The sequence below is a fragment of the Ostrinia furnacalis genome, unplaced genomic scaffold, assembly GCF_004193835.3.
Source record: "Ostrinia furnacalis isolate ACB-3 unplaced genomic scaffold, ASM419383v2 OfSCF7580, whole genome shotgun sequence".
Classification (NCBI taxonomy): Eukaryota; Metazoa; Arthropoda; class Insecta; order Lepidoptera; family Crambidae; genus Ostrinia; species Ostrinia furnacalis.
Window position 1 is genome coordinate 287,924 of NW_021137819.1, and position 144,179 is coordinate 432,102.

The 144,179-nt window shown below is 36.8% G+C and overlaps 3 protein-coding genes across 3 annotated transcripts; 2 read left to right on the forward strand and 1 right to left on the reverse strand.

The window, feature by feature from the left end:
• Positions 1–4,513: 4,513 nt before the first annotated feature.
• LOC114365274 (uncharacterized) lies at positions 4,514–6,403 on the forward strand. Its single transcript, XM_028321790.1, has 3 exons — positions 4,514–5,373; positions 5,811–5,913; positions 6,249–6,403. Exons 1-3 carry the CDS (start codon positions 4,514–4,516, stop codon positions 6,372–6,374), a joined length of 1,089 nt encoding a protein of 362 aa, XP_028177591.1. The 3' UTR covers positions 6,375–6,403.
• A 5,390-nt stretch (positions 6,404–11,793) lies between these two features.
• Positions 11,794–15,480, forward strand: LOC114365275 (uncharacterized protein K02A2.6-like). Its single transcript, XM_028321791.1, has one exon. It carries the CDS (start codon positions 11,794–11,796, stop codon positions 15,478–15,480), a length of 3,687 nt encoding a protein of 1,228 aa, XP_028177592.1.
• Positions 15,481–38,193: 22,713 nt separating this feature from the next.
• Positions 38,194–112,953, reverse strand: heca (hdc homolog, cell cycle regulator). The gene is made up of 5 exons (XM_028321809.1): positions 112,204–112,953; positions 89,967–90,063; positions 51,511–51,699; positions 47,729–47,917; positions 38,194–47,196 (listed from the first exon to the last, which is right to left on the reverse strand). Exons 1-5 carry the CDS (start codon positions 112,791–112,793, stop codon positions 47,026–47,028), a joined length of 1,236 nt encoding a protein of 411 aa, XP_028177610.1. The 5' UTR covers positions 112,794–112,953; the 3' UTR covers positions 38,194–47,025.
• Between the last annotated feature and the right edge of the window lie 31,226 nt (positions 112,954–144,179).

Genomic DNA, 144,179 nt, shown 5'->3' on the forward strand with positions numbered 1-144,179 from the left:
TTTATCAGTGTGGATCATAAAAACCTTTCAAATTGAAAATCTTTTGTATCGTGCAGTCGAGTACTAATTATGGAACACGCTCGGCCACCGCCAGAATTGAGTTTGGAGGGCAGCTCCGTCGGCCGGGCCGACGCGTGGAAACGGTGGAAGACGCAGTTTTTACTGTTTCTGAAGGCATCAGGGGTGCACAAGGAAGATGATGGGGTACAGGCGAGTTTGCTCATCAACTTGGTCGGACCAGAAGGGTTCGACGTATATGAGACTTTTACGTTTGAGAAAAATTCGGACAAGGACGACGTCGCCATCTTGATAAAAAAGTTTGATGATTATTTCGGTGTGAAGCCAAACATAACGTTATCGAGATACAATTTCTTTACAAGAAGTCAAGAAACCGGCGAGTCCATCAATCAATACGTCACTGCATTGAAGTTATTGGCAAAAACTTGTGGATTTCAATCTTTGGAAACTGAACTGATACGTGACCGTATAGTGTGTGGTATAAAAAATACGGTTGTTCGTGATCGCTTGTTGCGAACAGAGGATTTGACATTAGACAAGGCAATAAAAATATGCCAAGTCGACGAGATATCGGTGGATAGCGGCCGTTTGTTGGAGACGCAGGGCGCTGGCGCCGGGCCCTCGCGCGTGGACGCGGTGCGGGCGCGCAGCTCGGGCCGGGGGCGCGGGCGCGGCTGGCGCGGGCGCGGGCGCGGCGGCGGCGCTCCGGGCCGCCAGCTGCCGGTCGACACGGGCGCGAGTTGCCCCAGGTGTGGCGGTCAGTGCGGTGAATCGAAGCAGTGTCCAGCTATTTTTGTGCAGTGTTATGTGTGTGAAAACCATGGTCATTTTGCTAGGATGTGTAAGTTAAAGAAAAATGTGAAGAAGTTATACGACATCGGAATGAGTCAAGAGTTAGATGAAGAAAATGACTGTGAGTCGTTTTATGTATCTATGCTTTATAATGTCTCTGAGGTTAGGTCCTTGTCAGAAGACTGGTGTGAAATACTTAATTGTGACAATGGATCAGAAACATTTAAATTAGACACTGGCGCAGATATCAATGTACTGTCTTATAAACGGTTCTTACAGTTAGGTTTTAAGCCAAAAAATATTGATGTGAGTAATAATGTCAAACTTCAATCTTACAGCGGAGACACTATTCCTATAAAAGGAATTTGTCATTTAAAATGGTATTACAAGAATGTTTCTTATAATCTTAAATTTGCTATTGCTTCTATAGATTGTCAAAGTGTGCTGGGACTTAATGCTTGTACAACATTAGGACTAGTTCAGAGAATACATAATATTAATTTGGCAGAATATGATGATTTGTTTACTGGGTTAGGTTGTTTGCCCGGGGAATATCACATAGTAGTTGATAAAGAAATACCACCGGTGGTTTGTGCTCCGAGGAAAGTACCATTAGGGTTGCGTGATCAGTTACTAGAGGAGTTAAATAGAATGACACAATTAGGAGTTATAAGAAAGGTGAGTCATCCTACACCATGGGTAAATTCTCTTGTAATTGCTGCCAAGAAAAATGGTCAATTACGTTTATGTTTGGATCCGAGGCCTCTTAACATGGCAATACAGCGCGCTCATTTTCAGTTGCCAACAATAAATGAATTAGCTACTAAACTTCATGGGGCTAAATATTTTTCAGTCCTAGATGCAAATTCTGGGTTTTGGTCTGTAAAGTTAGACAGTGATAGTTCTGACTTGTGCACATTTAATACACCTTTTGGGCGTTACCAATACTTAAGATTACCGTTCGGTTTGAATTGTGCACCTGAAGTATTTCATGCAAAAGTCAAACAATTATTTGAAGGCCTGGAGGGTGTAGATTCTTTCATAGACGACCTAATTTGTTGGGGGAGTACCAAAGAGGAACATGATAAAAGATTAAAAGCATTGTTAGACAGAGCGCGGGAAATAAATTTTAAATTTAATAAAGAAAAATGTCGTATATGTGTGCAAGAGGTTACATATTTAGGCCACATCTTTAATAAGCACGGAATGAAAGTAGACCCAGAAAAGGTCAGAGCTATAAAAAATATGCCTGAACCTAATGATCGAAAGAGCTTAGAGAGATTTTTGGGGGCAGTTAATTACCTTTCTAAGTTCATACCTAATTATTCAGATCACACTTTCACGCTAACCCGGCTTTTAAAAAAAGATATTACATGGTGTTGGGAATCAGAGCATAAAAAAGCGTTTGAGAAATTGAAAGATCTTATTAGTGATGCGCCGGTGTTGGCGTTGTACGACGTCGACAGCCCTGCGCTGCTGTCGGTGGACGCCAGCGGCGTGGCGCTGGGCGCCGTGCTGCTGCAGCGCGGGCGGCCCGTGGAGTACGCGTCGCGCACGCTGACGCCCGCGCAGACACGCTACGCGCAAATCGAGAAGGAGCTGCTGGCTATTGTGTTTGCATGCGAAAAATTTCACCAGTATATTTACGGAAAAAAACAAATCATTGTGGAATCTGACCATAAACCGCTTGAGTGTATATTTAAAAAGCCTTTGGATGCAGTCCCAGCACGCTTGCAGCGTATGATGTTAAGGCGATAGGTGAGGCAAAACTGCAAAATAGACCTCTCTTTGAATCCCTACTCCTCCTAGATGGATGATCCAAACAAGAAAAAAAAATATGTGTGAGATGTATAATATCTTAAACTAAAAAATTGTTGTTCGTTTTTTTTGTTACAACTATTAGTTTTGACAGAAAAAATTCTTAACTTTCTTCTAATTTCACCAAATAAATTTCCTACTACTCCTAAACGGCTGTATATTTACGGAAAAAAACAAATCATTGTGGAATCTGACCATAAACCGCTTGAGTGTATATTTAAAAAGCCTTTGGATGCAGTCCCAGCACGCTTGCAGCGTATGATGTTAAAGCTTCAGGGCTATGATTTGAAACTTATATATAAACCAGGGAAGTTCATGTATATACCTGATACACTCTCGCGTGCGCCGTTACCAGATTTGTATGATAGTGATATTAGTATGGCCATATTAAATCACCTCAGAATGATTGTATGTAATGTGCCAATGTCTGAGAGTAAATTGTCTTTGGTAAAGCGGGAAACTTCTAAAGATAAAATGTTAAATCAGTTGCTTAGTTATATCAATGAAGGCTGGCCTAGTCATAGATATAATGTAAAAGACAATTTAAATTATTTTTGGTCAATGAGAGACGAACTGTATTGTGTTGATGGGGTTATTTTCAAAAATAAACAAGTATTGATTCCGAGTTCGTTAAGGAGTTTAATGCTGGATATTATCCATGATGGGCACTTAGGAATTGACCGCTGTAAAAGACGCGCACGCGAGGTTTTGTTTTGGCCTGGTATAGTTAAAGACATAGAAGATTATGTTAAAAGATGTAAAGACTGTCGGGAGAATTCAAACAAACCAAGTAAAGAACCAATGCTTCCTGTATCAATCCCTGCTTTGCCTTGGAATAAAATAGGCACAGATATATTTGAGTTTGGAAAGAAAAGCTATTTAATTATAGTAGACTATTTTTCTGGTTTTATTGAATTGTCAAGTATGAGAGACACTACTTCAAGTACAGTGATAAATATTTTAAAAGAAAATTTTGCTAGGTATGGGATTCCAGAAACTGTTATAAGTGATAATGGCCCTCAGTTTTCATGCTATAGTTTTAAAAGTTTTTCACTTGAGTGGGGATTTAATCACATTACTTCTTCTCCATATTACGCACAGTCCAATGGAAAAAGTGAAAGGGCTGTGCAAACCATAAAAAATATGTTAAAAAAGTCTATTGACAGTAAAACTGATTTTTATTTAAATTTGTTAAGTTATAGAAACACTCCTAGAGAAAACTTGAATTCTCCTGCACAACTAATGATGGGGCGCCGATTAAAATGTAGGCTCCCAGTACATCCAGACTTATTGAAACCGCAAACATGCGATATGGCACTACAACACAAAAACATTTTAAATAAGCAAAAACACAGTAAATTGTATTATGACAATCATAGTAAAAACATGTCAGAATTAAATGTCGGTGATGATGTAATTATGTTAGAACATAATAATGAACGAATCCACGGTAAAGTTGTTGGTAAGGCGTCAACTCCGCGTTCTTACATAATTAAAAATAAGATGGGTATTTATCGTCGCAATCGCCGACATTTGATTAAAAGTGTGCCATCATTGCCGGTGACGGTGACACATAATAACAATAAGGGGGGTGATAGGTATGGTAAGGTCATAAGCAGGCCGTATTCTCCTCCTATAACCCGCAGTAAGACTGGTAAAACTAAACCAAAAGTATGGTAAGGTCTTAAGCACCTTTTGTATTTGTAGTCATTAGTACAAACTGTTACAATTACTTTAATAGTAAAATTCTACCTGTAATAATTTAGTATTATAATAAGTTTCTTATTATTGTAAAAAGAAGGGGGGAGATGTTGTGGGTGGCAACACTGGGTTGCACATGTATCAAGCGTACCAACCGTAAAATAAACAGTTGACTACCAAACTCATGTCTTTAATTACAACAANGTGGGAGCACACAGTCACAGCAGCCACAGGAGCCGAGCACGAGCTGCTGCAGCACACGCGCCTGCTGCACCAGCACGACGCCGCGCTGGCCGCCGCGCGCGCCGAGCACAGCGACGCCAGGTGGGAGCACACAGTCACAGCAGCCACAGGAGCCGAGCACGAGCTGCTGCAGCACACGCGCCTGCTGCACCAGCACGACGCCGCGCTGGCCGCCGCGCGCGCCGAGCACAGCGACGCCAGGTGGGAGCACACAGTCACAGCAGCCACAGGAGCCGAGCACGAGCTGCTGCAGCACACGCGCCTGCTGCACCAGCACGACGCCGCGCTGGCCGCCGCGCGCGCCGAGCACAGCGACGCCAGGTGGGAGCACACAGTCACAGCAGCCACAGGAGCCGAGCACGAGCTGCTGCAGCACACGCGCCTGCTGCACCAGCACGACGCCGCGCTGGCCGCCGCGCGCGCCGAGCACAGCGACGCCAGGTGGGAGCACACAGTCACAGCAGCCACAGGAGCCGAGCACGAGCTGCTGCAGCACACGCGCCTGCTGCACCAGCACGACGCCGCGCTGGCCGCCGCGCGCGCCGAGCACAGCGACGCCAGGTGGGAGCACACAGTCACAGCAGCCACAGGAGCCGAGCACGAGCTGCTGCAGCACACGCGCCTGCTGCACCAGCACGACGCCGCGCTGGCCGCCGCGCGCGCCGAGCACAGCGACGCCAGGTGGGAGCACACAGTCACAGCAGCCACAGGAGCCGAGCACGAGCTGCTGCAGCACACGCGCCTGCTGCACCAGCACGACGCCGCGCTGGCCGCCGCGCGCGCCGAGCACAGCGACGCCAGGTCATCCGAGCCTGGCTCCCGTGGGGAGTCCGCACTCGCAGGGCGCACGCACCAAACCCGGCAGGATTCCGAGCGAATCTTGCTGTGTTTTTTGTTGTTTTCGTTCATCTACAGCAGTGGTTCCCAAACTTATTTAGTCTACTGCCCACTTTGAGAATAAATTATTTTTTAGCGCCCCCCCCATTTTTGTAGTCAAGAGTCGAGCTCAGTCGATGTCTAAGAGTCCTCCTAGTAGATGACGCCTCCCAAGCCTCTACACAATGTCCCGATTTTTTTTCTGGGTCTCTTACCGCCCCCCTTTAAGCCTGCAGCGCCCACAAGGGGGCGTTATCGCCCACTTTGGGAAAGACTGATCTACAGGTATCCCTGAAATGTGGAATGACCTTTGACGGATCACGTCTAGTGTTTTGGTTACGACGAGTTTGTGTTTTCGGCAGGAAAGAACTGGAGCAGCTGCAGACGGAGCGAGGCCAGCTGTCGGAGCTCGGGGACAAACTGCGGGCCGCCAACGACCTCACGGAACAGCTGCTCGATGACAAGGTGACTTGACCCACTTGTTACGATTCAATCTCACATTGTTTTATGATAACAGATATAGTCTGGTCAGGGAGCACGTAAAACTTTGTCCAATGACCCCAAGCTACCCATCCTTATCGCTCGCACGTAATTATGTTGCTGTCACGCACGCACACTCACTGCGGGCGCCCGTCCCATAGTTGCGACAGCAATAAAATTACGCGCGAGCGATAAGGATGGGTAGCTTGGGGTCATTGGACAAAATTCTACGTGCTCCCGGACCAGACCTTAGATCCAGCCAGTCCTGGCTAGCTGACTAGGGACATTGTGCATTTGTAAAGTCGTATTTCCTTCCACAGCGGCGGTTGGCAGCGGAGGCGGCCGAGCTTCGCGGGCGCGTGGGCGCACTGCAACAGGAGCTCGACAACAGCGAGAAGGTGCAGCAGGACTTCGTGCGCCTCTCGCAGTCGCTGCAGGTGAGCTAGCATGCTGCAGGCGAGCTAGCATGCTGCAGGCGAGCTATAAAGCTACAGATACACATGCTCGAAAGTAGCACACTACTAAGCATGCTTGACAGCATGCTAATATTGAGTATGCTATCGTACTGGGTACACATGCTAGGTATTGGCATGCTAGTTTTGAGTATGCTGTTGTATTAGCATGCTCAAAGCAAACATCCCAGTCACACTTGCTACAGAACTCTTGTTGGTAGTACAAGCGCTGCCTTGAAATGAATAATCAATTAGCTATTCGGACTGAACTCAATAAAATTGTGTTTTTGCTCGCGGTGAAATGTACTAAAAAATTGTTGCTGAAAAACACTAAAAAAACAAGAAATAGAACGATTTGGGTTCGTGATTGGATAGCAAGAAGAGCCAATCTTGGAGCGAGCACTCGTTTGTTGGCAGAAATGCGAGACGAAGATACCGAGGGCTATAAAAACCATTTACGCATGTTGCCTCATCAATTTGATACGTTACTTTCAAAAGTTGAAGCCTCTATACAAAAGCGGGACACACATCTGCGAGATGCTATTCCTGCTGGAGTTAAATTAGAAATCACTTTGAAATTTCTAGCTGTTGGAGATTCTTTGCACACATTAGAGGCATTTCACCGAGTGGCAAGATCTACTATATCTCAATTTATAAGCTACAGATACACATGCTCGAAAGTAGCACGAAAGCATGCTATTTTTGAGCAAATGCTATCAAGTAGCATGTGTGTATTGGGCCTTGCTGGAAAATAGCATGCTAGTTAGTAGTTTGCTAGTAAATCGACCAACTGTTGATTTTTGAGCACGCTACCTGAGGAGCGGGGTAGTGGGGGCTGCGTTTAAAGCATGTCTGAACGTGTTTGCTTTGTAGCATGCTTGTTAGTAGCAAGCAGCGAGTTTAGTCAGTTCAGTGTTGGTTGTGCGTAAAATGGCAACAATTTTAAGTACATTTCACCGCGAGCAAAAACACAATTTTATTGAGTTCAGTACGAATAGCTAATTGATTATTCATTTCAAGGCAGCGCTTGTACTACCAACAAGAGTTCTGTAGCAAATGTGACTGGGATGTTTGCTTTGAGCATGCTAATACAACGGCATACTCAAAACTAGCATGCCAATACCTAGCATGTGTACCCAGTACAATAGCATACTCAATATTAGCATGCTGTCAAGCATGCTTAGTAGTGTGCTACTTTCGAGCATGTGTATCTGTAGCTATACCCGAAGTTTGTGCTGCGATAAACTGACTAAACTCACTGCTTGCTACTAACAAGCATGCTACAAAGCAAACACGTTCAGACATGCTTTAAACGCAGCCCCCACTACCCCGCTCCTCAGGTAGCGTGCTCAAAAATCATCAGTTGGTCGATTTACTAGCAAACTACTAACTNAATGTCATTACCTCGTCCCCCTCAGGAAATGGCGAAATTTTTTTGTATGGAAATAAACGCGCGCTGCTACTCCTGTTATTTCTGCTCTCTGCGTCTATGTGAAGTAGCGTTACCTGCGGTAGCGTATTAAAAAGTGTCTTTCGCATTCATAGCAACTATTATAGCGTATTAAAAAGTGTCTATCACACTCATAGCGACTATGAAGGCTGTATTTACACAATGAGGGCGGACGAGCCAGCCGTGTGTGAAATAACCTGGCGAATCGTGCCCGCTAATAAACGTAAACGTATAAAACTAATGGCGACGTCACTCCGTCGTAAACCGTGTTATTAACTAAGAAGAGCCGTGGGTTCGTGTCCAGTGTTGGACACGATCCGAGAAGAGAACTTACCTTGCTTCTTGGAGAGATGTTTTAAATATTCATTGAGATATAGGTTATCAAAACAGAGATGAACTCTGCCTCGATGACACCAGGGATGAAGAGAGAGAGGTTAAGATATCCAGCCTCTTGCTATTCCAAATAGATTATAATTCAAATTCTTGAATAAGGATTTGTCTTTTTGAATTCGTATGTCAGTGGCTAGTCCACACCTCTCCACCATCTCTCTAGTACATATACCAGTAGGTACTCACTGTCTCTACAGATACACCCTGTATGATGATAGGCAACTCTTTATCTCCTCTCTTTGGTAATTGCCACGATTAGCTTTTCCTGACCAATGATCTAGACACTGCTCTACGTGTCTGATATGATGTTGTAAATTTTTATATCTACACTAGCGGCCGCCCGCGACTTCGTACGCGTGGATCCCGTTTTACCCCCTTAGGGGTGGAGTTTCGTAAAATCCTTTCTTAGCGGATGCCTACGTCATAACATCTACCTGCATGCCAAATTTCAGCCCGATCCGTCCAGTGGTTTGGGCTGTGCGTTGATAGATCACTATATGTCAGTCACCTGTGAGTTTTATGTATTTAGATTTATCGTGGTTCAATGGAACAGTTCCCCAGACGAGCACTCAGGAGAGACCGCCGATGAATCGTCAGTCTATAATGCACCGTCGCGTTTAATTTGCCGTGTTTAACTTTTGCTTTCAGCCTTATGCTTCGACTTTTATTAGCCACGCAAACAAAGTAAGATGGCTGCCGAAAACTTAATGAATGCTTTTCCTTAGCTTGTCAGGGACTGTATAGTTCTAAAAGTAGGTACAATGTTGGCAACATGGGTCAATATAGAGTTAATAGAGCTGTCTGTAACTGTTAGATGTTTATCAGAATCACAAAAATAGTTCATCGTCCATCATCATTTCCCAACCGCAGGACGTCCACTGAAGAACATAGGACTCCCCCATAGATTTCCACTTCGATCGGTTGGTATCAAACTATTATTTTAAACTTCGTTTTACTCGACATAACATAATCTAATGGTCACACCTATTGCTAACGATTATTTGTGTAAAAGTATTTCAAGCGTTTATTTTACTACATACAGTGTAATCTACTTTATGAAGCATGTGCCTGGACAATTCCAGTCGTTTTTATGTTTTATCGCATAAAAAAGCGTGATGTGGGCGATAAAATAAAAACCAATCACTCTGGAAGACGTTTCGCACTCAATTTAACTAGAGACGTGGGCAATCTATCCTCAACATAACATGAGGGCTGGCGCTGGCATCTGTCAGGGTTCCACGGATCATCCAGCGTATCAATCAGGTACCCCTTTTTTGGGGAAAATCGTGACGCTTGACGACTTGGGAGAACGACGACAGGTGGTAATGTATGTCTTATATCACCGAATGAAGAACTTATTGATTTATGGGCTGGTACTATGCAGGCACATCTGAATAGGTATTTTTTGCTAAATATCACCTATTACAATTTGCATAAGATCATAAGGTTTCCTTGTACGTAAGTACCCACTTAGGTAAGATTGAGCGAAAGAAAGTTGACACGAACTTGTGAGTTTTATTTTATGGTCTTGCTTTGTGGCGTTCTTTAAAGGGCTTATGGTGTACGTAATACGTGTGCTATAGACTAAATAATAATGATGTGTATATAAGTAAAAAAAAATCAATTCCTGTTGCTCTATATAAAAATTTTAAACTTGCATAAAAACTCAATTGTTTAGAACGAGGTTGGGGGAATTCCCGTTACTTTTAGTTACTTTTTTCAACCCTGTGAAACGGACTTTGATAGCTATATGTTGTTTTTGTCGGCCCTATGAGACACCCAATGTAATTACCATAAAACCTGATCAAGTGAGCACGAGCTGGGCGCAGCTGCTTTGCTCTTAATAACTCATTTTGTGTCGCTAAGTTTGCTCACGGTGACTGGAAAAGCGACGCAAAATCAGGCTGTGTAAGTCCCTAATGCAAAATTAGTTTACATAAGAGATGCGTTGTATGGGATGCTGTTTTGGTAAGCTGACGGCACATCAAAGTTAATGTTGTGCCATGTATAGCTTTAATAGATGCTATATCATAATGAAAATGTGTATAAGATAGCCTTATGTGTAGCTGTATTAATATCACATTAGGATTGTTACAACCACGTCATTACGATAAGATAATGGACAAACATACAATACGCGTTGAAGGTACCTAAGTGTAAATTAGTTCCATAATACTGATTTATTTTTTCCAAAGTAGCTGGGCGCTGATTGGTTAGCAATCCTGCTTACATTTTAAATCATTAAATTCTAGAAATTCAGCTCAATAACGTGACTTGTACATCAAATTACTTAAAACTTCCATCCTAAAACTGTACAGCGTCAGAGTGCTATCCTAAAATGCACTTCGCTTTTGCTCCCTCTAAACGTATTACGTGAAACGAAACAAAAACACGGCGCTGTTCCGTCGTTTTAAGTGCATTACGTGCCGGCAGATGGCGCGGCGGCGCTAATGACTGCACACTAAATTATTTTTACGAGCGTCCTACCGCAACACGCAATGTGATGTGACATACCTCTTTCAGGCCTATGCAAGCCTGGTAGTTTTGGAGCGATGACACTCCCACGGAAACAGCTGATTTGCTGATCAGTCCCTTATGTCTTCTGAAGTATACATTCCTGGTACTTTCGTAGGAGTGAAACTCCCAGAAAACTCCAGATTTTCCTGATAAAAATATTCGCTGATATTCATCATCAGCATCATCATTTCAGCCACAGGACGACCACTGCTGAACATAGGTCTCCCCCAATGACTTCCACATCGCACGGTTGGTACCGGCCTGCATCCAGCGCCTTCCTGCTACCTTTATCAGGTCGTCGGCTGATTCATTGACGTCAATGCAGAGATCTCTTCTCGAACTAACAACAACAAAAAAACACATTGTTAAGGCTGAGTTGCACCACCTAACTTTGACCGTAACTTTGACGATAACCGGTGTTTTTTGTGTGGAGTTTGACAGATTTTTGACGTTTGTCAAAGTTAAAATAAGATGGTGCAACCCAGCCTAAGAGCACAGGCTAAAATTATAGTATGACCGTGTCATGTCTGACCTTCTTTATGGTTGCTTAGCAACGCGTGTTATTCATTGTTATGACACAGTCATGTAAATAAACATTCAATATTTTATCAAGTATATTATTTTATGTAATAAATTGGCGACAGGATGCCGATTTCAAATAAAAACTACACAAGAGTGCGAGCTGCACTACGAGGAACCCTTACACGAACAGAAAATTACCTAAACTTGCATGAAAACTTATGTAACGAAGAGATTGAATCACGACTACAGTCATTGGAAAATACATTACAAAAATTTCTAGAAACACAAGAAGAAATAGAATCTCAAGTGGACGAAGAATTGTTAGAACAGGAAATTCAAATAAGGTACGAAATAGAAGAATTATGCACTACTTTAAAAACGAAACTCTTGAAATTACGTACTAACAATAGATCCACCTATGAGGAATCACAAAATACAGCTCCGATTACAAACATTGCAACTGGACATGTACCGAAATTACAATTTCAACCATTACACGAAAAAGAGTCGTTTCGAAATTTTAATAAGAGATTGATGGTATATTTTCTAATAAATAAAATCGTTGAGCCTAGAACAAAAATATACATTCTGCTATCTACATTACCACCAGAACTTCATGAGAAATTATATGATCTGTGTGCACCAGACGATCCACTACATAAAACTTATGAAGAACTTACCGCAATATTGGACGAATACATCGACCCTAAACCCAGCATTTGGGCTTTACAACATAAATTTATCTCCCGAATACAACAAGAGAATGAAACCATTGCAATGTACGCATCAGAACTTAAGAAACTTTCATCAAATTGTGAATTCAAATGCATGAATTGCAAGAAAACTACCGCAGAAAGCTTCCTATCTCTACAATTTATACGAGGACTTAAAGATGGCGAAATTCGTACGAAAATATTACAAGAACCGGACACATCTTCTTTTGCTAAATTACTACAAATAGCTTCAGCAAATGAATTGGGTAAAACAGAGAGCTTAAAAATTACATCTGATATTGAAAAACGTACTGACTGCATCAACAAAATAATCAGTTCTAATAAAAAACCAGCAATGCAGAATATGAATCGAAAATCACCGAGGTCAATTAAAGACCTATCAGGTAAATGTTTTCGCTGTGGGAAGCCTGATCATCGTGCAAATGAATGCGGAGCAATCAACTCTACATGTCGAAAATGTCAGAAAGTAGGACATCTGGCAAGAGTATGCTTGAAACGAACACAGACTAATCAGATTGATGATGGATTGAATTCTGTAAGTGATGAAAGCATAGCTGATATTAACCTCATCAAAAGTGAAGTCACAGAAAGATATATGATTACTATCACCATAGAAAATAGAACAATTAAGATGGAATTTGACACGGGTGCTTCATTGTCATCGATGTCCCTTGCTGACTACAATGCCCTGAATATCAATAAAAAGATTTTCAAAACTGATATGAAACTGAGAACTTACACCGGAGAAATAATCAAACCTTATGGAGTCGTTTACATCAAAGGAATTTACAAAAATCAAAATTTCTATGGTAAACTGTATATCATTGACAAAAATGTTGATCCAATATTTGGTAGAAGCTGGATGAAAGAACTAAACATTGAACTAGCAGATGTTCGATTAGTTGAATCAGTATCTCAAAATAATATATTAGACCAATTGTTGGAGGAATTTGCATCTTCTGTATTCCGAACTGATCTTGGTAAAATTCCCAACTACAAGGCACACCTCAATTTAAAAGAGAACACACAACCAATTTTTATAAAACCTAGAAGAATCCCTTACGCTCTTAAACCGAAAGTAGATGAAGAAATCGATCGCCTTTGCAAAATAGGCGTAATTACAAAAATAGATCATTCTGAATGGGGCACACCGATCGTTCCAATTGTAAAACCTAATGGTTCAATTCGACTTTGCGCTGACTACAAGATAACATTGAATAAAGTTATACAAGATGAAAAATATCCGATTCCAATAATTGAAGACATATTCTCGGAGATGAATGGAGGCAAAATTTTCTGTACACTTGACATTACGCAAGCATACTTAAATATGGAAATGGACGAAGAGAGCGCCTTACTACAAACCCTTAGCACACATAAAGGAACATACAAGGTTAATAGACTAATGTTTGGAGTCAAAGTAGCACCAAGTCTTTGGCAAAGATTTATGGACCAACTACTTCAAGGACTAAGAGGAGTAAAATGTTTCTTTGATGACATAATTATTCAAGGATCATCTGAAAGTCAATTATGTCAACGATTGAAAGAAGTTCTTTTAAAACTTAAGGAGAGCAATCTGCGAGTGAATAAAGAAAAATGTCACTTCTTTAAACGCAGTATTAACTACCTAGGTCACACTATTGACGAACATGGCTTACACAAAAACAAAGACAAAGTAAAAGCTATATGTCAAACGAAACCACCGAAAAACGTTAATGAATTACGTACATTCCTCGGCATGGCAAATTACTATAATAAATTTATACCAAATCTAACAGCAATTACAAACCCTCTGAATGAATTACTAAAGAAAGGAACGGAATTTATATGGAATTCGAAATGCCAGACCAGTTTTGATAATATAAAGAAAGAAATTCTCAGCGAAAGAGTATTGACATATTTTAATCCAGCCAGGCCACTTGTTCTAGCTACTGATGCGTCACCGCTCGGATTGGGAGCTGTTCTCTCTCATAGATACCCTGATGGGTCCGAACGGCCAATCGCGTTTGCGTCGAGATCTTTAACTTCAAGTGAAAAGAAGTATAGTCAAATTGACAAAGAAGCAACAGCTATACATTGGGGGTTAAAGAAATTCTTCCATTACTGTTACGGCCGAAAGTTTACACTAATTACTGATCATAAACCATTAACTTCGATTTTTCACCCGAACCAAACCTTGCCAGCCCTCAGCACCATGAGATTGTTTCATTATGCACATTTTTTATCTGGATTTGATTACAATATTGAATACCGAACTTCAAAGAATAACTCCAATGCAGATTACCTATCCAGATTTCCTGTAGAAAATGTTAAAGAAAATTCAATAGACCAGCATTGTGCGTACCAAATACAGCAAATTAACACACTGGAGATAGGGCCGCAAGTCATCGCTCGAGAAACTGCTAAAGATAATGAACTCAAGCCGATACTAGAAGCCCTGAAATCAGGACGATCTCTGAAACATTATGGGTACAAAGATAATGAACTTACTCTACAAAATGATTGCATTTTAAAAGGAAGCAGGGTATTTATTCCACAAAACTTACACATGCAGATACTAAACGAATTACATGCGGGCCATATTGGTATTCTAAAAATGAAGTTACTGGCTCGTAGTTATGTTTATTGGAAGAACATAGACAAAGATATAGAAAATAAAGTAAAATCTTGCAGAGCATGTCGTTTAGAACAGAATCAACCAACTCGAGCTCCTATTCATCACTGGGAAGAACCAAACGGTCCATGGCAAAGACTTCATATCGACTTCGCAGGTCCATCAAATGGACACTATCTTTTCATTATCGTTGACGCATTTTCAAAATGGGTTGAAATAATCCCAACAAAAACCACTACAAGTTCATGGTGCATAAAAAGATTAAAAGAATTATTTGTCACTTTCGGAATACCTCACATATTAGTTTCAGACAACGGCCGCCAATTCACATCAACAGAATTCGAAAATTTTATGACAGAATGCGGAACAACACACCGAAAAACCGCACCATACCACCCAGCGACCAACGGCCAAGCTGAAAGGTTCGTACAGACCATCAAGAGAGCACTACGTGCAATGGCGGGGGAGAGAGGTGACTTAATGGATAAACTCTTAGAGATTAAATACCGACTGAGGCGTACCCCTGGCGCTAGTGGACACTCAGCTTACGAGCTCATGTTTGGCCGAGAAGTAAGGACTAGACTTCATACTATGCTCAAAACCCCACCAGTCACTCCATCGAGAACTAGTGACACATTGGCCTTACAAACAAGACATTTTGTTTGTGGAGACAGAGTGCAGGCTAGACTATATGGAAGCTCCGCTCAGAAGTGGACATTTGCCACAGTGGTACAGCGCCTGGGCAAGCTGCACTATATCGTGCGTACGGACGGTGGTTTGACCTGGACGCGCCATCTGGACCAGCTGCTGCCGGCGCCACTGGTGCCAGCAGTGCCGCAGCCAGGAATCGCGGCGGAGGCGTGTCATGTCTGACCTTCTTTATGGTTGCTTAGCAACGCGTGTTATTCATTGTNGTCATTGCCGGACACGGTGACACATAATATATAGGTATGGTAAGGTCATAAGCAGGCCGTATTCTCCTCCTATAACCCGCAGTAAGACTGGTAAAACTAAACCAAAAGTATGGTAAGGTCTTAAGCACATTTTGTATTTGTAGTCATTAGTACAAACTGTTACAATTACTTTAATAGTAAAATTCTACCTGTAATAATTTAGTTATAATAAGTTTCTTATTATTGTAAAAAGAAGGGGGGAGATGTTGTGGGTGGCAACACTGGGTTGCACATGTATCAATCGTACCAACCGTAAAATAAACAGTTGACTACCAAACTCATGTCTTTAATTACAACATATATGTCCTCTGTGTAATGGCTTTTAATTAATTTGGATAAATCATCCTTTTTTAATTTATCATCAAAAGGCACCTCATGTCGTCGTAGCCAATCTTGCATTTCTGGCTTGGTAGAGGCCATAGTCGGCTTTTTTTCTACTCTAACCGAATGATAAGCTGCATTATCCATTACTATTACTGAATTTGGTGGAATATTAGGCATCAGCTTTTCATTTAGCCATTTACTAAAATTCACGAAATTCATTGTATCGTGATAATCACCTGTTTTACATTTGGATTTAAATATCACAAGTGCTCCATCGACAAATCCAGTGTAGCCACCACAATGTATGATGATCAAACGCTCTCCTTTACCAATATGAGACAATACTCCGTGTTCATCCTTTGATTGCCAACATTTTGAAACGTTATGAGACGCATTGACATAAGTTTCATCAAGATATAAAATATGTCTTCCTTCTCTACGATACTTTTTAATAGTATTTAGATATTTCCACCTCCACGATGTTATATTTGGCTGTTCAATAAGGAGTTTCCTTTTAGATCCGCATTTTTTAAATTTAAAACCTAGGTCATGTAATAATAATCTTAAATATTCTCTGCCGCAGTATAATACATTATCTTCTCTAAGGGTAGCGTTCAAGGATTTCAGAGTTGGTATTTTTTAAAAAATTGTGTAATACTGAGTAACTTTTCTTCTTACCACGCCTTTTTTGAAATCATCTACTTCCACCCTTTTCCTGCGGCTTTGTTTCAATTTCTTCGGTGATTTAAATTTTTCATTGTTTTTTAATAATTTTCCTTGTTGTACAATTCTAGATACAGTCTTTTCCGATAGTCCAGTAACGTTTGCTACGGTTTTGTTTAACGGTATATCTTGTTGATATTCATCAGAATTTGGATCCAGTTTTTTTTTTCTAAAATATTCATAAACGTTAAAAGCTATTTGCTTGCACTGACTGTTAATTTTATGTCCGAAAATCTTTCGACTCATCTTAAAAATGTAATCTCATGTATAGCCCTCAAAAAGCGTCCGTAACAAATAACACAAGCGTTCGCTAGCCGCATCGCCAGCGAAATGAATTTTGACAAGAATGCGCCTGCCGCCCGCACCCCGTACGATCCCCGTTTTCGTCACGCCCCTGTGACCCCGCGTTCCGCAGGCGAGGACTCATTTAACCGGCCTACCTATAAATACCAGCGTGATAAGAGTTTGTCTCACTGTGTAAGTACTTATTTCCTTGTCGCACATGAGCTACAAGGTAAATAAGGTCACCTTGAGACCGCATTCAATGACTCTACGAGCAATAACAACGAATTTATGACCCACTTTGCGTCCATGATCTACCGCAACATGCATCGCCTGCCAAGTTTTATTAAAAGACTGTATTTCCTTGTATTTTATCACCGTGGATAAGTGACGCTGAAAGCACGAGCGTAAACAAACGAAGTAAGTATTGTTTGAAATCATTGTTAGTTACATTATGGCTATAGGCTATTATGGCTATTATGGCTATATATCTTTATAGCTAAGTGTAAGTATGGTTTATTTATGACGCAAAGATATTTTTCACAATTGAAATTACTTTTAAGATCTAGAGATGAATATTTTACTATTTATCAAAAGAGATTTGTACCTACCTAATTACATGTATTGTTTCATATTTTTTACTGTAGAAATTGAATGACATTAGTACCTATACTTGTAATTTGTCTCGATTAATTTACTTGTTATTTGTACTTTTGCTAGAAAATAGCCAAGAAAAACAAAATACCTACTCAAACTAAATTTATTGTAACTAAGCAAACAATTTAGTATTTCAAATATTTGTATTTCGATACAAATTATATTTGATAATTCATGCTAATGCCATTAACAGCAGTCCTATGAATATTGTAAATAGAAATCAACACTGTATCCATTTTAGCTCTACATTTAATATTTATAACCTATTAACAGGTAAGTGAAAACGCGTTAAAACGTTTCAGCTGCAGATAATATCTCGCAAATCTTGAATTTAGCTCAAATGTGAAACATTAGCTGGGTCCCGTAAACCATCCAGTCTAGACGGCGCAGTAAACACCTAAAAGCGTCGTATGAACGTAAATCGTAAAGCGACACGATCTTACTGCTTTAACAGTTGCTACGATGTAATGTGAAAGAATTGTGCACGTAATGTTGGATTGTTTACTACGAAACAATAGCGAAGGAGATTGCCAAAAGCAATGGAAACGACAAGTGTAAACAATTGACTATGCCAAAAAATATTATGTACCGACTTTCAATATTCAAGAACCAATTTATTGTTACATACTCCAAAATTTAACGTGTACCTACTACCTTCATTTGCGGTAGAAGCTTTTAATCAGTTACATAAATCACGAATAGATAAATACAATAAGTAGTCTACGTCTTATAATAAAGAACAATGGCATAATTAGACGAGGAGTACAAAAAGCTCCGTACATGTTCGAACCAAAAGGACTCTAATCAATCCAGTTACCTAATAGAATCATATTTAATAATTCGCACTATTGAGTTGAGAATCCTACAATTTCATATTACATGTGTCCTACTCCCACCTAAATATTAAGTAAGTATTAAAATAAGCCCCCACTGCTGGACAAAGGCTTTCCCAGCTATTCAAATTAGTTTGTCAAAAAAGTCGAATACCTACTTACTTCATAGAGGTGTTGTCGTTTCTTTCACTGTCAAGCAGAGTTACCTTTAAAATAGTCCTAGCCTGTATCTAAAGGATCCCTTGGACATGGGCGTTTTTCCACTAGACACTAGACTTTAACCTCTCAAAAAACTTTCCATATTGCAGCATCGATACAAAACAGGCGGCAATCGATAACGCTTATTTACTGCGGGCAGATAATGCCGGCCCATTAAAAACCGCGGCACGTTAATTGGTTCCGACGCGTCATATTGATAATCCAATTTATTTGTGATGACAATTCCGTAGAGTAGCGTTGTTTACGCAAAGAGATTATACGGGTTTGGTTGATTCGGTATTGGAATGATTTATTCGCATTAATGTAAGCCCAAAAATTAAAAGTCAGGAATCTGCAACTGGCTAGTTGACATCACAAATCAATAATGAAAAGGCAATTAGTACTACTTATTAACCTTAAAATATGATTTTAGTAGCTTTCGAAATAAATAAATACATTAGCTCCACTAAGTTGGCCAAAAAGTAACGTCATAGCTTTTCTATCCCATACAATATCAATGGGAGAGCTGTGTATTGACAGCTGATAAAATGATTTCAATTGATTAGTGCACTACGCAACTCTAAAGATGAGACCTCTAGATTCAAAGTCAAACTCATGTGAAACTAAAAAATATAGTTCTTGCAACGCACAAAGGCAGGTGAGTTTTACTGGTGTGGGTGTGCATGTGCGTGTACGTACATAACGATAGTGTAATGACTATGAAAACTTTTGAAAAACGATCAGTGTGTTTACCATGAGTTTACGTTAGGTCTGCTCGCAAGCGACTGCGTAAAAAAATGACATATTGTGCAGCGCCCCTAGTGGCTACTTTCAAGAAATAAAATATTCATAGATTTTTTGACGTACTCGCTAGCGAGCACACCTAACGTAAACTCATGGTAAGCACACAGTAGCGGGCCACCGCACATGTAAAACTCACGCGCCTTCGTGAATTGCAACTACTATAACTGATGTAGCCTAACACTGCAATCTGAGAATCGTTTTAATAACTCGTACATTCATCGTCATAAGTTGTATCCTTGTAAGAGTGGTCGTTGATACCACGAGCCGTTATCAAGACTCACGCTGAGCCGACGATCTTCCACCGTCTAATGCGCTCCTAACGCTTTCGCTTGTCTTGAGAATAACTCGTAGGAAGAAGACATAAGCGTAATAATAATGAAAAGTTTTCTAGCTGAGCCATATCCTAAGATAATTAATCTTTATCACTATTTATTTTCCTTCTTATAGGGATTCGACGAAATGAAATGTTTTTGGACTAACTGACTGCTTAAACCTAAATCGATTTACTTTTGAGTCCAACTCTACATAATTATGTCTGATTGTAACTTACTTTACTTCTTTTCCCAACATATTTTATCCAAGATTGATAATCTAACTACTCGCAAAGTAATACAAAAGCGGTCAGTAGGTAGCAATGTATGGTTGTCTAAAAAAACCGACTGATCTTCCTGATTTACCTACCCTTTTAATCTAATTTTCTTTCGTCGGTACTTTACCATGTTTTAAGCATGTCTACGCCATACTTGAAATGGTAATAATAGGATCACGACCACTAATTACAACGTTTTAAAACCTTGTTATTTTTTTGCTTCAAAAACATCTAGTTCGGGCCACTATTTTAATTCAATTTTTTATTATAATAAACCATATTTTATGGTTATTAATGAAGGATGTTTGCGTTTGATTAATTATAGACCACCGTTTTGAAGAACAGCTCGTAGCTAAACGCTATAGAGCCTTGAGCCGTGGTTTAGTGATGTAGATAGAGAGTTTATCGATATTCGAACCATAATAAATGTTATGAATTTCTTTCGCCATAAGTACCTACGATGTTAACAGTATCTTGTTTTAATACTTTAAACTTAGGCACTCGGTAATTCAAGAAACACCGGTATTATTAACCTATAGTCGTTAGTCTGGTCCAATACTTATAGTAAAGTGTGTCAAAGTAATATACTAACTAATGCAGTGGTTATTTGCATTAACTAAGCGACATGAATATTAATAAAAATGAATTCACATGTCTTATAGTTATGACATGCTTGGATATTTTAATCGTAGTACAAATTGACGTAATTTTAAACCATATTGATGTACTTTGTTGGGAAAAAGCCAATTTAAACATTAACAAATACTCAATACTCAATACTCAAATCTTTATTGCATTTCACAGTGTACATTAGGTCTTAAATATATAATTGGATCACCATGAACCCTGTCGGGCACAACAACAATGGAGAGGAGGAATTTAAAAAATAATTATTATTATTGTATTAAACTAGATTCTTAAATATTATTAATTAGAATAAATATTAAATTATTGTATCCAGTGTATTATTATATTATAAGTTATATAATATTACTGTAATATATATTTAATTATAGGTTATGTAATTTGTTTTAATATTATATTTGTTTTAGATATTTAATTTTGTGTATTCTATTTGATATTTTTATCTTCTAAAAATTCCTTTATAGTGTAATAGCATTTTTTTATTAGTATATTTTTGAGATCGTTTTGAAAGTGTTTATTATCTTTCATATTTCTTAAGTAATCTGGCAGTTTGTTGTATATTTTAATGGACATTACTAATGGGCTAGAAGAGTGGTGTTTCATTATGGAGGCCGGTAGTGCTAATTTATTTCTATCGCGAAGTTGATATTTGTTAATGTTACCATCTCGTTTAGTATACAGATTCGGGTACTTGCGAACGAACTTGCATATCTCTAATATGAAGATACAGGGTAGTGTTAAGATTCGATGGAATTCAAAATGAGGTTTACAACTATCAGTGCTTTCTATGTTGACCAAAATTCGTATAAGTTTTTTTTGCATCGTTAGTAAACTGGGAGCTTCGGTGCTACTTCCCCATAGAATGACGCCGTAGCTGAGCCACGAGTATGCGTAGGCGTAGTAGGTAGTAATCGCAGTGGCTAAGTCAGTGGTTTTCTTTATTTCACGAAATGCGTATGTAAAGCTACTTAGTTTGCGGCGTATTTTTTCTATATGAGACTTCCAGTTTACATTGGTATCAATAATTATACCTAGCAGTGTATGTTCATTTACATTTATTAANAAAAATAGATCTTGGTCAAATAAAAGAAAGTAGGTATTTAAGTATTTATCTACACACAAGTAAATCATGGCAACATGCAAATTGAAACTGAAGTTTATACCTAGGTCCATTCATCTATGTAATAATCGCTATTTTTTTTTTTAAGATTATTAGCAATTTGTATAGCTCAAATTACTAATAGTCCCATTAGCCCCTCGTGTTAAGCCAAATAAGCTTGTGTTACGAGTGGGCTCACCACACACAATAGTCGAGCGGCGCCGTTTTGCAGCGTTGTTTATGGGTGAAAACTATCGATATCTAATCTATATTTTGCCTACAACACTCGCCTTGATCATAATCATGTATGGTAGCGCAACCTGCTATTATCTCTATTTTGTCTATGACAGTGTAATTAACACTTGTAAATTGAGTTTTAAGGGGTTCGTTATAGTAATGTATTGTACATACCATATCCTTATAGATTTATTTTCAATTAAGCCAGTAACTGAATTAATTGCTGTATTTAAGAAAAAAAGATAAGTACAGGCTCCTTGTTATTGGAGTGTTATTTATTTAAAATCAGATAAAACTCCTATATTGAAGGTAAAGTAATAAATAATTGATAATATTTTTTAGTCACAATAAAAACTAGAAAATGTTCGTACACACATTTGTGGAATCAAGATTCATTTTGGCAGAAGTTTATTTTTTTATTTGATAATTACTAGATTTCCAATCACCTTTTGTTCACGAACATATATAACAAAAAATATACACGTGTAAATATACAGTCCACTTCAAAAATTATTATGGTAATGGTATAAAAAAATATCTAGAATAGTGTACCTACCTTGGTAAGAAGTCTAGTATAGCCACAGAATAAGGTATGGCTTCATATAGCAGATATGAATATTTATTTTCATTTCTTATTTCTTAAGTAGTTAACACATCTCGATTTATAACTCCAAAAATATGGCGTCGTATATTGCCAGAAAAGTTCTACTTAGCTGGAGAATCTCCCCGATTGTAACATCAAGCGAACACAAGAAGAAGTTTAATTACTGATACAATTTATTACAGCTGACTGTACATATGTAGCTTCATAATTGGTTTAGCAAAAACGTCGGCAAGTCAAGCTACACATTGTGGCCTCTTATGTACCAAGTAATAGAGGTGATTTTGCAATAAAAATGTATAGTCTAATATGCTGTGGAGTTTACTATCACGTAAATTGTGAAGCCTGTAGATAATGAGAGCCCAAGGCATCTACGAAGTTTTTATCGCCAACATACGTGAGAATTACCGGGAATCGAACCTCGAACGTTATGATTTTAACACGTTCGAAGGAAGCGAGTTTTTGAAACTTGGAAGACTTGTTATTAATAAAGCAATTAAAGTATGGGATTTAAGCGATCACCGATTAGAGTAATTTGGGTGGAGTTGAAGAAGTCGATCGCTAATGTAGTTAGGTTCTTTTTTTTTTTTTTTAAATTTAATCTAATTTTTGTTGTAGAGAAGAGAAGCATTGGATAATAATAACAAATTAACATTTACGGAATTGTGCAACTCATGATTGATTATACCTTCGATTGTACCAGGCCGCTACCAATCGATCAACGTGGAAAGCATTAGGGGAGGCCAATGTTTAGCAGTGGACGTCCTATGGCTGAAATGAAGATGATGATGATTGTTGCTTTAAAAGTACTTGTCCTGTGATAAATGCAAGTTTCATAGGAATAAATATAGCTAAATAGGCTAAGTAAGGTCTCTTCTCCCGTATTTACTTCTATTACCGGACATAATAATGCGTAAAAACAAGATCCTCCTCTACTACTTTTGTCAATTACCTTTAGATTTTCCATCCGCCTCAATGTCTCTCCAAAAACTCTTAATTTCATCCGTAAGCAACTACTTTTCAATTTGTACCTTCGGGGCCATTCTTCGTTAATTCTAAAGATTTTTCCTAACAAAGGGTACTACTTTTTATGGGGTCTGTCAGACCCCCGCGTCGTCCAAATTAGTCCAGTCGGCCCAAATTAAAAAAGAAATCAGGCGAGAGTCAATCCGAAAAAGTTTTAATTACGTTTATTTTAGTCATTTGGCATTAATTAATTTACAAAAGGGAATAGATTTTTAAATTATTTCCTTGTGAAATGGGATTAGGGGTGATTTATTTATAAGTAGAGTGAATGTTTACTGAATAGGTACATACTAACTATAAGTAAATCATGTTTTATTTCAATTATTTATAGATTTCATGTGTAGAGGGCCTTTTGAAATCAAACTCAAATTCCAATGAATATCTAAGTAGGTATAGATAATTATTACTGGTTTGATTTTAATTTATTTAAGTAGTGATTATATTATTAAAGTATTTAATGTATTTTCTTTATTTATTTTATTTATAAGTCAATATTAAAACCAATAATGGGCAAAATGTCTAGCGTTGAGCACATATTCGAATGTGAGTCATGATGACTCATAATTTCAAGTGTCAATTTACATAAGTAGGCCTTCCCTAATTATTTTCAGATCGGCCGGTTGGCAGTTGCGAAGTGTCAACAATATTACAAACTAAAGTACAGTCAGCGTCAAATAGTTCGTGACATCCAAAGTAGCTTTGGCTACTTTGGAAGAATTTTGATTCGCAACACGTCTAGTGGTGTTGTCAACTTTTTGGTCACTTTGGATGTTACGATATATTTGACGTTGAAAGGAAGAAAGAAAGAAAAAATATTTATTTGGTACCAAAAACGTACGTTCATTTATTAAAACTCAACAATATTTGTGTTCATGATTGGTTAATATTATTCTCAATAGTTAAATCAATTACAGGCTCTTGTTTGAATCAAGTTTTGAGAACCGTTTCAGAATACGAGCATTACTTAGTATCCGAAAATCGAAAGATGTCTCAAGATAATGTGGCCATTAGAAATTGTTGAGCGCAGTCGCGGCCGCGCCCAGACGTCGTTAAAGTGATATACTATCGCCGCGCTCACTGAATCTGCAAGAATCGCTGACTGTGGAATAGAAGCCTTAAATCATGCACGAAGCTTAGACCGCTTCGACACCTGTGGCTCGGAGCTTAAAGCTTAGCGCTTTGTTTAAGTAATGTTTTGAATCATTGAGCACAGCTACTTTGGGCGGAGCCTTAATGTAGCGGCGATTTTTGCTCGGAATTATTTTTAAAATGTTAGTCCTACATTCGCGTTTAAAGAAAGGTTTGACTCTCAAGAAAAATAGAACAAAGGTAAACATTAACTATATCTCCATAACCAAATAATCAAGTTTTACAGGTTTTCAGGTCTGAAAACGTAAAAACCAAACATGCAGACAGAGTTAAATGAGCATTTAAAATATCATTTTACAGCCTGAATCCACTCATACAGCCGAATAAGAATCATAAGATTAAGTTATAAAATTCAAAAATTCTTCATTCCATTCGCAATAAGTAAGCACTTATTCTACTTTATTAAGCCGTAGCATTCGTAAATAGTAACATTCAGAGCTCGTTACATAAACTTTTTCAATTTTCACCTGCATTGAAACGGGCGTAAAGCGGGAGAGAGCTCTCAAAGTAAATATTCCGTGGGTTGACGACTCCTGGGGCGAGAATATACCGTCTTGGTAAAGGCGAGCGGTGTAAAATGCATGTAAACACCTCCTTTTGCGATGTTTACGGCACTTGGTGCTGGAAAAAATATCGATAAGTTTGTAAGGATTTATTAATTTTAACTTTGTTACATCACTATTGAAAAATCAAAACTATTATTCTCAGGACGCAGTTTTCAGCTGAAGTGGAAGTGTTCGGCTATATCTGTTGACAGGTGAAAGGTGGAGTAAACTAAATATTGGTATACTAGCGTAGGACATTATTATCTTCATGCTCGATGAACCAACAATCTCAAGATAGCTGGCAAGGGATAGATGAAAAAAGCGGGCATATTTCTTAGCTGTCCTCTCATCCAGCAATGGACTACCTTAAATAAAATAAATAAAAACATTGCAGCTATTTGAATATGATTTTCTATGTAATATATCTTTTCTAAATACCTGCAACCTTTAAATAAACTCAAAATCTCAACAACTCCTCGAACATAGCGAAGATGCGCTGCGAAAAAGCGAAGGTATGGTTAGAAGAAAATATAAGTTACCGTTTGATGTCTGGAATCTGGATGCAGAATTGCTTGTTATATTTACCAAGTCATTACCCAGGCGAAATAACGCTTGAAAGACCTTACCTAAACTACTATTTCTTATTTATTATTAAGGCTTGGTATTTCTTCTAAAGTAGGTATTTCGCGCTGTCAAAATCTGCGCGCGCAATTCTTCGCCGAAAACAGCGCGTCAAAGAGCTCCCGCCACAATTTCCAGCTACACAGTATAGAAATACGCAGTTGGTTAGGGTAGGTTGACTTCCTTCCCTTCAAGCGTCACACTCACAACACTTTCTAATAGAAATCATATCCAAGTGATACAAATTAAAACACCTTTCAGACTTTTTGGGAATATATTCTAGAATCGAATAAATATAAAATATAACTGCAGAATTAAACACTGTTCAAAGTGGCCGTGGCGTCGCCCGACCTTCTGGAAGTTCTGCGCCGGCTTAAAGAATTTCAAGATTACGTCACCCGACCTATCGGTAGGCCCTTGGGAGCTTGAGCGATTGGAATTTTTTTTTATGATAAGTTACTCTTAGTAGCGATTATTTAGAGCTTGGATAATAAATTTAATTATAGTTGTTGCAATTCACGAAGCTTTGCATGTGCCAAAAAACTGGCACGCGTCCGTCCTCCGTAAGCGCCACCGCGCGACTGATTGAGATTGTCCAAGCCGTCATGGGCGATTTTTTCCACATTTTTTAACATAGTAACTAAATAAGACGCAATATAAAAATTTCATCCGTTAAAAGCCCTCAAGTTATTTCTGAACTTTAGTTTAGTAAAAGATTCAGAATCTCAAATCGCTTATTTTAAAAATAAAACCATTATTAGAAAACGAATAGAGGTAACTTTGGGAATTTATTCTATCGAGTCAACTTCATCAAATCGTGTTTCCATCCGTTAATAGCCCTAGAAAATATCCTCAACTATGCCCAAAAAAAATCTTAGCCTTTTATTTTACTGTTTAGTACCTCAAAAATGAAAAATGAAAACCTCATTTTCGCCATTTTCTCTGTTACCCGGCCTTAATGCTTTTTTTGTTTAGGTAATAAACGAGAGAAATATTTTTCTGAATTTTATTTGAGGTCATAGAGGTTTTCTTGAATATGCGTTAAAAACAATGTTTTTACGGTGCATATTAAAATCATAATCATGATTTTACACCTTTTGCTCAGAGAAATAATATTTTAATGTAAGACTTAAATCACCATGATTTGAATCCAAGTGTTAAGTCTTCTCTTACTTCAATAAATGAGTTCAAATTAAGAAGCATAAAAAGAGGCTATGTATTTTCAGCATCGATTCTTAAACATATGTGAGTTCAGTGACAGTTACATAAAATTCCGAATCTGACTTTACACTTTCCCTCTTATTACCAAAAGTGCCAAAAGGTTAGATTCTGGTTTAAAATGTCGTTTCCATACTAAATCACAAATCACAATATTAGAGTTCAACTAGACTTAAATTTTTGTAATAAGGAGGTTTAAGTTTTTGGCATCATATTCCCTAAATCCCTACATTCCCTGCGTTGCATTGTTGGCTATTATTAACCTTACATCGGCTACTGCAAAATTCAATCCGTTAAGAGGCCGTCTGGTCCCCTTCAGCTCTGCTGCATGACGGCAATCATTCTAATGGCTCGCGTCGGACTGAATTAGTTCTTTTCAAACTCCATCACCGAATTGAAAATGTCCAGACAGACAGGCGTTTTGATATTAGATAGTGTGTCTGTGGATGCCTCGGAAAAGTTGAACGTAATGTAATGTTACATGTTAAACTTAGCTAGTAATAGTTACGATGTTTACACACTAGCCCGCGACTTCGTACGCGTGAAAATACTCGTAGTTCGATTATTTTTCCAGTTTTCGCAAGATTTTTCATTGACGCTCTGCTCTAATTGGTCGTAGCGTGATGGCAGTTGGCACGCAGCCTGTATTGTAGCCTTCCCCGATAAATGAGCTACCATAAGCTAAAATATTTTTGACCTATACTGTTCCTTAGATTAAGTCCTTCAAACAAACAGTCTTCAGCTTCATAATATTAGTATAGATGGGAGCAAGGGTTGCCGGTTCGATTCCCGCTATGGATATTTTAAGCTTTTAAAGACCCGTCACCGAAGTATGAGAACCTGCCAAACCAATAAGAATATTGTTAGTAGCAATATTTATGTATTTTGAAATTCGTTAGGATCTTTTTAAATATTTACATTTACTTTTATCAAGATGTTTTTCTGAGAATACAAAGATTTTTACGATAAATTTTTTACCACGGCTTTTCTTTTTACTGGTATGAAATCATAATAATAAAAAGAGTGGTTCTGTTTGAGCACAGCGCGAACCACCGAGTGAGACAATTTGTTTTGTTTTATGACACTTTTAGGATTCTTTTGAAATAACTCAAGTAGGTACGAGTTTAACGGTTTTCGCATACTTCTCAGTTATTTTTAGAAACCTAAAAAAAAGCACTGAGGTTTTTCATGAATTTGATATCGAAAGAATCTTGTCACGTACTTAAACCTAGACCATCCTAGACTGCATCTCACTTAACACCAGGTGCGATTGCGGTCAAATACCTGCCTTGGCTAGCATAAAAAAAAATTAAAAAAAATTGAAAAAAATAGTAGGATAAACACCTTCATTCTTGGTATCAGTGAAGACATTTTGATTTATTCTGTGATTTAGTAAGTACATGCTCGTATGTAGAACTGTCCAACAGTGAAGCATTGTAAAAATCGATCTTCTTGTCTATCAATAAATGCTATGGCAAGGCTATAATATGCGAAACTTACCTTCCGTGCTATTACTTTTTAGCCCAGTTCCTCTCGCCCAATATGTCTCGGATCACTCTTACACCTCCGTAACGGTATAGTAAAATGTAACTACAAGGGAGGGTATTTACGAGGGTCCGAGTCTGACACCGCTCAGTGGCTTTACGACTCATTACATTCGCTGAGCAAGACGTGGCGATCAGGATTGCTCATCTTGACACAGTGTATAAGGGCACCAGTAAGTTCTATCCTCAGATCATAGATGATCTGAGGAAGGGAACTGAAGTTCTACCTGTTGACATCAAAAATCAGGCAATCTATGGCCGCTGTCCAGTGTCAGGTACGAACAACAGATGATAACAACTGAAAAGATACTGCAACATAATGTAACTGTTACCTACTTATCGAAAATAGTGAATCTGATTTTAACATTAAACATTGACATTGACATTGACAGAATCACTGCTGCTGGAATAAATCCGCGGGATAGAGTCCTTTAAAAAATGTGCCATTTTGTTGGAAAAATAAATGAAAGCTACGTAACTAGTGATTTTCTATTTAAGTAATTAGATCTAACCACATTATTAATACTCGTATATTGATTCTATCGTTATCAACGATCCAAATTGAATTTAGTTTTCTTATCCTTCAGATATATTTCAGTAGAAATAACACTAATATAATTTAATCTGCCAGTTGACGAGTTTCTTCTTATTAAATCGTAAATAGAAAACAAAACTTTTGGATTAAAATTTTTTTTATGGCGTCATAATTGTGACAGTGTCCTACACAGGTGTTGCCTTGGCCTACCGTGTTTTCGCCACTATGGTCCGCCAAACGTGCGTGAGCCACATAACATTTTTTATAGACAAAAATAAAGTCTTCTGGGTTCATCAGAGGACAGTCGGTGGGTGATTCCAAAACGATGGCACCCCATTTTTATTGCTTGTTACGCGTCGTAAACACGGCCGTGCGGTTACTGATAATACTTCGAATTTATTTCTGATGCCATTGAATTATATTGCTAGAAGGAACACAACACAACTTTCAATTTGTATCTTAGATGTGTAGTAGAAGGATAGGTACTAAATATTACAGGCCAAGACAACAACAACATGGGTTTTTTTTTATGTGACAGGAGGCTAACGAGCAGACGGATCACCTGATGGTAAGTGATTACCGTCGCCCATAGACACCCGCAGACCCAGGGGCGTTACAGGTGCGTTGCCGGCCTTTAAGGTGAAGATACGCTCTCCTCTTGAAAGCTTTATTAGTTTTGCTTTTTCAACTACAGATCACTCACACAGATTTACCAGTTCTTCGTGGTTTTCTGAGTAACATTCTCACTGAGCCACTTGTTGTAATCTTAAATTCGAAAGGTATACTTGTTGCACGCAAATCCACACAAGCCTCAGAAAGAGATATTTTACTACCTATTTAATTTTATACCTCGTAGGCATATTATCTCTTATTCGTGGATAATAATTAATTCATAAAACATAAATAATATGTAGTTTTGAGTCCTGAGAATCATTACTAGGATTATAGCAAGTAATTTTGCTTCCAGTTTATTAGTTTAGTTAGAACAGGTAGGTACTTAGGTACCTGAACTAAGCTTCGCCAAACCAACGCGTGCAAATCGCGTCGGCGATGGTGACTGGTTTGACTTAAAAGGTAAAGACGCATCTAGTGATTTAACTCAAGGAACGATGCACATAAAAACTAACGAGTTAGTGTGAATATTGCATAACCGAACAGCTCTTTTCATTGTTGTGATAATGTGTTATCGTGGGTTAGCCTTCAGCAGTCTAACTATTGCTTAAAATTCTAAAATTAATGTACATTCGGTCACACATTTCATTAGACTAAACATTTTTATACGTAGCTTTTTACTTAATATAAAAGATGTTACAGCTAGATGTTTCTTTTTCAAAATGGCAACAATACGCTACAATTTTGTATTTAAGTAATAGATAAAACATCTAATTGAATTAATACAAAGTCGCGTTTCAAAATGAAGAGCAAACTTCATTAAAAAGCGTTTTCATTGACCGAGCCGGGTGGTCGATATAGAGAAACCCGTAAGACATAAATAAGCCCAGAATTAAATCTGATTGTGGGAACAGTGATAGATATATTCCAATACTAAAATTATGGTGTTGGTTTTACACAATGAAGATGGAGTAAGTAAGGCTCAATCATATTGAACTTAAAGACTCTGAAGTTCGAAGAGTATTAAAAATATCCTTAAAAGCATCGATGGCAGCTAGGTTGGGGCATTTTCAAAGGTTTGAGCCTTTACTTTTTGTTCTATTATATGAAATTAAAATCTGAGGTTCAAGTCACTAACCTACTGTAATGTCTGACTTCACGAGCCGCATTAGCATCTGATATCAGATAAGTACATATATTTCTTATTGAACAATCAAAATGATACCAATGAATACACATAGATTTGCCTAGGAATCGCACCTTCAGAACAAAAGAATCGAATCATTAGGCCACGAAAGCATTGGGTTATTCGATTGATTTTTCCCTAATACAGGGTGACTTTGCAAAAGTTGTAAAAATTTTAGGAGCGACTCATAAACAAACTTAATCGATTTTGTTTTGACGTTTGGCAACTGTTTGCAAGTTCACCCTGCTTATTGAATAAAATTAAATTATACTTGGCATAGTGGTCCTTCTGTCCCTTCCTCCATGGTATTTGTAATTGCGCCCGCATAAAATAGGTCCATAGAAAGTGTTCTGCTATGGCAACATTGGCATGCTTTCTAGGCTATAAAGTACTCAATCTCATTAGCTAAATCATTATCAGTCTAGTAATATTTAACGGCTATTTGCCTTCACTTAGCTTTTAGAGCTAGGTATAATAATTTATACCTTATAAAACTTGTACAGTCAACGCAACAGCACATTATTATGGCCATAAAATGTAAGATCTTGAAAATATTAAGTGTAAGGTTCCAGGACAATTAAAGGTTGATAGACTTGGACAACTTGACTTGCTGTTACTTACTTACATGAGTGTACTTAGTTGAGTTCAGCAGGTTTTGCAATAATATGTAGAGTTATTATACAGGGTGTATTACATGAGTTGGCGAACACTATAAAAGTGAGTGAGTAAGCGCGAGAGAAGCAAGTTCTGAACTTCTGACTTGAAAACTACATAGTAGAATAATTACTTACAGAAAAAATACGCACATTTTTTAAATTACCTACTTAATTTAATAAGGTTTACTTGCCAGGATCGCTTAGTAGACAATTAAGTTAAAAATATTTTTTATTTTTAGTTTTCATAATGAATGTTTTTGCCCAAAAAACACTTTTACCTTGAGACGGTTTTTGATCAATTTGTAAAATAGAAATCTCGTAGACTCGTATCGCCGTTTCGGAGCACATTTTTATGTGCACTCAACATCAAACTAAAACACTAGTGACCACTTACTGTCGAACGCACTAGAAACTGCAATACTTTGTGTCAATAAAAAAGGCACGAATCCAATCAAGTTAGTAAACAGGGGGCGTGGATAGTGCATAAAACTACTGAATTACGTATACCCACCGAATGGGTATGTAATAAACAGTTTTATGTTTCTGTAAGGCTAGATAAAGGGCCGAGGTGTCCCTTCACAGTTTTACGACGTCCACTTTATGATTCTCAAATTTCTATAAACTCATCTGTATTATTTATGTTACAGAACACGTTTTATGACTGCGTGACGTCACGTCACACGAAAAATATTTTCGTTTTCCAAGAAAATGTAATTGGTTGGAGGTGAAGTGGCTGATTAATATTAGAAATGTTTTAGTGGAATAGCACGTGATGTGTTAGAAAATTGATAAAATATTTCGTGTTTTGTATTTGACTCAACCTTTTGTCATAATGGAATAAAATTAGTCACTATAGTTGAATAGTAGAATTGGAGTTTCGAGTAGAGTTCGATTCCCAGTATCAATTTGTGAGATCATGATTTATTTTAACCTGATTATACGAATATAAATATGATTCTATTTTAAAGTACTTTTTATTAAACATCCAGCCCTTCTTGTCAAAGTACCTACATTTTATTTACACTGAAAAAATGATTGGTTACTGCTTACACAACAAAAGTGACCACCGCACTAAGTGTTAACTATAACCAAAGTAAGTCTAGCTCACTACAGAATTATTTGTTTAATTTACACAGCATTTTGTTCCTCTTAACCAAAGTGTTCGGTGGTCACTTTTGTTGTGTATGCAGTACAAACATTTTTTTCAGTGTATGTATTTTAATAATAAGTAAGTATTTTATAGCTGGTGGGTACGCATATATACATTGTACTGCATAATTATAGTCCCTAAATAAATACTTACTCCAATTTATTGAACCCTCCTTGTAAGGTAATGTCAAAACTTTAGCCACGGTAGCAGTTAAATGACCACTGACCATAAAGAGATTAGACAAGCGCCCATTAGTAAGTCCAGTTTGGGGTCAGCTTGATAAGGTATTAGGGAAAATTATTTAGGATAATAGCTACAAATTGCCGAGTACTCCGCGTAAGTATTAAGCTACTTAATAGGTAAGATACCATTGAGTTATGTGTTGGGTGGAGATCAGGGGTTCTCAAACTGGGGTATTTGAACCCCCAAAGGTTTGACAGTAATCGTAAAGGAATCGCGACAAGATTGACCGTATGACAGGTGACTGGCGTTACAGTGTGGCACAATATGTGACCAAAAACAAAAGCAGAACAACGCCACATTTCCTAAACGGTGAGAGCGTTTTCATTCTTTTCATTAATTTTTAAAATACTTTTTTTTAGTAATATTACTTATGTATTCTGTGATATTACCTACAAGTTTTTGTAACTTAATCGGTTTGCAGGCTTCTAGAAAATTTTACAGATTATAAGTTTGAGAAACTCAAGTGTTGATCGACGCTGGGTTGGGCCTTGTACTTACAGTTTGATTGATAGATGAATGGTAAAGCCTGTCTATGAAACGTCAACAGGTTTCTTAACAAGTACCTAAGAATAGCTTGTAAATAAATAATGTACAGTAGACGGTACATAAACCTGTCGCCAGATGACGACCTCTCCAATGGAACTTGAACTCAGTGAGTTAACATTTAAGATGAAAAATCAATTGCGGTTTGTTATTTGTCAAGGGTGATCTGCTTGATTACGACAACTAATAAGTAATGAAGTTGGTTGATACTAATTGCGAGAGCTAACCTTTATTTCAGAACTAGCGGCCGCCCGCGACTTCGTACGCGTGGATCCCGTTTTACCCCCTTCATCTATCTTACGCGGTTTAGATTTTTTCATACAAATGTTTTTTCCCGCTAACTCCCGTCCCCTTGGGAATTTTGCAATATCCTGTTCTAACTAAGCTTTAAGTTTACCAAGGTAACCTACATGCCAAATTTCAAGCGTCTAACTTAAGCGGTTTAGATTTTTCATACTAAAGGATTTTCCCGCTAATTCCTGTTCCCGTGGGAATTCCTAAGTATACTATAACCTGCCCAGGAGTATGAAGAATAATTGTACCAAGTTTCGTATATATCCGTCGAGTAGTTTTTGTTTCTATAAGGAACATACAGACGGACAGACAGACAGACAGACAGACAAAAAATTTACTGATTGCATTTTTGGCATCAGTATCGATCACTTATCACCCCCTGATAGTTATTTTGAAAATATATTTCATGTACAGAATTGACCTCTCTACAGATTTATTATAAGTATAGAAGATATTTGCTATTGTCCCAGGCACTGGTAGTAGGTATTTCTATATACAAATATACGAGTATAAGTAGGTACCTACCTACTATTTAACGTTACATAAAGGACATACCTGCAATGTCAACTTAGAACAAAAGAATAAAATAGATGGTGTGGAGGTGTCATACGAGTTCTAAATAATAGAGCGTTTATGACTTAGAAGAAGTTACTTACCAGTTCACAAAACTATGTGAATAGAAACTTTATGTGACATCCTATTGAAGAATATTCTATTTCTAATATCTAGTGCAGTATCATATTAGATATCACAAAGATCCAAACATCTACTTCTAAAATAAATTAGCAAACAAAGCCAACCTCCAAAGCTCTATATTTCCCTTGCAAGCAGCGCACAATACCGTAGTTACCCAGATTACCATTATTCGTATCGTCTGCTAATCCTTCCTGCATATTTTACGCTTAGATGAAAATTAAATACTCCTAATACTCAGCGAAAACGCATGTTCGTTCTCAAGACGCTGCTGTTATCTTTGAATTAGTTACGGATAGGATTAGCGACGAATTTGAATCGAGTTCAACAGAGCCGTAGGACAGGGAGGACGGCCAGGCAATATAGGTACTATAGGTGTACCAGAATCTCATGGCAAACAAAAATATTGGAAAAGTGTGTTTTTCATATGGCAATTGTCTATGGTTTAATTGTCACCTGTCAAAGAAAATTATGAAATCTGTCAGTCGCTGCAAAAATTTTGTAATCTCTTCTTGACTATTTGTTATTTTTGTGAAAAAGTAGAAAAAGCTCAAACAAGTCATATTGTTTTCAATGTGAATTGTAAAATAAGGCATAATTCAAAGTCAATCTTTGATTCTAAACGCGCCGACGAGTTGACAGTGAGTTGGACTGAAATGTTTGATACATTTAGCTTATTACCCAACTGCGTCAGAAGGAGGGTTATGTTTTTTATTCTTACTTAATAGCTGCTTTATCGATGTTTTCAGGTATATCTCACAAATTGGTGCAGAGGAATGGTCAAAATGTTATGACCATGTAAAGAAAATTGAAAAAGATTTCATCAAGCAAGATTGAATAATGGAGAAGTTTCCAATTTTTTTCTTTTAAATAAACTTCAAATGAATATAAGTAAAACTAATAATAATTGTGAAAGAATCATGAAAATATATTTTATATACAAATAAATAAGTTACAGGGCCCTAAAGTTGCGCATAACTATTCACGCCGTTTTGATAGGTGTATTCACGCACGACAGTCATTCGGGGTACAAACAGTAAATCACCCCTGATCCAGTGCTGTTGACAGATCCATATTTTTTAAATCTATTTCTATTTTTTTAAGTCACTCAAGATTCTTTCTTAGTAAAATTTTGTAACCTTTTTTTAAATATACCAGAGCCCCGATTACGGTAACTTTTATAACGTCTACAATCCAGACGCGTTTCTGATTCTGCGATACGATTGGTCAAAACAGCTGACGTACGCTGTTGAACGACCAATCGTATCGCAGAATCGAGAAGCGTGTCTGGATTGTTGACGTTAAAAATTACCGTAATCGGGGCTCAGACATGGCCATTTATACAAAAAGAACGGCACCGCCTGTTCCAATTCCACGCCAAAATAAGTATGTAGGTAATTTAAATAATTAATTTCCCAGACATTTCTAGATCGATTTTAAAAAAAACTTCACCGTCTTTTTGGTTTTGGTATATATTTTAATCCCATTCAGAGAAATATAGTTTTTTTTAACATCAGGAAACTTCTCCATTGAAATGTTGGAAGAACAATTTATTTACAACACATCTTTATCTTGATCATCTATTGAAGAACAAGAAATGCAAGTGGAGTTCTTAGAATCGTTTTCTAGTTCTGAATGAAGTGATAAGTTAAAAGTATGGTGCATAATAAAATTAGTTACTTTAAGTAATATACGATTTATTTATAACAACATTCTTCATACACATACCTACCTAAAATGTATATTCGAACTTCATGTTCATTAATATTAAAGTCATAAAAGTAAAAAAATAAATAGTATCAAGATCGTTTATTCCAATTTCCCCAGTATTGCTCTCAACAAAGTTTATTTTCCCTATTTGCCATGAGATTCTGGTACACCTATACCTACATTACATGTAGGTGATGTAGGTACACATTACTACACATTATAACGTTGAATGTGCATTCGTTTAGAGAAAAAAGGAACATTATAAAACGAAAAGGGCAACATACCACCTAGTGACAGGCCTGCACACACTACATACTTTTCCCTCCTGAGAACTTCTCTGCCCCAACGGCCATCAGTGTACCTACCATGAGTTTACGTTAGGTGTGCTCGCTAGCGAGTACGTCAAAAATCTCTATGAAGATTTTGTTTCTTGAAAGTAGCCACTAGGGGCGCTGCACAATATGTCATACAATTAATGTCATTTTTTTACGCAGTCGCTAGCGAGCACACCTAACGTAAACTCACAGCTCTACGAACCATATGTCCCATTGTCCCCCCACTAACATTTATTTACATAGACTGTTTTCCCTGGGCTGTGGATGGAGCCCTGTAATCCTTTGCAAGGGTGTGTGACTGTGAGATACGATCATGGAGTTTGGACCCATTATTTACTTTGGCGAAAGGTGGTATTTATGGGCTATCAGCCGGTAAGTCAGTCTGGGTTATAATGCGTACTTACACCTACTGGTTTTTACCACCTGCTTTCCTATTTTTCATAAATTAATGCTATCTAAACGTTCCTATTTATAGGGCCCATTAGAGGAAAGTGCAAACGTGTATTTGATACTAAAGAGTATCTACATAAGTACCTACTCCTTCTATAGTTTATGACAAATATTAAATAAGGATCTTTTAGAAAAAAACATAATGTAATAACTTTTATAATTGTACTTACATAACTACTTAGGCTGTTCTGTAGATAGGGCAGTAACTTGACCTATGACTTTTCTTTTCTATGTACCTATTCTTCCTTCATCACGATCAAGCACTTTTACCTACACACATAGATACACATAAAAATATTAAAAGAATAAGGAAATACGAATCTAAATTCTAGGGTTTATAATCTCTTTTTTTTATGCATAACAAGGCAGGTATTTGACCACAATCGCACATGATGTTGATGTCAATTCATTGCTACCGTATCATTGCCTAAACCAGTCTTTCCCAAAGTGGGCGATAACGCCCCCTTGTGGGCGCTGCAGGCTTAAAGAGGGGCGTTAGAGACCCAGAAAAAAAATCGGGACGTTGTGTAGAGGCTTGGGAGGCGTCATCTACTAGGAACTCTTAGACATCGACTGAGCTCGACTCTTGACTACAAAAATGGGGGGCGCTAAAAATAATTTATTCTCTAAGTGGGCAGTAGACTAAATAAGTTTGGGAACCACTGGCCTAAACCGTAGGAATCTCCAAACTGATTCAAATGGTCTTCGTAGAACTTTCGTAATTTTATTCATTCATTCTGTTAAAAAAATCTAAGATTCTGAGCTGTATCTCAGAAAACTTTATTTTCGTCCGAAGTTTTATAGTTCCTGACAATGTAAGATAAAACCTCCATCTTTTAATTTCTTTCTAACTTAAGAAAATATTCAGTCTGTAGATTTTTGATAACTAAAATCAAAGCAGTTAAATGTTTTACTGGCCATATTTTGGAAATGCCATTTTTGATCAGATTTATTGAGACAAGCCTAACGAGCGTTATTTGTTTTGTATTGCTTTTATTGTTAGTTGTTAAAGTGACTGAAATTAAGTAAACTTTACAATTCTGCATGATCATTTATTACGCGACTCAAAAAAACGCGACAAATTACGCTCGTATTCTCATGGATGGGGATGGTCATAAATAAAACAATAAGTTATTATTCATATTTTTATAAAGGTTTCATTGTATTCATCATAGGTATAGTGTCATTTGAAATATATTTGATTGCTAAATTAGTTTTGCAACTGGATAATGTGTAGTAGGCGATTACGACAACTTTATAAAGGTAAGAAAAATATTTATAAACATTTCTGAGCATGATTGTACATGTTACAAAATTAATATTCTGACAACATTTTATGAAAATTAGTAAGAAAACGGAACATAAGTATTGGGTTATTACATTGTGCATTAACTAAATAGGTAGGTAAAGTAATAAAATAAACCTAATTAAAACTTAAGTTAAAAGCTGCTAAACATAATTGTAACGCGCATATTTCGACGCAAAATAAATTGTTTAAATATGGAAAAATGGTTTTATTTCAACTATTTTTTTTTATCTCGTACGAGACGCTCGAGATACATTTAATTTAATAAAAATAGATCATTAGGTCGGCTTTGGCGAAATAACTTACGAGAATCACTTTTGTATTCCAAGATTGTTACGATTCGATCACTTTATGTTAATAAACATGTAACAGCTATTTTAAATTTTCTTGCGATGTGTGTATACCGTTTTGGTACATCTCATTAATATGAATGGTATGCAACACATCGCATAAACCAAAATAAAGGCAACAAGCGTAGAAGCGGTGATAACAAAGCCGACCCAGTTGATCTATTAAATAATTATTATGCTCTAAAATGTAAATGGTAGACATAAAGATCATACACGAGGAATCAAACATGCCTTAGGTCTGAACACGCGCCTCGTCAACCATTTCTTAGGTTCGACGAGACCGCGTGCTTGCTAAATTAATTTCCATTCAATAACAGTCAAACAAAATTGGACTAAACAACAAGGAATTTGTACTTTGGGAGATGTGATATATAGAGAATCGACTAGGTCCTCATCAAAATGAATATTAAATACTTAATAAACATTGTATTCATAATATATAATATAAGCAATATAAAACGTAACATAATCGGAAATACTAGACAATAATATAATTCTGCTAAATAACTGAAATAATTCAGGTTCATCGTCTAGTTACGTAGTGGAACAATCGATTACGAATCGATGCTTTCGACGCTGAAACCGACTGGATCGACTAGAAACGGCTCCGCTTTGCACCGGTCGCCGACGACCGTCCAGCACGTAACCGACAAGATTTATCTAACAATATTATTAATCGAATAAAAACTTCGCTAAGTTTTTGTACCGAAAAATGTATCTAGCGTCGTATTAAAATGATATGCATGCGAACAGCAACACTTTGGTTAATTAACATCACAAAACTGCACGAATGCTGCCCACGCCGTGTAACTAAAACATATAAATTATGTTCCCAACATCGAGTACCCACTACACATCCTGCTGTGGATCAGTGTTGGCCGCTTGTTCGGTTATCTGCTTTATCGATATCATATTAATAATAAATGTCACAACATCAAGCCAGTATAAAAAACACTAAGCCTACTAAAACTACTACCTGCGAACTCTTTTAAAGAGTGAACTTACAATCTAGCTTCGTAAAGTAACACAGGGCCCGCCGAGGCAGACGCAATATCATGTGATCCGTATAAAATATAACATTTTTTTTTCGCCTCCCCAGTTTTATTACAATTTTCTGAAACAACCTTATAGCTAGTCATGCTTCACCAACGTACAAAATAGACAATACAACGCTCACTATCATTACAAAATTAATAGTTTTTTAATAATCTTTAAACCGTTACAAAATGGAACTTTTCTTTTTCGTAACCACAAATATCTTACTCTTAACATTATTTGCTCCAATTCCTTATGCATCGACCGAGAATGTACAAAAATATACGTTAAAACGCATCGTAGTTTTAAAAATAATATCATTTTTTCCAATGGTATAATGTAGTTTTAATAGCAAATACTTAATTTAGAGCTTACGTTTACTTTAAGCACTTAATACTTATTTAAAAATAATTGTATTTCCCTCTGAGCTTCTCAATCTTTCTTACCTTACTTCCTTACCTTCCTAACCATCTGTATTCAGTAAATTGTAAACAAACTACAAGAGATCATCGTATAAAAAACACTTAAAAGACACGACCACACTGAATATAAGTAAACTATCATCCTGGCAGACGACCAACGCATCTGACCAAGAAAGAGGAGTAACCCAAAACATGCTATTGACTCATTCATCCGAACATACGATAGTACTTACTGACGAAAAATGCCTGTTGAGATACTTCAAAATTTAATTTTTAAAGCCGAAATTTTTAATCATCTCAAAATGGGAATAATTTAGAATTTAGATACACGGATTACTTTTAAAGCAACCGATGTCAGAGACATGATTTGGACTAGACCAATCGAAGCTTAATAAAGATGTTGTGGGCCAATTAATAGCAAAATCGAAATGCCTCAAAGCATTCAAGTAGAAAATGCATAGAAAGTTAACTTACTAGCCTAGATACACAATGACCTTAACTTTGAACGCCTAGTATCGAGGAGGGGTCTTACGATTTTTATTTTCCCAATACATCCACGACTGCTGCAGAACTATGCTTCCCAAAGACTGCTCCTCAACACTCGACAGACAAACAGTCTTACACAATATCTATTATCGCTGTGATACACGTACGAGCCCGAGACTCGGTTTCGTCTTACAAAAATACTACATCTACATTTCAGTAAAAAAACGTACATTACTTGATGTTTATCGCATAGGTACGCATTACATATTATTAATAGAAAAATGTTACCGCTAAATTACTTGTTACCGTTACGAAAGTACAAAAGTTTATGTTAATACAAATTATGACACTCATACCCTGATGCACCCCACGCGTTACGTAGTAAAAATCGTTAATCTAATTGCCACGCAATAACTTAATTATTATCTTTATCCAATTCGTAAGATTATCACCAATTTTAGTTCTTAAACTTGGCTTTTGCTGGACCGTCTTACATCGTTTCTGATCGAATGTGGCTGGGTCTCGGTGACCCGTCGCACGGTTGGTGTCAGATACACATTCCCATCGCATTTGTTAGTTCGAAAGATAGTAATATTGTTTTATTAATAAATTCAGTCTATTTAAGTGAAATGGAATATTTAGATTTATCAACAGTGCTGTAACTTGAACTGGTCCGCTGCAACTAGTAAATGCGATAGAGCGCGACGTTACTACCTACACAGTAAATACGAAAGATTAATACAAACTTACTACATTAGTGTAGAAAACATCGAGTATCAAAATATAATTAACACGTTTTGATTTGCATCTTTCACTAACCAATAACAGCCGTATACTAGAATCAGCCAACGCGTTCGGTAAATTTTGAGCGTGAATTATGGACTGGGGTACAGAATGATCAATCGTTGCCTTCATTCTTTGTAGATTTAGAGTCTATTCATAAGTTCCATTGTTGCCTGCCGCTCGACAAATGGCAGCGGAGACCTTTCTCAGGCGGCTAACTTTAATTCCAAATGCATGTAAATGTATAAATCACGCCACTTATATACATTATTATTATTACACGCTATAATGCAGCGTGTAGATTTTTTAGGAGAGCCCGCCAACTCTGGCTTTAGCCATATAGGAGCTGTATTGCTGCCAATACAGAGTTGGGATCGCGTGACATGAGTTTGATGTGAATGACATGACATTTCCAAACATTTGTTTATAAGTCCGCTACCCCGACAGTCGCAATCGACATCCTTATTTAGAACAACCAACTTGGTGATTCCTACTATAACCGACATACATGAGTAGAACTCGCAGTTCAGTTAAAAATTCAGTGAAAAGTTTCGGCGAAATTTCAAACTGTCGAATGTGGTCTGGATATATGACGTAGACTCTAGTACGGCTAAAAATTTAATATTCAAAGCCGGCAGTGGTAGTGGCGTGACATCGAGTGCGCTTAGTTACTTACGTTATCACGAGAATTTTAAATTTAAATTTTCACATACCTAACACTGGACTGCTTTCGCAGTTACTATGACCAGAAATTACACGATTACAAACAACTCGTTTGGCACTTTTTGGTTGGTTTGGTTGTTTGGAGGTGCAATAATGAAACATACTAAACTTAATGTTAATTGTGATCGCAAACACTCATCCCATTCACACATTATACTTAAAGGAAACCCTACGATCCTAAATAAGAGCTACGATGGAAAAAGAGTAGATTAACCTATTTTAAAAGCGAGACACAATACCTATAGACCAAAGAATATTATGCCGATGACGTCACTTGTATAGTGTGCTTCTAAGTATGTAACTAGGAGCTTCGATAAAATACGTAAATTAATCAAATTCAAAGAACCGATACAAGATATAGCTTTCTATAATAAGTAACAATTTCCGATACTAAATTTATAACCGAATAAAAACGAAATTTCTTTACATGTAACGGAGTTTGTGCAATGTAACGCGACTGTGATACATAGGACGTTACACCAACTATTTCGTATAGATTACCTAGATCAGTGTTACCTTTAATATGTATTTGTTTTATTTTATAAAATTTGCAAAAGTAACAAATTGTTTCTTTGTACTTTTAAGCAATTCACTAAATTACATTAAAATTCAACATTAAGAAATTCGAATGTCGGTGTCTAAATAAATTGTTATTAATTACAAAAATTTAACAAATATTTGCAAATAAACTAAGAAAGTTGGCAACGTTCGTGTAATTACATTTATTAAACTGAACAAGTAACTAAGTGAGTAAAATATGAAGAATCAAACATATTCTGATAATTATAATTATTTGTTTTTGTCAGGAAGAACCAAGACTATTGCTGAGACTCGAGTCCTCTATTAATCTATACAACCTTTCAAAGCGTTTTGATAGTATTTTTACACGTAAAATAGATAGATACTTAGTAGAAAGCCAAAAAAGTTTTGTAAGAAAAAACATTACAAAAAGATTTTTTTAAACATGTACGGTTTCTTGACATACCTGCATTATTGGAGTAAACAAACTTATAGAAATTTAGTTTTTTTGTTTTTAGTAAACAATGATATTTTTAAGTTTAATATTTTGTTTAGTCTATGAATTGTACTTTAGTCAGATAAATATTGTTCTTTATGAAAGACAACAGCGTTGTTTACGGTCTGTCAAGGAACTATACCTACCTGAATGATAACTATAATTGTAATATTTGTTATAAATTTATTTGGTTTAGTGATATATTTTTTAAATATTTTTACCGTGTAAAGTTGTACTATGCAACTTAAGGATTTATAATATTCTAATACCGGAATTTACTTTAGGAGCCACAATGATTTATTTACTATATTTTACTATCTTCTTTAATATTGAAAATTCTATAATAAATAAACATCCTTGGTGAGTCGGCGGACTGATATAGTTTCCAAAATAGTTATTATTTTCAGTTTGTACCGGATAGAGGGTTCAGACGACTCTAGCGTCATTTAAACGAGTAATATGATAAATCTAAGTAGATGGCTCTGTATTGACTATTAAACAATATGACTTTATACTTTATGTCACTATAAGGTCGGAACTCCGATGACTCTTCACTCCACATTTGTACATGTACACCATCAGATGATCTGGATTTTTTAATATTTTCCTAAATATACCAACAACAGCTCGTTAATTTTTTTTTTTTTTCAAATACTTTATAGAGTACATACATTTATTTGAATGTACTTTTTTTATTAAACATTTAAATATAATTCTATATTCGAACGAGCAAACTTCGATAAAATTAAAATTGAATAACATATGAAGGGTCATCGTGATTCCGCCGGTTTGTTAAAATAATTAGGGATTCTTTGATATTGTTGAAATTATGTACTATCGATTTTATGGCTAATCTAGAATATGCAATATATCTTTAAACATCTTTTGTAAGCATCCGTGGAGGACTAACGGCATATTTACAATACTATGACGCCACGCTATGTTAGGTAGATAATCTCGTCTTAATTTACTTTGAAGCGAAGGATACTAATATAAAATGTAAGAGGTATTACAACCACTCATGACGACTGGCAACTGTGACCCGATGATTCAAAATAGTGCATATCTAAAATTTATACAAATCTCTCTATAGTAAATAGTTTTGGGCATATACTTTCGAAATATGATTTATTTTTAATGTTAAATTGTTAAAATTACAATGATACACATCTAGTTGCTCTCTGAACTTTCACCAACTCACAAATGAACTTCAATAAATTGAACAGTAAAATAAGAAATTTACTTTATTTAAATAAATATTTTATTTGCATGTACCGAGGTACTTCTTGAAATACATTTGATGTGCGTTCTTTAAAAATCATAAAAAATATGAAAAAAAAACCGAAAACTGCATAAAATATAGTTCATTTTTGATCCATGATATTTATTTTTAAAGTGAATCAGGTTCGTGATACGGCGTGAAGTAACTATGATACGTATCAATGTCTAAGTGCATCATAACCTGGCCACAGGAGTCAGTCGCCGCCTCACACACAGTGCGATGAGGATGACGATGAGTTGCAGTGATGCGGATGATGGCGTGATGTTAGCGAGTGTTGCCAGCGCTGAAAAACTATTACCAGCCTGTTGCCCGATGAAAAAATCTTTATTGGGTCGTTACAACTCTAGGTTGCGCGGCAACTGGCTGGAAAGCATTTATTACGGTTAATAACACTAAGGCCGTGCGCTGAGTGAAAAAAAAAACACAAATACAAAGCACCGCTGCTTCTGTCAAACGGCACGCATATCGATAAAAAATGTTAGGAGCCCATCACTATAGGATCATCGGGACACTAACAGCAGCACACGGCCTAAGTCTAGTTCAAACGCCTGGCAACCCCAAAATGTAGCGATGACGATGATGTTCTACGTACTACACAACAGATCCGATATCGTACTAGCTAAAAACATGACGTATTCAGTCCGAGTGAACTGGGATTCGGTACTGGGTGTGTTTGCTGAATACTTACATCACTGGCTGCAAAAAAAAAAAACAATAATTCTTGTAAACAAAAAAGTTAAAAATAGAAACAATAAAAAACAACTGACGGTCAGAAATTTAAATTTTAAACCAACGAGCGAGGCTGTTCTTAAAAAACAAAAGAAAAACAAAGCAACAACACCGAGCACGCAAATCCCAAAATTTAGTAAAATGGCAGTACGATTAGAAGGACAATGCAAAATTTTTACCTATAAAAGTGTCAAGTCTTGATAAGAATTATTGCCTAAATAGCGAAACGTCCGCCTGTATCACGATTCGTCCTGTACGCGCCTAGCAATCCGCACCACTTTATATCACTACACACTCACTAAACTAACTTTATCACTTGTAATCACTTTGCGAGTAATAGTATCAATGTATAAAAACCTTACCTAAAATGTTAACATTAAACAGTTAAGAGTAAACGTGCACATCACTTAAACGCTCGTAAGTCAAGCGCTATCCACTTATAAATAAATAGACATCCATGATAATTATAGAAAACCCTTAAACCTAAACCTATAGAGTTAGCCAAACACTTTGAAGAATTCAACAAAAATGAAAATCCTCTTCAAACTAAAACAGAAACTCTCAATGATTAGTGGTGTTCATAAATTTTGATAATTTCCACCACAAAACAAAAACAATCATCATGTCTGATATGGCACAATTTAGAAACACTATTATAACTCGATTTCAATAAATACTCTTTTAAAAACGACCCGCTAATCACTGAGATACAAATAAATTATAGAAAGAAACAAAAAGTAACAATTTACAAGACAAACCTTACAATAACTGTAAAAGTTATATAGACAAGCTAATCATATTATTGGTGACACAGCAATGACTTACAATTAAAATCCTCTACCATTATTACTGCTGATTAAATTATAAGTAAGTTAATGAAATGATATTAGAGATAATAAACTAACATGGCTTCTTCGAGTTATACAACCAAAGTGCCATTTGGTGGGAGGAAATAAAAGTTCGCAATAAACCTACGAAAATATTGTATAACACTTAAGTTAGGTTTAAAATTTTGCTAAAATAAAACATAACTAATAAACTAAATTGAACTAAACAACACACACCCTAAACGTCCCTATCACATAGGGTCATCAGTATCACTGAATTGAAAGGTAATCAATAATTTAAAAACACGCCTTTGCAAGACCTTCAAAAGGAAAACATCCCGGGTAAGACTCGAACCGAAAAACAAAAAATGCAATCCCTGGCATCACTATATCGCTAATTTATTATTTCCGATAAAAATCAACATCTAATCAACAAAGTGCAGAATAAAATTAAAATAAAATCAATAGTACGTTCTAAACCGACACATAAAATTATTTTCAATAATACCAACTTAATTTAACAGAAATTATTACTAGTCATCGAACGCACGTAAAGTTCGAGGAGTAAAAAAGTTCGAGGGCACCAGTCACCACCGTTTACGCGATTTGGTTCAGGTAGTCCATGAAGTCGTTGGAGAAGAGCTGGAGAGAGGGTTCCTCGAGGGGGGCGCGGCGGACGGCGCCGCAGCCCAGGGGCGGCCGCTCGACCGGCTTGGGCCGAAGCGAGGCGAGGTACCGCTCGGCCAAGGACTCACCGAGACTCATCGCGAGGGTTTCGGGGCTGAGCCCGAGGAGGGAGAGCGACTCGGTGATGCTGGCGAGGGTCGGCGCGAGGTATTTGGTTGCGGGCTCTTCGGCGGCCGGCTCGGGGGCTCGGGAGGCCATGCTCGTGTTGACGACGGGACGTAGGGCGGGGGGTGAGGCGCGGCGGGGCGGGGACGGCGCCACAGTCCAGGGGTCGCTGGCAGGGGGGGTGCCGGGGGAGGTCCCCGGCACCGCCGACTGTTATGGCCACTGCTGGAAGAGCGGGAACGCCCGTTTGGTGAAGCAGTAGGTCAGCGGCTTGACGAAGTGCGTGTCGAGCACGCGGCAGTGCGGGCACGTGACCGGGTGCGAGTAGTCCGAGTAGTTGAGCCGCTGCTGCGGGTGCAGGAGGGGCTTGTAGCAGCTGTTGCACTGTAGAAAGAGAACACACGTTTAGAAAATAATGAAGTGATACACGCTAAAAGGTCTTTAACTTCATCTCGAGACATCTATGGTTTTATCGTCCAGTCATTTTTATTCCGATCGACCAGCAGATCAAGCAGATCAAGCGCCGCAAGTGGAACTGGATTGGCCACACTCTCCGAAGGGACCCCGATCACATCCCTAAGCAGGCTCTGGATTGGAATCCCCAAGGAAAACGCAAACGTGGTCGACCCAGGCAAACTTGGCGGCGCACTGTAGCGGACGAGGCGAAGAAGATCGGCAAGACCTGGATCGAGATCAAGCGAGAAGCTCAAGACCGAACGAGATGGAGGACTGTTGTGGACGCCCTCTGCCCCATCTAGGGGACCTATGTCCCCTAGATGGGGCAGAGGGCGTCCATGCAGCCGAAGTGATTGACTTATGGTCCTATGACCATAAGTCAATCACTTCGGCTGCATTCGGTCAGGAATATCTTACGTCCTACGTCTTTAGCTTAAATAAGAAGAAAAAGTATACATACCTTCAGTCGCTCCGCGCAGCAGGGCGTGGCCATAAAGATGTCATACGAGTACATGGTTCCCAGCACCAGCGACGCTCCTTCCCACTTCTGGCCGCAGAACCGGCAGCGGATCGTGCGCTCTGGGTCGCAGCGCTCCAGGCAGCCCATGCAGACGCAAGTTAGGTACTGCGTGCGACCTTCCACTTTCACCTAAAGAAAATAAGGGCTGTAGTTGTATGTACATTTGTACAAAGCACGCGACAAAGGAGAAGATTTTTTGAGAATAGTGCGCTCTGGGTCGTACTCGTAACGCTCTAGAAAGGATATGCAGACGCAGGTCAGGTACTGCGTGCGACCTTCCACTTTCACCTAAAGAAAATAGGGGCTGTAGTTGCATGTACATTTGTACAAAGCACGCGACAAAGAAGAATTTTTGAGAATAATCGCAGTTCTCCAGGGAATACTGCGTGCAACCTTCCACTTTCACCAAAAGAAAATAGGGGTTGTAGTTGCACGCAAGGTTAGTAGTTAGCACGCAAATTGGTTAAGCAAACTTTTTGTGGTTACTAGGTTGTATCGTGTATAATCGCCTGATCAGAAATTGGTAATGATTTTTGGGATTGGGATTTAACTTCAAAGCAGTAATGATCTGGTGCAGCACAATAGCTACATAAATACAACCTATCTATCATAGTCTTGGCAAAAGTTATACGTTACGCGGATAGATAAAATTTGAGGTTTATACGCTTTCTTCTAAATTGCCCTTTACTAATGATCGAAAACCTTAGTTTGAGATAATTGAGCAAACCTGTTACAATCCTAACGAACTCTGAGAAATCAGAGTAAAGTTACAGACTACACAAAAGAGCATAAACCCCAAATCCTTATAAAAGGACGAATTGTTTAACCACCCAGAGGTAATTTTGGAGGAAGTGGTGACTAAGCAAAAAATGTTCTTTCAAATTAAAAGCCACATTTCGACTCGGCTCCGCTAAAAAGGACACTTAGCGCGGACCGAGTCCTCAAAAATTAACATCATTCGAGTTAAAGCGTTGCAACGGTTGAGCTTATTTGTGATTGCTTAAAAGGATTTTCGGAAGGAAAGTTTAAAGGAAAGCGTATAAAGGAATCCCAGGAGATGCGTGGTAATTCTAACGCCAAACATTCGAATATCCAGAAAGATCCTAATTCTCTGAGCAAACATCACCGGTCGACACGTTCGATATGTTCGACTCTCTCACACGTATTGGAATGCCGGCAGAAGACAGAGAGCGACTGTTGTTGATTAGATTTAAGAATGTATGCAGAATATACCCCTTATTTTGAATATAACGGTATTCGGCAGGGCGCAATGTCTAAATTTAAGAATTTTATGACGGTGCTATATTCACAAATACTCAAGTATTATTATATAAGAACCTATTGCATGTTACATGTAACCGTGTGACGTTGTTTATTTAGAAATGTTTATTGGAAGAACGGAAGAACTTTTCAAAACAGAAGTAAAATACAAGAAGACGTATTCACCATACCAGTAATCTGATCAACACCCCAAGAACAATCGTATAAGTAGCGAGGGGACGTTACACAAACCGTACCTTATTTAAGTTTCAAAGGACTTTGCGATTCCTTCAAAATGTCAATCTCGTTCATAAATAAACCTACAGAAAATCAACATCCAATTTAACGTTCCTCCATTGTTTGTTTAAGAACATAAATTGTAATTAGACATCCGCTTCTTCCTTGTCGTACTGTAGACATTGTTAGGAGTCAATAAAGAATTGAATATAGATAACGATCTGTTTTCCAAGCAGGTTCGTAAACGCAATCAATTTAGTGTTTAATTTTGATCATCAACTGATACAGCTTTTATGATATTGATACAGAATAAATTATATTCAAGACTGGCTATAATGAATCTAAATAACGTACCCCAGATTGTAAAGGAATTTGCGAAAAGGATCATTAAAATAAAACTCCGCTCTAGTTCTCGAGTCTAAGCTAGTGGCACTTTAGTTTCAGCTGATCCTTAATAAAAACTTTTTAAATAATAACGATATAGAGTTTCTTTCTGTGTAGACAAACGTCATTTTTCATTAGACCGCAAAACAGATTTCGATTTCACTTCGCCGCAAAGTACAGTTCGCCAATTAAACAAGACAGTATGAGGTTGGTTCATCTATGTCTTCGAAGCATTCTAGTTATAGTACGTATTGTTATCGCTGTCTAAAGAAGGGATTCTGAATCTTTTCGTTTTCGGAATAGACATATTGACATCACCAATCAATTGACGTACTTTTTAAAAATGTCAAAACGAAACTCTCCCATAGATTTAGTATGGCACTATTGGCAAGTGACGTCATTATTTTGTCAACTCAATTAAACTACTTTTTTCAATTACAATGCGACCAAAAATCGTAATTTACAGGTAATTTAAAATTAATTAAGTTTTTAAGCCCAGAATGAAGTGTCTTTTTAGACTTTTCTAATTGTTTTGATTTCGAATTATTGAGGAATGGTGTCAAATTGTCTATTTCCATCTGACAGGTGTGGACAAAAAAGAATTCTTTTCGAAAAAACATTTTTACTACCAAGTGACACTAATACAGATTGGCTGATTAATACGTTTTGGTAAAAATATTCTTCCAGCTCGTGGTCGCCACTCAAGAACTTTCCTGCCCCAGCGGCCATCAGCTCTTCGAGCTATGTGCCCCGCCCACTGCCACTTGATTTTAGCGATTCTGCGGGCTAGCCTCCCACTAGGTGGACCGACGATCTGGTGAAGGTCGGCGGGAAGTACCTGGATGCAAGCGGCGCAGGACCGGTCTTTGTGGAAATCCTTGGGGGAGGCCTTTGTCCAGCAGTGGACGTCTTTCGGCTGAAACGAACGAACGAACGAAAAATATTCTAACTTCAGAGTAAGAAACCGAAATGTGTAATGTTTAGGGAACGTTATTGAGCCCGACACTGAAAAACCTTGGTATTTCGCGAATGCTACACGACGCCCGTGAGTCACGCTCATTGTTATGCAAACATGCATCGTATGATACGCGATTAGTTACCCACATGACTAGAGGTTGATGCTCATTAAATTCTATGATCTAGACCAGGGTTTCCCAATTTTTTTTTGCCAAGGAACCCTAATTGATTATACTTTTCCTAGCGGAACCCCCGTACTACTCCGCCCGCACGCCCTGCCCCTCCCTTGTGCGTAAACAAGTCGGTGCGAGCGAACAACGTCGGTCACGAAACGTGGGATAATATTTTTTACGGAACCCTTGCGGCCTTTCCATGGAACCCCAGGGTTCCGCGGACCACCATTCGGGAACCCCTGATCTAGACCGATTGGTGGAAGTGCTAGTCTCTGGGCTATTGATAACTTAGCTAGGCTAGGATTAGTGGCTTACGTAAAACATTTTGAAAACTTCAAATGGGATCTGCTTAGTTTACATCCTAGACATTGATTTCCAGACCAATAGCATAAGTTTAGTTGACACCTCTAGTCAACTGACATCCTGCTTTTTACAAGCTCCCGAAATGCTTTCCATAGATTTTTTATGGATAGGGAATTTATTTATTGCTTTTAGATCAGCTTGATGAAGTGCTGTTTTACCCGACTGCGCCAGAAGGAGGGTTTGTTTTTGTAAGAGGTAGTCATCATCATCAGGTAATTTAAAATCTCCACTGCAGGAGAAGTACGATCCTCTCTAATTTACCAAAGGCTTCACCTCCATAGGTTAAAGGTAAGGCAGAAAGGTAGTCATGATATTATGCTATTCATGGGTTTAAAAAATGAGTTTTACCTCAACGGCACTGCTGGTGTGTTGTCTCGGGCTCAGGAAGAAGGTGCCATCGACCAGGGGATACCGGTCGAAGACGTGGAGCGTGTCTTTGCAGAGCGCGCAGGAGACGCGCGGCTTGTGCTGCCCTGCCAAGGTCGAGAGGATGAAGAGCCGCGTGTCGTCATTGCCGTGGTTACCCTCGTCCTCAATCTGGAACAACAGAAAGTACCGTTAATGATGGTCTTAAGATTCGTTGCTTTACCGTGAGTTCATAAAATCTTCACTAATAAATCCACCCTTACTAATATTACAAATGCGAAAGTATCTGTATGTCTGTTATGGCTTCACGCTTAATCCACTGATCCAATTTTGACCAGTAGGCCTAAGATGCGCGCCGTGATAACTTTTATCGACGCCAAAATGTATGGGCAAAATCGATAAAATGGCGTGATAACCGCTTATCGTGGCGCGCATCTTAGGCCTACAGGCAGAGATAGTTTTGAGACAAAGAAAAATATAGTTTTTGTCACTGTTTTAGAAAGGATGTTTCTTTCTGTGGCAGACCGAAATGCTCGTGGCTAAACCGCGGGAATAACATAGTCAAATGTTTAATTGTTTTGCTTGACGTGAACGTAGAGTTCATAAAACACAGTAAATTACCTATAAACATCTTCTGTTTAATTGAAATATATGCAGAGTATTGCACGGAGAAAGCTATTAGAAATGATTAGTCATAAAGGTCTTCATAATTTTCCCATTGAAACAAAAGGTCGACCCCATTCTCCGCAAGTAGACGTTATTGTAAAACCACGCTCGCAATTTCAATATTTCATATCCCCACATTTACATATTACGATTAATGCATCCACCCACGACACTTACCGCAGCAACTCTCCCTTCGTAATAACGCAAGTAAATGACTGCATAAAGTTGAATAATGAAAGGCTGAAAGGCAATTACGCTGAATTCGGAGTCGAAGTCAAACAAAGGATCACGAGCGCCGCAGAGATCGATTGTGAGCACAATTCGTTCACGTACGAGCAATTTGCGAGCGAATAATAATGAAAGTTTAACGAGTCACGCTGCAGCGTAGGCTCCATCCACAACTTAATTAAACATATTATCAACTGTCAAAGCCCAACGCCTATACACATTCCCCAACCGAACTGGTTACTTTGCCGATTGTTCCTCATTTGGCAATATCAGACCCACTCCTATTGTTCAAAACACAAGCCGTTTCATTATGAACATTCGCAGTTGATTGCCTTCATGAAACAGAATGCAAACTCGTAAGCAAGGAACTTGTGCATGCCAATGTGCATACATTGATGTTAAGCATTCCTATCTATTATTAGAGTGACGTCGTGACACCAGGAACACATAAAACGTACTCGCCGAGAGCGTTGACCTACGCAAACAAACTCAGTATGATTTGCAGTATAGTGCAGTGCAGTTTGCCAAGAGACGAGCGGGCGGCGCGCGGGGTCGGGCCATCCGGCATAGCAAACACTGCAGCGATATCTTGCTTCCCAACTCTAACATAAACGTCTATTCCGGTTATGTTACACCGTGTAAATATTAGGGTTCAAGTGTTGAACGTGTCTCCCGTTTCGTAATTTGCAATCATCAGTCGTGTCGCCAGTTTGTGGAGTGATAAATATCTGCCTGGTTCCGTCTGCAAGCAGATGATTGATTCTGCCCGCCAACACATGCTCGCCCGACATTCGCGCTCGTACATTATGATTGATAGTGCCAAATCGCGAACGCTTGAAAAATGAGAGACAAAAGCTCGGTTAATGGAACGTCTATGAATTAGGGAGTTAATTAAAACAGCAGAGTCATCGCCTTAGGACTAATGGGTGACAATTAAATTGTTAAGTGTCGCGCTCACGAAAGTTTAGTTAGGTTGCAGGTTGCGGGCGACGACCCGTAAGCGGAGCTGCAGCTTGCACAATTTACTTTTGTGCTGCAAGATTGATGAGCACCCCGACGCAGACTATTTATTTACTCAATCCGATCACGCTTTGTCTCGCAATCGTCGCCTTTTACAGTTGTCTGCGATGACTGGGCGAGGCAGTAAACCGTCACATAAACTTTCTGACGACTGGAGGTAGGGCCATTACGCGCTGAGTACATAACAGCGGCCGCAGTCGTACGAACAGGGCAGAAAGCGATTCGGTCTGGTCTGGAGTCAGTTAACACGCGCAGTCTGGGCTATTTAACTGGAGTAGACGATCGTAGCTTCCTCTAATTACGTCTGAATTTACATAGTGCGGGAAACTTGGCAGCCGGTAAACTCGCTCTCAATGGTGTCGAAATGTAGTCGTCGTTACAGCCTCGCCGCCGCTTCCGCGGGCGCACTTTGGAGAATCTTTAAAGTTAAATCGAAGCGTCTGGAGCACATATTGAAGTAAAGGATGATGAGTAAAGTTACATCTCGTCGCTGAACAAATTTAATCGCGGTTCTCTTGTTTCGTTCCAACAAGTGCTAGGAGTGTTCAGTTGAACGAGGTGCCGAGAGGGATGGAGTGCGTTTCAAGCGCCGCTCTCGGCGTGCGGCAGAACGAACGTACACACATTAAAACTTTCCGAATTGGAGGTGACGCGATAATTAAAGAGCGCATGGGGCGGCAGCGGGCCTGTGGGCACCCCACCGCTGCGCTTTTGCAGCCCCGCCCGGGAACGGAAGTGATTAAAACAAAACATAATTAAACAATCACCTGCAGTGTTAGCACCGTACATCCAATTCATCATCCGATATTGATCTTAACTATCAAATATGCGCTTGAACAAGTTTTTAATTGAACGTAATTTATTGTTAACGTCAAAATATTTAATATACAAAGTAATAATGTTAGTTTCGTTTTTGTATTCAGTTAATTCACAAATATCTTTTCTCGACGTCAAAATCGAAAAGTAGATACTCGTACGTTCCTCGCCTCGCGTCTTTTGTTTGTGTTTTCCCTTAATAAACAGCTAAAAGTTATTCATGTTACATTGTCAACGTTGTGTCGCCATTGTTCTGTGTGCGAGTATCTATCTAGCAAAATGTTTGCAAACGGGTGTTTCAACATAAAATAACAGCCATAGCCGGCCGGAGGTTGAATAACGGCTATAAATCTGGATTGTTCCCTGGGGTGGCTTATTTTTAATTAGCCAAATGAAACTTTTCCTATTATATTTCGCCGACGTCGGCACTACCCGCAACTAAGCATAGCGCAAAAATTAAATGCGAAGCGAGGCAGAGTCGCGGGAAGACCGAGTGAAACGTAACCTAACCGCAAACCCAATTAGTTCAAACAAGACACCCGATACTGCGGATCAGTTGCGAATTAAATACATAATTGATTTTTCAAACGAACCGATTTTTCAACTGACGTCGAACTCCTAGCTATTTGGACGTGTTTGGAAGTTGAAACGTATGAGTCTCGAGTGGTGACGGGTGCGGAATGGCAATTTTTCATCAGGGCCATCTCAAACAATACGTTCGTCTGCAAGTGGATGGTATTTGCGGTGCTCAATACATTTATCCTGCGTTCCGCCGTGTTTGCCATTGTCTGAGAGCCCAACGTTAATACAGCGCTCTTTATATCTGAAAATGCATTCTGCAGTAATGCAATTGAACGGCTTCGGTACAATCTTATCATAGCATCTCTCTTTTCAGTAATTTCACAATAGATTTTTCAATGGAGAGCCGAGAAATAACTTGCGGAAAGAATCTCGTCGCACAGAAAAGTATAACGAACCTGCTTCACTTGCTTGGATTTCTATACACTCCGGATTACAAGTTTCCAAAGGAAATTATGGGTTTATATCATCACGGCGATTACTCACAGTGCAGCTCGTCTACTCATCAGTATTCGCCAGTCAAAGGACCCGCCGGTTTATGTAAATCTCAAGCATTTATTACGCTTGCAACTCTGAATGTCGATACTCCCAGGGAAGGGAATTCATGAAGCGAACAAATTGTTAATCTCACAAAGAGGAAAACCTCAAACACGGGCACATCGTGGTATTGAAAATATTTGGCGTACCTGCAAGATTTTATTGACAAGTTATTCATAAAATTCACGAGCACACGCTCGGTGTGAGGGTTACGGAAAAATCGAATGCCTCGGAGATATTTGTTCGCGTGAATTAGTCTCGCGTCGCGAACATTCCGCGAGTGTTCGCATCTGCTGCATGCCTTATAGAAAAGTGGAGTTTAATTCGACAATACACGAGACGGGACGACTCGCTAGTGTGAATTTACAAGAACATTTTCGAGGCACTCTGCTCAAGATGAGGTATGCAATCGTAGTTATAATTTTATTGCGCTGTCTCCAAGTACAAGGTGCTAAAGGAGCGGGCGTCTCGTCACAGAATAAAGTAAAATTCAGACTTAAATGGGTGTTAAAAATGCTGGAATAAGAATCGAGTGGGTGTGCGGGCGGTTTGATGCGATTTTGATGAGCTCGCCGTCAGATACCGAGTCGGAACGATGACATTTTTATTAAAGTTTTGTCTCACAATTCGACGTCGTTTCCGATGAACGAGATGTCGTAAATTTGTCGCAAGTAATTGATTGCATGGACCCTTCGGACAAGTCGTTTAAGGCGGAAAAAGTTGCTAAAAGAATTCTTGTAGTAGCGATGTTTCAAGTTGTGTATAGTCACAGACGAGACGGTTAGCTCTGGTACATGGAAAACTACTTATCCTAACTTCGTTTTATCGTTAGAAGTATTGTTATGTCAGTTAGAGCCATTCACGAGCGTCATTAGGGCCGCAGATAATGCGCCTCTACATGTTTTACGATAAATAGTTTTATAAAGAGAATTAGGTGTTTTATTTCTTATCGGTTCGTTGGGTACTGGTGTTGATATTGTTAGTTAAAAGAAATAAAAACTTTACTATTTATTCTAAGTTAGGATCTGTGTATCTTGGTAGTTCTTGGTAAATTCACGTAAACTACTGAATCAAACTTCATGAATTTTGGTGCTCATGGACCTAATATTGGAGAAAAAATTCTTGGATAAAATAGAGGGTTGAAGTTTGACTTATTTATCGAGATAGGTATGAAGAAAACGCTTTTACAATTATATCCTGCAAGCAAATAAATTATGTAAATAACTACAAAACATACCATTAACTATTTTATACACATCTGCACTAGGTTGGGCCTGGACCACTGATTGCGTATCAGCGTCAAGCCTTTTTGGGAAATGTCCATCGAGAGAATAAGTACCTCCGCTCATACATAAATACGTTTATTTAAACATCGCAACGTGTCAATCGCATTCGATTGCCTGCATTTAACAAGTCAAATAAATCGATATAAATCGATAAAGTCAATACAACATACATCTTCGCGAGTTAATAAATAATTCGATGAAATATAAATAATTCGATGAAATATACATTAATTGCAAGAATGCAGAATAAGTTTTGAACATAAGCAATTATTAACAATTTCAATGTTCGTGTGAATTAAGTTACAATATTTTTCAATTTATCAGTATGTTTGATGAAATCAAATTGTATCTGTCATTATTAGAATACCGCATACAACAAGATGGTTAAAAATAACCGTTCGATCGACTAACTGCTTTATTTTTACTGTTTTATACTGAGCACTAATTTCTAATTTGGGATCACGAATTTATTCACAAGACTGACTTAGGCTGAGTTGCACCACCCAATTTTAACGGTAACTATGACGATAACCGGTGCATTTTGTATGGAGGTTGACAGATTTTTGACGTTTCTCAAAGTTAAAGTAAGATGGTGCAACTCAGCCTTAATGAACTATATTTATTTGTTTTTTTTTTCTTTCCCTTTAATCTCTCAGTTATAGGTACACTGCACACGCAACCTTTTGATAAAATTATAATTTTACAAACGAATTATGGTCTAATACATTATTTAAATTTCGATCGAATCTGAAATCGGGAGAGCATTTGGATTCGAGACTGGACTGCAATATTCCACGGTACTAATTAATTATTAAAGGCCGTGTGTATTTTGAAACGTTCAATATTTCGTACATTCCAGTTGTCTAGTGACGAAACGCATGAAATCAACGTTATTAGCAATATGCCAATTATATTACCCTACACACGCTAAATACAGTCTATCCTGAAACTGACGTACTAATTACGCGATTAAGCGCTATAATTAAATTTGTGTTGATTAGGATTATTGACGACGTCTGAGAAGTCGGAATCAATGGGAGAACCTACAATAAATATTGATCCTTGGTGTTACCAGAATATGATACAATTTCACAGTACTTATAGTCTGTCTAAGCCTAGGCGCAGACCACCGATTTTTAGTCGGCCGATAGTTGGGCCCGATTCTAATTTGTATGAAGAATCAATCGGTGGATTGTGCGCACTTCCTTACAAGTCCATACTGATTAACTGCCCGACTAAACTATCGGCCGACAAAAAATCTGTGGTTTGCGCCTAGGCTAACTTTTAGTTCTATGCAAAGCCAAAAAAAATATAAGAAAAATCTTATCTAACCATAAAGGCTCAAAAATAAGTAAGTATTAGATTAGTAGAGTCCAGTAGCTCATGGTTTGAAACGCCTTTAAACAAACAACAGCTTTATTCCACTTAGCAACATCGATTAAACCCATTTATTAACGTCTTTAAAGCGTAAACGGACGGGATGGTTTCTCATTGATTGTAGACCGCTGATAAAACATGGTGCTAGTGATATACGAGGCGTGGAGCGCCACGTGCGCCTTCAGCTGAGTCAACATGTACCTTTACTCATTGTGCATGGCACATATCTTGTCTGGACTGATACTGATAGAAATTAACTAATACATTCTTTAAAGGCATCGAGGTAAAAACCATTTGGTAATTTGGTCGGCTGTTTGGTGTAGTGGTTCGAAACGGACTACTATTCCGGAGGTAGCGGGTTCGATTCCCGCACAGTATAAACATTTGTGTGCATGAACATATTTGTTTGTATTGGACTGGGTGTTTTCTATGTATAATAAGTATGTATTTACAAAAAAAAAAGTATTTATATTTAAGTATGTTTATATCCGTTGTCTAGTACCCATAGTACAAGCTTTGCTTAGTTTGGGACTAGAAGCGCAGTGTAAAATGTCCAAGGATATTTATTTATTTATTTTGTAGCAGTTTAACTTAGTTTCTTGTCGCTACATCTCAGAATTGGACGAATTATTGCCCGAAGCATTGAGACGAACAACGTTATATGTATCGGGAGGTAAAAAAATAATAAAAAAAACAACAACGACATAAACGAATACAGTTTTTTCTCGTAGATCTAATCATAACAAGACACGTCATTGTTTATGATACGAGTGCGAGATTTAATCAATGACACAATGTGGTCCAACAAGGAAAACTAACAATAATCCGACTAATGGAGGCGGAATTGCTTTATTTTGTTTTGTTGCAGATATCTGACTAAAATCAGGTCACCGTGTTAATTTTGAAAATGTTGCATACAAATTACTGCATTAGGATAAAATACCTGCTCACATTTGGGTGAGGCTACCATTTAATAAGTTCAGAATAATAATATAAAGAGCTTCATTAGATCCGGAAAGATAATACAAATATTAATTTATTAGAATGAGCAGACAAATATTATAACAGATGTCATATTAAAACGACGTTGCCTTTCATTATACCCTTTTAGGGTCTTATTGGGGTATAAAAGATTTACACTGAAATCCATTCAGCAGCAACAAAAAGGATTTAACACGACACCGAATGCAATTCTCATGTATATTAGACGTACAATGCGCTATCACAATAGTCATAATACATTATAAACATTACTAATAATTGTCGTAAAACCTGCTTTATAACGCGCGTAAATCTATCAAGTATCAAGATAAACAGTTTCTATTTACAGGACGGAATAATTATTGTAATGAATAGGTGTGTGTTTGTATCGTGAGTAAATCAGCATTAGGCATTGAATATTGATCTACATCGCACTTCTGTTATTTATTTATAGTGATTTTGATAAAGGTCAGTGAGGTATGGTAACGTTTTAAATTATTAATTTGGTAGGGTCTGGGGGGAGTTCCATAATTATGTTCATAGATATTTATTTATTTGTACGTGACCCGCGCACGCACAATATGTGTCTTACGATTCCACACATACAGGACACATCCAACGCACGCCACGTGATTTGCGAAAATAGCTATCAATATCAAATAAATAATTCTAATATTGACATTTACCAATCATCAAAACAGGATACAAAAAGACTACTAATCGTTTTTTTTTTCAACCGCGAGCAATTTTCTCGGTTGGCAACGGAGATCGCCGTTCCAAAACATTATTTCGCCCGAATGCGATAATCGCTGCGATTTTCCGAAGTCGATAAAGTTTGCGACCGACAAAGGCGGATCAATCCAATCCAACCTTAGTTGATTACCAGCCTATTTACGGTTGGCTGGCCTCCTCAAATTGCTAATCTAAACCGACTCGATCACTGTGACGATTGGTAAGTACGTAAATACTGATGTTAAAAATAGCGACGCGTTTTAGAGGTGCGAAGCGTGAATACAAAGTGGAAAACATTTTTTAGCGTTTGTCTTTCCCTAATTTTATTCTATTATATTTCTTGTTCCCACAATTTCAACTCCTATGAAACGATCTACATGTTCTATTTAGCAAAACATAATTTCGTAATAACCAATCGCTTTTTACATAAGTACGAGTACCTTAATTATGAGTATATGTCTAATGCTATAATTTGCATTAATATATCTAAGTAAGTATGCCATATAATTAATCTCGAGATTAAAGTTGGGTTGTGCAACAATATTATAATGACTTACTTATTTCTTAACTATGTTTATCTCCAGGTCTCACTCACTTGAAAGAGCACAATTCTAAGAAGAAGAAGAACCGTATGAGTAGGTATAATATTTCAAATCTGTTTTTTTATCTTTATTTATTTGGGGGCTTTTGTCTATAAAGACACGACAGCCCCATCGAACCTTAAACTAAAACAATTTAATGGATATCTGTGATCAATTTAGTACATGTTATCTTAACCCGTTCAGTTAAAGGCGTAAACAGACTTACCTACATAAAATATTAAAATTAGAAAAGATAGTTCTGTTTATTAAACATAACCTGGCTTGATAACCGCGTTACCGGCTTACGATATCTTTGATGGACATAAAAAATATTGTAAACAACTTGCACACAGATACTGTTTATCTGCGGAATGCTATTAGGTACATTTCTAGACGTATCAAAACAAACTTCGATTGCATTATCAGTCCGATATGTGTAAACCATTTGCCACATTTGATAACCCTGCACTTACGATAGTGATGTACCGGTCCGGCGAATATTTTGTGCAAGAAAAAGTTTTTTTAATGTAATCATTTTGTGAAGGGCCAGTATTATGATTTTTCTTACAGAGCGATGTTTTTTTTTTCGGATATTTGTGGTTTTCGCAGACACTTAAGGCCAGTATTGTATTTTTATGGAGCTGTGAGCTCTTTGACTTTCTTTTCAGTATAGTTAAGGTTTAATTTTAAAGAGCCAGTAGTGCATATTGTTAATACAACTAATTTCTCAAGATAATTGAAAAGGTTATGATGAATAAGCTTATAAGCACTGAACAACTGATAGATTTATAATGGGCATCGAATTTTGATGATAATTTGGTTAACAGAACTGAAAACTCTCTATGAAGAAATATGGCAAATTCCCAAACTTTTTAACACAAAAAATATCTAAGGCTTGCCAAAAATGTTTTTGTAAAAAACAGTGAAATAAATAATTATCTCATCAAAATATATGACTAGAACGTTATAAATAAAATTATAAAAATACATTTTAATACAACTCGAGTCCGTACTCGAGTTAGATAATATGTTTACAAAGCTAATCGAGTCACCTCAACGCCCTCTTTATCTGTTTTGCAAAGTTGCTAACAACAGCCTTGTGAGTTATCTTGGCACGACAATATTGATAAAGTGAAAATTAATAAACAACTCCGCACTACCTGATAGTGTGAAAGTCATAAATATTAATAGCAAATGTTAGAGCAGTCGCACACGATCCTACGTGTTAACACGTCCTATCTCGTATGCGTTTGTTGACTATTAATAATAATTACCTGCATTAATTATGGATAGATGAGCAATATTATAACGTGGATGCGTCGGCAAGTATTACAGGTGAATCTAGTAATGAATTTGACAACTAATTAAAGAATATTGTTTTATACAGTGTGAGTCACGTTAAAGTGTACATATGAAAATAGATGAATCTAAACCTATTTTTATCGACAAAAAAGAGGTCAAAAATTTTTTGAGATTTTTTTTAAATATTTTATAGATTTTTTTTTCTTCCAATTACTTATTGTAAAGAAAACGTAATAACTTTTAAACTAAGTGGTATATCGTGATAAATTAAAAACAGTAATAATGCTAAATAACAGGCGATACTAAAAAAATACATAAAATACACAAAAAAGGCCAACAAATAATAAAAAATGATACTTTTTGAAAAAAAACTGCTTAAAAATTCGTGTTTTTTTGGTTATTTGATAAATTTCTCCAAAAAATGCCCCTATAACCGGTGGTTTTTATTACTTTTTAATATTCTCTATCGTATTATCTTCGTAAAACCAAAAATCGCATGTCTCTATCCCTATCACAACGTTTGCAATGATCGTTTGAACTAAGCCTCTCCGGGCGCGCCATTCAACGCTTCGTTAACAACAAAACTGAAAATGGCTCTAGATTTGTAATTTTGATAAAGACAAGTTAGATTTCAAATAAAAACAAAAGATTTCGAAGTAAAATAAGCATTTTAGTTAAAATTAAAATTGTCTCTACCTGTAGCGGAGAATAATGTTGTGGCAGGCCTTTGTTCAAACGATCATAGCAAATGTTGTGATAGGGATAGAGACATGCGATTTTTGGTTTTACAAAGATAATACGATAGAGATTAATAGAAAGTAATAAAAACCACCGGTTAAAGGGGCATTTTTTGGAGAAATTTATCAAATAACCAAAAAAACACGAATTTTTGAGCAGATTTTTTTCAAAAAGTATAATTTTTTATTATTTGTTGGCCTTTTTTGTGTATTTTATGTATTATTTTAGTATCGCCTATTATTTTGCATTATTACTGTTTTTATTTTATCAGGATATACCGCTTAGTTTAAAAGTTATTACGTTTTCTTTACAACAAGTAATTGGAAGAAAAAAAATTCTATAAAAAATTAAAAAAAAATCTCAAAAAAATTTTGACCTCTTTTTTGTCGATAAAAATAGGTCTAGTTTCATCTATTTTCATATGTACACTTTAACGTGACTCACACTGTATTTTATAGTAACATGAAAATAATCAAGAAATGGCTTTTTAAAACAAATTGTATGTTAAGTATTTTTAATTATTATGCATAAGAATAAACAGACTTTATTATTATGTTCATATTTTTTACTGGCAATGTGCCTATGGCAATAAAGAATTTGTATGTAATACTACAGACAAGCATGCGTTTTATTAAAATACTACTTACATTACGAAACATTATTAATATATTATTCTATAAACGCGACCCAAATATGAATGTCATCGTACTGGAAACTTTATTACACTATAAGTGGATGTTTAACATTTATACGACACTTTATTAACTGTTCGCGAATCACGCAAGTGGGATATTATGACAGACGTCGTCGGAAAGCAATATAATGTGGAAATAAAAATGCAATAAATTTTAAACACTTTATGAACGTTATTTTTTGTTACCTAAGAATTCATTTTGACAAAACACTTGATTGCAAAAATATACATACATCTACTAGAGTCCGCGAAGGATCGTGCATCCATCAACGTAAATGGGTGAAGTTATAAGAAAAACAATGGATAATGACTTCACATTACCTGGGTATATTTTGCTGTCTAGCTAAGTTCCATTAATGCGTAACTAAATTGTATTGTAGAAAAACAAGTGATAAATCGCCAATGAGTGTGACTTATTGCTGAATCGCAAGTTAAACAATAAGTGAATAGTGGATATCAACTCTACTTATAAAATAAGTTATAGTCTTTAAATTGCGGTGACTCAATCATAATAAATATGAAAGATTATAAAGTAGCTTCGTAGTTGTTTTTATTCAAGGTAGCTAGTTAATTGAATGCTAATTTTTATTTCGCGGATGTGAATAAACTATCGTGCGTCATATCCGATCGCAATTGCAATGATACTGGCAGCGGGGGTCTTAACATTTTTCGGGTAATATTGTACTTAAGTTTATGTATTCGAACATTATTTATAATTGTTGTAATTAAATAATAATAAAGAGATAAGCATTAATAATAATATAGAGTTCATTTAGTTCTATTTTTTTTTTTCATACTTAATTATAGAAACTTATGTAGGTACGAACAATTAATTATTGTTGACATTAAAATCCGCCTCCGTTCCGTAGGTCAGATGTTAAATATTTTCAAACATTATCACGTTTCAGTTTATAAATAAACGGTCGCCTTAATTAAGTAAATAATAACTAAGTAATAAATCTGAAAGCAATATGCATTCTCTATTGCCGACGACAAACAAATTTGCGAAACGCTATTTCGCTGTCGTTTCCAATAAAATATTAATACGGGCAATTAATGCATTTTCAGAATTCCTTTCAAAAGGCGTATACATAATTTTGCACTCCAAAATTGACTATGAAACAGACTCATTTATAATAATTGATGGTTTTAAAGCAATTTATGGAGGTAATAGTAGTCAACCTTTTAATTGAGACGGATGACCTCGGATATTGTTAACTAAAACATTATTATCAACGGCGAATCGTGTTATAAAATGTAGCATTGTCAGGTAAACACAAAATTTAGATTTTGGAATGTAAAATGAGAATAAGAAAAACTTCACTTAGCATAATTATTTTATAACAAAGTTGCAGTACATACATAATAATACCATTTCCTAAAAAAATCTATGCTGAAGAGGCGCCCGCTCAGCAAAAATCGCAACATGACACAAATGTCATGTCCAGAAGCTGGTTTCCAGCGGATTTATGATTTTTTTTATCAAGTTTCAAATTCAAATCAAGACATTTTTGGCAAGATGACGTGTATTTGGTGAGACACAATGATCGCTGAGATCTTAATCAAGAAGCTAGGCACAATAAAACCATAAAACAATCTATTTTTAGAGATCCGCCTAGTAATTTCACACCATATTTAAAATGCGCAAACTATAGGTTTATACATATAAACTAAGAACTAATCAGTTCAATAAAATCAAGTGAATTTATGTTTCACAATTACCATACAGAATTTATGGGCCGGCGATAGAAATAAAATTGAACTCATAAGATATGTTCAAATTGACTTGTTAATGGTATGTATTTTATGCAATACTAAGTTAACGAATGCGCATTGGATTTTAACTTTAGAAGGCTAATGTTCGTCAATAAAAATCCATTTTTATTTCTTCACTAAGCGCCTTAAGACTTTCAAAAAGGCAAAGACATGTCAAAGTTTTAACAAGAACACATGTAGAGTTTAAATATTTAAACTTTGCTGTGAAAATAGAATAAATAAACACTTAAAAGTTTTTACTCGAATTTTTCATAGAGAAATCTCGCAGCATTGATACTATCTTGACCAATTAGTACCAACCTTATTATTATTTAAATTGACTTATAGCACGCTAAACTTATCTTGATCAATTCATCAAATACGTGACAGTTTTTCGCTAGATCTTAATTTTCTATCTCTACGATTTGACATAAGCACAGTTAGCATTAAATACAAAAAGAGAATGTTCGTAAATGTTTATTTTACATAACATCAACCACCACTCCTGAAGGGATAATTAACTTTTAAAATAACTAAGTGAATATGTTTTCACTTCGCCCTTTCACTTTACTAGATCTAAGACAAGGAAGCTAATTTAATTAATGACATGGTTTTGTGTCCTAAACAGTTTGTTCCTAATACTGCTTCTTAGCACTTACCATAATTTTTGATGGTATTTAGTCGCTCTGGCCTCTGGTAAGACCAAAAAGATGCTAAAATTGTTGTAACTTCATTTTTTAATCAAGTGACTTGCAATAAAATCTGTATGTGATATTAACAGTCTCTAAAGGGCTGCCTATTTATTTTTAACGCCCATAAGTGCTTAGCCTATGCGCAGACCACCGACTAGCTGGCCGATAATTGAGTCGGGCTGTTGATCAGTATGGTGGAGATGTATGAACGTGCGCACATAACACCAATATGGTATCGGCCGATTCTTCATACAAAATAGAATCGGGCCCAACTATCGGTCAACTAAAAGTCGGTGGTCTACACTCTACGCCTAGGCATAGTGTACTTCACATAGTTACTTCATTAGTGCACTCTAGGCCTACAACCTACAACGTATGCACATCAAGCCACGACTTGGATCGCGGTCGCTGGGGATAACGCCCGAGCCAAGGCGAACTTACTATAAACATTACGTATACATAATATTAACTGCGAAAGGTGTGTCTGTCTGTTAGGTTTTCTGAAGAATATAGCAGAATGTAGATGAAATTTGGCAAACAGAATACCCTCTTTTAACACGTCTGGCATAGTAGCAGAGTAAGGAAGAGGTCATGTTTATAAACTAGAGATGCTCAGTGAAGTTTGAATCACCTGATGAAAGACTCTAGGAGGACAAAGTTCACGTCATAAGGGATGAGTATTGGCACGAACCATCCTTTGATACGCTATGCAATTATGAATTTCTGTAAGTGACAAGCGAAATCGCGAGTCGAAGCTAGTACAGATTAAACATATTCTATCGTATGTACACATATCCTGCACATATCTCGGTGATCTAATGCATGTTTATTATTGTTTATATTCGAAAAGTTTGCAAGCAATTTAAACTTTAGAACTTGGCAACCGTGGTTTGCTTTGACTGTCTCGTTCCAGCCAGACACATAGGTGTGTTATTCCAATTGTGATTTAACGAATAGAATAGTAAAAGTTGTTTTCAAAATATACCAATCAATCTATACTAATATTATAAATGCGAAAGTAACTCTTGTCTGTCTCGCTTTCACGCCTAAACCACTGAACCGATTTTGATGAAATTTGGCTTGGCAGGGAGATAGTTTGAGTCCCGGGAAAGGACATAGGATAGTTTTAATCCCGGTTTTTGAAACAGGGACGGGCGCGTTAAAGGGTTTCTGTGACGAACAAAATTCCACGCGGGCGAAGCTGCGGGCGGAAAGCTAGTTCACAATAAAATTGCTTATACCTACATCTATAAACGCGAAATACCACTCACTGATTATCACGAAATCTCAGAAACTAAAACATCTACAAACTTGAAATTTAGCAGGTAGGTAGGTACGATATAGGCTGTAGACATCCGATAAGAAGGGATTTTACGAAACTCCACCCCTAAGGGGGTAAAACGGGATCCACCCGTACGAAGTTGCGGGCGGCCGCCAGTATGATATATTATTATCAAAGGTATTAACTTTATCAGCGATGTTTTACAATTGACATTCATTGCATTTTATCCACAATCTAATCTATTGCAAAAATTACAACGCCTTATCTAGATAGGCATAGACTACAAGTACAACAATGTTATCTGGTCGCCATAGTTTGATGCTGAATTTGTAATTTTCGAAGTCTGAGTTTTCGTAGTAAAGTAGTAGTAGTATAGTCGACGCCTTCATAAAGGTAGCAGGAAGCAGAGTAAATACAAATGAGTAGGCCATCTTCATAGAAACACACCGAGCGCGGTTTGTATGTGAGCGCGCCAATACATATGCGGCGCGCACGCACACACTGTCAAAATTTGGCGCAACTCCCCGCTAATCCACGCTAAAATTTGTCAGTGTGTGCGTGCGCGCCGTATACGTATTGGCGCGCTCACATACAAACCGCGCTCGGTGCGTTTCTATGAAGATAACCTGGTCATTTGTATTTACTCTGTCTTTGCAGGAAGTCTGGATGCAGACTGCTACCAACCAGGCGATGTGAAAATCATGAGGGGAAGCCTATGCTCAGCAGAAGATAATCCGGACTGAAATTATGATAAGTTTTTAAGATAATATCTACAGCACAGTACCGAGGTAACTACATTATTATTCTGTGGCAGTACCGAAGACAATTACGGCATATCAACCTTAACATTATAGTATTTAATATAGTTGTAATAGATGTTATATTGCAACAAAAGTCTTCGCTGCCAGCTGCACAAACATGATAAGCGGGTAAGGCGCGTAACTCGCTGCGCCGGTGCAACACGTTTTATGTTGGTATAGGCTTCGATATAATGACCAATGTCCAGTTATAAATGTATTTGCTTGACCGATAAGGTTCATAGCATAACATCTACTATCAAGCGAACATAGACCGCTTTGAAACTGCCTAGAAGGCTTGCTAAGTTTCTAGCGCCTTCAGTAAAAGTATGTACTTTATTACGGGATGAATGACCGTAAATACTTGTTGAAAATATACAGTGCAATCATTATCTATGCTTAAAATTAATCTATACTATAAATTATCTTATACCCAACGCCCGAACATGCACTTTCTTCAGAAATTAATCGTAATTAAGATCGTGATATGATTATATGACCCTTATGATAGAGGTTTAACAAGTATAGTTATCGCGTAGAGTTGCGTCAGTGGATAATAGGCCTTATACAACTCGATTATAATCGATTGAACTGCTAACAATATCGATTTAACGCTACAAAGAAGCTAATTCAAAACAAACAAACTTTGAACATTAGAAATAACATTATCGGTTTTCAAAGATAAAAATAGTTTATTTTGAATAATCACACACTTAAAAGATGTACGAGTATAAAGAAACGACGAAGATATGAAAAGTGACTTTTCCGTTACCAAGAATCGATCCCACGCGGATTGAGTTTGTTAAACTTTAAACTATCACTTAGATAAGTATCCTATAAGTAATGTCCGTAACTTCTACAAACTACAGCAAAAAGAAAACTACGAGTTATAATGGTAATAGATCCGACTCTAGAATGGCTAAACTTTTTATTGGTGTATTGAAAAACGAAGCCCCGGTACCAATCTTTACGGATCGAGACGTCTTTAAATTTTATTCCAGTTCTATAAGATATCGTGTTCTTTGTTTTTACGGTTTGAAAGATAAGTTTCTTTTTTCTTAGACAGGTACAATGCAATTATATTTATTGTTTATTTACTTAGGTATCTAAAATTTCCCAACTAATGAATTTTGTCGTAAGGCGTTATGTTTTTCTTTCAAACAGTATATTTCAAGAGACGAATTCTGATTGTAAATATCTCAAAAGATAATAATAGTAATATAGTCCGTAACACCGGGTTAACATTAATTTAATATGTAAATGTAAGTATACAATTTACGAATTAATTAAGTAGTACTGCAGTATCAAAGTTATTGAATTGCGAAGCGTTATTTATTAGTTCTATAACTACTTACAATGAAACCCTATATCGGTACTGGTAGGTAAATATAATTGGACAGCTCTAAATCTTGCGGCTCAAACTTCGCGCCTAACAAGGCAGCACTGTCGTATATCAGTGATAAGTTATTACTACAAGTACACGGCAAATAAATACAGGTACAGCGTAATAAATTCTTAGTTTAAGTGCACTTGACTTATTTATACTAAGACGTAGGCTATTGAGCGTTCAATGTTTCCAATTTACATTCAACACATCCGGCGACCTCATAATTGAGTGTGTTTATGAGATTAATAATAAAATAAGTTTGTTTTAGTTTCCTTGTCTCTGAAATGGGGCACTTAGCGCGTGCTTTGACTATCTTCCGAATAATGCAAGAGATAATATCCATTAGGTACTTAGGTGTACTCATGCCAGCGCACATTATAGAGCTCGAAGGGGCATTTTTGTTTACTTAGAAGGCAAGAGAGATACAAACAAATACTTATAACAGCAATTAACGCCCGTATGTGAAACTTACTATGAGGTCTCACAGTGCGCGTGGACGCACAGGGTGACATACAAACCAATCACAGAGCTCTACTCAACTCTGTGCGTTCGATTTGCTGCTTCACTTAAACAAGCATCGTTTGTGAATACGGGCGTAAGTCGCAGCAACCGCAGCTAGTAAGGCCGTTGCTGTACTCATAGCATTGTTACTAGTTGTTACTCGTTTATGTAAAAGAAAAGTACCTAAAGCAAAATAAATGGTACACATTTGTCACTTGTACAACGTATTGAAGAACGTGTGGCGCTGCCCAGTTCGTAAATAATGAAGAGCTCAATTGCCTTCTACACGGAAATAAAGGAAAACTGGGCTAAAAATATCCAGGTCTAACTCTACTTCAATATTAATCTATACTGGATGTTATTTTAAGCGACAATTATCGATGGCAAAAGTATTGACTGATAGTCACAAGTACAGTATCGGTCGTTGTACTGTTTTTTAAGTGTTATGTAACGTAAACACTATCTTTCAAAGCACTTCAAGCTAGATAAAAGCTCAATGGCTATCCACAATGAATTACCGACTATTTCCGATAACATATTACCTACATTATGTTGGGGACATTCTGAGAACAATACATGATTATATCAAACGATGACAGTAGAACCTATTCATCATCGAATTACACGAGGTTCAACTATTTGATGTAACAAAATAAATGGTTTTGACTACTGTATACATTAATATTTTTATTGTTCGAAAATGTTACGCAGATATTGATGGTAACAGTCAATTTATCAAAAATATTCAACCATAGTTAAAAGTATAAGATCACGTCGGAAGAATTTGTTAACTTTCCAAACTTTGTGGCACTACCATTACAGAGTAGAATCTTTCCCAACAAGATGAATGTTATCTATTAGAAACTAAGGTAGCATTTAGCCCTTTATATTCCGTGTTTCAACAATTACATCTAAGCGGTTAAAAGCAATTCTAGTTCGAATTAGACCGATATTTGCATTTCGCTCCCATAATAACAGCGCCATTATTACATTGATATGCAAATTCATGCAACAAATTTCGTTGCATGGATTTAGGATCCAGTTTAAGTAATTTAATTGGTATTTATATACCAAACATGGAAGTGTTACTGCTTTGGACGGTGCAGTTTTTTGTCGATGTTTACTCCGCCATATTCGGATCTGATGTCGACGCAAGACGTCTTAGCGAATATCCATCTGTAAACACTTTAAATTAACGACACACTGCCAAATTTGGTACAAAATAAACGAAACAAAATAATCAAAGTCAAATCAAAGGCACATAATTTTGGTGCGTCAGATCAGACTCGATTAGAAAAACTAAATTAAATTGGTGTAGTCTTGATTACGAATCTACAAATATCTTCATTGCTAAAGTTATCGAATATTTGAGCTCCCATTTCAGACCAGAAATCGAAATATTCTATACACTTGATTGAATTGATGATGGAATTGAAATAGCGGGAATTCTTTGCATCGTTGTGCAAGCAAACAATTAATTAAAAGTGGGTGCTGCATGTAAAATTGAGACATGCACTATAAATATAATATCTCCGTTCACGGTTGATCAAAGTTAATAGAAAACGGACAATATCAAATACAAGTTAATTTGAGGCCGAGAACCACTCACGATTGAGTACAGATTTTGTGTGAGAAAATACCTTTTTGATTATTATGCGCGGCGATTGAAATATTAACATTTCCATATTAAACGTCATTTTAAAACACTGTTCAACGAGTGTGTAATTTTTATTAGTAAGGGGGGACGAGTGAGCTTTACATATGTGGTGGCTCGCTACTGTTCGTTTTACAAAAGTTACGTACACATATAAGTAAAGCTCACTCACCTTCGTGAGTTGCAAGAACTATAGCACAGAGAAATACCTATTTACAAAAACAGAAACAAAAGGTCAATGTAGCAAATAAATTCCTAAACACCTAAGCGTTAACTGTAACGGCTCAGGCAGTGTACCTAGCTTTAGTCTGTTGAACGAGCCGACTGATCTATCTGAGCTTCTCGACGCTCTTAATACTCAGGATTAACCGGAGGCACCGACCCGACGATTTATCGTCCCGTGCCACGACGCGGGCCGTAACAACTTACATTGTTGTTCATCGCAACCTGATATTTTACGACTTGCCCAATCTAAAACTGGCTGGTCCACTCTTTTCGGACTAATAGATTTTGCTTTGTTTTATTGCGTCGCGACTTCGGACAGTGAATTGTTTGCCACGCTCTTTGGCAACGGAAAAGTTACTAAAATTCTTCTTTACTGAATCTATGGGAAAAATACTTTTTGAGAGTCATATTACTAAAATCATTAATCATAAACAATTTTGTTGTTCCAAAAATGTATATCTTTGAGAAAACCGAAACCCTTTTCCACCTCAAGGATGTTCTTCAAGTTGAAGCATTTTCAAGATGCACTCAGAAGTAATTCAGACAACAGAACTCCGTAGTTTAAAATTTCATTCGGGCCGTGTTTGCAGTCGTTGAGTGCTCGCAGTGTTTAAGCAGTCAGTCCCTAGTGCGAGTCGGAAACTTCGAAACCGAAACCAAAATACAGTTTCAGAAGTGGATTAAGTTGGATACTTGGAAATAGACATGTTTCTTCACTGTTTTGATGAAATAATTGCTAAAAACAGTCTTGAATGAATCAAATTCCATGATTCTGTAGGCAGATATTTTAATTATCTTTTTTATCGACTCTTCGTTATAGTTCACATGAAAGATTATATCTGTGTGATCTTTCGTTCGGTTGGGTCACTGCTACAACCAATTAAATTATTATTTATATTATTCATTCTTAAATGAATATTATGTTGTACGGTGTTTTAAAAATAGCTTGGTATCATTACGAAACTGGCCGCAACCGAAATTAAATTTGGTCCGACTGAGCTCCCGTTTAACCCGACTCCTCGGGGATGTGAAGGATTTGCCGCGTTTACAGACAGCAAAAAAACACCGACGAAGCCTTGAGAATCCGTTTGGCTAACGGCGAAAGATTTCCGACGATCCGAAGAAGCCTTAGTTTTATACTGCACTTATTTGTCTTACAAACTCTGGCGCTGTCTTTATCAGGATTAGAACGGGAATCATTTGTTTTGGCTTCAGCTATCCCGATTTCTTCAGTTAAGTGCAAATTCCTAATGTTGTTTGGCCTTGTGATAATGACTGTCGCGATTATTTCAACGACTTTAACCATATCATATAATATTTCTTTATCTATAGTCCATATCAAATTAATGTTTTTTGTATACACTATCATTGAAATTATACTCCGGTTTTTTCATCTACTAATTTCTATCGGAATGAAGCGCGTCTCTCGCAGATTCAGTACAATTTAGGAAGGTTTCAGTTGCATTACTCGGAAGCTGCTTTAGTCCAAATATCTCAGATTACTTCAGAAACATGATAACAATTGCGCTATCCCTAAACGATCCTCTACCAAGAAACACGGCCGTAAATCCAATAAACAATCAAAATCAATTAGAACTTAGAATGAATAGAAGCCCTACGGCAATTCCGTTGGAATTGTAATCGACGATTACTAATGGCGTGCGGAGTTGAATAAAATAATGTAAGGTCTATGACCTATAAGTAATTCATAGAATGGGCGAGTGAACGTGAGGTGCGGTGCAGCCAGATACGGCAGGTGCGTTATGTAAGTAGGCAATGCACTAGCAGAGGCCGAACACAACGGCAGCGGTGACGCTGTGATTTATTGCTAACACAATATTACCAAGGCTAAGTGAAGTAATCAAGACAATTTAAATTAGGCTTTTCTCGCTAATCTTGCATGTATCGCAACGCATGTAATTTGGATTTGACAAAAAAATAACGCATCAGACACTCTTTATTCCGAAGATGAACACTACTGATGATTAAGAGAAAAGATTTAATGACAAAAAAAAAGACTTAAGAGGCGTCCTCATTAGGTGAGATTCTCTTGGCTGTTCTATTGAGCTTGTGGCACGATCGCACGTCGCACAAATGCCACTGCACTATTCCTCTGGCCGGCTCATGCCAAGGCCCCGCAACAATCGAAAGTAGATACAAATACGATACAATCGTCAAAATAAACCAAAATGTCAGTAGAGCAAAGGGCGGCGTTTCGTCAGGTTAATAAACAGCATCAGATAGCTTTTATGATAGTTTGAAATTACACGCCTGATCCTCTAGATTCGCTTGTAATTGCCATTCCGCAACATACCAAGAAATAGGAAAATGGCTGAAGCGGTTGTACCTACATGTATGAATAAACATCAGCTGAAAACATGTTTTCTGAATGTCATAAAGTTTTACGACTACATGTGTATTTCACCTAAACACACAAAGCCTTTTAAATGAAGAGTTCAAGTCCAAATATTAGCACGGACAGTCCATTAATTCTTTACCTCGCAGCAACGATAACTTTAGATATAGTCGTTACTGGCGCGCGCTCACGGGACTTAAAAGTGAACAATTTAAAACATAAATTAGATAGTGCAGTGTCTAAATACGGGAGGACACCGGGACCGACTACCGGGTGGTTGGCTACGATGAATAACGAAGAGAGAGGGACAACTGTATCTGCTGTGAACGAGCCCGAACGAGACAAATGATCGGGTGCAGCAGCCACCAAGCAGTGTGCACACAGACATCGATCGATTAGCGGGTCTCGCCCGCCGTTGCGCCACCACCAATCTATATCGAACTTCACGTCCCTATTTTAAATTTATAACTACCCAATTGTTCCCTCATAACAACCCTATAAATTAATTTGCAACGAAATTAACAGAAGCATTCCGTACCGCAAATATTTCAGTAAAACTTACACTATCTGCACGGAGCGAGCTGCACGGAAAGAGAAATCCCGATTGTGCTGAGCTGTCGGAAATTTAATTAAAAATGCAACACGTTGTGTTTAAGTTTCGAGAACTACTAATGACGGTGGTGGAACGAACGACCAAGCCAGTGGTCTAGCATAGCGTTGATTGTCTAAGCCCCAGGTGGCAAATAATTCCGATTGCAGATCACGTCGCCGCCGACCGGTGATCACTTATTTAACTTGGAGGAGCCGTGATTCCATAGAAATGCATCGAGACACCTCGCGCATTTTTTATTTATGAATTTTTGTATTGGAACAGCTGGGGTAATGGAATAATTTCGATGAAACTGATCAGTATTCAGCAAAAACATCTCGGTGTGTCTTCAGCTTTGCACGCCTTGATCGGCTTTGCCACCCGTCCCAGAGATTAGAGCTTGATTGAATTTGAAATTATTTCCATTGGGGTAACGAATAGATTTTGTCTTTGGATTTATCGTTTTTATTACTGGATATAACTTCGCGAAATTGTTTTAGCGAGTCATCTACAGATACTTCTCTGGTACATTTGTATTTTTCTTGGTTGTAAGTAGCAAACGCTCGCATCTGGGACCTCCTCAGTCTAGAGCTCTTGTGCAAGTTCGTTTTTGGTTTCTTTGCTGGATTTCAAAGGGATTGGCTGTGACTTACAGATTTCTAGAATTTGGTACGCCCCATTGAGTCAGCTGAAGGACAATGCTGTCTGTGCCTTGAGGGTCCTCTTTTCCTAATTATTAAAACAAAAGGATCCTTGTATTTGAGAAAATTGTTTGGTCGAGTTACATTGTACGCCACTCAAGTTCACAAGAAGTTGTCTTGGTCTTATCAAAAAGAAAGTTTATCAAAGTAATTTACAACTGCGTAAATGTACCGTGAGCAAGATACCATGTTGCAGGAAATACAGGTAAGTGGTGGAACTGGTAACAGGCTCGGGAAATGACTAGAATGCAATAATGTGAAATGATAAGAAAAGTCGTTTTCAAAGAAATAGCTACGTGCGTTAAAATATCTAATCTGTAACTTTTTAGTAGATACTAAACAGGTTTATTGAACCTTTTTTATAAAACTTTGTCTACAATTGTTATTTTTTAATCTAACGCATTTTAAACAACTTTATATCAGCCAGCAAGTCATATAAGTAAGAATAACAACAATGGGAAATTACAAACAAAAAGAGGATTGAAATTAAGTAAGAAATATTCCCAGTACAATATTCTGAACATCTATTCCTCAAGCTACAGAGCGATATTAAATGTAAACTCCCAAGAATTCATTTCGCTTGCCAGGATCGCATGGTCTCCAAGAGAACAAAGCTTTGGCTAACTCAACAATGTGTTTAGTTTCGAGATTAGAGCAATCCAGCCCGACACCTAAACACGGATTTTAGATAACATTCAAACTCCGACCGCACTGAATATAAATGAGATTTTAGAACGCCGCGGCGCCCGTCTTAGGGCCCTCCTGCATAATTACTAGACATTACAAACGTTCAACTACATTTAAGCGTCGATGAATAACTTTAATGAACACTTACAATCAAGCACCTTATCTGAGTTCTCGTTAGAACGGTTTAATTAAATCGGACGTTGCGTTAAAAAAAGGTCTGCGCAACAAATTCAAGGGCTCCGTGCAAGGGCGGCTCGCACCCTCGCTTCCCAGCTGTTTGCTCCTATTACGATTTCAATGTCAAGTCCGATCAATACGGCCGGGGATGTAAAATTTCGGCAGTTCTCGGCGCGTTCCGGGAGAAACGAAGCGGCTTACTAACCTACCGTAATACGGGGTGCGTGCTCTCTAGACGATCAATAGCCAAGTAACTTGGCTCGCGTTATAAATAGTCTTGAACTTCACCACGGCCGCCGCTAAGATTTCGTGGGCGAAAGTGTAGAAATATCTCTCGGTGCGTCACGAATTATGATCATGTACGCTCCTAAAATAAAAGGAGTTTATTATACTTAATACCACTGTGAATTCATAATGCATGAAATGTGAGCCTTTATCTTACTCGTAAATAGAATAGAACAGTTCGTATACAGAGATGATGAGCCAAGATGAAGCTATACAATGCAAGGCATCTCATTATTTAAATCAGATGCACAAACCCCGACGGAGGGAAAGTTTGAATATCTCAATATAACGTGACAATCGGCAGCTGATGTGAATATTTCACTAAGTTTCCATGTAAATCACCCATCTCTGGGAACACTGGCGACAACGACTCCAGTAACTGTCCGCAAAATGTCAGGGCTAGCTGAATTGTGAAAACAACTGAGGTGGGATTCCTTAGCTTACTCTTTGAGGCACTCTAAAAGCCAATATTCAAGCGTTTTATCTCATCAGCATGCATACTAGCGCAATTGAAAACTTGAGAATGTTCAGAGATTTTAAATTTAAATCCGACGTCAGAGGAAAATGATGCGCTGGCATAATAAAGGAATTAATTAAGGGAATACAAACCGAGAACCGATGCGATGAAGTGAAATCGAGCCAGCGCTATTCGAGTATAAGTAATGGTAGAGTGGTAATATTAAGGGACGAAACGAGCGTTTCATTACTAGGGATACTGGCAATAACAATACGGCTAATGGTTCTCTCGCGATCGTCTCGATTCCAGTTTCTATACAAAAAAATCCTCTACTACTTTACAAATCCCCGGTCGTTCCATCTACTGCTTTATAAGCCCCGACTCCATTTTATTTACAATTGGAACTTGTTTCAGAGCGCGCATTTATTTGCATTCACCCTGTATCGGACAATGTAATAGAATCAAGCCAATTATGTCGCATTGTTGAGTAATGCAGTAATAATGACGCTTTAGGTACATAAATATGTTAATTGCAAACTATAAATACAATGGTATCATCGAGAAACAGTGTTATTGCGTTGTAACTGGCTCAGTAGCCGCTCGCAAAGTGTTAAAAGTGTGGGTAGGTCACGTGGGCAATAATATTTATAATTTGTAGCAGCGATGTCATACTTGACGCCCATAGCCCATAGCGATAGGGTAGTTACTTCCATATAAAATGTATTAAATTGCTATGTTATTTTTCCAAACAACATATTCTAGAATAGCTTCATTAGAGAACTCAAGGCTATTAATTTTGCGAACGCAATGAAATATTTTGTTACATTTAAGGTTCTTCCAATCAGCAGGATCGGAGGCATCTAAATTCTAATCAATCATAGCATAATTGATCCGTCCTTCCTTTTTATAATATCACGAGGTAATATAATAAAATTAATCATAGTTCATTGCACGCAATTTGTAGATGGGAGATAATCATTTAATTAAATAAGACGCCATTTAATCTATCTCAGTTAATTATAGAATTACGACTATTTAGTTCGAGTTCTCGATGCGTGACTGTTTACAGCGGTATAATCTTGCAAGGCTTATCTTACGGTTACTATAATTTGTTAAAGTAATAATGTATACAGGCCACACCTAGCAATTATTGGACTTGATTATGTGAATCGCTTATACAGCTATTAAGTAGTACACACACGCCGAACTTAATAAGGTAAGGCAGATAAAAACCATACTGGTTATAGGTGAGAGTTGCATAATGGATGTTAACTATGTGGTGGTGCGGTTAAAAAAGGTTATTAGAATCAGAAACCATCGATAACCAGTCTAGGCAGTTAACAAAAAGTTTGGAGAGGTTGATTTTCGGAATGAAGAAAAAGGTTAAGTTATGACTGCTGATGGAACGGAAAGAATCCATCACGAAAATGATGGAGTAGTTTAAGTTATAAATACTGTAAATATTAAGTAAATTAAAGAAATGATCGACGTCTAGGTACGCACGACGTGGAAGAAAATTTTGATCGGAAAATTAGGAAAGATAAACAATGTTCTTGAAATAACCCCAAACATTAAATTTCAAACAATTTTAAAATGAATATTTTTAATCTAAAGAGCCACTTTTTTCTAACGTTTAATGCCATAATTACACCAGCTATTGGTGCTATATATAAGGGGTTATAAGGGGTTATAATTGATTTCCAACCGTTCACGCGTCATTTTTCGAGTCGGATTATGGCGTCGGCGGCGATTCTATGCGCTAGAGATTTGCAAACTACAGCTCCGTGCAGCGTTGTATGTAGGTCGCGATCGTGCGTCGACCCCTCGCTCAGCTTCAGGGTTAACACCAGAGCTCACGAACCGATCTGGCTCTAATGCCACTCTTATGTAACCCAAGCATGCTCGCGGTATAAATACACTGTTCTGTTTACACCGTATAAGGTGTAGTCGTGACAAATGCAGCAATTAAATCGAGTTCAATTACGAACATAGAGGACTTTTAGCAAATAACGCGTTACGGTCTTGGAACCTGTGACACGAATTTTACATGAAGATTATTTCTGTAATTTGACTTTAAAATTCAGTGCTGTAAGAAAGCCGTTTACGCTTAACAGCAGATAAAATAATTATTTTAAAAACCTGTTTCAACTCATTAAATGAAACTAATCATCGCATGCCTTTAAGATTCAGAATCAAATCAGAAAGAAGGAAAGAATTAGTTACAAGAATTAATTAATTATTTGAGCGAGGATCTTTACAAACACGCGACAATTTTCGTCAAGTTAATTGACACCGATTTACCTTCGATAACAATGAATTGCGGTGGGCCATATTAAGCCCACGTTTTCCTATTGTAACTCATAACCGTAGATATCGACGTAATAGCAGAGATCAATGACCGTCCCAGTTCTATTCTAGTAATAACAACTAGAGTTACTACAACCGGCAGCGTTGTTTTCTTTACATCCATTGAAACTGAAATGTTTGAATTTCAATATGAATGGGGCGTTTTTAAACGATCAAACGTTTCACAAATGTAAATAATGTTATCAGCGAACAATACTGCTTCAGATTTCACTGTTTCGATATGCAATCCGATAGTGGAATGGATTAAAGTATTTCCTGTAGCAAAAATTATCATATTACTCCGTATCTTTCATCTCGTTCACTTATCAATAGCACGTCGATCTTATCATTCGCTTTTCTAGCGTCGTTAAAATGTCCTACGGGATTTATCTTTGCTAAAATGGAATGTTTATTGGCTGTTGTCAGGAATGTTAGAAATCACCGGCGAATTAGAATGTCCTGATAATAGGCGTGCTGTCATCTATCATCTCGATGCGCTCAGCCGAGACGCGACGCGGCGTGGGCGCGACGCGTGGGCAACGCTAGGCAATATGCACCGACACACGTATTATTCTGCCCATCCAACCAATATCCATTCTGTTTACTCGACAACTTGAGAGAGTACTCGTTAATTTAATCCAATAATACCACCACTAAAGTCACACAACTTAACCGTAACAGCTACTTTCAGAAATCTCCAACCATAAAACCTCTAAGACTTTGAATCCGTCGCATAATGGTGCATTCAACTGAATATACGCAAACAAGGCGCGTATTTATCAAGATTAAATTCAACAAAGTACGAGGTATACAAAAACCGGCCCTAAAGCCGTGCCTTGTATGGCCGGTGTCCTGCAAGTGGATACTTGCGATAACATTACAAAAACTTGATCGGAGGTACACGAAATGGTCGCGCAAACCGGCAGGTTGCTGGATAAAGTTCGCACGCCTGTTTACCATTTATAGCCCGGGCCGGCCGTGTCGAAAGCCGAACGTGCGAGTATCGAAGAAAATACGCAAGTCGATGTTGCACCATAATCTAGCAGTGTACGTCGTGTAAATTCCTCCCGATTAAAGGGCTCACCTGTACCTAAAAGCGATTATTTATCGCACATCTATGTAATGGAGTAATTACGTTCGACTTGCGAAACGGTTCGGCGGGCATTCTGGACCAGCAAGAAGTCGCCAACTCGCTCGCCACACGCTGCTATCATTCTACAACTTTTTGCCGCGTAGGAAAGTTGCAGCGCGAGACCTATCTAGCCCTATTGTATCTATTAACCGGCTACTTTCTCATTTCTTGCCATTTACGGTACGCCGAGAAAATCGAGATGCATTCGTAGCATCAACGGATTATGAAGAGGCGGAATGATAGCATAACTTCATCCCACACAGGCCGTTTTCATTCGCAGCCATATCTGTCATTACTCCCGACTATGAAGTTGGACTTGACATTTTATGATAAGGCTTAGAAAGTTAAATGACATAAGGATTTGACGGTTGTTTTACAAACAAGACGCGTTTTCGCTTAATATAGAAAGCTTCAAAGGGAATCTGCAAGATAAGTTATAATTTTATGTCCAATGTGTTAATGCGTCTCCGCTCCAACAAAATAATTTCAACTTCAGCAAATATATTTTAAAGCTGAAGTTTTCTTGTTTTTTCTTTTAAAACAAAACTCGTGTAAACATTTAGAAGCAAGCAGTGCAATAGCGAAAAAACAATAATGGTCGAGTTATGCTCAGTGGGCAAGACGTTTCTAAAGAAAAACACGGTGCCAATACACATGGGAAGCCTTGAGCCGGCGCTCGGGTTACCGCGTCGGCTTCGGTTACATGCACGACCGCGTCTCATCTTCCTACGAGAGAATGACGCATTAAAATACAAATATTGACCGCCAATTCTTCAGAATATAAACAATGGAAGCATTCCACAACGACCAAGGTAGATTTAGCGGGTTAGATTCAGACTAGTGGAAGATCAAAGCGAAATCAAACCTAAGCGCCCAATTTCGTGGAAGTGATTTGAGAGTATCTTGGCATATTTGATGTGGTCATAAACCAGACTGTCCCTGTTACAGAATTGGCCCTAAATCTCAACAAAAGCGAAGTCCCTGCAAGTCGTACAAATGAAATCGCACAACTTTATGAAGCTGTTCAGCTCGTTACCGAGCTCGCGTGTGTGTGTGAAAATCGGCGATAAATTCCCTGTTAGGCGGTACCCGGCGACCGGTCCGCGATATCAATATGCTGGCAGACAGCGGGCCACCATAAATAGAAGAAATGGTCGATTTAATGACGTGGTCCGCGAAACCGCTCGCCTGTCGCTATCATCAATCATGCTTGCAGCTTTGTATCTCAGTATCGTTTCACTCCAGTTATTAGATTCCAGTAGGAAGCGGGCGATATTTATTTCATACTATACCGATTGAATTTTATTACCTCTGCGAATGGTATGGTCACAATTTATTTTCTAGAAACCGGAGATTACGATCTCGATAGCGGTTGTTTAGTTCGCGCGAGATAACAAAAATTGGTGTAAAGGGTGGCGGTGGAACATATTGGGGTGATGCATGGAACAGCACATCAAGCTAAAAATGTGGCGTCTTATCCTAGTTGTAACAGGTGCTACTTTGTGTTGTCGATTGTACGTGGTGGAAAGGAGTTATGAAGATTTCTTTGGTGGCAAACGGAGCGGTGGCACGCGAGTGCAGGCGCAACAAGGCGGTGGGCTATTTACGCGATAGATAAGTGAAGAGAATGTTTCACTACCCGCTTTGCGCGGTTAGAGCGATTACGAGTTTCGGTCGCGTTGTGAAGCACGAAATCTAATTTTAAAGACAGCTGATTGTGTCTGGGAATACCACGAAAGGGCTAATACCAGCAAGACATGATATTTAGCACTTTGGAAGTGGCAGAAACGAGACTTTTACTGTTCAATTTAGCCAGCTTTCCTACAATAAAACCACATGCAACCCTATAGTAGGGAATCTACTCCACAATGTGTTTTAATAGATTCATGGAGCAAATAGATTTTGCTGAATTGGATATGGAGCTCTTTATCATGGTTGCAATGCAATTAAGCACATTGTCATGAAAGCAATTATGTATTTAGCTACAATCTAGCCAATCTATGTACAAATCAAAGTTAAGGTAGGTAATGGCAGCACAGTCATTATTAGCAGTGATGGAATACGAGACGTATCATTACAATGTAATTTGTCGTCTAATTTTGTTGCAACGTTAGATAACGTTTGACACAAGATAAGTGTGAATGAATATGAATATTGTCCGTTATCTCCTGTCATAACAACTAGCATGATTACTTTCCATGCAACTATTCACAACAATATTTTATGACTCAGAGATAGCCTTTGAGAATATAATTTACTTTAAGTTTGTCTTCCGAGAAAAATTAAGTTTCAAGTAATGTTCACATGTTTCTCTTTCATAAATAGGTATTACTGTTACATTGTTAGTTTCAGGTGAATAATGGAAGTAATAAAATGAAGCGTAAATGCTTTGTTGATAATAATAATACTATAGTACTACTATAGTAGAAATAACGATTATCTCCAGCTCATCCATATTTGTACCTACTAAACAATCGCTAAGCCACAACACGACTGTCTACGACAGCGAAAGACGGTTGCCCACAGCTATCCAATTGCAATGCCGATTCCAGACAAATGGGAAAACAATACCGTCTAGCCTAACGATAAAGGGCACAATTATTCAAGCAATAGTATAACTGGCAAACAAACGGCGGGTAAAAATAGCCGGCCGGGCGAACGACCGCCGGCTGACACAACCGGCCCAAGGCCTGTGGAGATTAGATACCGCGCGCATAACAAACATAACGCTTGCAAAATAACACGGCTAGTGCATGTAAATAAGACCTTTTAAGGGTTAGGAGCAAATGCTTGAGCATAAGAAAGCCAACTGTGAGATTTTTTCCACAGAAAAACAGATGGCTACTGAAGAAAACTTGTTAGACACCGGACTCGCTCGATAAGATCGTAAACGCAAGGTTGTAAGAAAATCTAAAACCTAGAGAATTACTTAACTATCACCGTGTTTTGTGTAGACCTTTTGAAAGCTAAAGAATATTAGCAGATAAAAGAGGAGCGTTGTTAAGCAATTTAGCACGTCCTGTCGTGAGCTGTAGTCTCTACAGATTATTAAACGTCACTACAACTACATATTTTTGAAACGAACACAAGATTACACTTCCTGTCATAACAGGCTAAAATCTACAACTTATTGAATGAAACCTATTAACCAAACGAAGTTTAGGCTAATACAGTATCAGATGAATGTCTTGAAATTTAAAAAAGAGAAGAAGTTCAACAAAGGAAAGAACAGGAGTTAGAAGTTTTAATTAACGTCGTCTATGTGCATCGTACGAGACAGATGATGATAATAATTAAACACTCGAAATAGATACTGTTAATTGAATCAATTAGTTACTACACAGTGCCTCTAAAAATAAGGGTTTAATAGATTCAACGTTCAACCCGGGAATGAACTCAGAACCTAGCCTGATCAAAATAGACGGTCAGACCAATGACCGTCGCTGACACAACTGGCCCAAGGGCTCTGTGATTAGATACTACAGTTTAACCACAATAAAAGGTTAAACGAAGACGACCGATGCATATTAAGTAGAGTTTGAAAGGAAAATACAAGATTATCAGCGGTGTTTGAGGTACAATCCGTAGGTACATAAAAGGTACTCTTTGCAAGGTGAGGCCGTCCTTGAAGCCCCTTGTACAATTTTATTTACTGCGAATCTTACATGGAAATTGCGGAGCATCTTCCATTGCTCAAATAAATTTTATTCTCCATGTAATTTCTTACTTAAGGACGTAATATAATTCTATTAAACGTATTGGGCAAGTTAGCAAGCAGCAATTTAGATTCGCTTGAAAACCAAATTGGGCGTAACAAATGGATTTAATAGACAGCCGTTAGAATCTGATAATGTTAGGTACAATAATTGGGAGATCGAGTTAATATTGATGAGTGAAGATTAGCTTCTCATACAGTGAGAAAAATTTCCTGCAGCGCTTCTTCTTCATACGACTGCAGCAAGCTATTTTAAATTATTCTCTTTCAAGACCATTTGATTGACCATTTTAGTAATTTTATCTGTTTGTTTGACGTCGCAGTTGTGTTTGATGTAAATGCAAATATTAATCTTGGTGAAGAAAAAGTTCAACTACAGTCAGACTCAGTAACAGCTAGGATTAGAATACAATAATCTACATCGCGTTGCTAACATCTGTGCAATATACAATCGACGGCATATCAGGCTTTACGTTTTGTTGCAAAATAACACCTAATGAAAATGCCCTAAGAAGCTGACTGTGGCAGCTTGATGTGCCGGATATTTTTAGAATAATTATTGTGATTGTTTGCACCATGTGGCTTTGAGATTGGTGTTTGACTCGTAAATTGTATTCAACAGTTTCACTTTTATCGACAGCTTTTGTATTCAACTTTTACGAGTAGATGTAATTTCTACATTTTGAGGCTGGTATTGCCAAGCTAATTTTCCTACTAAAGACCCTTAACTCCCCTAGATTTCTAGAATTACTGAATCTAAACTCACTATTATTGAAAAAAAATTGACAAAATTTGCGTCACACTTGATCAAATTATGCATCATCATCTTAGGAGAAACGAAGTTACATTCAAAACTAAAACTAGTTACATAGCTGTGATTGGTCTTGACAATTAATCTTAAACCTAGTTCTAGGATCATAAAAAAATTATTTCACCCATACTGAAAGCCGATGAATGGTAATTTAATTAACGAAGAGAAACCTGTAGTTGCGATCCGAGCGATTATTTATAATTGCAATAGATATAACAGATACCTAACTTCTATTTTTACCGCCGCAATTAACTATTGTATTCTAAGGCTGAGTTGCACCATCTTACTTTAACTTTGACAAACGTAAGAAATCTGTCAAACTCTATACAAAAAACACCGGTTATCGTTATAGTTACTGTCAAAGTTTGGTGGTGCAACTCAGCCTTAGTAATAATGAAAACATTAATGGGTTATCTGAGTTATGACGAAGCGCCTCTTAGGGAGGAAAATGGCTCAGTACACGAAGGCCATCGATTGTCATGAAAACCGTAACTTCATGGTGCATTATGCTAGGTCATGGTATCGTTATCACACTCACAGTTATCACAACAGCTTTTACATTGTTACAGTAGTTAATAAAGCACTAAAACAGATCTATAGTAGTCATAGAACATTTTATTACAATTTAGCGTTAAAACAGTGTAACAGTATCGTGCATCAGACTACAAAAATAACTTGGGAACGTGGCGTTTAAAGGAATTGTATTAGTTTTATTTCCAAGTAATTCTAGTGCAAAGAACGACAAGTGCCTGATATGGAACGGGACGAAGGTTCCGTAGCGATTCTTCTTAATATGTTTATGGGTTCCGGAGAAAAATATTTTCTATGGCTTTGATCTTATAATAAGGCAAATAAGAAGAATCTCATGCAAATGTATTAATTAAGGCCGGGTAGCAGAGAAAATGGCGAAAATGAGGTTTTCATTTTTCATTTTTGAGGTACTAAACAGTAAAATTAAAGGCTAAGATTTTTATTGGGCATAGTTGAGGATATTTTCGAGGGCTATTAACGGATGGAAACACGATTTGATGAAGTTGACTCGATAGAATAAATTCCCAAAGTTACCTCTATTCGTTTTCTATTTATGGTTTTATTTTTAAAATAAGCGATTTGAGATTCTAATTCTTTTACTAAACTAAAGTTCAGAAATAACTTGAGGGCTTTTAACGGATGAAATTTTTATATTGCGTCTTAATTAGTTACAATGTTAAAAAATGTGGAAAAAATCGTCCATGACGACTTGAACAATCTCAATCAGTCGCGCGGTGGCGCTTACGGAGGACGGACGCGTGTCAGTTTTTTGGCCGTGACAGTTCGCGATTTGTCAATATTTTTGACAATGATGACTTTGATGAGTCACAGTATAATAATATCAGTGTTACTGGAGAAAGCTTAATTTTTTGATAATTAAGAATTATCAATTTTGTCTACCTATTGAAATTTAAATCGTTCGCATCCTTTTAAACGAAGACTCTACTCATGATACATAGTACATTCCTCAAATATGAGACAAAACCAATGAGTTAAAATTTCATTTTAATAGTACCTACATACAATCGTCTTACACTCTTTAGAAGAGCACACTGACACAAATAAATAATAAAAAATACTGTCTAAGGTCTGTAGCTAAAGGTCTAAGCTGTAAGATAGAAGAATCTTCTAGCCAAAAAGATGGCAGATGCAGCAGATGTCAACGGATTTAAAACTGGAGTTGATGTATGGAACGGTCGCTTTTTTGTAACCTTTATAATTTGGTCGGCTTATAGAAGAATTCCTGATATTTTTTTGCAGTTCGATAACTTTCTTATAAGTCGTAATATAAAGCTGAAATTAACAGGATAGCTTATTCAAGGAACATTTTCATTTGTCCATTGTATGCCATGTTCCCTTGTTATAAGGGAATCGCGTATTCGGCCACGAAAGTAAGACTGTTAAAATAAATTAGATTTCTTGAAATCTCTCTTTTGCGCAAAGCCACATCATTTATATTTACTGTGGTTATAAAGGTGTACCAAGGGTACATGGTACACCTTTTTATTCGATTGTAAGAGTACTGGTTTACTCACAAATCCGTTTTATCTGAATTTCGAAATCTTTTAATTACACTGGTGTTTATCATTCAAATCAATGACTAATGTTTGAACTAATTTGGACATAATCAAGGTCTATCAATGGTATTTTTTTCAAACTTCTGCGTTGAGCCATTTACGAGATCTGGGACATCACAAAACATTACCCCAGCAAAATTCTAAATAACTTGAGAACCGGAACACGAACAAATTTTGCTATTCGTGGACAAATTACTACGCAACAAGAGCTATCTATCCATGTTGATATTGATTTGGTTCTGGGATAGAACGACTTTAAAAAAAATCCAGGGTAATGTTTGAAACGTTACCCCAGCAAAATCTGTTTTTTCCTAATAACTTTAAAACTATAATTTGAACGAATTTTGCTATTAGTGGACAAAGGAGAATGCCCAAGTGACTATGGGAGTTGGTATCGCTATCAAATTAATTGTACATTAATCGAATAAAGCTTAATTTATAGTATGCATACAGGACTATTTGGCACAGTTATTTTTTTTTTATAAAACTCCGGACTTTGACGTAATTTTGGTTTAAGTGAAATGAATGGTGTCCATTGGCATAGCTACAGGTTTTACCTTAGAATACTTGTTTTATATTTGTGGATAGTTACCCTGCCTAAAAAAACCCTAGCCGATCAGATATAAACACAAAATAATCTTGCGTGCATACCAATGTTATTAATACCATTTTGCAAGGGGAAAGGGATTTGTGGTTAGCCCTGACTACTTAAGGACAGGAAAAAATCAAATGATATCGCGAGCTAACTACAAACAGCGCCATCTATTGACAACCGTGCGAACTACGTAGTGTCGTTGCTCGGTGATAGGTGTTGCTGATTGCAGCTCATTGTTACAATACTTTTTATTAAAATCGGATTTTATTCCGGAGGTTTTACAATTTCTTACTACTTTCGCAAATCATTACAAATGAAGAAAGGAATTTACGGTGTGGTACCCTCAATGTACAATTAGATTTCGAGCGATACCACTTTTGGGCATTCTCCTTTCTGCTCACAATGGACTAATTATCTGCTATACTCTCGACTCTCTAAAGCACAACATTTATAAAAAAATTGCTGCGGTAATGCACTCCAGGTAACCGTGTGTGATGCTCATTGCTCATAGTGATTTTCGATACAGAGCCCCGCCGTACATACGTTATACATAAATTATGGAAAGAAAACACCCAGACCAATACAAACAAATATGTATGCAATTTTGGTATGATATTTTTATTTATTAATAAACAAAAAGACTGAACAAAATTGATGCGTGTACTGATTAATGTAATTAACCTCATGCAAAGTTTCGTGAATTGCAACAACTATAATTTATTATCCAAGCTCTAAATAATCGCTACTACGAGTAACTGATCATAAAATGTTTTTCCAATCGCTCAAGCTCCCGAGGATCTACCGATAGGTCGGGTGACGTAATCTTGAAATTCTTTTAGCCGGCGCGGAACTCCCGGAAGGTCGGGTGACGCCACGCCTCTTTGAACCGTGTTTACTTTGGCAGTTATATTCTAAATTTATTCGATTGTAAAATATATTCCCAAAAATTTTGAAAGTTGTTTTAATTTGTATCACTTGGATATGATTTGTATTAGAAAGTGCTGTGAGTGTGACGCTTGAACGGAAGGAAGTCAACCTAACCTTACCAACTGCGTATTTCTAAACTGCGTATTTCTATACTGTGTAGCCGCGAGAGCTCTTTGGCGCGCTGTCTTCGGCGAAGTATTGCGCGCGCAGATTTTGACAGCGCGAAATACCTACTTTAGCAGAAATACCAAGCCTTAAGCATGGATATACATATTTTCACAATAAATGCTGGTGGAGTAAAACTACAAATATAATGAGCGGCTGGAAAATAAATTACATTTTGAAAGTAATGGAAAATGAATTCCGTAACAACAGAAACCTGATTTTCACCTATAACGATTAGTTTTAGCAAAACGAACCCTGAAAAGTTGGTCTGGCGATATTGATCAAAGTTGTGTCCCGTAAAGCAAGCCGGTGTCGCGATTAAATTACAGAAAAGTTACGTTTATTTCGGTGGAAACGTACAGACACATCAAGCTTAACACCTGGAGTCTTATGTCGTTGCAATACAGGCTATTTTGGAACAAATTTATTTAGTCAGATGAGCTGTACACTCAGCGCCACCCCTGACAGTATTTTATCGGGGGAAGTGGCAGCCCTGTTTTACGGCGGGCAAAAAAGCAAACTTTCACCTCTGTAACGTTTCAGTAATAAAAATATTTCACCGCACACACCTTTGTCCACGGCTATGCATCACGTGGACAGTTGCATTTTGTTTGCTCATTCATTCATTAATAGAAGGTACTTTTAATGGTTAATGTTTGTTAACTAAGTTCTGCCTTGAATTAGGTAGGTGAATTATGACTAGTGCGCCAGTAACTTAGTAGCCAGTACTGCTTAAAAATATGAATATACATTTGTTAAGCTTTATTTGACCCTTTTATTGCACTCCGCTTAACCCTACTTGTGGAAGACGCGTTCCAAAGATTACGACAACCAAGATATTTTCATTAGTGACTCAAGATACGTTATAATATCAATTCATTTAACCGGAATATCACCCAAGGCTTTGTTTACTTTTAAATACTGAATAAAAATATTGAACATCATTGAATGATGATACACGTAGGAAAATAATTAAGAAAGATGTTCTGCTAATAAACAACCATGACTTGAAATCAGCAGTCAAAACAATGTCGCAATGCAAGTTGCAATTATCCCATGGACAATAATGGACATCGTCTAAAAACAGAAACAAATTAAGACCCCAAAATATTTTTTTTTCTATTTTTAAGGTCAAATGAACATCTGTTTTCTAACGTGACTATAAATGGTGGTATAATTAAAGCATAATTATGTAAGACCGTGCCATATTTGGAACAATTAACAGTACTTATACAGGCGGTTTACTATGACTAGTCGATGTTGAAGAGAATTTTAATCACGAATATATATGAAATTTTTCCTTAAAATAAATATGCTAGCATGAATGAAAAAATACGGGAAAAACGTTGAAAAAAAATAGATACGCGTAAGGATAAAATACTCATATTATAGGGAAAAGGGTTCCAATTTTTCCGTTTTAAACTCTGACACGTGTTTCTTTTTATCACATCAAAGGAAATCAACCATTGAGTTTTTCCAGTTTGTGACTTTACTGGATAGACAGACATCTTCCATCTAGAAAATAAAGACAATTTATTAAATCTATCTATCACTTACCTTTATTTGATATGAGTTGACTTTGTGCTTCGGCAGAAGATTAAAAGTAGAAAAGTCCAGTCTTCTTGAGAATATTCCGTTCGCTCCAGCACCAGCTCTGTAACAATAATACAATTTATTGTAAAATCTGTTATTTTAGATACTTCTTTCATGACATGAGTTTGCTACGAGCGCGTGTGTGACATGGCCCATATCAGACACATGCCAAAAATGGCCTTCAATTTCAAAGTAAGAAATAAAAATTATTTTTGGTTTTCGAAACACAGACTCAGAAAATTTCGTTTAACTAAACCTACCCACATTTTATAAATTTTTAACAAACTACAATCAAGAGATGAAAATAGTCTGAACGAAATATTCCGGTAACTGATGTAAAATGTCTCATCGAACACAATTCGTCTGATTGCAGACATTCGGAATCGATGCTCGGTTAATGAATCAGAATCCAATTTACGCAGAGTATAACAACGACGTTTCGTGTTGCCACAGCATTGCGACTAATCGCATTACACGGCTTTGTTACTCGTTAAGAGGTGACAACTACTAACAGATATTTAATTTAATTAATTGTTTACGAAATTTCGGAAGCCAGATATTTTATAGAGTAGTCCTTTATTACATGAATCTAAAAGGAAATTAAGTAAATTAGTTAATACATTCAGATTATTTATCATTAATTTAACATTCATTGCTACGGCCTTGAGTAAAAATTTGCATTGTTTTATGAACAAGTGATACAAGTTATGTGTACGCAGCTTGTGTGTAAACTATATCATCATTTATTATATGTCAAGTAATTAAATAAACAATTAGGGGCAACACATAGAGTTCCCAAACACAGAATATTATGATGCCTTAATGACAGAGCCATCAGCCAATACGGCTAACGCGTCTGTTCACCACACTTCCACTCCTTGTTTTCTCTGTGGGAACGAGAAAGAAAGAGAGATAAAAAGGTTTTTTTTACTTTTTTTAACTGGGGCAAGTGACAACCCTGTGGCAGTCTGACGCTATAGAGGGCAACGAGTTTTATTAATCCACTGACATTTTACTTTTTGCACTATTCAACACTATTTATGTTGCACATTCTACTTTTTGTTTTACTCAACACTAGCTTGTAAGTCTTGAGACTATGGGCTCGCTTTTCTTGATTTTGTAACCAAAATTCCACTTTACATTTAAATGTAAAAGCATTATTAATGTATGCTAATAAATTATAATTTTATTGGGCGACTAATCGTTAAAATAATAATAACATAAATGCACTATTATAGAAAAACACACTTAGCTGCTCGTGCATCGATCAATAAACAGGCAGTTAATTAAAAACTGGTATAATCCTAATTTTGGCGATGTCCTTGTGTCAGTAAAAAAAAACATAATATGTTTTGGTATCTCATCTCTAACATGAGATGATATTATCCAAAAATCATCAATATTATTAGCAATATTAGTTAGCGATTTATGCGTGATAATGAAACAACTAACCAATAACACAAACAGTATGTCACAAACGTGATCAAAAACTAAAAAATCTAGGTATAAATAAAAGCATTTGTATTGCATTACTTTATTTAATATTCATTCCGACCTATCCGAAGTACAGTCACAACAGAATTGACAATTGAAAAAAGTCGCGCAAAAAATATCGTCAGTACACGCGGTGCAAACATCGGATAAAAACTTGTTTTTTCATTGCCAAGGCCAACCGAATTAGATATACGGAGCCGTATCGCGAAAGTCAACATACATTGTTTACATACATCCACGATAAAAACGGCAGATTATATTGTTAGCGAGTATGTATGCTGCGGATGAGATTAATAAAAATAATACATTGTCAGATCACATTTTGCAAAGCCAGTTTTTAAACGAGTTTCGGTGGGAATCGGAAAACTGGAGCTATTTTTGTTAGCGCTTTATTAGTTTCATGCATCACGGCAAAAGTATGTAGATGGAATAGTTTGTAACTGAATAAAGAATAAACAATTCTAGCTTTTGCTTTTCACGATCTTTCTTCTAGCTTCGAAAATTACGAACTCCCAAACAAACATTCAATCAACGCCTTTTTCAAATCGTTTATGATTTAATTTCGATAAAATAACCTTCTTATTTTTCTTTTTCGCCAATCTGAAAAGAAAATACGACGTAGGATATGTGCCTATAATATAGTATTACCCAAACTAAAACACCTTACTTTTTGTACTTTAGCCAGTTATGTAAGCACGCCTCATATTTTTGGTCTTTGTTTTGCTCGGAGCTCGGCTTAAAATCGGCACGTTCGAATCAACATTTTTTCACATACGTGGTTCTACGCCGCAGTTAACAGAACACACTAATGCCAATGTAAATAAAGATCGAAATACCATGACAGAATTTTAACTCTACCATGAGCCCAAACTGGGTAACCTTGAATCAGCACAATGGGCTACTTTATTCGATCGGCAAAAAACACGATCCCCACCCTAATGCACCAATTACATAACATAATAGCCGCTCTGTTATTTTAATAAACTCATTTCGATGTATAGTTTTTTTTTATAAAATTATCTGGTAGAGATTACACGTTGTAAAATGTAAACAAAACGTTGATATCGTATCCTTCATACCGGTTTAGAGAACGCACTCATTTTACACTCGTTAAAAACATGTTGCACATTTATTTTCATATTAATATGGCACATTAAATAAAGAGTGTGTTTGCAGGACAAACGTTGCCGGGCTGATATATAGCAAATGCAATATGGCGGTCTTGGCCTTGGCTTCTGAATAAAAATAACGATGTTTTTGTCGAGTCGATTTTATATCTGAGGAGCGCGGGCGCAACTTGAGCTTGTGTGCAGCTCACACACACAGAAGTGTACGATACACGTGTTAGAGACGGGTTGTAAAGAATACTTTTTATGTGCCGCCTCTTTAACCCATTTAGCATGTCAAATGGCAACATCACGGCCCACTTAATCTCTTCGGAGAACCAGACCGTAATAAGATGTAGGTACTTATAATATGACAGCCGTGAGTATCCTACTGAAAACCTAATCCCTGGGCGAAATTACCCATCTGTAGTGATAGATTTTTGTACCTTATTAGGTTCAAAAGAACGCCCGGTTAGTGAGACAGAATCTGAAGGGATGTAACCCTCAACTGACTGTCGTTTCGTATTATCTACATAAAAATCAATATTGTCCTAAATAAAGAACAAAAGATTATGATTTCGTAAAAGATATCAAAAGTGTAAATGTTATTTAAGAATTTCGATCACGAGCTCTACCACTAGTTCAAGCTCTGAATGTAAATTAGGTTAGTGTTGAATTTCGTTATGCTAAATGAGAGTAATTTATTGCTTTTCTGATGCATTATTTTTGTCACATGTCTATTTTGTAAATACCTATTATTCCACATGTAAAATGTATTTTTGTGGTAACACAATAACATTAAAAAAACATTTTAAAACCTACTTACAGAACACAGCTAAAATTATTCATGCGGTTGACTGATAACTGCTGATAAGAATTCAGTTGTTAAGTACCTAAATAGGTACTATTCTGTAATATTATGTTTTGCAACAATATGTTAAGTAGGAGCCGACTTCCTGGACCATAAGCCAAAGGAATAAAATTCAAAATCCATTACGAAATTCGTTATTTTAAGGTAACTTGATGTGCTGTCGATTGTGTCGGATAGAATAATAATACTTAGTGATTAATTGTGGTACCTATATCGTAAGAATAGCAACAAAGAAATTACAATGTAAATTAGCATGGCCGTAAAAAGTAAATATTGCATTGTTGGTTTGTCATGTTTAAATTGTGGTTATTAGCTTACCCTCAATATTGCAAGCTTGTCTTATTCATAAGCCGGCTTCAATGTTTTGACTCCACAATCTTCAATATGACTGACGTCATCTACTTGCGAATAAATAAGACCTTAACCATCAAAAATTCAGTGAGTAATAAACGTTATCCATATAGGGATCGGTTTATGACTCCCAGTCATAGCTGTGTCTAATAACAAACCTATTCTAGACTCTAGACTTGAGAAGACGTGTTATAATGGTTATTTGTACAACAAACACACCCACAAAGCCATTTAGTCAATAATTATTTTTGGTGTTTTCATTTTAGCTATTGCGAAAATACAATGCTAGGCCAAATACATTCTAAGAATTTGCAATAAAAGATGAAATGTTTAAACCGCATACACTACAACACACGAACCATTCTTTTAAAAAGCGTATTTAAATTTTAATGAGGCATCGAAGCAAATACCTACCATTTTCAGCATGTAATATTCTTTACAATTTTTTTGGTAAACGGCAACTCTGTGTGTTTTGCAAAAGAGAATCTGAAATATTGAACGATTAAAAAAATATAACATTGTGCGTTCCAAATCAGAGATTTGTCTCGCATCTCGTGCTCGACTGTACTTAAAACAAAGGCCGAATTGATCAAGGGTAATAACAGTACAGATTAAAATTTATTGTAATTTTCATTGGCTTACCAAATGTCGACCATCGAGAACAGAAGCAGTATAGTAAATTTTATACTCGGTGATCCTCTCACAAAATCAGTTCTTTTTTTATTTTCAAATACATAACACTGGCCACGCATACTATTTGTTTTCAAACGATATTCTCTAAATTCAAAAACAAAATGTTTTCTCCAGCCAGTGCTAGATTAGTCTAGTGCAACACCAACATAGGTAATCCAAAAACGAGAAAGGTACACATCACTAGTGTTGTTATTTGAAAGTAGACACCAGAGCTTGGACCGGTTCCTGACTTTCTCATTCATGAGCTTTCGGCCCACAGCAACCGGGTCGGCCCTCCTACCGAATGCACAGATTAAATATAATGTAGCAGTTTATGTTATGGCCAGTTCAGTATACACTGGTCTATAAATGCAAATTCGCCTATTAAAGGCGTCGCGGTGAAAGGTAAATATTAGAATGGGGCAGAAGAGTTTATTTAGGACTTAGTGGTTAATCACACGTTTATCGTAGAGTTGAATTTTAAACAAATTGAACATTTGTCTCAAAATGTTCTTGCTAAATTTCCCATTACAAATGGAAAAAATCCAATAATACAATTAAAAATTCTAAAATTAAACTTGTTGACATGAAACTAAAGGAAAAAAACAAAAAAAAGTTAATTGAGCGCCAAAGTTTTGTTGTTCACTTTGGGCCAAAACACGTTACGCACCACAACAAAGGTGACGTCATCGTCACCGCGTTCCGGCCCTTTTGCCCTTCGCGCCAAAACAGAACCCTCCAGTTAGATAATGGCGCGATTATGCGAATGTGCGTCGCCACAGGAAGCCTGCATAAAAACAAAGTCGCATCAAGGTGCCTTTGGCAATGCCTCGCGATCGCGAAACGTGGCTCGAAATTGAGTGGTTTCTTTTTAATATTCGAAGGCGGTTACGCAACGAGTTATTACTATAGCGTGTGTGTGCGTGTTTTCAGACACACTGACACAGTTGTGTGGGCTCGATGCAGTTCTAATAACATTATCGATATCTGCGAAGTGACAGCACTCAGATTCAATCGATCAAAAGATTAAACAACTGTTTATGTTCTATATTTGTCTACATTCAATAATTGTGACTCATTTGCAGCATTATTATTGAATCAAATCAATCATACCTAATTGATGAATTTATTATGGTATAATAACGTTTGCAGCATGATAAACGTTACGAAATTTTAATCGAAGAAAAAAATGAGCTCGCGAATACAGTCCGGGTGAGATATTTGATCTAGCATTGGATCGATCGCTATCAACTTTTTGTGATGCGTAGGCGCAGCGGCGCCTTGCCGTACCACAGATAATAAAACCAGCAGTATCCCAACAATGCGTTGTCTCGACTCGATATTCACGTGGGCGCTAAATCTGTTGCATCACTTACAAACCGCGTCGCGTTAATTAACAAAACGCTAATTCAAATTTATAGACACATAATTAACATGTAACCCACAACAACACGGTACTAAAATGCAAATCGCGGTAAATAAGATCGTAATCACATTTTACAGTACAAACTAAATGTGTTTTCCGGCCTTTTAAAACAATAGTTTTATTACGTGATACAAGGTCAATAGCAAAGTTCCGAACATTAATTCACGTCGGCTCTGATATAGTTAATAGAGATGGGCCGACTAGTCGCCGACTAGTCGGGAAAGCAGACTATTCGGCATCATTTGTAGTCGGCCGACTAGTGACGACTATTCGGCAAAATATGCCGATTATAATCGGCGCATTACAAAATTAAATATGTGAATGAAATAAAACTCATAATCACCAAGATGATTATGAGGTAGACCAAGGGCGTTTATCTAAACCACTTTTTACTGCAAAAAACAGTCAAAAGTGGATTCACCTTATTTAAAATTTTGGCAATCAGTCTAAATTCATACAAAGTTAAGATTAGTTAAAAATACCAGGAAATCATCACAAATATTATGTAAAGTTTATGCAATTTGTCCATATATAAAAATTATGACACTTTTTTTTCGAGGAAATAATGCATGGAAATGCATATCAATAGTGGTAGATTATGTGGGGCTCCTCTCATTGGAAGGATGAGGAATACCCACATAAATAACCCCTGAGCTCCGTCGATCGCCTTAGTGTGAAGAACTATAGGAATCGGGACAAAGCCATCAACTATCACAGTCCGTCCCGGCATATGCCCACCTGTATGGTGGGCCCTGCCTATCCGACGGTAGTGGTAGTCCGTGCTATGCAGGCAGGGGTACCCCCACGCAATCAGCTCGCTGACCATCACCGTGGAGGGTGGAGAGGAATCAGTGGGCCTAGGATGCGCGTCGCGATAAGCGGTTATCACGCCATTTTATCAATTTTTCCCATACAGTTTGACGTGGATAAGAATATTCCGGCGCGCATCCTAGACCAGCAGGAGCCCTGACCTCCCGCCCTGAGCTCCCCTGACCCCTCCGCCGTCGAAAATTATGACATCTACCTTAGGTACTGATGGTGATTGTTATGTTGCTTTTTATTTTTTCTCATATTAAAGAAATGTTATTTCTCAAGAAGTTTTATTTCTCTTATGAAATCTAGATATTCTTATTTCTTTGAGAAATCTAGATATTATTCTTCACAAGTAAGTAGGTATTAGAATGATCGGCAATGCCGATTAGTCGGCCGACTAGTCGGCAATTTGAAAACCGATTAGTCGGCTAGTCGGTTAGTCGGCAAAGACCATAGTCGGCCCATCACTAATAGTTAACATTTTTGTTGGCAGATGAATGGTTTACAAAAAAGAAGCTAAAAGCGCCGATAGCTTTTTTGCTATAAAATGAGTTTAAACAAATAATATTGACCAATGAGTATCATGTTTCGGGTTTGTTTTTATCTGCGGAAATCAGTTGTGTGAATTTGCATAAAAACTACAAGATAGATCTTGATTCTTGACCCCCTATGGAGTTGGTTGCAATAATTATATCGATACAAATAGATAATAATCTTCCTGTTTTGGAGATAATACCTACGCTTCTTGTACCAACTCAAACTGAAGTGGACTTTTTTAGTTATTAATAAGTGCGATGATGAATCATCAAGTTTATGTAATTACTTCGCGTCTTGCAAACGCGAATGCGAATGTGTTGTTAGAGCGAGACGTCTAACCTCCGTCAGTCGCGTTTTAAATAATGCATCACCGCGATGTAAACACCGAAGACCTTGGCCTCGCCGAACAATGGGGCCCACTAAATTCGATTACCTAACCGATGCGCCGGTTATTTTGCTCACGATTTTTTTGGGCATAAATGCGTAATACTGGCCGCTTGACCGGACATTCTTAAAAAGTAAAAAAAAAACCATTATGTTGATTTTTTTTTTGTTTGCGATCGCGAAGCCAGATTGCTTTATGTTTTGATTGAAAACCGGACCGTTTATTTTTATGTCTCAAGTGCATTCCAGATCGAGTGGACAAAATGATACCCATTATTTAAGCAATAATACTGGTGATATTTTCTTTTCAGACGACAAAATCACCGGAGATTATTCAAGAATACAAGTGTTCGAGTATCGTTACGGTTCACATTTATCTGTGCAACAAATAAGCGATATTATGAGGCGACTCCATAAAAATCTGTATCCGATGAAACAGCCAGTAAAATGTAACGGCGCTATAAAACGTCGGTGTACAAAATTATCACGCGTTTTACTTCGTGGAACAAATTGGAAAATTGTCCGCTAGATGGAGCCCCAAACAAACGGGTAATAAAAATAATTAGACAATTAGTGAGTGGGGGCAAGCGACGTCGGATGCTATTGTATGTAAAGCGGAGATAAGTCGATCGAGCGTGACTGACCACATTCATTTTCTAAACGTTTAATGGCTTTAGCAGACAGACTGTACGAAAGTAGATGGAACAATTTAGAGTTTAATTCAAATCGTAGACTAATTTATGAACTTGCCAGACTTAAATGGTAATCATAGACCAGATAAAGATAGAAACGATATAGTACTACCTCTTTATGGAAATGTAATTTATGCTTAGGTAGCTTCTTAATTTGTTTTGAATTGCTAAGTTTTGCTCGAATTCAGTGTTCCAAGATTCTGCTTGGTAGATTTAGTTGTTCCGATTGCGGAGTTAATCGAATGCCTGTCAAAGATGAAATGGAAATCAATCGGATAGCTTTCAAAATCGTGATCGTTAAACTTATTGAGTAACAAGCTTTCCCATATATCAAGATAATTGTGATAGTCCCAGTCGCAGAACCTACACATTTTCTCTACATTATACCCTGGACAATACAATAGAATTGGCCGAACTATCAATCCTTAGAAAGCACTGAGAAGTTGCAAAATAGCATATAAATTACACTGAAGAAAGGTGGGTGTAAGAAATGTGGTGTCTTGAGCGAAAACATGACAAGGGGGATACATTTCTCTGAATGGAGTATCTTTTTTCAAAATTCAAATACCTAGGTAGGTTGTTGTTTCAATATTTTAGCTTTACTTTCTACTCGACAGCCAAAATCTTTATTGTCAATGACTAAAAGGCAGGCATAGGGTGACCTTTCGCTTGTCAAGCGACTATTTTGAAGTAAGCTAGAATAGCTATAAAGAATAGGTATAATATAGGTATCGACATTTTTAAGCAGTTTTGACGTGGACAAGTCCAATTAGCAGTCGATTAATACAATGAAAATTCATTTAACCTGAAATGCGTTGACAACACTTTTTCATTTAGCGTAAAACATGTAAACAGACAAGATTAAGACCAATTAATGGTTAATTACGTTGATACAAATGAATCCATTACGTTTACGTTAATCTGACAAAGACGCGAAAATTACGCAGTAGCCGATTGCGTGTCGGACACGAGCCAAAACAACATAAGGTAAGATTTTTTATTATTATTGTTCATACAATACAACAATAAGGATGCTCTTGTAAAATAAAATATGCCAGGTGTATGTGAATCATTGTGAGACAAAGAAGAATATTTACTACGCATTTTAAGTCAATTTTCGTCACAAAATATGGAAATAATGTGCAAATTATATGTGTTTGTTACTAATTTTAGAAATGTAACCTTATTTTTCACCAGAATCCTATGGATTAAATAAGAACTATAATAATATTCTAACTTCTTAGATAGAAGGAATAAAGAAGAAGAGTGTTTTTCTAGTAAAGCTTACATAATATTCACAAATTAATATTTAAATTGCGACCGGTTTTGCCCGACCATGACCGCCGGCGGTATTGTGTAGTCGTTATATCATAATAAATTATAATAAATTCTTTTAGATATTAGATGTTTGACTGTAAACTCTCTAGTTTTGGAAATAAAAAATCATGGCAGTTACCTACCCGGCCCCAAAATAAGTTTGAAATGATTAGCGACTTAGATCATTGTGCTTCCATAGAGAACGTCCATGAATTAAAAGTAAAACAGTAATATTTGTCCTAAATGTAGTTCGTTTTACATTTTTGCGATATTCACCGCTAACTGCAGCGTCACAAGGGTTAATTCGTGCATCTGATTCTAAATTGGGACTATTTTTAAATCAATTCAGTCTCCATTGGACTCGACTTCAATTACTCAGGAATTAACAGTGTGTAATCGCAACTGGGCTCAATTGAATCATCAAACGTCAAAAACATTTTGTTCGGCAAACAACGTTTGCCTGCGCGGGATTCTTTCGACGAACGTTAGACGAATCTTCATCTTAATTCAAATACAATAGAAGCTAGAATTCTTTGTGGCTTTGTGTGGAGTGACTAATATTTCTCCCATCGTTTTCTAAAGTGCATCCAGCTATAATTTATGGTCGTTAGTTTTATTCGGTTCTTAATTGTTAGTGCTGAAAATATCTACTGTACAAACAAACCTACACGTCACAACTCACTCCTAACTTTGTGAAATAATTTGGACCTAGATCAATGCATGTGGCAATGTTTACAAAATATTGTAGGTGACATTTTGTCTCTGTTACAATTATTTACGGTAATTGGCTCTCGTTTGCGAATGCCAAAGCCGTATCAGCGGCAGTGCTAAATGTCACAAGTCTGACCACGCACAGTAAGGAAGTCTCCGTCTATAATACATAATAATATTAAGTGCATTTTAGCCAGCGCCTTAATAGACCAATAATCACCACTTACATCTAAAATACACGACTCGGATAATCTTTTAGCATTTTTTTTCCTTAACGACAGCTAATGCATTAATCAACAGACGTAATTTATATGTTTGCGTTGGCTATTCAAGCGTCCAGAGTAAAGATTATGTAACCAGGATACAGGCATAATAATTTTCACATTTAGCCCGCGCCGGCGAAGGTATTAAGAGTTACATCTCTTTTGCACTGTGGGAAACGTTACGTAACCAAACCGGTTGCGAAACGAAGATAAGCAAGCAGTAAAACAATATTCCTCAGGATGAGATCGTAAAAATAGCGCGGATTTTACAAAAAGAAACATCTCAACTCAAATTTAATTGCTACCATTATCACTGACCATAATTAGCTGTATCAAGTGTTGCCAGTCGGGTCTAGTCAGAAATTACCAGAAAAATAAAAAAAAAAGTAACCTTTTTGAATAAAAAGTAACCTTCATACGGGGGGGGGGGGGGGGTCGCGTTGATGGTGTGGGGTGGCAAGGGGAGGAAAAAAAATAACAATATCATATAAAATCTGAAAAATGAACAAGAGGAAAAAAAAATTTACTGGGNTTATGACATAATTTTTAAATTGTCACTATTAATATTTTTTACTGAATAACCTGTAAAGTTAATTTTACAATTTCTGAAAAATCACCTAAAAGTAACCTTTTCATTAGTGTAACCTAAAAGTAACCTAAAAGGTTACAAAAGTAACCTTCTGGCAACACTGGCTGTATGCGAAAAATAAAGCCGTCAGTGCCAACACTCCCAACTTGGAATAGATCATTTATTTTTTTAATTCTTGCAGCGAAGTTTATGTTGCGACGAGCATGTTATTGCGTAGCATTCATTTTGCAGTTATGCACGGTTGTTACTTAATTTGCACCTCGATAATTATTTACTTATTACATATGAATTATTTACAAATGCATTTTCAAGCGTACAACCGTTTATGCCACTTTTATGAAGTTTTTCAATCAAACCAAAATTGCTTGGGGATATTAAGAAATATCAAAATTTGCACGTCGCAGTTAACTTGGACATACATTTCATATATATTAAAATGTTGAATATTAACAATATTTGAAGTTACAGGTATGTTTACGGCAGGAAGTTAGTGTCCACAACATTGTGACCTCAATAGTTGGCACACGTAACATAGGCATAGACAACAAAGTATCCATTGAGAATGGTTAGTACACAACTATAAATAGAGTTTATGGCATGCCAAGACGATAGCAGAAACTAAGTATGAGTTTTTACGTAACCAATGCTCATGCAGACGATGCGCTTGGATCGATCACGTTCCGGACGCCATAAAACAATTTTGATGGCCGAGACGGTGTTACATTTTACAACCAAATTTTATAACATTAAATCGCATATCTTTACCTTCAAACTTATCTCGTTCCAAAAGTTTAATATTGCAAAAGCAAGAGAAATTCTAATAACGTTCTCGCAGTTGATATCGTATCAAGTGAAGCAGTCAACGCAACAATAAATCTGGTGCCCAAACGTCATACACAGCACATTGCAGACAGCAATAATTCCAAGCAGATATATTACAAGCAATTCATTCGCTCAACGGTCATTTATGCGGACTCCAAGGATCAAGCTCGGGGCTATGCAGCAAATCTGTCTGGGAATTCACATTGAATTTAATCGGAACACAAACAGGCGAACCGCAAAATCGGACAGTTTACCCCAAACATGGATAGCCCAATGAGACCTGAAAATGTACTGCAATGCCAATGATTATTATTGGTGAAAATATCAACACTAAGAAACAATATTTACTTTCACTTCCACTGTTTCCATAGCATGTAACATTATTCACACTATTTCATGTACAGACAAAATAAACCATTTCTCTAGGAGTCAAAAGTCAGCTAAAGCTCGTAAAGCAAGCCCCCGCTGATGAAATATTACCCGACAAACAAGACCCCGGAGAATTCTGCGAGGTACTACGAGAAATTTAATCTTCACGTTATTAACAAAAACGTGGATTAACAAGATTTATTTCCTACGGCTCCGTTTTCCAGCCATTTTAACCTTTGAGAGGACAATGAACGCGATAGGTGCTCGCTGCTCGCTCTGTGCTCATTGAACTACTGAACTTTGCTTACCACACTGCCTCACTGCATTCACATTCCTGGTTTGACGACGTTTACTACATAAATAACCACTAAGCAGTATAATATAAACCGTGCAAAACAATTACGTCTGGATTAAGGCAGACCAGTTTGGCGTGTTATTGGCAAGTTTTCGAGCTTGGAAAATGAGAATCCGAGAAACAATGGCTTAATTTATACTGCGGTTACATTTGCATCGGCGAACAATCGCATGCAAGTCTCTAATTCAAAAGTATGAGGCGAACGAAAGTGATGGTCGGCACGGCAACGTCGCGCCTTCGGTTTATATTTAACTGGGAACATAAAGCTTCGCTTACAAATTTAATTGCATTGACGATCGCCCGCCGCGCGACGCAAATAGCCACGGCTCGTCCCTGAACCTACCCGAACTTTCTCCTCGCTGCACTGTGAATGCTGTGAAAATATTTGTTGGTTTGTTTTTAAACAGGGTCTAGCTAGCTAGACTCTCGGCTGTCGAACTTTAGCCCGCGCTTTAACATCTAGCTTCCCTTTGCTCTCAAAAACAAAACGTTCGAAATCACCAATTCAGGTTCAGACGAAACCATCTTAAAACTTACACCAGAGGCTGGCGCATACATATTATAGCGCTGGTCAGCTCCGTCTGGCGAACACAGAACTTCGAGGAGTCATTTCGAGAATTAATGGTTAAATTATGCATAGTCCGCTCTAAATTGTCGTTGGTCCGCCATTCGACTGCGTAATGAACTTAACTGCAATGCTGACCATGTACGTGGGGTGACGATAAAATATAGCGCTTAATACACTTAATAGAATTGGAAACCCATTCCACAATAATCATATCTCATGGTACAAATTGAGATAAGTGAATAGACTCCTCAGATGACTGCACTGAGAGGTTTTGCATATGGAACGTGCTAACGCCTTTAATGGCCATTAATATTTCCGAACTGCGAATGCATTGTTGAGTCGCATCGATCATTTACAGCGTGAAACTGAGCGCAGAGGGAGCGCGGCTGTGTTGTGTTGCACTCTGGCGGGCACATTGGTACGTGCCCACATGCGTATCAACAACACAATGCACACGTAAATACATCTTCGCCCGACTCCACTATGCATAATCACGTGAATTTGCAAGTAAAATGACGAGTCACGGCACTTTTTAAGCTTTGCAAATGTAAAAACGCAGCATTGTTTCATGTAACCCAGGGTTTTGGTTAAGTTTTGCGTTCTGCAAATGACTAAGTTGGTGACAATGGGTACGTGGCCGTGAAGTTTGGACAGATGGACAGAAGGGTTCGGAAGGGTTCTGTTTGGATGCAATTTATGCAGGCATGCGCCGTTGCGTCGATCACGCCCTAAAAACGGCGCTAACGAGCCGTGGCGGCCACTGCCGACGGCCTGGGAACGGAAATCGCCTCCCCTTACCGGAGGAAAACTCACACAGTCTTCAGACAATAATAATCGTGACCACTTTGACTTGATTTCAAGCCATATTACTGCCTATAAAGACTGGTGTTGGCAACGTTACATCATTACGTACACAAATTGCAGACCGCTTATTTAACATGTGTGGATTGTGATTAAGCGCATTCAATTCAATCAGGGTTGATTTGTGCGACGCATATTGTCATTTATAAGTCTGTTGCGTTTGTTTTCTTTTTAATCTAGCAGCAGAACTTGTTTGTTAAAAAAATGCGACCGCTTTGTTAGCAAACAGAGACGCTTTCGAATTTGTAAAAAAAGATGATCAATTCAATGTCGTGTGTACACCGGCGTTTTTATGCAAAGATGTTTTAATTGAAAGAAACCCAAGCGCTCGGTGTATTAAGTTATTGGTAGAAGAGATAAATTGAACTCGTTGCAAGGACAGTGAAAACCGTTCTTACAGAACAATGTGCGAAGCACAACTTTGTTGTTGAACTGAGTTTGTGCAAACCAACGTTCTTTGGATGTTTTATTGTCGTCAAATCGTTGGCCAGTAGCTGCTTTGTTGTGAGAGCAGTAAATTCTGTTCGTATGCATACGAGAGAGTGATGTCAGTGTTTTACGTTCTTTTAGCAACTCCCAGCGGAGTTTATAACTTAGTGGTGAAGTCAATTCTGAGAGTTAAGTATCGAACGGTTGCCATATAGTTGTCAAGCGCTGATTATATTGCTCACGATCTCAATCTTCTTTGTGACTTATTTCTGCTTTGCTGACTTACACTGAGCATTTCACGCGAATCTTTTGTCACGATCTGCTTGTAATGGCATAACCTATTTTTCTTGGACTGTCATCAAGGCATAGGTCGTAAAATCCAAGTGCTCTAAATTCTTTTGATTTGACACACATGCTGTGATATCCTCACTGGCCTCCCCACCAGTCGGTCGACTCCGTTTCACGCGCCACTGATATCTGACTCATTGTGGTCGCACTCAGACTGTTAAAGGGAGGATCATGGACTACTTTTAATGTTATTGAAGTATTTATTGCTCAATTTACTACTTTAAATGGGCTAATGTTTCCAAGACCATCTATGTCAGTCTGCGGCGATGATACATATTTTGGTGGGTCTCTAGTACTAGATAGATACTTCTTTATTGATTCCACACCACACGCGTGTTGATAAAATAAGTTGATTTATCAAAATTAAATAGATAATGCTATTAGTAAAACATGAAATCTGTTTTTATCGTATAATCTTTGCAATTCATAATAGATTAGACGCTACAGCGCTACACCCACGTGTATTAGTGTCTTTTTACTGTCACGAAAATTCTGAGAACGTCGAAGATACCCAAACAAGTAATTTGAAATTATATTTTATTCACTTGAGAGTTGATATTCGAAATGATCCGTTTTGTTTCACATTAACTCCGATATAAAATTATTTACAACCTTATAAATAGTTCTGAGCCTTAAGAAAACATAATACTTATGTCGGCACGGTGGGCTCGTCTCAAGGCCGCCCCGAACGTGATCAGACTGCTTTTTTGTTACCGACAAAAACTACGCGAAACAAACAACTGGCGTAAATTCCTTCCTAACCTGAATTAGGTAATTTTAGGCGCTATTTCACCTTAGGATTGAGAACAACACGAGTATCAAGACTTCGTGTGAAATGGAAATGAAACTTGTCTATTTGTCTATGGTCGTTCTCTGGCTGGCTTTGTCTATGGTCACAATTTTAAGGTTTATACTTTGACCAGACTAGCGTACAGTGTAGTCTTATGATAACTCAGTCATCGTTAAAAGGGTCTAAAAATCTACGCTTGTGCTACTCAAAAAATCTGGTCTGGTTATTTACAAAATAATAGTCTACGTTTCCGCTGAACAAATTGAAACTTTAAAGTGATTTATAAATTGAACATAGCTTTGCTGTCAGCAAACAACACGAAGTATTTTGTAGCAACAACTTTATACCTAATTCGGACTGGACACGCCTTCAGTTATCAAAACAAACCGGTTCTAAACCATTCGGTCATTAGCTATATTTTTTACCAACACCAATCCTTCACTAACGGAATTTTAAGCTATGATAACACTAACATTAATCAGTTGCGAAATTTACAACAGACCATAAAATCAAATATCCACATATAATGTTATTATTAATTCAGGATTTTATACAAATTCCTAGCTTTACTATAATACAGGAGTTGCAGTATATGAAAGAAGTAAGATTAGTCATCTCACGTGCCAGTGCTATCCCCGAAATTGACAAATAAAACGCCTCCGTGGTCAAGTTCTACGATAAAGAGACCATCTACCATTTGTGGTTCTGTGTTCCTTTTCCAGATGAGACAACAGTGTAGGATAGCTTTGTGTGTTTTATCTGACATTGTAAGTTCTTGTTTTGATTGTCCGAAAAAGATATAAAATTCCGTATTTCCTAACGTGTTTGTATGGCCATGTCAGACCAATGGCATATAGATGGTTCATCAAATCTTCTGACTTCAGTTGTTTCACAGGATAGAACTCACGTAAATCGGAGGAAAACAGTAAATTTTCCACAGTGGTAACGACAGCAAAATGATACGTTAGGTATTTTTACAAGCTCTTTTGTACAGTCGACCGCACTTGACTGTCTAAGCTTTGTTTGCTAAATCGCCCCTATTCCTACCACATAAGATCCATACTCGTAGCTTGATATGCTGGTCTGTTCATATCAGATCGGTAATGTGTACACAATGAGTGAACGACGCGACGACGCAGGCGTGGAATGCAAATTGCCTTATTTCAAATAGTAATTTCCTTTGCTAACTTTGTTAGCACATTGATATTAAGGCGACAGATTAGTTTGAAATTACTTTTATTAGAAACTGAAAATATTGTAGCAAATTATGCTTGGTAAACTCATTTGTATGATTATTTTCTTTGAAGGGACAATTTTGTGACAGTTTTGTCAAGTGAAAATTAATTGTTTGTTAGGTTCATTCATATTAATCGTTCATCGTAGGTAATTAAAGTACTTCAATGCTTGTAACTTTTTTGATATAACAACCAAAAACAACTGAAGAAAAAGTTGTCCTGGCATGTCTAGAAGAGGTCGCGCTGTTAGACCACTATTGTGCAGAGTTCTTGTAATGATTGACAGTTTTGCATGGTACCTATTTATTTATTTAATGTTCCCGGAACAAACATAGCAACAAAAACACACCCAGTAACAAAAGTTAGAGCTATTTAACGTCTTAATAAGTTGTACATGAAACAATGAGATGGCGCAGAAGTCGCAGCGGCGCGCGCGCATACAAACTGCCTCATTAGCTCTGTTTGGGTTCGTTCGAAATGTCGCTATTGATAAACGACGCCATATTTATTAAATTGGTCAAGACCGAGTAACGTGCATGCAGTAAATAAAATTTTATTTAACTGTCATACAAGACTTGAGACCTGGCGTATCGTAGTTATTTTTATTACTGGCAACTTTTTGTCAGTTATGTTTCTGAATTTGAATTTTTAAAATTGCTTTTCGTTTGTTTTTTATCTGTGGTTTTTGTTTGAACTTCCTAATTCATTCACGTTAAAGATTAAATGGTACTGACCGAGTCATGAGACCATCTCGACTTTATAGGTCAAGTTAACGAATAAAAGAGTCGTTGCGCGTCATCATACTCGCCCACGGTACAACAGCACATCATAATTATACAGTTTTGTCGCAAAATGGTACCTATTGCAACTCCATAAGAGTTATAGCTTTTAGTTTGTTTGGCAGTCTGTACAATCATGACCCAGGTGACATTGTAAATCCCACCGCACCTACGTTGATTATTTCATTCAACAATATGGATGCCTACATCGATAAAATACAAGTTTTAATATTAATTAACGATAAAATCTAACCTTAGTCATAGATGGACACAGCCATCGATCATAAAGATTCATTCATTCAAAATGATATTTTATTTACTTGCTAGTTTTTGTCTTCGTGAACGTCTTCCCAATTTTTCAACTATTTTGAGACTAGGAATTTCATAAGTATTTTTTGTAACCTGGAATTGAACCCAGAATCTCATTAAAAACTCTATATAACCACTGGGCCAGCCACGGCAGCGTTATAAAATAAACAAAAACAATGCATTTTCAGTGCAAACTTAGCCACGCTGCACACGTAATATCTACGCATGATAAGGTGCATGTTTTAGTGCATGTGCAAGCTTATGAGTAACACTTAACGAACTACGTTGTTGAGGTAGGTTAGGTTATTATCGTAACAGTCACGTGGTACCTACCTACTTCAACAAATACAAGCTGTTATCACAGCGGTGAATAATTGATTTTGCTATTGTTCAGTTTTCTATCAAGAAATCGATCGAAAAATTGAAATCGCGATCTTTTCATTCGATTATTCTGACATAGATTATAAACGAATACGAAGATAGACGAGCTCAGCAAAGATTTTGAGCAGATAAAGAACTGTTTTAATCAGTGCATTGTTAGATGAAAATGTTAATTAAAAGCTAAATTGTTTAATATCATGATGTAGTATAGCAATTGATAGGTACGTCCTACATAAAATTAAACACTTATTGCTACTATAACTGATGTGTTTTTGAGTACGTAAATTGTGTACACAATAAGTAACCAAAATATTAGATAATATGTCAATAATGTGATCAGGAACATTTGAAATAGCGTGTTTCAAAATGAAAATGTGCATCAAAACAACTGTGCAGTTGGATTTGGATACCTAGGTAGGTATCTAGGTGCGGTCTACAAAGTTGATTTTATACTTTTATTATCACTTATCTAAAGCTTCCTGATAAGATTACCACCTTGACAGTTTTTGAAAAGTACACGGTAACTAAATTTCCAAGATAACACTGCAAAAGGCGAATGTTTGCGAAAGAAAACCTCAATCAAGAGTTTGTGTTAAAATTTTGTTCACGTCTTTGTCAGATAAACAAAACGTTCAAAACCGTTTTCGGAAAATAATTTGCAAAACGATTACGATTTATCTTAATCCGATGCTGTAACATTGTAACCACAATTCGGACAGCGTTGTTTACATTTATGACGATTCGCAATCCAACTGACCAGAAACAAAACTTTTTAAGAAACCGCAGCACAAAAGGGGGGAAGAGCAGTTGCAGTAATTTTGGGAAAATGCCATTACGACGGAAAACGGAAACCAGCTGTGCAACGGAGCGCAGTTAATGCATGGAACCGGCGAAATTGCGTTTTTGGGGCTTCACCAATTTGCCGATCGGGCCCATACGAATTACACTAACGCCATACAAAAACTGCGGTGTCAGTTGGTTTCGGACGAAAATGGTAACACGAACCGTTTTCCGAAAATTGGTGTGTAAAGCGCACCTGTTTTATTGTAATGGCCGGTACAGTCGCAAATACACGAATTTATCGTGTGCCGTACTTCGAATATAGTTTAGTAATTTAAACTTTCCACCTCTTCTACCATCAATAACATCAATAAGTGTTGTTTGTCTAAAATTTTAAACCATATTTGTGTGTAATTTAAGTGTACATTTTTGAGTCATTAAAAAGTATTTTCAAGACTGAGTACCTACCACTAGTAGGTTTTTTAATCCTGCGAGTTTCTAGAAAAAAATAGATTTTCCAAATTATTATACCAAAGACATTTGAAAAAGAATGTGTTGTTTTTTTATTTTATGCAAATTTCACAAAAAACGTCGTTTATACCTGGTTAAGAAGATTTTAGAAGCCAGATATCTATTTTAAAAGAGGTTTTTACTAAAATATTTTAAACTTATCACGATTACAGAGCGCAGTTCTTCGTCAAGGCCGGCGATATCTTGTTTTTTGATCAGGATCAGGAAGTGAACGTGTTCCATTTAAAATGACAATAATTGCAAAACATCTATTCGAAATGCGTATCGAAAATAATCTGGAGCGAAACGCTTTTTTTGTAAACAAGTTGGCCGGTTTTTACACACTTGTCAGCAAAATGGATTGTAATGCATAGTATTTTTTATACGTTCATAATTTTATCATTTACTTTAATTATAGGTGCGTTTTCATTTATCATTACTGTGCACTTAAAATGAAGTTTTGAAAAAAAAAAAAAAAAAAAAAAAAAAAAATATCTAGATACGAATTTGTGTTTTTTAATCTGTGATCTGACAGTGCGTGCGCGAAACAAAATCTGCGCGTAATTCGCCACAAATATTTTTTAACGGTTTGCTAATGAATTAATGATGTTTGTCTTTGCTGAATATACCTACACGGTGTTTGTTGAATTAATATTACACTCGATTATATTTATAAATATTATTATTATGGAACCTGGTAAGTACAGTTGTCTTCTTCATGTATGCAGTTTAAACTTTAAACCCAATGGGTAATGTAAATGCGTGGAATTATCAAATAAAAACCCTAATTTACAAATATAATGTTTTTAGACAATAGTTTTGGGATTTCACGGTAAACCATTGAAGTTAACGTAATCTTCCATGGTATACTATGAGGTTTGTGTTCTTTTCGTGACGGTTCTACCTATGCACGATGCATGCATCAATGAACAAAGAAAAGTATTACTGGCTTTTGTTTTTTGTCAAAGCCAATAACTTGTTAATAAGTTCGTTAAAATCATAAACGTTCAACTATAACTTATGGCGTTAACGCCATCGGATAAAGGTTGTTATTGTGTGGAATTTCACAGCTATCCCACGGGAGTCGTATTATTTTTTCAAGATAAGAGTTTCATTACGTTTCGTGTGGTTCGATGAATGAACTTGCCAAGTCAAACTTTCAGCGAAATTAAATACAAAACAAAGCTGAAGTCGTATGTTTACATTCTAAAAAATAAAAAATTAGTAGACTAGGTATTTGTGGTACCTACTTGCAATATTGTTACGTAAAGAAGAAACTAACTTTTATTAATGAGCAATTGTTTAATGAAATGAGAATTTTTGTATGAGCTAAGCGGGAAAAGTTCAAGCACCCACTTTTAAACTCGAATATAATATAGGTACCTTTTACCTACTTCATAATCTGAATTTATCAATAAAAAGTTCTTTACAGAGTTTAATAAATAAAATAAATTCTAGTTTCCTGGCTTGTTTGCGATAATACAATGTAGGTAGGTAGGTACTAGGTAGGTATTAGTGTATTGTAGGTATTATTATTTTTCCTTATAGGTAGGTACCTACTTTATAAATGTTTATCAGAAAATTTTGCACCTACGCGCTAAGCGATACGCGTAGATCGTTACTTAGTCGCGAAATAAACTAATAAACACAGCAATTGACTTAATACTATCCTGAATCCGTGTTTAGAAACTGCTTAACTAAACTAGCAGTTTAATGTTAATGTAAAACGATTTTAAAAAGAGGTAGCCAAGTAGTATTTATCAACAAATGATGTGTATAACAGCGATCCTGCAAAATGTAGTGGGTGCAACTCTCCTATCTAAATAAATAGCGTAGCCTAGCGATCCGGCCGGTTTTTGAAACCCGTCCGGGCCCTTACCAACCTAACCCGTTCCCGCGAATAATGTTGGCCTATACGACATAAACAACCGAGACATGCATTTTAAATACATTTCTAACATTATTTGTGGGTGCAGGTTCAGTTTCTAATTAACTCGACGTTTTATTACTAATTCGACGACAACTATATCTGCACACTTCCGCGACATTGATTAATTATTCGCTGTTGATGCAAAATACAAGTTACAAAATAGGTAATTACAAGTTTAAATAAACAAGCTGAATATCCTTTTTGGCAGGTAAGTTGTAAGGCCGTCGGTGAATCAAAACAATATTAGAGAAAAATAATAAAATGCTTATTTTATCGTGAACATAACACACCATGATAAAATAGTGATAATGTAAATAATAAACCATCAAGCGAATCATGTCGGTACAAGTTCAGCGGGCTGCGTTCAAATACCTACAATAGTAACAAAATGTTTCACAATCCTCTGTAATCTGTCTCATCTTCATTGAGTTGATAAAGCAAAATAATTCGAGAATTAGCGAATTCCAATAAGATTGCAACAAGATAAATTTAAATAAAAGTTTTCTTACCTGATTCTGTCGGAAATGATTTCTGGTTTGGAGTTTCTCTTGATGGGCATGACAGTGTGTGTGGGCGCGTGAGTCGGGCTGGCGGACGGCTCGGACGGCGCGGAAGGCGGCGAGCAGGACCCTGAACTTGACAGGCTGAACGCTCGGGAGCGCCCATCGTTGGCGGCGGGCGTGCGGCCGGACCTCGTTCGCCTGCGTCGCTTCTTCTCGTCCTCGGCTCTGACTGCCGCTCCTGGGGGCGCCCAGTCCAGATCTTTCTTCAAGTGCCCGCGACCGCAGCGGCAGCCGCACGCTTTGAAAGCCAGATCGTAGCCCTTCTTCGTCCACAGATTCTGGTGGCGCTGCCTCTCAGACCACGACCTCGCCCGGCCGCAGGACTTCAGATACGCCAGTACGCCGCCTTCCCATTGCTCGAAGCACTCTCTGTGCATGTACCGGCCGGTGGCGCACGTGTCATTGTTGCATAGCACGCGGATCGCGTCTTCGATGCGCACCGGCTCCCTCGGCCGGAGGCACTCGCCAGGGACGCAGCAGCCGCGAGTGTCCTCCGCCTCCCGTTCGCCGGTGGCGCCTTGCCGGCGCGGAGCCATGCCGCGATCGCCTTGCCAACGAAATCGAACGTGCGCGAAGTAGTGGAGCGCGTCACGCGAGACACATGCTTGCCGGAGCGCGCGCGGCCGACTAATAACCGCGAGTGAACGAAAGCGAAATTTCAAGAGCGCAGCGCGTCGCCGCGCCGCCGCGCCACCCGCCTGCACGCGGGGCCGGGGCTGACCTTGCGGCGCGCGGGCGCGCGGGGGTGCAGCGAGGGGCGGGGCGAGCACGCCGCACGCCGGACGGCGCCGGGTGGGGAGAAAGTGCCGGCGAATTTTCACTTTCGCGAGGAGGAAGCGGGAGCGGCGACGAAGCGGCGGCAGTCGATGCGGCGTTGCGCGATGCGTGCTTTTCGGCTGCACCAACACCAACGATGCAGCGGTCAATCGTTTCGTTTTGTTCCCGACGCATCAACTTCGACAAGCATGCTTGCATGCATTGTAATTTCGAAGTCTTTGAAACGTTTCATAGCTAATAAATTACTGATACGTCATGTCTCGTCTAGGACTCAAATGTATCTACATAGGTGTACTACATAGGTGTAAGTGTACTACATGGGTGTCTAGGCTGAACGTAGGACCCTACAAATACTCGTAGATGGATTAATAATTGCTCAAACTCTTCCTGCTAATTGCTGGGAATTCGATTCCCGTAGTCATTTTAGAAAACGTTGTCCAAAGATCTAAATTGTAGGTTACCCAACGTTACCTACATCTAAATATTTATGTTTGAAAAAACATTGACGGATGATAAGAGATGACTCGTGCCATCGTGCGTTAGCGTGACTCGAGTCAGATAAATTATTGTATGTAGATCGATAGCTAGAATCGAATCGAACGAATCTATTTTATCGATTACCTGCGTAGTTAGGTACAGTCGAGTCTGTACTACAGACAGACTACAGAGTAGGTACAGACGACGGCATAACAAACTTGACACTGTGACGTTTTATGAGGTTGTAATAAGACCGATATTGCAATAAAAATGCATGATGTGGTGATGCTGTAAGTACGTAGAATGTCCCCCATATTTTAATAAATAGCAGGCATTGTTTGTGTGTTTTGAGGTGAAATAAATGTCATGAAAGTAATTTTTCAGAATTTTAAGTTGTTTTGTGCTACCCCATTGGTCAATTGTTTTTTAAGACTGGAAAAAACCTGCATTCGAGCTACTTAATATGGTATTACGTATCTTAAAAGCAATAATTTAGATATTATTTTGCATTGCTGGGGGAGGTTGGGCAAACATGTAACTAGGTGTCATTTTTTAACATGTTCGGTGTCATTTTTAATAGTGGCGCTGTTCATTTCTCTACCATATCATATTATATACCTACTACTTACCTTAACTTCATGGAAATCCTATTGTCATAGGTACGATTTAAAGAGTAATTTAGTATCCTAATCCGTAATGAAGTTTTTTTTTTGCTATAATTTATCAGTGCGTCTAGCTAGACAGATATTATTGACATTCAAAAAGTATAGGTTACAGTTTTGTATGGCCTTAAAGATTGACTACAACAACTTTAAATTCTATTATCTAGGATTTTTATGAATAATTATGTTATGTTAATTTTAATTACTCAGATTAATTTGAAAATGGTGCATTAATATCCAACTACTAACGCCCGTATTCACAAACGATACTTGCTTATGTGAAGCAGCAAATGGAACGCACAGCGTTGAATAGAGCTCTCAGTCCTGTGCGTCCACGCGCGCTGTGAGACCTCATAGTAATGTTTGTGAATACGGGCATAAGACTACGTGACTCAAACCTTGTATTCAATGTATGATACATACAATACCTACTCATCTTAGTAAACGTGTGCAGCAGCACATTTTGCGTTTATTAATAAACTGCGTGGAAAAATTATGATTCGATAACGTCCGTCAACTTTATGATTATTATTGAAGGAATACTATACTATTGTTGTTGTTGTCATAAATAGTAGTAATGCAGACTAGATTCAAGATATAAAAGTCAAGTACCTAGATAAAGATCTAGCATTAGGATTTATTTTGCAAGTGAGTTAAGCTGCTTAATTGGTTAACAACATAACATTTATTTTTATGATTCCAATGGTTCTGTCATGTACTCATATTATATAAGTATAATATGAGTACATGACAGAACTATACGGGGTGTTAGGTAAATGGGTATATGAGCCGACACTAGCATATGTTAACATGGTCATATAAATGGTATGGTGAGGTCAGAAAATTAATATCTTCATTTTAATTATTTTAATTTTCATACAAATCGGATTTTATAAAATGTATTTTGTATGAAAAAAAAATTAAAAAAAATGATAATATCAAATTTCTGACTTCACCATACCATTTATATGACCATGTTAACATGGGCTGGTGTCGGCTCATATACCCATTTACCTAACACCCTGTATAATAAATAGTAGGCATTAATAGTAAATATTAGCAATGCTGAAACTGAGAAATTTGAGTACAAAAACAAAAATACAAGTCCGATATTTTTTTCCACTTCAAGTCCTCTTTTGCAACGAGTATCCTCTGAATAAAATAAAATAAAAAGTTTCTTTTTCAGATAACTGAGATCCATTAGTACCTAGGTATAAAACTTAAGCTAAATGAGACTATCGATGAAGGCTTATAAAGTAAAGCCTGGCAACACAACTTACTGAGGGGAATGTGTTATTTGCCTTGTGAAATGAGGCCAAACAGGCACGCTTCCTCCACGTGAAATTAAATGGTATAACGCCTGCAGTAGACACCTGTGATACAGGTGCATTGACAATACGAACATGTTTTTAAATGATAAAGAATGTAAGATACAAAGATATAAAAATGTTTGGAAACTTAAAAAAAGTTAAGCCAAAAATATAAGGCGAGCCAAAAATAAAATTTTACAATGTGGACCAAAAAAAAGGTTGTTTTAGTTTTCAATGTCAGCTTGGCTTGGTCTTTTCCTTAACGTGTTTTGTAGCAGATATGGGTCGTCCTACTAATATTGAGTATTCTTGGTAAAATTTATTTTCTAAACCAAGGCCTCATTAACTGTACCTATAGGTAAACAAACATCTTGTCCAGTTAAAGTTTTCTGATAGCAATAATTGAGTAATAATATTAATCACCCAATCAGACAAACATTATGAAGTAAATTATGTTGTAAAATAATTTAAGATTTATTGTAATTGTTGATAAATAGGTAAAACGCAGATGTATAATTATTTGATAATAAAATATTTATGGTACATTACAAGTAATACATTATTAGTTATAATAATTTAACCTTAACATTGCTGATAAGCCCTTAGGCCATTTTGATCGTGGTGGTCTGGTAATAAAATATTTGATTAGTTTAACAAGAATTCAAAATTGAGTTTTTATCTACATTCTGCATTGAAAATTTTGAAACAAATAAAAAATCCAATGCTGTCAAAAGTATTTATCTCGTAGTAATGTAGTGTTGGATACAGCAATGCTGATCGTTAATTGTTTCCCGTTTGAGTATTGCTTTACTACCAGACTTCATCATCATCATCATCCACTGCTAGACATAGCCCCCCCCCCCAATGTTTTCCAGATTGGCTGATTGGTAGCGGCCTGCATCCAGCACCTCATCACCTACCTTCAAGTCCTGCAACCTTTATGAGATCATTTGTCCACCTTATGCCAAGACTTGATATCAATTTGTCTGCGTATAAAACTTATCCACAAATGGATTATACATATTATTGTTCATTGAAATTATTGTATGTCTCTCTGGAAGCTGAGAGTCGGACGTTCTTTTATTTATACAGGGTGTTAGGTAAATGGGTATATGAGCCGACACTAGCCCATGTTAACATATGCATATAAATGGTATGGTGAAGTCAGAAAATTGATATCATAATTTTAATTATTTTAATTTTCATACAAATCTGATTTTATAAATTTTATTTTGTATGAACATTTCAAAAATTAAAATGATGATATCAAACTTCTGACTTCACCATACCATTTATATGCATTATGTTAACATGGGTTAGTGTCGGCTCATATACCCATTTACCTAACACCCTGTATAAATTGTATGTGTTATACCTACTTCTTACTAAGTAGGTAGGGTATGTGCGCTAGTTTTCGTCCAATTATCGGAGTTGCCAACTTTGTGATGCGAAATGAATATCTTAAAATACCCTTACTCATATGTGTCATATGTCATTTTAGTCCTTATATAGTCTACTTTACGTTAATATTATATGACAATAAGTAAATACCACGGGTTTTTTATAAAAAATATTTTATGCAAAAGAGGCGATTTCACTAGTTTTCGTCCAAAAACATCAGTTTTCGTCCTAGTGTACGCTAGTTTTCGACCACTGTGTAGAAAAATGGGTGCAGTTGAATTATTAACTTAAAACCAATTCTACAATACAGTAACTATGGATTGTGGTATATCATTTGAAAGGTAATTTTGTTAGCTTTCAAATGATATCAAAAAGATTTAAATAAGTTTCTTACCTAAATTTAGGAAAATATTTCAATAGGTCGAAGGACAAATGGACGAAAACTAATCTACAGGAATAGCTAATTTTGGTTTTCGTCCACCCCAGTGCTTGCTCATGACGTCATGGACGAAAACACAACAACGTTTAAAGCTGTTTTTTGTTTTCGTCCACATCTTTTTAACGGTTTTTATGGGTTTATCACTGTTAAAAAGTGGACGTAAACTAAAATGTTTAATGTAATAGCAATAAAGATCATATTGGAAGAAAAAACATTGTATTTTGTAGGTCCATTGAAGTAAAATGATTATTAAAAATATTAACTAGGTGTCAGGGTTTCCGTCCACGTGGACGAAAACCAAAATCTTGCAAAATTGTTATGCTAGTATTAGTCCACTTAATTATCTAAGATTTATATACAAAAACTTTAATAAACCCTTAAAATAGTGTTTATTATGCTAATAATTAGACATACGTGCCAAAAACATTACGTAAAGTAGCCTAAACAGTAATTAAACATACCATGAAAGTTCCCTACCGGCACGTTTTTTTTTCTAACTTGACGACGTTTTCCATTCACCTGTGTGCAGCAGCAACTTCCGTAGATTTTTTTGGAGTTATTACTTGTCAAATTACATTTTCATGCAGGCAGAACTATTACTTAGATATTATAGATTGTAACAAGTCCAAACTTGCACGGAAAGTTAGGTTTGTATTCTAATTTTCCGTATTTGTTTGTGACAAGTCGGTCAAATGGACGAAAACAGGAGCTGGACGGAAAACCGGCACAATTACCCTATGTCTAGTCCATCTTAAGCGTCAGGTGTTAAACTTTGAATAAATAACTACGCAGAAAGTTTCCTATAGAAAAAGCCAAACAAAAATCTTGTTTACGCATTGAATCGGTGAGAAAACCTCGCATCCGCTCAACACGAGTATAATCGTTTTTATTTCCTATAATAAAGTTCTTACATCACCCCAAGGAATAAATCGGGTAAATCAAACGGGCCATTCATAATGGTGTATTCTTAAAGAGCGCACGTGTGTTAATAAGGGATAGTATAAAGGGCTCTCCTCAACCAGTTCAAGGCTGGAGGGACGGGAGGGATAAAGAAACCTATGGAGAACGTGTGACCCAATTTTGCCCTACTTACTCTACCAGGTGATAGGTGCATAGGGGAGACGTGCTATTTGAACACGTGTTTCGAGTGGCCGAATGGTAATCTGACCATTCCAGAATAAATTTAAAAAGCATTTATCGATCAATTCTCAACCTTTGTTCTGTGGTGTAAGAGTCCAAATCAAATTGCAAGGCATTGGCAAAAATACTGCGTCTTAGCTCAGCACCAACGTGTTCTGCATCCTTTGTGACCTTTGAATAACTGAATTCAATAGGGAAAAAACTCAAATGCATAACATTGTATAACTCAATTCGTATTGCGCAGTTTTGAGTGCGACAAATCAAAACAAAAGCTGAATACAAATTATAAACGTTCTTAGTACTTACCTATCATATTACACAATTCTTATTATTGAAATGTTTTCATTTTAATCTATCTTTATACTCTTGTAACAAAGACACAGGTAAGTCAAATTTTAATTAAGTATTTTTATTTTCTTTCTTTTATCGTCCGATAACTTTATTACAAGCACTTTCAATATCTTGCCTTTGTACAATTAAATTAAAATGGTGAACATGCTTTTTACTATTAATTGAGTAATAAAACTTTAACTCACTTTGCGCAACGGTTTATTATAGCCAACTTAGGGTGTGTTGTTACAATGGACAGTAAGTGTAGTAGTATCACTTTTACTGTGTTTTTACTAAGAGATTACCAATGCATTAATTAAAATAGTTCTACATACTCGTAGATTTGTCTCAAACCACATTCTTCTGTATTTGTCATATTTTTGAATTCAGCAAACATAGTTTCATTAACTAAACAACCATAGCACCGCCACCAAGCCTAAATTTTACTTGTCCATTGAATGATTTCTAATTTCTTTATCACACCTGTTAACGCCACCTGAACTCACTGTACATTCTTTATTGTGCTCAAAGTACTTTTTACTACACAAGGGCTGCTTAAAAAATGGCTGCAGTTGTACATTTTACATTATAGCCCCTATTTCCTTTGGCCAAGCGGATGCTTCGCAAATAAAAAACAAGTGACTACGTTGTACTGGTCAAGCATGTGGACTGTAACAATCGCTAGGAAGCGAGGTTCCGTATACTGAGACAGTTTAATAATGGTAAGTGCTGGACGCCTAGCTGTGAAAACGTCTGTAAGGACAGTATACGTTTGGAGCTAAGGTTTTTCTACGTTAACACTGTCTCCTTCATTGCTTGTGTCTGGTCCGTGGACAGTCAAAGTGTTAAAAGTGTAATGTTTATTTTTAAGTCCAATCGACTGCACATCACAGACTGTATATTTTTGTTGCAAAGCAAGTTCATATCACAAGTAGATGAGTTGACGCAGTATATTTAGTTGTATGAAGACTATTACTCAGCATACCTGATGTGTGTGGAGTACAAGATCTCTTGGAACATGAAATTTTCAGAAAGTCGAAACTCGAAACCCGATTTGAATCAATAAAACAGATTCCTTTGTGATTCAATTGCCTGAATAATAGCCGCTTTGGAGTATACCAGAGCGGTTTAAATAACGACAGGTCGCTGCAACAGCGTGCAATCAGATGCCCAGATGCCCTTGATGTTGAAGGTCAAATTTTGCAAATCGGTAGTAAGACCTGTCGTACTGGTTCTATTTGAATGGCGAGCCGTTAAGAATAGGGATGAAAGTAAGAAAGGCAACATGCAGCTGGGATGAATCTGCACCCTTTTAGAGCAACCTCACCTGATATAAAGAGTGGAAAGTTTGCTGCCCACTTCACAGTGAGAAGTAAATTATGTATTTTTTCTTTTGTATGGCCAAATCCGGTATATCGCTGCTCTTTCCCTGTTTTGTTTGCGCTGTTGCTTTATTTTTTTAATTAAATGACTGTTATTTGATCACTAAACTATCACTATACTTGAAATCACTGGCAAAATTTAATTTGTATACCTATTTTTAAGGAAATCCTTGCCACAAAATCCACAAACTGTCTTTCATAATTTTTATAGGTCTTTTTAATAATTCTAAGGTCCAATTCCCAACATCAGGAAGGGCAATTTTTATACTTACATTATTTTTATGAACTTAATATAATTATTCTCACCAATCGAGTATTCGAGTTCCTCATACCTACCTCAAACCACTTCGGCATTCCGGTATCATAAAATATGTCTGAAGAATTCCAATCTGTCTGGTATAATATACCGACGAATATACATTCATGTATAAACATACAATCCATTGCATGCAAGATTAACTGGACATAGTTAAATGGATTGTTTATTATTTAATTTTATTTTATCGAAGAGATACTGACAATAGCTTGATATCTCGCTGGACCTAAGTCTCCCCTAAAGTACACCACACCATTTTTTTTTGCGGAGGAAATCTCCTCCAACCGCTACGAAACCTACGACTGGTAGCCTTGCATATGCCGTAGCTCGTTATTGAAGAAGTTGTGGAACTTTCTGGAAGATGGAGTTTAGTAAGGATGAAACGATAAACATTCTATGGAATAGTGATGAAAACCAATAGGCCTAGGATACGCGCCGTGATACACTTTTATCACGCCATTTTATCGATTTTACGCGATAAGCCCATACGTTTGTCGTCTAAAATCATCAAGTCGCGGTAAAAAATTGTGGTATTGAAAAATGACTCTTATAAACTCAACCAATTATGAGAAATTAATAGAATTTTAGACATGGGTCTAACGTAAGTTCTCACACAAATTACCTACATCGCTAGATAAGCCGTTAATAAGTTACGGATCCCTAACGCCTCCTTTTTATTTGACCCACATCTAAGGGATGATTGTCGGGAATAAATTATTAAATTATTACTTTTATAGGTCACCGCATAATATGGGCAGGTGGACGTACACACATCTGCTCACTCTTCAAGGTCTTGGCAAAAGTCTTTTTTGTCTTGTTGCCATACTGACAAAAGCACATCAAGCTTAACACTAGGGTCTCTTACGAAGTTGTAATAGGGTTGAATTTGCAACAAAAAATTATAATCTGATGTGCTATGTTCTGTACACACGGCTCGGCAGAAAGTGTTTGTTTTCGCTGCAAATTAGCAAAGTATTTCGCTTCGAATAAATACGCTGTCTTTTAAAGTAGATAATATAACTTAACCCTTTTTTGCAGACATTGTTTTTGAAATGTCAGGACATCGATACAAAATAAAGGTTTGCTAGACATAGACCCGACGAAAAATAGCAGAACTTTTGAATTAGCAGTTTAAAGCCATTTTATACCTAAAATCGGCATTTATAAGCTTAATACTCGTATAATGAAAAAACATTTTTTTTTATTATTGGATAAGATTTGGACAAAAATCGCTTATTGCTATTAGGTACTTTAAAAGGTACTTACTTTAATATACCTACAGTCCAATCAAAATAATACAAAGAAAAATAAAAATTAAATATTCTTTGTTTAAGTAAAATAATTTCTTTTGGGAAACAAACGAATGTAGGTAGGTATGTACCTAATGTAACTTTAGTTGAAACTTGAAGGTCACTTTCGATTTGAATAAAATTAGGAATGGAAATCAGTAGCTACCTGTTTGCATAAAGTAGAAATTTTGATATATTCAAAATAATATTTATGTGGCTGATGTTACACTCGGCGCGTAAACATTGCGTTGGCCATAAGCCGTATCGTCTTATCCCTTGGCCTTAAAGGCCACAATGGAACAAAAAATAACTCTGTCAGTAGGGTTATCGTGAATACCTACCTATCTATCTACTCGTACGGCCAGTGTTGAAACCAGTTTCGTTATTTTTATTTTGGCGAGTACTCATGATATTGTTTTTACCTGCACTTAAAGCCTGTTTTCCATCGCCAAAGAGGACTGAATAGGGATGTATAGCTGAGCAGTCTTCGTGTACATAAAAATGATTGCTTTTCGACCGAGATAGAGTTCTGTAGGCCTAGGATGCGCGCAGCGTTAAGCTTTTATCGCGCAATTTTATCGATTTTACGCGATAAGCCCATATGTTTGTCGTCTAAAATCATCGATAAGATTTTATCACGGTGCGCATCTTAAGCCCGGCTGGAGTATTGATTTGATGAGCGAGCTGATTTTTAATTATTTTGCCCTGTTTGTCGTTTTCGCTTGGCTCTTTCTTGGTGGAAGGAATGAATTTTTGTATTGCGAGGTAAACGGAGTCATTAATGTTCTCGTTCCGCTCGCGATGGAAAACCCGCTTAACTTTAATATGATCTTAGTAATTGCTTATTATAGGAATACGTAAACGGCGACTGTCTGTCTGTTTGCCAGCACGCACTGCAAGTTTACACTTTTTATGCGCATAATAATATCATCTACGTATAGTAAAGATAAAGAGAATGCGAAATGAAACGAATGGCCTATCCCGAAATAAATAATTTCATGATATTAATGTCCATTATATTGCCTTATTCCATGAGTTTTTTCATTAACTGAAGATTGATGATGACATTCTAGATCAATTTAGCCGCTGCGACATTTAATATTGTAGGTACTTTATTTATTTAACAAATAAATTGAAAATGCGAAGGTTAAGCGCTATCAATTATAAAATGATGAGCTGTAAAATTTTCAAACAGGTGCTCAGTTGAGGAAAAAACTAAGACTCAAAAACCACCCCTTTAGAGAAGGAACTCAAAGAACTTAATGAAACATTTATCTATCTTTGTGGTTGGTAAATAATTTATTATCAAAGCTCTACTATTATTTCTCTACATAGATTTCCTGTGTTAGATTTCAAGGTGGGACACACACACATGGAAAGTTTTCTTAAGACATCCTAGCACACCCAGCAGTTAACTGTTGGTAATTGAGCTCTTGTTCTCTACAAGAGCTGAAAACTGGAACGTCTATAAATTGAATCGCCGATCACTTGCAAGTTACATGCAACGTTTATTAATTAAATCTCACGCTATAATAACTATGCCTTTCGTTAATAAAATTAAATGTCGACTGTTTATTGATGAATGAAGCAGAACTACGCGTCATAAACTACGAAAAACAATTAAACAAGTGCCCCGCGCATATTTATTGCATTGCTCGCGGTTCCAGAATTATTTTTCCAGTGCGCAGTGCATTGTATGAGTGCAAGTTTGCTTATAGGCATCCCGCAAAACTGGTGGGCCTTGATCTCACAAAGGGACCCTCCTCAAACCGCCGGCGAGGTAACCTTGAGTTATTTTTAAACGAAGCCTGCATTCGAATCCCGTCAGGCAACTCTTCCGAGTATTACATAATGCGAAATTATAGTTTTCTTTTTGGTGCCGCCATCTTGGAAGCCGTGTGGCCCTGTCATTTTGCTCGTGCGCCCTTTGTTTTGGCGCGCACATATTTTATTTCATTTCACCGAATCGTAAAAGGAAGAGGCAATGAAGGGTTAGCATTTTTGTACACTCGAGTATTATTTATGACCCGGAATGGCGTGTTTGCCGGCCAAAAGAACATCTGCGGTGTTTCCCGAAATTTTAGCGCGAACCTTTTTTTACAATTCGCGAATATTTTTTTCTTAACCCTTAAATAGTGGCGGGACTTTAAAAACCACGAAGTCAAGATGGCAAATGCCGATTCCGGAGTTTATCTTTCGAGGAATCAAAAGTGGTTTATTTAATTACTGTTGGTTGCGTCTGTTTATTTTAATTTAATCATCACCTTGCGGCAAATAAATTGACCTAGGTAGGTACAGTCGCCAGGAGGTAAACAAAATGGCGAATTTCTTCAACGGAATTTGAATTTAACAGTTTTTAAATAAGGTTTAAAATCGACTGAGTTTTTTTATAGATAGGTTGGTGTGCTATTGCTAATAAACGTAAGTCGGAACGTATCAATAATACCGCCAGCAATTTATCATTAGAATAGAAAAAAAAAGAAATAAAAAAAGGTAAATGTAATCATTTAGAAATTTTATTAAAACAATGTTGTTTTATGAAAAATAACGCCGCTGTTTAATGTAGGACATAAATACTAATCTACAAACAAATAATCCAGAATTGCCTTTTCGACCTTCAATCTAAATGTGACGTAACCAAATAGAGCAATAAACAAAAATAATACATTAGAACAAGGTAATAATCGGGTCACTGAATAAAGCTTTTATTCTAGTCTGGTACCTCAATTTCCTCGGATAATAAATGAGCAATAACATCGCTTTTATTATGATTAACATTTGCCATAGATTAAGACACAAATAAAACGTTTATTTACAAGATAGCTAAAACCGTTTACTCACACTTTCTTCACACATCCATTCTAAAAACCGGTCAATTAAACCATATAAAAATCAATTGTGGCCGAATAAAAGCTTTTGCTTTGTCCCGGAGAAATTCAAGCTATAGTTGTGTTTGTGCCCTACTTAAGACCGCAGTTAAGGCACTCATGCGCACAGGACCATAATACAGGACCCCTCGGTCTTTACAGTCTTTATGTGTGTTTGTTACACCTTATCTCCGCACTATTATCACGCAAGCTTGCATTCATCCCCTGTTTATTCTCGCCAAAAGAAATTGGAATCACTTTTGAAATGCCTCAGACCTGTTAAACTTGTTTTCAGGGATCAGTAAAAGACTTTAAAAACCGATATTTTAGTACTGTTGTAGTTTTGATAACGATGTTTGGCTTCATCAAAGGATAGCCGACGAGTTATTGAATGTTTATTTTAGATTGTAAACAAAACAATCTCGGTTTATTGTTTATTTGATGCTCTTCGTCAATCGATAAAGTACTTGAATAGTATTTTTCTTTACCTACTCATACTATTGAGTAGATACTTGATATTGGTTTTATAATACTCATTATTATTATTTACTTAGAAAACTATCGGTGAGTAATAATCGTGCAATACCAGACTAACAGGCTACAAATTTCCGTACCATAGACATCAACATCACTGAAAGAAAAAAGGTTTCGATTAATCTGAAAGAATCCGGTATATTTGCATATTGCCTCCTGTCACATAAAAAAAATATTAATTACTTATTTAGAAACTGAATAATATTCAGACATAAATACAACAAAAAAAAATGCTTAGAACTCTACTACATAAAACCAGCTTACTCTTAGCTGAATTTAAGGATTCTTTGTCAGGTCAGGTTCTCTTCGTAATGTTTTGGCGGGAAAACTGGTAATACGACTAAACGTATAAATAAGCGATTGTTTATTTGTAATAAAATCCAATTATAATTTTGATTGTAGAAGAAAACAAGTCATGTTCAACCTCTTTATGGCCATATTTTCAGACTCTTTGAAAACGTTTTGATATCAAGCGCTGTTTCATTCGGCATTGTTCAACTTTAAAAAAAATATTGTTTGGAAAAGATGGTAAAAACATTTTTCCTTTTTTCATATCCAAAAATGTTTATCACGTCAAACACCATCCTTGTTGATGTCGATCAATCGATTCATTATATCCTCTGTTTCCATCAGAATTCTCACTGTAACATGACAAACATCGTTCATATTCGATCAATCGATTTATTCTCGATGCCAATTTAATCGGTTTGTTTGTCAGTCGCAACTATTCACTGAATCCGCATAATCTCGTATCGGTGTTCGCCTCTGTTTTTGTGTATGGCACGTTTCTTGGAAACACCGGGTTGGGTTACCCGTTAAGGGGCGTTGTCTTGAAATAAATTATGATATTACATAATATTTGGAACACATTAGCAGAGTAAAAAATACAAATGAGTAGGTCATCTTCATAGAAACGCACCGAGCGCGGTTTGTATGTGAGCGCGTGCCAATACGTATGCGGCGCGCACGCACCGCACACGCTGACAAAATTCGGGACAACTCACCGCTAATCAGCGCTAAATTTTGTCAGTGTGTGTGTGCGCGCCGCATACGTATTGGCGCGCTCACATACAAACCGCGTTCGGGCGTTTCTATGAAGATGACCTTACTCATTTGTATTTACTCTGACATTAATATTGGTTTTGATTAAATAAGCGGAGCAAAAGTAGTTCTGACAACCAAAACAAAAGAAGTTTGTTTTATGATTGTATTGCTTTGATCTGCAGGAATATGGAAATGATTTATCTTCACATTATCATAATCATCTTTTCAGTAAATTGCAGTCTACTGCTGGACTTCGACTCCCCATGGAGTGTCAATCGAGCACCGGGCACAAGATATAAAATTCTTGAGGTCGTCGGCCAATCGAGATGGGAACGTCGTTCACAACGTTTGTTGAGACCTAATTACTCTTCTGGTTTTATCATTTAATATTCCAATCACTTTAACAATGACATGAATTAACATCATTGCAATAGCTATATTCACTAGAACAAATTATTGTTTTACGAAAGGCCAAAAGCTTATTTACGAGTAGCATGTGCCGTAGAATTTAGAAAGTTTAATTACTATTAAAGATATTGAATACGATTAAAAATCTGACATTATTCATGGTGCAGTAAAACTTAATTTATGTCGTTACAAGACTTTAAAATCATCAAATCATTAAGATAATCCTTTAAAAGAAATAAACGTTTAAAACCAGTATTAACGGTAGTTTTATACACCAAACATGTTTTGGTTTCGTTACGATGTTTTAATTTGATCTTATTCGCAATGTTATTATATCGTTTTACCTGTTTACAATCTCTTTTACTGGTTCATTATTATTTCCTTGTTATGTTATGTTAGGTACCTACGAAAGGGCCAGAATCTCCACTATTTATAAATTGTTTACTTGTTACTATTACGAGCATACATTACAAGCTTTATTTGAATTAAACTAAATATCCATAAAATTATTATCATGTCTTATTTTGTAACCCCTTAACCCATAATTATATCCGTACTTATACATTAATATGTAATGCAAGTTTTGGTATAAATAGCATTTACCTACCATAAAAAATTGTGTGAGTCTGCGCCTTAAATAAGATCGACTATTGCATAACTTGACTTCTAAAACAACGTCACATTGTATGGGACTGTTGACCTGCCCTTATTCGTGATTCATGGAAAAATGACAACTACATACATAAATCTCAATGTTTGGAATGTAGATGAGGTCAAAACGGTAACAACTTGGCATACGATTTGCTTTATTTGAGAGAATTTCAACATGTTCCGACATCTGGCGGTGATTCAAAGGGAAAATAATTATGTTGGTAAAATTATAATGACTTTGTATGGTTACATTAAATTACTTTTAGGCTCTGTCGATACGATAATATCTTCGCTGGTGAATGTTTCTATTTTTGTAGCTTATAATATTAAAAATGTTGCCGAACAGATAAATTCAGGCTCTTTTTAATTAAGTACTTATCGCTTATTCTCTTTTTCATTTCTACGCATTGAAGAAAACTACTATTTTATGGTGTTATCGTCGATAGCTTTGTGCTGTGTATAACGTCGATAGGTACACCGAAGGAGTTTCATGTAAAAAAACAAAAGTTAATAATTTTGCAAACAAAAATCGCGCAGTTATCACTATCACTAAAACGATACTTCTATACAATTTAAAGAAATATAACAACAGTTTTATCCACAGCTTGTGAAAGAAACATCAGATCACAATCTAACACAAACGATCGAATTATGTTTCATTGTTTTATTTATACTATTGCTGTTATTTTCTCACGCTCGGGACCACATGTTTTTCGTTGCGTATTTTTATTTCCACTCGCTATATCTTCTCTTATGAACTTATGACATCAGTTGCTATAAATTGGGGCAGTTTTTGTATCAACTCGTGTCGGCCATAAAGAAGCGATTTGTTTGTTTTATTTTATTAATGGTAACTGGCTGAAAGTTTTGGAGCGTGATGGCCATGTTTATGAAAGGACGCTTCTGGTGGCTGATTGTGTAATAGCCCTAAGTAGGTACGAATAGAAGATGATTATGTTGTTTGTCATCATCCTATCACATAATATTATTAATCATCTGCGTGTTCAGAGTAATTTGACTACTGGTACGAATTTTTATTATTTTTATTTTTAATAAAAAGAAAAAGAGTTTACTTACTATGTCATTTTGAAAATAATTTGCAGAAATTGGCTATAACTAATTATAAAAAATAGTCTGTTCTGACACCTTCCTTGCACCTACTTTGGTAGATAGGTACAAAAATTTAAGTAAAAATTATATTGTGGAATAATTCCTTTTAAAAATAAAGACCGCTATGTAGTAAAATAACAACATAATTTTGATATATTTATTGCTTTATTACCGTCCAAAAACAATTCAAAAAAATATTTGTCCGATTAAGGGTTAACTAATATCGGGCGATAGAGACGGCGCTTAATGAAGTAAATAAACGAAACACAACCGTTGAAGGTTAAAAGAATGTCGTTTTCAATATACATCGAACAATTAATCAATTAGTTACAAAAACAGTCCGCCAATCCAAATCAGGCGATGGCAAAATTCAAGCACTACCTATACAACACAGATAAAATAGCCCCGTGCAATATTGAAAAAGTACGGCCGGTATAAAAAAGGAAGCGATTAAAAATAAATAACGTTTTTATTAGAAGAAAAATCTTTTGAAATGCCACCCATAGCAAAAAAATATGACGTCAGTAAAATTATAATGGGCGGTGTCGTAAATTCAGCGTTTGAAATTTGAATAGAAAGGTTACATATCAAAAATTTTCAGTGATCCGTGTTTTACGAGTTGCTCGTAAACGTGTACTTAAGAACAGTGTATATATAAAGGGCCCTGTGTTTAAAAATCTATGCGTATTGAGAGCGAGGGGAGCTATAATCAGTTTGTGAAGCCTTTGTGACAGTTCAGAACTCATAAACTTATTTGTATGAGACGAGAATGAGCTTGTTTCAATGGGGCCTATTCATGGTGTATGGAATTTTTCATAGGATGACGAATGGATTATTCGGTTCTGTAGTTAAACTCAAATAAAAAGTACCTACTGGGTTAAATCATCTATCAATGGCTTACAAAGACAGTCTTCTGTAGGAAAGAGATAGATAGTAGATGGTAAATTAGAAAACTGAACAACTGAAGTTTCTTTAGTAATAAATAATGCCTACTAAGCGAAAATTGTACACGACAATCAACAAAGACTTATGCTATGAAAAAAATACTGAAATATAAGATTTCCTTAACAAAAGAGTTATCAATATTCAACTAGCTTCCCCCAAAGTAACCAAATGCCCATTCAAGGAACATAATAAGACTTAGCGGGGAATTCAGGTGGCGCAACAATACAACTCCCTGGAGTGTTCCTTTTGACTATTTTAATAAGGAAAAAACTCGAAATGAACGGGAGGATCAGTGGATTGAATTAGAAAATGTTGTAATAAAGAAATCTGATAAAAATGAGGGTGGTTCAGTAGCCGGGTCGAGCGACAATGGAGAGGTATCAACCCGGAAAGGGATCTTTGATGTCACATCAAAAAGGCGTACATGTAAAGGCAACAATATGAGTTGGACAACTTTGCCTTTTCGAATTACTTTCTTATGTTAGATGTCATTTTTCAGAATTCAGGTGAATTCTTTGGCTGTTGTAGAAAAAATAGGGACAATTTTCAAAGGGGGTGTAATTTATTAAGAAGTATGATAGTAATATTGGTTTTTATAAAAAAAAATCAGTCAAATTTTATTTCACTGGGATGAAACACTGGCTGTTATAAATAACATTCGCATTTCATCCGAATTCATTGTAACAACGACTAGTGACTTGTTTTTTAGGGTTCCGTACCTCAAAAGGAAAAAACGGAACCCTTATAAGATCACTTTATTGTCCGTCCGTCCGTCTGTCAAGACCCTTTATCTCAAGAACGCGTGAACGTATCAAGCTGAAATTCACATGAAATACTCAGGTCTATTGTCCCTTTAAGCTGTGAAAATATCAAACTTCTAAGCCAAGCCAATCAAAAGATACAGCCGATTATGTCGATATTTTCAACAAATTTTCGACACTCGCAAAGGAATCAAAACCTACAGGATACTTCCCGTAAACTCAGAATCTTGAAATTCGGCACGAAGTAACGTTATATAGTAGATAAAGGATAAATTGCGAAAATGATAAATTTGAAGTTATATAAAATTTAAAATATTATTTTTGCTTACATGACAAAATATTTTTTTAATAATTATAAACTTACTACCTACCCTTTTTCACATGAACGCGTAGAGATATTAAAGTTAAAATTCATATCAAACACTTCTTAAATCTAATTGCCTCTAAACTGTGAGAAATTCTAAATCAACGCAAAAATTCAAAACGCTGAGGTAGGTACCTACCTATAATGCAAATATAGGAAAAATAAATAAATAAAAAATAATCATACCGCATATTTTGAAATTCGCCACTACTCGCAACGGAATCAAGTAAGTAATTTGATTTAATACGTCATAAATTGTAAACCGCTACGTTTGTACGGCGGAACCCTCGGTGTGCGAGCCCGACTCGCACTTGGCCGGTTTTTTCTTTAATTAATTCACTGATTGTGTTTTTTTTTGCAAACTATAGGTACGTGCGCCTTATTTGCCTTTATCGCATTTATTTCCGTTCAGTTTATTAATAAACTGTTTACTCATAATAATAACAAGTTGTAAAATAAAACGCATTACAACGGATGTGTCTTATTTGACTTGTTTTTCTTAGAATCGTTAAAATAAATTTATCAGAAAGAAAATAAAACAATAAATCAATAATTAACTATTGAGGTCAAAGTTGAAGGTTATAAGATTGTAATAGCAATTATTACTTTAACGTTAATCTTAGTGTTTTTGTAATTAAATCACATACTTTATATTAATGATCGATCGAGGAGAAGATTTCTTGATTTTTTAGTTGAATGGCTATTAATTGATAGATACAGGTAGGCAGTTGCCTTGTCTTGGATAGGTCCACGGGCTAAGTCGTCCGTTTGAATTTTTAAATATCGGCAACTTTGTTCATGGACCAAGCTAAAAGTGGGCCAAGTCGATGGGAGACTCCTTTTTCCGGTTAAGACTGATTAAGACACATAACCTTCTTTTATGATAATTATTATTACTGACGGGATTGCTAGATTGCTACCATGTACCTTAATTTTGAGTTTCCGATATTTCGGCACTGTTGCAAGCTTCTTATGAGCTGACAAAACGCGGCAAAAGGCTCTTTCTAGGCAGCAAATTTTACTGTTAACTGGAAACCATTAGGTTTTTGGGGATAAAATTATGTGTTCTTTTTCAGAAGTTGTGCCTTGAATTTATTGATTTATTGCCTAATTACTCTCACAACTTAAAGCGTTATATTACTATGGATTTATGGATAAATCCAATAAGTCATAAAACATTTCGAGTGAGGCCACATCATCTGCAGGTGTACAATCTCAGCCGAAGCCAGCATTTTATATGCACACATTATTTTTAAGAAAGCACGTAACAAAAATCATATTTTGCCGAAGCTTTCTCCCTTGTTTTACGGTTTTTTCATTGCCCCCACTTTACGAGTATAGGTGATGGGTACTCTTAGTTTACGTTGGTGCTGCTGCAGCAAAAACTGGGAATCAGCCGAGAGGCGTAATGGCTAAGTTTCGTTTTTGTTAACGTCTTAAGTGTGATGAACGAGCGCAAATTGTTGACATTACATGGTTTCTGTTAATAATATGGACATGATGGTGTGGTACTTAATCTTGAATGAACCTACTAGTTCCAAGATATCATCATCATTTCAGCCATTGGAACTGTCCACTGGAAAACATGGCCTTAATGATTTTGTTTTATAAAATATAATTTTCATGAAAATATATTATAAATGGCGTATCTTGTCACTACTTTGCAGGTAGGACATTTCAAATGTTACTTGCAAGCCTCAAATAAGATATGGTACTCTAACAGAATTTGCAAACCAAAAATTGGTACAAAAATGTACATAACTTTTATTACTACATTCTAGATTTAATGAATGCTGCTGACAACGCCACCCTTGTAGCGGAGTTTTAGGCTGACACTGTGTAGGTTTATTGTCGACAGGATAAGAAGAAGAAGTACTAAATTAAAATTTTCCCCGCAACATCCCGTTACAGTATTCTAGCCGAAGATCGCGTGTTTGATACTAATTAAACGTCTCTATACCGCGCTACGTGATCCGTCTGCGGAGTTAGTTGTGAGCTTCTTGCTGTTTTATAGTTCTGCTCTTTTTAGGGCCTGAGCACGCTTTATACTTTGTAGCGTCTTTTATTGTTATCTCTGTCAAATCAACATTAATTTTGCGTCATCTGTCAAAATTATTAATTAGTTCCAAACTAAGTAGCGTCTTCTTCTGTGGTGATTACAGAAACAAAATTGAAAATAATCTATGTCGCTATTGGTGCATAGAATTGCTATATCGGTAATTGTTAACACGGCGGCACATAATGTGCGGGAATATAGCTCGACTAGCTCGTAGAACTGATGCCTTGTTGGGGTAAAAAGTTTTCGAGAGGTGACCATGGGCTGGAAGACTCCCAGCCCATCCATGGATCGAAGATCTGGTGATAATCGCGAGAAACACTTGGATGTAGCAACGCAAGGCCGGTCGTTGCGGAAACAATTGCCTTTGTCCAGTAGTGGACGTGTTTTGGTCGAGACGAACGAATTGTTGACACAAGAGTATTATGTGTGCGCGGGCCCTACTACTCATTCCCAGAGCAGATTTGCATTTATACAATCGGTTCTCTTTTGCAATTACAAATGTTGGGTGGTTTTTAGGTGTCTACGAGAAATTAGAAACTGAAGAGCTCATAAAATTCAGCTCTAGAGTGCTTGTTTATGTGCCTTGTTTTAAATAAGCTATTTGCCTTAAAATTACACACTTAACTTGTTTCAAAATTTTACAGTTTTTAAAATCTATTGTAATCAAAAAGCACAAATTGCAATGTAAACTTCTGTCTGAGTTAGTTATGTACTATCTAAAAACCAAAGCATATGCTGAAAGTAGGTATATGTAGGTATCTTCAGTTATTAACAATTAAAAATTGATTTTTTTTTCTCTCTTTTTTTCTTCACATACTTACCGTTTAAACTTTTACCGCACTCACAGCGTTCTGCATAGCCCAGGGGTCGACTGGCTGAGAATGCTTATATAGCATTAAGTCCACATTTTGTACGATTTTATTGTGAAATAAAGTTCTATAATAATAATAAAGTAGGCACAAATTACTCAACATTTGATAGCAAAAAATGTCAAGGTATTCTCGTGCTCAAACAATTTTGGAGACAATAAAAATCAATTGAACGACAACGTAAAAGGAGGAAAACAATTCTGCATATTAGTTTTTCAACCAGGTCAAGACTCGAATCTAGACTAAATAGATATGACCTTAATCTGCTCTGAATCTGTATTTTTATTGCACACTGCAGTGTTTCAAATCTGGATTTCAAATATAGCTCCTTATGTCATCCCGGTTTTTAAATTAATACAGATTGTAAATCTTGTAGCGCATTAGAAACGTCGTCGGAGTAAATTGGAAACACCTAGTGTTGCTCAGGGATTGTGTCGAGGAGAACAGCCAGCTCATGTCCAAATATAAATATTATGTGAAGTGTTAAAAATGTTTTCTCTATTTATTTAAAAAGGTATGTAGACCCTCAATCATCAGATGACTAAAGTGATTAAAGAGTAAACTGAAACTTATTTTTTCTGCATTCATAAATTTATTGTATGACAAATATTTTCGGCTGAAAATACGCTTTTGATTGCTGCTAAAAAGTTTCTAAGTCGTGACCATTTAAACTATGTCAGATTGTCAGATGCATATGACGTCTAAAAAGTATGACATACGCAAACAGTGTCATTAATAGTAGACTGGTGTTATCTATGGTAGTAGCATCTGCCTGCAATAGACATGCACGACGACTATCTCTGCGATGCGCGGCGCCTAAGTATTTAATGTCTAGCTTATGTTTAAAATCTTAAAGCAACATCTCAGGTTTACAAAACATTGTTGACGTAATTTTAGATATACTCACGCTTTAAAATTAACTGTTAATCTTTATCGCAGCTCATAGGGCATGTTTACGTCTGGCTAAGTGGCTAGGTTAGGTACACACTGTAATGCATTACGCACACGTTGTTATGTTCGTTGGTCGTTAAGGATTTCGATATTAAAGGTTAAAGGTTATCACAATTTTTTAATAGCGTAACAAAGGATGTAATAAAAAGTTATACTTGTAACACGTAAACAAATGTAATTATTCATGTGATAAAATATTACTATTAATGCGATAGGCAATAATAAAATTACTTCTTACATAAATAATCTCAAACTTTAATTGGTAAGGGGGACTGAGGGCCTAGTGTGAGTTTTTTTCAAACGCGCTTACTAGTGAGCGCGTCAAAAAATGACATTAAATGTATGACGGATTGTACAGCGCCAGCGCCCCTAGCGGGAAAATTTCAAAAACTAAAATTTTAATACATTTTTTAAAAATTTTTGATGTAATCTCACACTCAGCCCACTAGTCCATATTTTCAGTTTTTCATCCGACTGCGCCAGAAAGAGGGTTATGTTTTTCAAACTAAGTGTTACCGTTTTCACAAATTCTGAGTCTCTTCATCTTTTTCTCTATATTTATTTTGGAGTTTGGGAAACCTGGTTTTCTGTTTCTTACCAAAAATTATCTATTTTATTGATTTCGAATGAAAGTTCAGAATTTCTATTTTCCTTAGTTTTAATTTGTTTCGTAGCGTGTTGTTACTGAGCTTGCCTTTCTTCTTGAGCTGGGCCCCCAACGTTGCTCCAAGGGGCGCCAATCTATTCCTGCTAGTGACGCCCCGAGCGGAGTCTTTGTCAAACACATTGCAACTCGTTGTAATTACTAACAGTTATATTTTAACGTCATCGGTGCGATTGAACAAACTTATTTCTGGTGCGACGCGAGACGTGAGACGCATAACGATTGGTAACATTTGGTTTACAGTTTGAATTTGGAGTGATTAGTGTTTTTAGAAATGCTTACTTAAGCAGTTGTCACTTTTAAGTATTTCAGTACTTTTTACTTTTTAGGTTTTTTACTTACGAATTTTGGTTTTCTTTTGGTGTCTTTTTCATTGCTGATCGGTTGTGTCGATCAGAGGTTTCGTATTTTTGTATTTACAGTAGTTCAGACCGTTTGGTCTCTGTTGGTCAAATCAATGTCATAACGCCATTGATTTTATTTTAAATCTCTTCCTCTCATTTGAAAATAAACCATTTAGAAACCGGAATGGAACTTCAAATTAATGTTGATAATTTGTTATCAATCTAGTCATGGCCCAAAACAAGTTGTAAATTGCAGCAAGTATTTCAAGTCTTTTTTCTCGTTATGTGCAAATTATTTATATCGTTTGATTACACTGTAGTAGGAAACAGTAGGACTCTCTTATTAGTAGGTACGGAATTTGTAATCAGAAGAATTGGCTTTAAAAGCACCAACTTAGCAATTTTGTTATGTATCTCAGTCAATTTCATACACTAAATAACTCAATTTGTATTGTGTTTAGCTTCTTTATAACCCAATTTCTAATTTTGTTTTTAACTTTGTAAATCAATGTACGAATCTTCTGTGCCTTTTTTCTTATTAATATATTGTAGGTACCATCATAGCTATTACCTGCTCGAATTTAAGCTTTAGCATTAAGCTTTTTACTACCAGTTTGCTAGTAGGTACTTACTTGTTGGATTACATTATTATATTTTTTATATAAATTATCCCATTCACAATGCCTAATGGAATTGGACAAATAGTCTGGGAGCCTAAGGCCATTCGTGCACCTGCAGAGCTTAACATACTTAGTAAGTTTGTGTATGTAAGAGTGGTAAGAGGCTGTAAAAGGTAATTACAGAATAATATTAATTTCAAGTTATTTCGCAATATTTAAGAATAATATTTCACTCTTCATGTTGTTTAGTAAACAGTTTATAAAAATAGATACAACGAGTTAAATAATTTTATCATTAGGGAAATGTTTGTGAACGATCGACTTATGACAAAATATATTTTGTGTCTAGAAGGACAGAATTCATAAATGACTTTTTTGTTAAAATTTTAAAAGACGTCGCAAGAATTTAATTAACTATTTATAATTTAAAAATCCTTCAATCAATGACTTCGCTACAGCATTCTGGCACTCGTTGATTGACGATCTCCCTTGCATTCATAATAACAAACGCGCGCTTAAGGTACAGTTAACCACAATTTTGATAAGCTTATCCAAAGTTTGGGTCAAATTACAGGAAGGTTCTGAGAAATACGTCTTGGGTACAAAATTTTACAGTATTATTTGATTTAGAAAACTTAACTATGTACATAATTAGTATTTGTTTTCGATGGAAGGCTTTGACGTTGAGCTAATAGGCGTTTGATAAGTCAGGCTCAATCAGTGTGATGTTGTAACGTGCCGTAGCTAAACGCTATCGAAATGGAATACATATCTAAACGTCACTTTGTCTAGAACTCTAGAGGCACTGAATTTTGGTGCTCTGCTCTACTTGATGAGGCATGAGAATCAGAATCAAGAAACTTTAAATTCTTAATCATGCTGATTGCACTCGACTGTACCCGCGTATTCTTTTTAATCGCACTCTCGCGCATCGACTTATTTATCTTCGGCCTGTACAAATAAGTGCAGCCGTGAAACCATTTCGTCACTCCTCGGATTGTGAGCGATGTTGGTGACGCAATGGACAGACAAAGACGCGACAAGCACGAGAAGTTTTTGTATTGTAGGTATTTGGGAATATTTGTTCAGAGGTCATCATCGTTGGTCATAATTTCTTCTTTTGATCTCTGAATTTACTGAAACTGATGATCAGATGGAATACATAGACATAAACAATAGAATCTACATCGAACGTTACGTTGTCTAGCTAAAGGCATTGATTTAGGATTGAGAGCGTAATGTGTATGTGACTATACAGTTAAATTTTCTGGTTACTGCCAGTAGATACATATTCACACTAGATTTGACGTCTGATGTTCTAAAATCTTGACCAAAAAGAAGTTCTTTACGAGCTTCTTATGCATATAGTTGTAGGTGTTATACCTCATCGGAGCATACATTTTTGTTGTCACTGACACCTATTGCAACCACCACAACATGATTAATGATAGAAAATATCCGGAAATAGTTATGAATAGTAAAACATCAGTCCGGATATGAAAAAGGGCGACAAAATATCGCGCAAAATCGTCATTTTCGTGACAAACGCGTCATGGACGGCTCATCCGGCTCATAATGATTTTATTAACGGCGGCTTAGTTCTCCCCCTTCGGATCCCCAACAAATAATTCCGAAGTTCGGATTTGTTCGCCACGCTTGTCAGAAGCTTAGATTTACGCCGCTGACAACTCCAGAGACAAAGACGGCTTGAAATACCCAGGAAAATGATCTCATTCGGCACTAATTAACACCTTTGCTGCGGCAGTAACTTTCTAATACTTTCCATTCCTTCGGTACAAGGTCAGTAAACCTGGTATTAAAACTTACATTGTGGCGGCACCAGGCTTAAAGACCTTGTAATATTTAAGATATATTAATTTTATTTTTGGCTTCATGTTAATAGATATTGTGTTTTTTTTCTTTGAATATTAATAATAATGCATTTATTGACATACACCTGAAGGCGTTCGTAAATAACTTGTTTAGTATAAAAATTATAGCTATATTCAAAATACAAGGCTTATGCACCCTGTGCCGCACTGAAGTAGGGAAGTCTGGTGGGTATTCTAGGGATGTGAAATACAAATATCGATAGTTTAAATTAAGTTTTAATAAAAATTGAAAAAAGTAACAAACAAAGATGTTTTAATAATTTAGTCTAAATATTTTACAAATAAGACATACGTGCATAAATACTTAAATAAGCTTTATTTAAAGAAAACGTGTTTATTTAATAACATTTAGTTACAACTTGAAATGTTTGTCACGAAAAACATTATTTAAATTAGCAATAAATCGTGTAGCAAATTAAGTTATAATCAATTTGCAGTTTTTATTTTGTTTGTTTCTCTTGACGCCATGTCGACATGTGCGTTTCTTACGAATGCGAGGCAACACTGGCTGCACGAAGCTAGCGTAGGGTGCGGTACCAGGTGCGCAGGGTACAAGGTGCTTCGACCTGGTTTCGCATTGTGAAGACATTTTATTACTTCCGTGCGGTACCAGGTCTAAAAACCTGGTATTAAGGTAGGTACATCATTGGATTCTATTTGAAGAATACATCATAGAAATATATTCATCACTTTCCTACACCGGACCCAATTGAAGTTATGCCTTTCGCACGACAAGGAAGACTATAATTTTCTTAGCCGCACGGTAAGCGAGACGTACACAAGGTCTATAGACCTGGTTTCGCACTCAACGTGTTAATAGATACTCGAAGTCTCGAACTTTTATGGCCCCGAAAAATTCTGGCCTCAATAAGAAATATGGCGACGTGAAATTTACGAGTGTCGAAAAACGAACAACTAATTCGTTGTTGTCAAAACGTGAATTATAGTCGTTGTGCAAGTCTGGTTTGTGGAATTATGTACGGTTTACGATGTGCTAGTAATATGAGGTATTGTTTGGACCGGATATTTTATAGCATAGCGTTAGAGGTTATGGTTTCCGTCCTCCTCGGCTTTGTAGTTAGATTTTTATTATACTATTTACTTTAATACCCCTGCGTCGTGTGATACCGTGACATAGTGTCGACGCGCTTGACTTTATCGCTTGTCAAAATTATGATGGATTGCGCTGGGATGTCCCTTGAGTAGACAAGTTATTCCTGTATGAAGATGTCTTGGTTTTTGTCACCATCTAGTTACATTGCTCTTCAATCCTACACGGTAATAAGAATATAGTGGAGCGGCGAAAAAATATCTTGCTCGGTCCTTTTGTGTAGAGAGAGATAGATACCTAAATATTATCCGTAAGGAAAATGAATTGTATCTGGTTTTAAGAATGGCTATTATTAGGCAATAGAAGAGTTTCTTCGAATTCCCAATAACAGGATAAAACTTATTTTTCAAATATTAAGTTACTCCAATTTTAGAATACGGAACGAAGACTTCCCTTTTTTTCGCGAAGGTAACTTCAGCCATGATGTAGGGTAAGTGCGCTAGTTTTCGTCCAATTATCGGAGTTGCCAACTTTGTGATGCGAAATGAATATCTTCAAATACCCTTACTCATATGTATCATATGTCATTTTAGTCCTTATATAGTCTACTTTACGTTAATATTATATGACAATAAGTAAATACCACGGGTTTTTAAATAAAAAATATTTTATGCAAAAGAGGCGATTTCACTAGTTTTCGTCCAAAAAAATCAGTTTTCGTCCTAGTGTACGCTAGTTTTCGACCACTGTGTAGAAAAAAGGGTGCAGTTGAATTATTAACTTAAAACCAATTCTACAATACAGTAACTATGGATTGTGGTATATCATTTGAAAGGTAATTTTGTTAGCTTTCAAATGATATCAAAAAGATTTATATAAGTTTCTTACCTAAATTTAGGAAAATATTTCAATAGGTCGAAGGACAAATGGACGAAAACTAATCTAAAGGAATAGCTAATTTTGGTTTTCGTCCACCCCAGTGCTTGCTCATGACGTCATGGACGAAAACACAACAACGTTTAAAGCTGTTTTTTGTTTTCGTCCACATCTTTTTAACGGTTTTTATGGGTTTATCACTGTTAAAAAGTGGACGTAAACTAAAATGTTTAATGTAATAGCAATAAAGATCATATTAGAAGTAAAAACATTGTATTTTGTAGGTCCATTGAAGTAAAATGATTATTAAAAATATTAACTAGGTGTCAGGGTTTCCGTCCACGTGGACGAAAACCAAAATCTTGCAAAATTGTTATGCTAGTATTAGTCCACTTAATTATCTAAGATTTCTATACAAAAACTTTAATAAACCCTTAAAATAGTGTTTATTATGCTAATAATTAGACATATGTGCCAAAAATATTACGTAAAGTAGCTAAAACAGTAATTAAACATACCATGAAAGTTCCCTACCGGCACGTTTTTTTTCTAACTTGACGACGTTTTCCATTCACCTGTGTGCAGCAGCAACTTTCGTAGATTTTTTTGGAGTTATTACTTGTCAAATTACATTTTCATGCAGGCAGAACTGTTACTTAGATATTATAGATTGTAACAAGTCCAAACTTGCACGGAAAGTTAGGTTTGTATTCTAATTTTCCGTATTTGATTGTGGCAAGTCGGTTAAATGGACGAAAACAGGAGCTGGACGGAAAACCGGCGCAATTACCCTATCTCCAACATTTGAATGGCTCGTTAAAAAACTCTTGTTAAGATGAATTACGATTTGGCAAATCAAGGCCAAGTTCGCGATTTACCACAGACAGACAAAGGCGCTCGCCATATTTAAGAACATAACCTCGGCCGAAAATAACTGGCGCTTTAATAACTGCGTAAAGTCAAACACAACAATATGTATCTGCTTGTATCATCTTTCTCACCTTTGGGTCCTTATGACATCGTAATCTCTTACATTTACTGGACTACTAGTTGAAGGATGAGGTGTTTCCATACGTCGCGTTCTGTATGTGCCTGAACCTTATCAACTTCTTCTTCGTCGTAAAGTTCTAAAACTGCATCATCACCATTATCATTATCATCATCATCATCTTCACGGTTTATGGAACTAGATTATTACACACTGGGCATCAGCTCTGAATTGCCTTTGTATGTTTCATTCCTTAACTTCAAATAATTAATGGTTANTTAAGATAGAGCTGTTTATTTGAAATGTCTCCGCCAACCGAACAAATTTTATCATTAGTAATGAATATAATGACCAATCTATAAGTTAAAAATCGTTTGATTAATACATATACTTGTCCCTTACTTAAATTATGACCTCAAATGAGCTTTATGCTGAACACTATCCACATTTTTATTTTATAACATATTTCTGCAGTGGTGCTTGGTATGAAAGTATCTAGAGAAGTTTGTCTTGTAACAACTAACAACAGAGCTGTTATTTACATATTTATAGAGATGATAAAATTCTTGTGAGATAAATGGGAAAATAATTACGCATAATGCTTTGTTAAAGCTATTAGCGCTCTTTTATCAATATCAGTGGTCAGAATGCAAAAGGGATACTGACAATTTACAAATAGCAGACAGACAGTCTCCGACCGCATAGCCGTTAGTATTTTTGCTGTAGCGTTTGTTACTTGCATATAAATCATGAAAGGTTTGACAGTAATTATTATTGTTGTATTGTGCAGTGCCGCCTCAGAAAGAACTTTAGCAATGAATATTAACTCGCAGTACATTCGTAAGTATTAAAGAAACTTCATAACCATGAGACTACGAGTTACATTTAGGGTGGATTCGACCAAACAAGAGTAATATACAGGATGGAATTTTGTAATGCCACCTGAAGGGAAAGTACTCTTAATACTGTAGATAGAAAATTTCACTCAAAGAAAACATTCCTTTATTTTTTAAAAGAAATAGAACTGCATTCAATGATTTATAAAATTAATGGTTAAACGAACTTACCTTAAGTGATGTTCGACCATAATTATACGAGACGTTACATCCGAAGAGATTTATATAAACACACTTGTAGTTTCACTTCTCAATGTACTAGGCGTCGCACATAATATTTAGAGCTGTAAAAATAAAAAAGCAATAGCAAAACATTTTATCAATTTCCGAACGATACCTCCGCCGCCGTCATGATAATCTGTGGCGCCACCCATCTTCATTCCTTCAGCCATATTCATCTCGTTTCCCATACGGGTCACATGTTTGGGTTAGGGTGGGACTATAAATCTCTTCGGATGTAACGTCTCGTATAATTATGGTCGAACATCACTTAAGGTAAGTTCGTTTAACCATTAATTATACTTACGACGTTACATCCTCGAGATTTATATAAACACACTTGTAGATGTTTAGAGAAATCTTAGAAACGAGATTGAATAAAATAAACTTAAGCAAATAAACAACATTGTCCATTTATTGCTTGAAACAGAAACATATTTCTTAATAATCAATAGAAAATACAATAGAACATAAAATGTAATTATTCTTGTGATATTATTGTAAATAAAAATTACAAAATTAGGTTAGATTATGATTGTAAATCGACTCTGCGAAAACATTGTTTTCACAAGTAGCAAGTGGGCGGTTGTAAAATTTGGCAAATGTTACCGAACTGCCTGACCATCCTGCTGTACGTTTTATTACGTCTACGGATACGCCGTTTCGCTTAGCTGCTGAAGTTGAGGCGTGTCGTGTACTATGCGCCGTGAAAACACTTGTATCAATGCCACTATCTGTTAAAACACTCCTAATCCACCTACTGATAGTAGCAGAGCTAGCGTTGTGGACAGGTTTCTTAGTTGTAAGAATAAGTTTATCTGTTAGTGGTAGATTCCTAAAACATTCAGTGGCATCAATGTACGCAATCAATGTTTTCGCAGGACAGATTTGTTCCTTATTTGGAAAGAATGGAATTGACAAGTTTGGCGCAGATTTATTTGGGGCAGAAGTCTTGATTAAATCACTAATGTTAATTTCAATTCCCGTGCTGCTTACTTTAATATTGGATAACCGTATTAAAGATAGCGTCTGCACACGTTGTGCAGTCGACAACGCGAGAAGAGCTATTAATTTTTTGGAGNAATTTCAAGATGGAAGATATTCGCACTGCTACTAAGTTAATTAGTAAAGATTGCTACATGGCTACTCTAGATCTTCAGGAAGCCTACTTTTTAGTGCCTATCCATGATACATCGAAAAAATTTCTCAGGTTCAAATTTCAGGGATTTACTTACGAATTTCAATGTCTTCCCTTTGGGTTATCCTTGGCACCCCTTGTTTTTACAAAACTAATGAAACCAGTACTTGTAATATATTTGGATGATTTGTTATGCATTAATGATTCATATACCAGTTGCATGAATAGTGTTGCTACAACGGTTGATCTTCTGGATAGTTTAGGTTTCGTTATAAATAAAGAAAAAAGTAGCTTGACCCCAGGTCAAGTACAAACGTTTCTAGGTTTTGAATTGAATTCTCGTAATATGTGCTTAGCCTTACCGGACAAGAAACGCCTCAAAATTTTAGAACAAACTAAACGTATCGCAAAACTGCGTTCATTGTCGATTAGGGAATTTGCTAAATACGTGGGACACTATTTAAGTTGTGAGCCTAACTATGAAAACAAAGTAGTTTATTATTAAAATGGTATTGATTGCGTTTATTGGTATTGTCTTTCATGATTTATGTACTTTTTAATGTGTCCGAAACACTTTTCATAGCATTTTTTCCACTCAGCTTGAGGCACCTCCAAAGCATGGTTTTTGACCGCACCGACAGTTGCTTCTGGCTACATAAATCGCTGTTCACGCATTTAATTTTAATATATGGGTACCAAAAGAAGTGCCAAGATTCCAATCATGAATTTTGTAGCGTTGGACCTGTTTATTTCATATTTTGAGTGTTCAAATAGTCAGTTTTTTGACGAGACGTGTAAAAGCTCACATTTTCGTTACGAATGGCGATTCGACTATGCTGGTCAGTTTCCCTTATTAAACTGAAAACTTTTGGAAAAAAAGTGACTGTTTACTATTAAGAATTAACCATTCTAAATTTCTCTAGTAACGTTTCTGTCATATAATCGGATATTTCGGAAAAAATCTTTCTTTTTTGCACAAAATTGCCACCATTTTTTAAGTACAACGTTATACTGTTTTAATGAGCTATCCGCTAACGATGAGATCATAATTTTGATTGCGCTTGTTGGTAACGATTGTCTTGCGTACGCTTGCTCGATAATAGCGACGACACCAGGGTAAGGCGTTTCCATAGAGGATGTGGTGTCCT

Excerpts from the sequence above, each read along its gene's own strand:
- LOC114365275 (XM_028321791.1), top strand. The coding sequence starts at position 11,794 with ATGGTATATTTTCTAATAAATAAAATCGTTGAGCCTAGAACAAAAATA.
- heca (XM_028321809.1), bottom strand. The coding sequence starts at position 112,793 with ATGGCTCCGCGCCGGCAAGGCGCCACCGGCGAACGGGAGGCGGAGGAC. Across the intron at positions 51,700-89,966 it reads TCAACTCATATCAAATAAAG|ATTGAGGACGAGGGTAACCA; the intron begins GTAAGTGATAGA and ends CTGTTGTTCCAG. Across the intron at positions 47,918-51,510 it reads ACACCAGCAGTGCCGTTGAG|GTGAAAGTGGAAGGTCGCAC; the intron begins GTAAAACTCATT and ends TATTTTCTTTAG.